The 121,896-nt window shown below is 40.2% G+C and overlaps 1 protein-coding gene and 1 non-coding gene across 7 annotated transcripts; one reads left to right on the top strand and one right to left on the bottom strand.

The window, feature by feature from the left end:
• Positions 1-2,523: 2,523 nt before the first annotated feature.
• On the bottom strand, positions 2,524-2,596 carry TRNAD-AUC (transfer RNA aspartic acid (anticodon AUC)). Its single transcript has one exon. It is a non-coding gene; the product is annotated as a tRNA-Asp (tRNA).
• A 6,767-nt stretch (positions 2,597-9,363) lies between these two features.
• ELMOD1 (ELMO domain containing 1) lies at positions 9,364-84,962 on the top strand. 6 transcript variants are annotated; one of them, XM_072953932.1, is made up of 12 exons: positions 9,382-9,438; positions 9,838-10,135; positions 35,756-35,857; positions 48,806-48,951; positions 49,089-49,117; positions 49,961-50,058; positions 55,449-55,578; positions 66,299-66,432; positions 69,473-69,541; positions 73,069-73,119; positions 74,242-74,375; positions 83,158-84,961. In XM_072953932.1, the coding sequence occupies exons 3-12, from the start codon at positions 35,841-35,843 to the stop codon at positions 83,328-83,330; spliced, it is 981 nt and encodes a 326-aa protein (XP_072810033.1). In that variant the 5' UTR covers positions 9,382-9,438; positions 9,838-10,135; positions 35,756-35,840; the 3' UTR covers positions 83,331-84,961. The 6 variants fall into 6 exon arrangements, with proteins under 6 accessions (XP_015106383.1, XP_072810033.1, XP_072810036.1 ...); XM_072953935.1 differs by having other exon boundaries at positions 48,768-48,951; XM_072953936.1 differs by lacking the exon at positions 9,838-10,135 and adding an exon at positions 44,201-44,334 and having other exon boundaries at positions 9,403-9,438; positions 83,158-84,962.
• Positions 84,963-121,896: the final 36,934 nt, after the last annotated feature.

The raw sequence follows: 121,896 nt of genomic DNA, 5'->3' as shown, positions 1-121,896 counted from the left end.
GAAGGGGCTGGGATTCCCAGGAAGTTGGCCATTTCCCACTCTTTGACCTTTCGTGGCTAGCCTCGGGACTGCCGTGGTGCCTTGGGCCTGTTATCCATCATGCCAGTGTGTGACAGTGGGGGTGTAATGAAGCTCAAGGTCTACAAGAAGTCAAATCTTCCACCATGTTTAGCCTTGGGGCCTACTGGGGGTCGAATCTTTTGCCTTGCTGGTGTTAATGGCTGTGTTGTTCCTTGAATGGCTGTGCCCTGCCCTCTCCCTGTCTCACTAGTAAAGCACTAGTTTCATTCAGGCAAAGAAAGGAGATAACCACATCTTAGTCTGTCCACAATAGGCCTGCTTAGGGTGTTTAGCCTCGGGCAACACACAAATTTTATAATTTTATTGCAAGAATTTTATAAAATATAAAACAAATGAGCTGCAGTTAGTGCTTTTACAGAACCTGGCTTGTCTCCTAAGTGCATGGCTCTTAATCAGCTGTGCACATTAGGACCACCTGGGAGTTTTTAAAAAAAATACATGCATGGGCTGTGTCCCCAAGGACTCTGATTCACTAGGCCTAGGTGGTGTTCTGGAATTTTTATTTGGAATCACTTACCTGAGTGATTCTGATGCAAAAATACTGTTTGACTATTCATGGTCCTTTTCCTCCCATTCAGCAAAACCCAATTTCAACTACTAGAATGAAAAAATCCACCACAATTTTGATGGCCTCTCCACGTAACCAGGTGCACTGGAGATTTCTTAGCAAAGTCTCCAGTTACAGAGGCAAGTGTCTGTCACTCATGTTTATAACCATGACGTTATGAATTATGTCCCATTAGGACTGAGCTACCAGGAGATCCTCTACTGGGATTCTCTGCCATTTTAATGAGAACAACAAAGAATCAAAGAGAGACTTTGTGGATGATTTTGTGGCTTGCATCCTTCACCTGAAGCTGACTGAGCATTGGGATGTTGAAAAGGTGATGGCATTGATATTGCAATTTTTATTTTCCTCCTGGTTGCTCCCCGCTTACTTTCTTACTTCGGAACACTTGTCTGCTTTCACAGATGAGCAGCCCGGAGTCACTCAGAGCTTTGCTCTAGAGACAAGAGCAGAAAAGGTGAGACCAAGTCCGCTAAACCTGACTTCCTCTGCCAAGTCTACGATCAACCTCTCTGCCCCAAACGCCATCCCTTTCTTGTCCAACACTGGTTCCCCTGAAGGCTGAGGAGTATCACAGAAAAAGGAGAAGCAGGGAAGCCACCCGGGTTCTGAGCTTGGAGCAAGACAGGTGTGGTTGAGGGATATGGGTCTCAGCTCTGCCCCCAGCTAAGTGCTGGCACAGGCCAATTCCACAACCGCTCTGAGCCTCAGGTTCCTCCGCTACAAAACAGACATGAACCTGATGTCCCAGGATAGCTAATAAGCTCAAAGGAGAGAACGGGTATGCGAGGGCTACCCGGGGGCAGCCCTGATGGCCGTGATGAGCATGGAGCTTTGGGGAAAAAAACTGAATTAAAAAATTAAATTAAAAGGAAAAGGAGGATTGAAACTGACCTGGACTTTGTGGGGCCCACTTGGATACACAAGCCCTTCCAGGTCCCCCATTTCTTATTTGTAGAAAAAAAGGTTTCAGCCTCCTAGACCTGCTGTGAGTTCTAAAAGTTCAAACAATTACTAATTAGGGGAGTGAGAAAATGCACAAACAAAGGAAGGGCAGTCAAGAAACAATCGTGGAGCCATGGGACAGGGTCCTGGTTGCTCTCAAGGGATGTACGTTAACAATCTGATGCGTATCTCTGAGTTCTTCTATAGAAACTAAGGCCCCCACCAGGTGGAGGATGAAACTTCAGGCTGGGCACAAGCACGTGGACCCCAGACTTTTGGAACCAGAGGCTGATGATCGAGATTCCTGGAACACCATCTTGTTACCTCACCACCAACCAACCAGAGGAAGGTCACACACCCTGCAGACTTCTCCCCAAATTTTGCCTATAAAAACTCTTCCCCCAAAACCATGGAGAGTTCAGATCTTTAGAGTACGAGCCGCCCCATTCTCCTTGATTGGCTCTGCAATAAACCTTTCTCTGCTCCAAATTCTGATGTTTGTTTGGCCTCACTGTGTGTCACACACAAACTTGGGTCCAACAACACAGGAAACTGGAAAAATATAACTGAATTCTATTCTGTGTAACTAACATGTGCTTTTTACTTGTGTAAAAGAATAGATGTTATAAATCTTAAAAGATACACTGGTTCACTGCTTGTGTCCCCAGAACCTCAAAAGTTCTCCCAGTCATCACTGGCTGCTTCTCTGCCTTTACAATTTTTTCATAATCCTGCTACGTGTAACAGGTCCTTCCATACTGATTCTAAGGAGATACTGGCTGAAGTGATTTAGCAAAAAATAAGACAGATGTTTTAGCGAGCACTTTCTCTCCTCACATGTTCAACTGTAATTTCTCATTTTCTTTTTTTTCTAATTTTTTTGTTTGTTTGAGGGGGGGAGTAATTAGTTTTATTTATTTATTTTTTAATGGAGGTACTGGGGATTGAACCCAGGACCTCGTGCATGATAAGCATGAGCTCTACCACCGAGCTATACCCTCCCCCTCATTTTCTTTATTCCCAGGTCCACAGAAACCAATTAAGTGAGAGACTTGTGAGTGCCCCATGTCATCTTGAGTTGAGTTAATATGTGAAATACTTATGACAGTGCCTGGTACCTAGTGAGAACAATGTGGAGATGTCAGTTATTTTTAACCATTATTTTATAATGATCTTGGGGAATTATTATTATCATCATCATCATCATCATCATCATCATCATCCTTGGGCTATAACTGATTTTTTAGTACCCGAATGTGTGAAATCTCCCCTAGAAGTGTGTGTTATTTGCAGCAGGCATGCAAGAAATGCTTGCTTAAGTAAAAGAAGTGAATGAATTGTGAATTTATGGACAATGCTCTTGAGTTTCAGAGAGGCTTCACAGAAGAATGCCCTTTCTGCAAAACAAAGGGAAGAACAGGTACTCTAAGCCGGCTGTCCTGTGGAATTTTGAGATCTGAAAGGTCAGACTTTTAAAGGCTTACCACTCCAGGCTGCTCTATATTTTGACTAACACCTTTACATACAGGGTGACATGAAGTGAGAAGCTACAGACTCGTCTTCATTTTTTTTTTTTTACGTTGAGTTATAATCAGTTTACAATGTTGTGTCAATTTCTGGTGTACAGCACAATTTTTCAGTCATACATGAATGTACATACATTAATTTTCATATTCTTTTTTCACCTTGAGCTCCTACAAGATCTTGTTTATATTTCCCTGTAAGCTACAGACTTTAACGCGGTTTGCATGCCTGTACTGCCTGTTAACAGGGCGCCGCAGTGACATACCACTGAGCCAAGGGGAGACACGCTCTTCAGTGGAATATTTTTACTGTTTGTAGGAAATTCCTGAACATACTAAGGAAAGATATATCAGAGACACTCTTTCCAATGGGCTCCCATAAAAAGATCTGTCCCTATCTCTAGTTTACCACTTACTCGTTTGCATTAAATTCACCTGTTTCCATGACTTTTTCTGCTTCTAGGCTGAGAGATTTTTGAGGGCAGGCACCACATTATTTCTCTTCTGTCTCCATTGCCCATCAGGGTTTAGCACATAGCACTTGATAAATGCGGAACGAAAAATAGGATATCATTATAATCTTCATTTTTTTTCAGTTTCTATATATGAAATTAGTAGAATAAATGTCTCCGTGTATATGGCAACATTTTCTGAATCAAAAATTGAGCTCACCGTCTAAAATACAATCTGACAGTGAAAGAAAATATGTGAGATCTGGAGAATCTCAGAAAATTCTGGACAGAGGAATACCTTATCCATCTTAACAAAAACCTAAACCAAATTCTTCTGCACCACGTTAATATCATGAAAAAAAAATCCATGCTTTCTGTATTATATTTTCCCTTCTTTCAACAACAAGCTGGTAGATTCTGAAGAAAGAATAAATTTAAAGCACTAACATCTATAACAAACTTGATCTTCAGGGCTGTCTCACTTGACAGTGAATTAATTGTATAGATTTTTGAAGAATCAGAATTATTCAGTTTTGAAATAAAAAAATAAAAACCCTTCTGTTCCACAGACACAAATAAGCCTTTAGGTTTTATGTTGATGGTAAGGTAAATAGTGTGTACAAGATTAAAGCACACGGTACAATACATGTGTGGGATAAATGTGGATCTTTCACTGGAAAATATTTTGGAGTAAAATAATGAATTCACAATATGTGTTGGAAAAGAAACTTATAATATTGCTATGTAATAACCACTTGTTATAACTACTTATTACAGCTGAATTTCAGTTGTACCCTTTCAATAGTTTAATATGACCAAACCACCTGTTTTAAATGTAATTTTGCCTGAGATCTCTCTCTCTCTCTCTCTTTTTTTTTAAAACTCTGGACTACATGGCCAGCAGAATTCTTTTAAATAAACTAGGTCCAGATTCAAATTTTTCACATTATCCACGTTGGCCATACAGATTGCTCCCAAAAGTCAACAAAATGCTGTTCACTGGCAGGCTTACCATGAAAAAAGAATATAACAGAGGAAAATAGGTCATTATTATAATGAAAACTGTATGTGAGATCAAAATTATTTGGGGTAATTAGATATTATTCTTGAAAAAGTATATATTCTAAGATTTTTTCCGTATGATTCCTGACCCTCGTGACTTTTTTCCCCCAAATGGAAAACTATTTTTTCCTACTAATGAGAACTGCCTCTTTTTCTAAGAATGGAGACTTGTATCCACAATGGATTAGGAAGAAAGGTGTTGCCTTCCTTGCCATGCTGGCCATAGCCTTCCTGACTGCATCCTCCAAGTCAATGCCAGAAGCAACAGGGAGTTGGATGTTACGCATGTTCTGAGACTCCTGGACACTGATTCCTTCAGGCCAGACCACCAGAGCCATGAGTTCTAATTTTCAGCAGTCTTTCATGATGTCATCAGCAATGATAGCCAATTCCACTGTTCCACCCAAAACATTGTTGAGGATGGTTTCAACCTTAGGATCAACAACAAACCATTAACATATTTCACACACTTGGACTTCCCTAACACCAATACTGAGATCCAAGAAGTTAGTTGGCTGGGCTTTGACTGTGAAGAGAAATAACGTCATATGGAGCTATGTCTGGTTCAGCGCCATTCACAAAGCAAGTGGTATTTCCCACTTAGTTTTATGGATCTTAGGTCATATCTAGTGACTTAATTTTCAGCAGATGCATTTTTCAATTTGTGGATGTTAGTACACTTGATGTTGTCCCAGAGGTCTCTTAGACTGTCTTCATCTCTTTCAGTTCAGTTGTTGTATTCTTCATCTCTGTTTGGTTTGTCTTTATATTTTCCAATTCCTTGTTAAAACCTTGTAACTTCTCACTCTGTTCATCTATTGTTCTTGTGAGTTCTTTTATCATCTCGGTGATCGTTACCTTGAACTCTATCTGGTAGGTTACCTAATCTCCACTTTACTTAGTTCTTCTTCTGGGGTTTTATCTTGTTCCTTCATTTGGAACACTTTTCTCTGTGGCCTCGTTTTGCTTAGTTTGCTGTTTTTGTTTCTATGCATTTGGTAGGCTGGTTACATTTCCCAACCTTGAAGAAATGGTTCTGGTTCTGTCTGAACATGAGCTCTTCAAGATCATGGATGGTGTTTTATCTATCCTTGAATCCCCAATATCTAAGATAGTGCATTATATATACTAGACGCTGAGTAAATAATTATTAAATGAATTGCCTTTTGGACCAGTTTTTAGGCCACTGGAAAGCCTTCTCTAGATCACGTTTTGAGGACTGCTGCCATAGCAGCATGTCTAAGAGTCTTAGTTTATTTTGTTTAAAGCATCCTTAGCAGAATGAATAACTCTCACATAACCTCAGTCACAACTTTATCAATATAGATATTAATAGTCATATTAGATCCAACTGTCACTTCAGTTTTGTATCCAGGACACCATAGGCTTGTAAAATCCATTCTATTGGAAAACAGAGTTGTCTTATATTGATTTCTAAATTTTACACAACAATTAAGCAAAATTAGACAAGGCCTAATACTTTTTTTAAGCCCAGAGGTTTCCTTATGAAGTCAATACATACATCTTCTACTACCAATTCTTCAAGTCACGACACTTAAGACCAGAGCTAGATTAAATATAAATAAATGGGCCATGACTCCCACTCCACCTGCAAAATAATCCAGGCAGGAAATTCCCACTTGCCCATTGCTCAATCTAACCTTGCTAAAGAAACAGACCTCTGGGTGGGAAGTTCTTATTCAAATGAATTCCTTAGGATGATGCTCAGTACTAGAGCCACCTGTCTGGAAAAGACCCAACCTCTGTGTCACTTGTAATGGACCGACGTGGAGTACAAACAGATGACAGAGCACAGCCTCTCCCATGTCTTCCCTTCCTCCTCTGCTCCACTGCTGCAATTTGGGCAGACTTCAGAGGCACAACTTCCTCCTTCATGGATTCTCCACTCATTATATCTAAATACTACATTAGGTGATCTCAGTTTCTTCAACTACCCTGTGGACCCCACGGTTAAATAGGCTTTTTACCCAGAAATCTTGCAGCTGGATTCATGGCTAACATTTATGGGCCACTATGGGTCAAACACTATGCTAAGGGCTTTACAAATCATTTACTAATTTAATCCTGCCAGCAACAACAAGTGGTAAATAGTCTTTATTTTATTATTATCATCCTCACTTTAGAGAGAAAACTGAAAGGGCTTAAGTCCAGGTCCCTTAACTTCCCTTAACTTTCCTGGTGCTTGAACATTACGTAACATTGCTGTGGCAAATGTCACCCAGCAATTTACATCCTTCATTCAAACAATCGATTGCCTTCAAACGACCTGGGCATGGGTCCTTGCCAGTTTGGAAGCCCATGAGGACTTCCTGGATTAATTCAAGTATATATTAGTCTCCAACAAGTCTATTACCTAAAATTCTATAACCCTCTCTGTATATCATCCTACTAGATTGTCTATTAGCTGTATTTTTCCAGTGTTTGTTAACTGATGGGAAATGCTTTATTTGTTTGCCTGTGACAAAGCTACGTATCATAGTAATCTTCCTTGAAGAGTACCTAGCACTCTACCAAAAGATAAAAGATGCTTGATGATGGGGATATTTAGGACAGCTGCTTCAGTTAGCAGAGCATGATGTGTTGCATCTTCGTATACCTACAGCGTGGCAGGTGTAACTGCAGCCATGATGAAGCACAAGAGAAATGGCCAGATACGGGAAAGGACCAAAGAATTTTCTTCATTAAAACTCTGGGAGCTTTATACTAGTCTATTTTTAGAGATCTTAAAAGGTCACTAGGATCAAGTCAGTCTCCCTAACAAACTCTGTATGTATTCCTATTAGAAGATTAAGGATTAGTTGAGAGAGATGAGAGAAAGAGAGAAAAGTTGGTGATAGCCAGAAGAGATGGAATGAAGATGGAAGAGAACAGACTATTGGTATAGACGAGTGTTCAAGAATGAAGACAGTATCTACTCTGGTGAGGCTGATTAGGAAAAGGACAGGAGGGTATGGAGGGTATATTTCCAATAATGAGCTAATTCTTAGCGTGATGGTGCTCAGTGGTCTCTTCTCTGGTGCAGTGGGGAGAGCTGGATGTCCATTGTTTAAAACATGGTGGGTTGAGGAGGTGAAAAGGAAAATTTTTAAAGATGGTTGCTGTGGATTGAAAGAAGCAATAGTAAATACTAATTTATAGATGACAGGTTGTAGTTTGAGCTAAAACAAGATATTATTTGGTGTGAAGATTAAACTCTGGGCTTCCTCCATCTCCTTCCATTCATCATATGGATAGCAGGTACATACCTGGAGGAGTTAGCTGAGGGTATCAGATGAAAGGGATAAAAATCACTGATTCAGCAACAAACTAGCAGGGACTCACGTCCATGTAGTTTGAATTAGGACCCATATTAATATTTTTATTGATGTTTTTGTGAAAATGAATCAAGACCATATAGATTAATTCAATAAACAACACAAAGACAAAAATACTTGACTTGTGTCCTTGGGGATTATTTTTTAGGTGTTTACTGCCTATCTTCTTCAAACTAGATTCTAAGTTCCATGAGGGCAAGGACCTGGTCTGTCTTATCCATTGTTGTTTGCCCAGACCCAGAACAGTGCCTGCACACAACAGTTGCTCGGTAAACTGTTTCACATTGCTTAAACAGTAGGAGCAGACTGTCGTAAGTGCTGTGAGATCAGTATGCTCTGGTGCTCTGGAAGCTGAGCATTAGCTCTGCCCTGGGGTTTGGGGAGCTTTCAGAAGGAAGGTAGCATTTGAGCTTGAAGAATGAGTAGGACTTTGTGAAGTGGAATGGAAAGAGAAGAGTATTCCAGAAAGGTTGGAACATCATTAAAAAAAAAAAGAAGAAGAAAGGCAAACATTATGAAAAACATGGTCTTTGGGGGCTAATGAAAAGTTCATTTTTTGAACATTGCTACTTTAAAATGTGCACACTATTAGTGGAAAATAAATTTCCTTCCATATAAGTACACCTTACTTTATGGAATAGCTGTGAAAGAAGGACCAGAGGGAAATGCAAGAAACTGAAATTATTTTAATTTGGCTAATGCTTCTAACGACAATAAAAAATTAGAAAGATTAAGGGGAGAACATAAGAAATGTTCACCATTTAAAGATTATCACTAACCTGACTTTCATAAAAACAGATCTATGGAGGTGGAACCTGCAAATACTTCTATTTAGCGAACAACTACTATGTAACAGGGGTTCCACATTCATTGCCTCACTTAATCCTCACAATAGTCAGGAGAGACAGGAATCACCACCCACCATTTTACAGATGAGGTAACAGAGGGGCAAAATAGCTGGGTAAACTACTGAGGTGATAAATGAAACTGAAATCAAGGTGAATCTCAAAGGTCAATGTATTTCTCCTACCCTATGCTGCTACTAACTTAAGAAGCTTTTTAATTAGAGAGAAAAACGATCTTCAGTAACATGAAATAGAAAACAAAATAAAGGCACAGATCTGCAGTGTGTGTGTGTGTTTGTGTGTGTGTGTGTGTGTGTGTGTGTCTGTGTGAAGTGGGTTCTGGGCCAGGTCCTATTGTACTGTGGAGCAGTGTTCCCCAAATAGCTCTAAGCCACAGTGTCTATAATTCATCCATTATAATTAACCCCAAGGTTAAGGTATTGTTTCTGAAGCCTGATTGAAATGCAGATATGTAACCTGGGAGGACTGACTCGATCTCTCAATTACAAACCTAATTAAAGAGCTGGCTCTTTGAGAACTTGACCCGACTGACTGGTCCAGGAGTCGTGAGAGGCGGGGACTGCCCGGGCATCCCGGCGGGAGAGGTCCCCAGGCACAGGAAAGCAGGTGAGGGGTGGGTGTCTGGATTGGGGGGGGCACTCAGTGAGGCCGCGGAGGTGGGAGCCGAGCCTTGTGAACAATTCTCTGGGGAGGGAGTGGGGAATACCCTTGCCCTCTTATTCCAGGACTCTTCGGGAATCCCACAGACAAGTCTCCCGAGGTTCACCCATCTTCCAGTCCCCCGCGCCTCCGGGGCGATGGTGGTGGTGGGGGGGGTCGACCCGGGAGCAGTTAAGCTGGCCACCGCAGCCTGCTCCCCCACTGCCCCGGCAGTCGTGCCCGCAGGTTTAACCCTGTCCCCTCCGACTCTCCGACTCCCGCGCTGGGGGCCGCGCTCCCTCCCCCGCGGCGCGCCCGCGGCCCTGCACTGGGCATGCTCAGTGGCCGCCCGCGTTATGCTTCCAGGGAAACCTCCGCACGCCCTCCGCGGGCTGCTCTCGGTCGCCTCCTCGCCGCCGGCCGCCGGGGGTCCGTCCCAGCTTGCTCCGCTCCGCGCGACCCAGATTCCTGCCCCGCCCCCGCCCCTCCCGCGCCCGCAGCCAGTGCGGCAGCCGCGGCCACCCGGGTCCAGGCTCCGCGCCGGGGACCGACCGCGTGCATCGGCGCGGCGGAGCGCGCAGCTGGGCCCCCCGGGGAGGGCGGCGATGGAGACCCGACTGCCGCGTGCCCGGACCTGCTGAGCTGCCGCCGCCGCCGAGTCCAGGTGGGGAGCGGCGCCGGGGCCCGACCCCGTGGGCGCGGAGGGGCGAGGGGCGAATGCCCTTGAGCGGGAGAGAGGTGGCGGCGGGGACTCGAGGCACCGTGCGAGCTGCGCTGCGTCTGGGGCGCTGCAGAAATGCCAGGCTTGTGGGCAGAGGGGACAGGAATGAAAGTGCACGCTACCTCGGTGCAGGGGCTCCGTGGGCAGCCGGGACCAAATCTGTTCCCCTATCCTGCCCCCCAAAATTAACACCCGAAGGGCGAGTATCGGCCTGAGAGGCTGTTTGCATCCTGGCCAGGGCGCGGGTCACCTAGCGACTGAACGCCGAGGGCTCCGGAGGAGGCACTCTTGGCGGAGGCCGAAGTGGGAGGCGGGGACGAGAGGCGGCCTGGCCTGGGCGCGTGGCCGGTCCGGGTCCTGGGGTCCCCTGCCCGGGGACTTCGGCTCCTGGGGCAGGGCAGGACTTGGGTTTGGCGGACCGCAGAGCTGGGGGTCATTCGCACTGCGGGCCCGGGGGCACCGTCTGAGGGGCGAGCGCGCGGCGCCTCCTCCTCCCGTCGGGAAACTCCTCACTTACAGAGCATCCTTCGTTCCTAGGCAGGTAGGACTGAACAGGCGAGCGGAGAGCCACGGCTGGCCGAGTATTAAAAAGCGTAACAGCGAAGTGTGGTGGTGAGGAGGGTGTGCGGTTGTGCTTCCCCTCCCCCCCTCCCCAAGCGTGGGTGCTGGCTTCTCCTACTTACGGTATTTCTGCTCAACCTGTAAGTGGCGAGTCCGGTAACACACCTTATGAATATTTCAGGAACGACCTCGCAGGCTTGGTTGCTTCAGATCAAGTTTAATGAATAGGTTTGTCAGCCTTTCTGCGCTGCACAGGCAGGTAGAAATTCTGTGCCTCAGCTTTCCAAATCTCATCCCTTCCCTGTACCAACTGGGAAAAAGACTCTGCTAACTCTCAGTGAGCTTTAGATTGATACTATAAATTGAGCCTGTCGTTCGGAGAGACGAGTTTTGGGCAGACGTCCAGGCATTGCTCTGCTTCTCTGCAGTGTGTGCGTGTTCTGCCGGGAGCCTGACAAACGTCCTTAACTGGAGCTGCCAAAATGGTGGAAAGCAGGTAGTGTGCTTATGTTGGGATAAACGGCTTCATTCATTATCATCTTATGACACCAGGTAGTTACAGCAGACTTAGTCGTTCTCTGCCTAGAAGTTGAATCTGAGATCGGTCTAGTTGAAATTTTGAGGAAGGCACACGCTTGTATCCCTCTGCACTGGAAGGCAATTATCTCTCCCAAATTCTTTCTGGGAATAAGAAATGAACGTCTTTTCTGTAATCACTGTGAAGAACACTGAAAGAACAGATTAATTGAGGTAGGGAATTCTCAGGATTGGAACAAGCTGTAAGTCATCTTTCCTTATACTTTGGGTTTTAACTTCCATTGCACCATCGCCACTAATCAGGAAACCGACGTTCACAACAGTTCCTACTCTAAAATGGTACTCCTCTGCAGAAGAAAGCTGCTTTCTCCTCCCTTAGTGAGACAGGTGTGTCTCTAAACGACCTGCGAGGGTGTCCTCTGTTGACCAAGATTTCGAGCCTCCGAGATTTGCACGATGCTAAAAGAGGTAACTCTTCTCTTGCCAGCCCATACACGGTGAAGCTGGAGCAGTTTGGTTTACAGATATTTCACATTCAGAGAAGGCTTTTCCAGTAAGGACCCACTGCAATTACATCACCTCTGCTTGCCAGGCTGCTTCTCTCCAGACTTAGTGAAGGCAGTGTGCCTCACTGTGCTTGACTAATGAAGAAAAGGAATCCCCCCAAATGAAAGACTGATTTATTTCTCATATTGTGTTTTAAAAGTTAATTTCTCAAAAAATTTTAATATTCATACATAAAGGCAAAGACTTAACTCAGGCATAGTAATACCTCTGTGAGAATCAGCTCTCTAAAAGATTTAGGGCAACATTACCATATTCTTTGTGCTGAAATTATTGGTACATGGTATTAGAAGGGAATTCTATGAAATTAGCAAAATAAGTAAAAATTTTTTATAATAAACAGCATTTCCTAAAGTATGTTACTGAGATGTTCAGAAAGTAAGCCAGCTGCATTAACAGACATAAAATCTGGCTGATTGAGAAGTTTGCAGATCTTGCATGCAAACCTCCAGGTGCTCTAAAGAAGCATTCTTTGACTTCTCTGAGAATTTTGAGAGTCACTGGTAGAGCTGTCAGATGTAGCAAATAAAAATAATCTCATCACAGTTAAATTTAAATTTCAGGTAAACAATGAACCACTGTGTTTAGTATAACTATGTCCCATGCACTATTTGGGACATATTTACACTAAAATTTTTGAATTTGTTGTTCATCTGAAATTCAGTTTTGACGGGGCAGCCTGTCTTTTATCTGGCAACTGTATAGTCACTGGGAATTTCTCATTCCTCTGTTGGGGGGTCACTATTTTTTGAAAAAATAAAGTGGAGCAGAAGTCATATGCTGTTCTGCAGGCAATCTGGGTCAAGCTCAGTTCTGGTTTCAAGTTGTTGAAAATAACTCAGGCTTGAAAGTGTGTAGTTGCAGTTCAGCACACCCCTGCTTACTAGATTTAGTGAGAGGTGCCAAAAGATACAAAGATAAGTAGGGGACTTGCGGGGTGGGAGCATGGAGCTACATCATAAGATGTGAGACTTACAGGGTCCACTATAGGAACCTGGGAAGGACACTGAATTCTGCTGAGCAGCTCCAGTCAGGGAGTGAGATGACCAGCAGTTTTGACAGGTCTGGCCTTGAATGAGAGAGTGAGATCTTATCCTGGGAGGCAAGGAGGAAAGAAACTCATGGGTTTATACCTAGTAGGGTGGAGCTGGAAGTTGATGGCCTCAGTTGGAGGACAGAGAAGCCTGAGAATGAGGGAAGTGACAAGGGGATTCTAAAGGATGTTAAATAGTTGCTGATGGGAATGGAAGAGGGAGGTGAAAAGGGTCCAGTGCAAGGATTGGTAAATTCTTGGGTGAATTCATCTCACTGCGTTTTAAAATACAGTTGGTCTGCCCTTTGACTAATACCCAAAGGTCACCTTCATTATTCTGCTAGCATCCTGGTTTCCTTAGGTTAAAAAAAAATCATCATCAAACAAGTCTGGAGTAGAATATGTAAAAGTTTTGTTCCTTTTATGAAAAAGACAATACTTAAATGTAATATTTGAGATGCTCATCAATATTCAGTAGCTTTGGCACAAATTCCTGAAATAAGCAGATGTTTTGGTTTTAACAAATCTGTTGCTTCAAATAGGAAACGACAGTAAATTGCAATCATTTTCTGATTTAGTCCAGTTATCTTTAAGGAAGCAGATTCTGATGATGGAAGGAATGTAGATTTTACAGAAATAACACTATGAGAAAATGACCATATGCTTGTAGCACCAGCGAGTATCTATTAAGGATGTTCCAAATGCAGTTAATTACAAAAAACACTTACATTTGTGTTATTGAAGAGCCAGCGGTACTTTCACTGTTGGTCAGCATATGAATTTTCCAGGAAAGTTGAACATCAAACCACTGCAGTCCATGTAGAGAACAGAAAAATCTTCATTTTCTGAAGATTCCAACTTGCCAGTCTCAAGCAAGTGCTGTTGGCATGCCATTGTACATTGTACTTTTGTGAGCAAATCTAGTTATCTCTAGGGACCATCTTCAGAAAAGCCGCATGTGTTTGAGTATCCATGTGTATGGTTAAATTTCCACTTCCTGTTTTACTATAAGTTCTTTAAATAAATTGGGAGGGGTAGTTAGGTTTATTTATTTAAGTTCTTGAAATCATAAGAATTACTCTATGCTAAAATGTACAGTGAAGCAGTTAATTAGGGTCTTTCTTATCGAATGATTATTCCCTAGAATAGAGCAGAAAACAGCTTTCTTCAGGTATTTGTACTGTTCCTCTTTGTAGTGTCTGCCAAATATGTCCTATCTTACAGTGCTGATAGTATATGAGAAAAAAAGTGATCAAGGACATCCTGAAGTTGCTAAAATCTCAAGGCAGTTAGACCACAGTTAATATTTTCAGTGAGATTTCACGTGGATGTGACTTATTAAGAAAACCTTACTGCAGTGGTCTCTAATGACAGCTCATGTGGACTGTCACCCAGAGAGAGCTTTGACAGTGTGCTCAATTCACATTCTAAGTCCTCAGTAAATACTCTGAATTTAAAGAACCCGAAGACAGTACGTTCTTAAGTCCCAGGAGCCTTTAACCCGCCGGCTCACTTACGCTGACCACAAGCAAGTCTTATTTTAAACATCAGTTTCTGTGCTGTAAAGTGGAAGATATGGCATATTAAAAAGAGAATATTGTGTCAACTCCAATCATCTATGTGTATAAAATAAACATTAACTGTTGCTACTGTTTTAAGGGAAGAACAACTTCATTCTCAACGTAATTAGACAATCTGTATATTGTCTGTGTACTCTCTGTGGTGTTTCAGATGCCATAAAAATTCGCAATTTGCTGTGTTTGACTTTTCGCGTTTCTGGTACAAAGCAAGATGACTGTGGTAAATGCTTAAGGAGAGCTTATTAAGCCCTTTTTAAAAATCAGACTCAAGCAAGCTAATGACTGCAGATTCAAAGGTCTTTACGTAGCAGTTAAACGTGGCTTCCATATGAATTATTGGGATTATTGGGTTTGAATTATTGGGTAATTACAATGCTTGGTGTAAGCGCTTACTTTAGCCACTGTTACTCTCCTTCCTATTTCTCTTGTACAAGTAGACTGTGAAATCTGCCATATGTTTTGAAGCTTTCATTCACAATGAAACTAATAATTTATTTATCCCACAGCTGCCTTTTGGTTTAGCAGATATCACCAATGATACCATAAGCTCTGTTCTCTAAATTTTTTTATGTTACCATTTGGCATTATAAATATTTTAAGTGTGAATCAATCTCTGGAATGAATGTACTATACAAGTACATTTCTTCCTTTTCCTTCAGAAGAAGAATAAGAATGCTCTACCCTTCAGTATTTGGAAGCCAGATTTTCTGAAGATTCTATATTTCAATAGAACACTGACATTTTAATTTCGGGTTTTCTTTGGTCTTAGAATCCATTTAAATTAGCAGAAAACTTAATAGTTTTTAATTGAGAAGTTTAATCATACATTCTTTAAAATGGTGTACAGTTTTAATTAAAATATATATTCACATCATTAGTCATAACAATTGTAAATATATGCACCCAATATAGGACCACACAAATACATAATTTAAAAAGCCTGTATTAAAATACCTAACATAGAATTTTGATTTTCATGTATTGTCTCGTGTTTAATGTGTAGGTAGCTCAATATGTGAACCAGTGCATGAAAATCAACACTTACAGAACAGAAGGATTGGGTTATAGTTATTGTTCACTAAAAAGTTCTGCATTGTATCAAATATTTCTTCTATTATTCCTTTAAATTATAGATAACGTGGAGTATTGAAAATAGAGCTAGACTCATCAAATTTTTACATGTACACAATCCTTCTGGGACACATCTATCAACTAGACTCTTGAGTAATCACTGTGGGTGAGATGCGGAAATGAGATCTGGGATGTGATCTAATAGGTGGGTTGATCGGCTGTAACCAAAGAATGTTTATAGGCGTGAAAGCTGCCTAGAAGGCGGTTTCTGTTAGCCTGCTTCAGAGCTCTTCCCTTGACCCTGATATACATTTCTACAATTTTATCAATGATTCAGGTACACTTAGACCATACACATATCAGGTTTGCTGATAGCAAAGCTCCAAGAACAAGTAAATTTGGATGACAGTCAGGATTAAACTCATAGCCCTCAGCCCAGAGCAAAATCTGAAACTAAGGTTATATTGAAAATGAATAGATGTTGGCTTCCTTTAGTTTCTAAAATTAGTTTTCTCAGGACGGGAAGTGGAAGTCCTACTTTAACAACAGTTCGAGTTGTAAAAACTAGCTTTAGTTCACTTGAGTATTAATCAACAATACAGAAGAAATTAATGCCTTCTTTGGTTGGGATTCACAGGGCCCATATCAAAAAGGTTGGAAACTGACACTGTAACATACTATACTGAAAGTGAAGCATCTTGGGCCACCTCTCAGGAATGTAATAAGAGAGAGTGCCTGGCTCATATGAGTCTGGGTAGGATGTTGGCTCACATGACCTTAAAAGCACCTCCTAAATCTGATTATGCAATTTCAGTTGAGTTCCCAGGCACTTATACATGAATCTGCCAACGTCTGATTCAGCTTAGTAACATTTATGTAGCATATAACTATTGTACGTCTTTCCTTGATCAATAATGAATATCTATCCATATTCTTTTCTCCTTAAGGGTTATTTCCTAGATAATTAATCAATCATCACTTAAAATAAGTACATCTACTCTGTGACCACCACTTAGATATTCTTTACTTATAGATCACACTTGAAGTTCTTAGTTCAAAATGGTACGTGTTTTGGTGGGGAGGGTATAGCTCAGTGGTAGAGCATGTGCCTAGCATGCATGGGGTCCTGGGTTCAATCCCCACTACCTCCATTAAATACGTACATAAATAAACCTAATTGCCTCCTCCCCCCAAAATAAGTATTTTGAATAGCCTCAAAGTAGGCATGTGTCTACGTGTCCTAAAATAAAATTGCACAGTACATCTAACTAAATTAGACAAAAACAAAAGGCAGACGTTGTGTTCACTCAGTGTGCTCTGTGTGTTCTCTGTTAGTCTGCACTGTGTTTTGGCTTTCAAAGGTATTTGTTTATTGTGTAGCGTGGACACCTGTCATTACTCTTGAGCACTGCTCTCTGGACCCCTTTCTCACATTGATGGGGCTCGCCCACGTTTTGACACAGAGCCCACTTCTCACCATAGAAGCTGAAAGTGCCAGATGCTTCCTTTCCCAGACATCTGTGCATCATAGATGTGGACCCAGACTCTGCCCCAGTGGCAGACGTTTTGGTTGGCAACACGCTTGACCCGTGCAGGGGCGTCAGAAGAGCCAGCTCCGGAGTCTGGACCTGGTGGGGGCAATGGAGGTATCTTTCCTGGGCTGGTTCTATGTCGTCATTCTAAGCGTTATTTTTGACTACGTAACCTCTAAACCCAGTTCTCTAGTTCTTGAGATTCTGTGGGTGACCTTCACAACAAATCCCTTCTCTGCTGAAACAGGCAAAGCTGGTTTCTGTTCCTTGTGATAATAAACCCTGGCTGGTACGCGGCACAAGTCCGTGCTTATATTGGCGTATGAGGCAGTCACTGGGACCTGTTGAGTACAGAGCACTCTGAAAGGCACGAAAGGAGATACTCATTCATTCTCTGAGTACTTCTGGAACAAGCCACCTTGCTTAGCATTTGTTGGAAGGAGAGGCACCGAGAAGTGGTATTTTCAAATCAGTATTACGAGCACAAGTAGGAGAAGGTAGGGATGCTACTGTGCAGGCAGATATTCTGCGATTCTGCTGATTCTCAAGATGGATTAAGTAGGGGGATGAAGGGCTGGGATAAGAAGGGATGCTTTGGGGGGAACATACTGTGTTTCATCAATTCCAAGAGTCAAATTGTTTTCTTTATCTTAACATTTATGAAATTAGGGAACATTATAAGAGTGTGTCATGTTTTAATTGCCAGTTTTTTTTCCTCAACCCATCTACCACATCTCACTGAATCTAAGATGTCATTGTTACATTTTTTTACCATTAAGAAAAAAGCTCAGTAAGTAATTACTAAAACATGATGATACCAAACACCATACTGGGGGCCTAGAGTAGAGGATTTAAAGAGAACTGAAGATAATTAAATCAGTCATGGAAATGTGTGAGTTAAAGACCAAATTCCTTTGCATTGTTCTTGTAGTTTGCCAAAGCTGTTAAAAGAATAATAGGTTCACCTCTGCCTTCTGTTATGAACAAATTCAGGTGATCATCTAGGCTTGCCTGGCTGTAAAATATGCCTGGTATACTTAGAGTGATTCTCAGCTTTGTGGGCGGCTCCCTTTTTTTGATAACTTTTTTATTTGGGAAATTTCAAATATACACGACAGTAGACAGAATAACATAATCGATCACAGTATTAAACAATCATCAACTCATGATCAATGCTGTTTGATTTCTAGCCCTACTTTCTATCCACCCCATTTTATTTTGAAGCAAATCCCAGCAACCATACCACACCACTTGTAAATATTTCAGTATATATCTCTAAAATATATACTCACAATATCATTATCACATTCCTGGAATAAAATCTATAGCTTATAGCACTTTTTTAATAAGCAAAATTTGCATGTATCTTAATTAAGTTTTAAGCTCCTTTTTAAGGGGGAGTTTTTAAAAAGAAACCAAGTGAGATATACTTCAGTGTCTACTGATTTCTTTTTTAAGAAACTTACATGATGCTGGTAGGGTGTATCACAGCCCTGCAATATCTATCTATCTCGATTTTCCATTTTGCAGCTTGCTTTTTCTTTTTCTCTTTTTTTTTTTAACATTTTCTATTGAGTTATAGTCAGTTTACAATGTTGTATCAATTTCCAGTGTAGAGCACAATTTTTCAGTTATACATGAACATACATATATTCATTGTCACATTTTTTTCACTGTGAGCTACCACAAGATTTTGTATATATTTCCCTGTGCTATACAGTATAATCTTGTTTATCTATTCTACATTTGCCTGTCAGTATCTACAAATTTTGAACTCCTGGTCTGTCCCTTCCCACCCCCTGCCCCCTTGGCAACCACAAGTTTGTATTTTATGTCTATGAGTCTGGTTCTGTTTTGTGTTTATGTTCTTCTTTTTTTTTTTTTTTAGATTCCACATATGAGCGATCTCATATGGTATTTTTCTTTCTCTTTCTGGCTTACTTCATTTAGAATGACATTCTCCAGGTCCATCCATGTTGCTGCAAATGGCGTTATGTTGTTGTTTTTTATGGCTGAATAGTATTCCATTGTATAAATATACCACCTCTTCTTTATCCAGTCATCTGTTGATGGACATTTAGGCTGTTTCTGTGTCTTGGCTATTGTAAATAGTGCTGCTATGAACACTGGGGTGCAGGTGTCTTTTTGAAGTAGGGTTCCCTCTGGATATATGCTCAGGAGCGGGATTCCTGGGTCATATGGTAAGTCTGTTCCTAGTCTTTTGAGGACTCCCCATACTGTTTTCCACAGTGGCTGTGCCAAACTGCATTCCCACCAGCAGTGTAGGAGGGTTCCCAGCTTTCTTTTGAATATGATCTCTAGTTGAGGGTTTGTTAAAGAATATACTGTTGTCCTTGTCATTTCCAAAGCAACCTTTAGAGAAATCAAATCTATATTATTTTTAGTTGCAAAAGGAGAATTCATGATTACTATGTCAGATGACTTTGACATTCTGCTGGATAATAAGCACACATCACATTGAACCATGTCACCCTGTGCCAACTCAGACTCTTCCACTTGCCTATTAAATATTTCTCTTGCATCTTCACCTGTGTTGGATCCAACAAATAACCTGCAGTGCGTTCGGAAGTAACCTGGGCTTTTTGACTTCATCTACCTGATGCCGGCGATGCTCTAGTTCCTTGAAACTTACTTTCTTCTTTTTCTGTTTTTTTAAAATGTGGGTTCACAGGGTTTGAGGGGACTAGACCTCACGAGGCTGGATGCACTACCCTATGTGTGTCATCTCATTTAAATTTAATTTTTTGTTTCTATCAAAATAATACTTATATATCATTTCAAACATCATATAATTATACAACATTATAATGAAAAATAGCAGACCAGTGGCCCAGTCCATCTCCATGCCAGGTTTGCTTCTCAGGAACACTCTCTAATTCTTTTAGCTGTTTCTTCTGGTGTGTTCCACCTTACTTCTAAGTAATCTGTTAATATTGCTATTTCTTAATATTTAAAAGTATCAGATCTACTGATTTTCTACTATAGAATGAAGATTTGACTTTCATACCTAACCTCTCTCTTGTATGTATTGACTTCTCTTTCCTCAGTTCTCCCATTATTATTTTTTTTAAATTTTAATCTGTGGGCAATGTAAATTTCATTTCATTTTATTTTTTTATTGAAGTATAGTCACTTACAATGTGTCGGTTTCTGGTGCACAGCGTGATGTCCCACCAGAAACTGACACGTCATAACTGACTATACTCCCATTATTTTTAGTTAGGGGAGATCCACATGTGTTTTGGTGTGGATGATCTTCTGAGGGGTAAATCTCCAATAACCCGAGGATCAGTATTCTGGCTGCCTTTGTTCTGGGAGTTGGGTAGGAGAAGAAGGCCGGATAAATCTCGCATTTATCATGCAGACTTTCATTTAACCTCCTAGTATTCAATACGACAGCTCAGTCTTGTTTTCTTGTTTACAGAGATTCAGAACCTCTGTAGCTCAGCCTCTTCAAGAGTTAATCTCACCTCTTTGGATGAAATGGAGAGGGTTATGCGTACTTTCATAGGGCGGGGAAGGAGCTCTAGGCCCTGATTAACTGGTAGGAAAACTTTAAGCCAAGTCTGTGTTGACTTCGTTTTGCATTCCCACTTTTAGAAGTGCTATTCATCCCTTAGTCCTGAACGTGACCGAGATACTGTGCTCTGAATTGTAGTGCCTTCGGCTCACTTCCCTCACTGCGGGCTTAGTCTGTTCGGCAAAGTCAGTTACCACTTGTCCATCTCTTTCTCAGCTTCCAGAGCTCTGCCGACACCTCCCGTGCTCTCCTGTTGCCCTTAGCCTTACGGATTTTTGCCTTTTTGTTTGCTTTCTTCTCATGTTGGTGGGATTACATGTGTTTTATTTGTCACGTTCAAATGGAAGTCCATGACAAGTTTTAAGGGCACACTTAAAAGGAGTTAAAGGTGTCAAATAATGTGAATGCATCAGCAGTAATTACAGTGGATTGATGAGTGCTTAGGGTCTCACGTTGCCTGTGTAAACTTCTTTATTTACCATTCGTGTTTCTCCTAATTCATAGTAAATTTTAATACTCTCTTAACCTAGTCCTAGCACCGTCTTAGCAAAACAGTCTACTTAACACATGGTACTATAAATAATATGTACCCCCAGTTGTTAAAAAAAGAATTTCACGCAATTAATGATCAATTTGTCACACATCTGTGAAGAGTCCATAAAACTGACACATTGGTTAGGATCCCTTGTCTAGTGTGGTCTGGTTCTGTTTGACATGACTGAAGTGAATTTTCGTTGGAGATGCTCAGAGCTTCTATATTGACTTCGGAAAGGGCACTAGATTCCATGCAAGAGATCTGCTAGATTTCCCATTCCTTGTGGGCAAAGCCTGTATGATTAATTTTGTGCCTCTAGTCCTTAGAAAGAACTGAACATAATAAGTACACAACAAAGTTTACTGACCAGAGTTAAGAGCCGAGACCTTTTCCTACCAATGGGCTGTCTGGCCTTGGATAAGTCATTTGTTGGATTTGTTTGAGGCCCCCCAAGAGAGAAAGTCACTTGGGAAAGGTGTAGAGGAAGAAAAGGGTGGAGAATGGGACATTGGGGAACAGTTACACTTAAAAGGCAGGCAGAGGAGGAATGGGAGACAGATGCAAAACCAGGAGGACGTGGAAACAATGGAAGCCAAAAACAGGCCTTTCAAGAAGCAGCATCACGTGAAGTCACATCAAGTGATGTAAGGGTAGGAAAACGGAGCTTGGACTGGACCATGCTTTACTTTCAGCCAAGCATTTATGCGCTCACTCCCTCACTCTTTGTGTAGGTAAGTGTTTGTCTCTTGTGAGATGTTTATAGTCGCAGCAGTCTTTGTAGTGTAAGAAAGTTGTGTTGAGCCCTGTGTTTGTGTAAGGATGTGACTGGAAGGACTGTGACAGGGGAAGGGAACCAGGGCCCAGAGAGACTACGCAATGAGGAGCTGGGAGGACCTCCGTGAGGCTAAGCAGGACGTGAGTTGCTCAGATGGAATCAACCTATAACATAACATAGAATTGCTTAATCAACCTGGCTTAACCTGAATAGGAATGTTTGAGTCAGAAAACGGGAATCCTCTAGTGGGATTTGCTGCAAGTCTTTCGGGTTCTTTGTCATCAACCAATGGATTCTTCTGAAGAGACATCATGGCCTGGAATTTAGAAATAAACAGCGTTCAGTCTTACTGTATTTCATCACTTGTAAGATTTTTTTCCCCTCACCTCACTGAAATTGGGCTGCGTCATGATTTAATTAGCAGCGTTTTATTTTTCCTTAAGGACGCATGACATAACGGTGCACCTCACCATCGATGGCACTGATGCCAGTACCACTGGAAAGAACCAAGCAATACTCGTTCAGCGAACATCGATCAAGTCATGCATATCACATCATAGCTCTAGAATGAGTTCAAAACTATTTTTAAAATTTGTTTTACAGCACAATTTATTGTAGAAGCCCCATCTAAATGGTCTACTTCTCATAAGCATTCTCAGAAGAATTCTGTTATCTCTGTGGTCAGGTTCAGCAGTAGCCTTAGAAGCAAGGTACCCTGTTTGCCTCCAGGTCCCTGGAAATGTCCAAGTTTGCTTGGACTTTTCTGTCAAATGTTTTTAGACATTTGATTGCCCTCACTGCATTCTCATTATATGAAAGTGGAAATTTTGCAAAAAGCATCAGTGGATTGACCAAATCATATCCATTTAGTTTTTATGCATACATAAGTTTACCATTCTATTGTGGTTTTATGCGTACATAAGTTTACCATTTTATTGTGATTTTATTGAGAAATTTAACTTCTAAAACTAAAGAATTTCTAAAACTGAAACTACTGTATAGTGAAAAATGTACAAAGTCTAGATTGAGTATTTTTGTGGAAAAATGGGTTCATATTTAGATTTTGTAATTTCCTTACTCTTTTGTAGATTAAAGACAGGTTTCATCAATCCTGCTCCGCCCGCCCCTTTGCTCTCTCCATGAAAGCGGGAGATGGATGTAGGCGACCAAAATGAAAGCCAGAAAATCACTGTACTTCTAAAGCAGAGCATAAATATATCTGCAGGCAGTTCTGAATTCTGTGGCTGGCATGGCCTCCATTGTTATAAATCACAAAAATAAACCCTGGATGAATGTTTTATTCCTGAACAAGGAAAAAAGCGTCTTAGTTGTCATTTTAGTGAGTATCAGCAGAGCTTTTTTTCAAGCTAATAATCATCAGAGAAGGAGGAAAGGAAAGTTCTGGAATGTGGCCTTAGGGAGATTATTACGCATGAGCATTATACAGCTAACGCGACGTGCCGGACAGCGTGTGTGAGATGTGAATGCAGAATCTGAAAGATTTTCCAGTTCTCTCCAATAGTAAATTTCCGTATTGCTTCCCCTCTGGCCTCATGTGCATACCTATATTAAGTAAAAATTTGCATTTTATGCATGTTTCAGATGCTCATAAATAGCCTTAGAGAATTTTCTTTTCTTTCTCCTCTGCTCACATCCCCTTCTCTCCCCTTCTCATTTCACATGGTAAGTCCGACTGCAGGACATCCTTTGAAGACTGAGTTCCTCGTCTGTCTCTGGCTCCCTTGCACTGATAACCGTGTTTCTTAGGACTTGACAAAATAAGGAGCTTGATGCAAACTTGGCCATTTTCTGAATTTGCTAATTGAGAACCTATTGATTTGCATAATTTGAACCTGATACTTGACCCACCTGATCTAAAAAGACTGACCTTGTTCTGTTTTGTGGGTGGGCTCAGCCAGAGCCCGGCACCTCACCCTGCCGGGGACTTAACCGGCTCCTCCTCCCCCGCAAACCACCCGCGCCCTTGCCTGATGTGCCCACAGAGACGCGCTTCAGGCTTGTTTTGGAGAACTTTCTCAAGTTCTTGAAAACCACCCACAGGCATGCAAACACACAGAGCGTAACAGAGAATTCATGGGACCTGTGAGTTGAATTAATTGCATCTTAAAACTACCTTGGCTTCAGTGATCTTGTCGGTAAATTTTGGCCTTTGTCAAAATTGTCGCCTCTCTCTTTCATTTTACCGTTTCCACCCAGATATAGCTGTTGCTGGAGAAGGGATGGGGAAAGAGAGGCCTGTATCTGTTTCCAGAAGAGTTGCAAATCTCTGCCCGCCTGACTGATTCAGGGATGTCACCGTTGTGATTTCATTTGACTCTGGCAGGGTACGAGTACATACTGTGAGACCGTTCAGTGGGGAGACTGCCATTTCCACATGGGCTGAGCTCCTTTACTTGCAGTTTATCGTTGTCATCAGGAAATTTTTCTTCAGTTACTTTTAGTAAATACTTAAAGTGACAGAGTACAGTGAAGATGCTGGATAAATGGAATTGAAGTGAATTGGTGGCCACAGGCTTTCCTCTGATACCCAGAGCAGCTTTTGCTCAATCTTCCTCTTAGGGGAGAAAACTAGACAAGTTTTTATTTATGAATCTTATGGTTTAACATGTCATTGTTTTCATTCTTCTTTCACTGCAAATGGGAATACTGGTTCGAACAGCGGACATTAAATTAGTGACATAATTTTGATATTGCTAATCTTGAATTTAGCATCTGCAGTGTGGTAAATGTATGTGCGCACCCCTCTGTCAGCTGCTAAATGGATTTTTTTTTTCACTGCTGCTAAAAAAATGCTGCCCAAACTTTCTCTTTAGTCTAGATTCCGGGGAAGGGGCAGCAGAATGTGTTTTCATCTTCTGATTATTGTTAATTTCAGCAAGTTGTATTTTGAGGTTGACCCACTTGATTGGTTTTTTTCTCCTGGAAATGTTGTAACATGAAAATAAAACAATAAGAAGCCAAAAAAAAAAAAAAGACCAAAACCAACCAAACAAACAATAAGAAGCTATTAGGGAAATCTAAAGGAGATTGGAATTTATCTTGCTTTTTGATGAATACAAGAAAACTCATTCAAGTTAGTATATATCTCCTAGGTAGATTTGGAATATTTTACCAGCCATTAGATATATTTTATGTATAGTAAAAAAAAAGGCAAAATGAATATTTTCATCTACAAAAGGGGGAAAGGTGTATGTATTATGAGAACTGAAACATGTGGAGGTAGACTGAAAGCAGGACAAGGGGAGACGTTGACTTGAAGACCCCGTCACGATGACCAGTGACTCAAAGGACAATCTGGGGAGAATGAAATCACCGCGCAAACAGCACAGTGGAGCAGGCTCCTGAATTTCATTACGTTTTCTACACCCAAGGGAACACTACATGTACATGGGGGGAGGTATTTTTATTATGTTATTTCAGTATAATGCTGCCAATGATTCATGTATTCTAGGAAATGTGGCCTCAAGAAAGAAAACAAAATTCATCCTTTTTTGGCTCTGTTGTATAATTTCTTCCCATAAAACTTGCTTTATAAACCTTTCAGCTTAGTAGTACATTTGCTTCAAGAAAGGAAAGAGGTTAATTATTCAAAAATTCCCCCAGCTGGCTTCCAGAGGAACATAAGTTCTGAGGGGCAGGTAGACAGCCAGGCCTTGATTATTCCCAGCTCTGCAGTTTTGTCTGAATTGAATACACACCCTTATGTCAATCCAGAACGTTACCTCAGTGTTTTCCAGTGGCAGCACAGGAGAGTGATTAATAGCAATGCCTTAGAAGCCAGGCTGTGGGGATTTGAGCCCCAGCTCTGCCAGTATTAGCTGTGTGACCTCGAAAGGTTGCTTAACCTCTCTGTGCTGCAATTTTCTCAGCTGTAAAATGGGAATAATGACTATTACTCACTTCATAGGATGACTATTCAGTGAGTTAATATAAAAAGCTCCTAGAATGTTCCCTGGCATAAGGTAAACACTTTGAAAATGTTAGCTATTATTCACAAAACCTTAGGCTGAGATTTAGTTTTTTAAATTAAATTTTTATTTTAAAATGTTCTCTGTGACAATGTTAAAAATAAGTGTAATCCCAAGTTAGGCAAATTATAACAGTGGAACAATATTTACTTTGTGGGTTGTCTTTTATCTATGTATAAACATTGTGGGTCCACAAGCATTTTGGTCGTTACCGGGGATACAGTCAGTTAGAATCTGAAGGACTACATAGAAAGGAGCTTTTTTCATCTCATGTAGGGATTAAGATTTTAAAGAAAGGACTTCTGTTCCGTATAGTTGAGTCTCTCCTTCCCTGGGATGCTCAATAGGCGGATTGGCTTCTAAGAGGTAGGGTCACTCCGGTGATACTTTACAAAGAGCCTCAGGGGGCTTCTTGCTCATAGGAGGCAGGGCAGGTTCTTTGGTGCCAAGTGAGAGGATGAATTTTCAGAAGCAGCAGACCAGTCCTTGCTGCCCCTTTCCTCCCAGTTGGGAAAAGAAAAAATACAAGGAGCACAAAGCCCCGCACACAGCACTGAAGTGTCAATTGAACTCTGGAGGTGTTTGATCCATCAAGTGCAGTCATTTGATCCTTCTCTTCAGAACAGGTCAGGGCACTATCCCTGCACACATGGAGAGGAATTACTACAGGTAAGGGGACGGGGTCAGGAAACCCAGGATTATGACTATATTCTTTATTTTGGTTTTAAATACCTGCAGGGTTTTTTTTCCTTCCAGGGGGGCATTTTTAGTGTGTTTTATTAATGCGGTTATTGAATCGCGCTGTTGAAGAAGTGCATTTCTCTAGAAGGATGCAGAGTTCATTTCCACAAATCTGCATTGAGCATTCAATGTTCCAGGCACTGTGTCAGGCCCTGGGGCTTCCCTGGTGCCCTGGAGGAGCGTGTAGTCCAGAGGGGAAAGGAACATGACGTAGATCATTTCAGAACAATAGGAGAGATTTAAAGTATAGCACGTAATTCCGATATCCACCATGGGTTAAAAACTCCTTCTAGAGAGGAAGCTACAGGGAAGGGACGGCACCCAGAGCAGTTTCCACGTTCCCCTTGTGCTGTGAAGCACTAGCTTTGGAGCTCGTGTCCGTCTAAAAAAGGGTGAATTTGATGTAAGTAGTACCTCAGTAAATCTGAATTCAAAAAAAAGTTAATACGTATCAGCATTTTTCAATCCGTGAGACGGATACAAACAAGGCAACATGAAATTTCATCAAGTTAAAGTCGACAGGCTGGTGTGCAGAATACTTGAGAAATCTCTCAGGGCTACCATTTCCTTAGGGTGCTGTGCAGACAAAAAGCAAATTCAGATTCTCCCCGAGCTTAGGCCCTGCCCAGCCATTTGAGCAAAGCTGCTTTGGCCTACAGAGGAGTAGGTCAGCTCAGTGCCGCTCGTGGAAAAGAGGCTCAAAGGATCTTTCTTATCAGTCGTGGCGCGGAGTATCGTATGTTGCACGCCAACTATGATTCGTTCCATATTCTTTTATGCAGATTTTCTAGTTAACAGTGATTAGGCCATTAACAAGTGTGCCTTCTTTAAAACAAAGCTACATTTCAAAAATGAAGTAATCAGTAATTCCTTTTGCTTTTCTACAGAAAACATTTAGAGGAGTTATTTAATGAATACCCAATGAGCTGTGAGTTAAACGGCCTTTTGGAAAGGCTTCCTTCTACACCCAAAGCCATTTTTGGTGGCTCCTCTTTGGGGGATGGATAATTAGAACTAATCATTATTTTCCTTCCCTTCGCTTGTCCCCCCCAACCAGCAAGTCCAGTTGATTCTTCCTTCAAAGTGTTTTTCACCTCTGTTCACTTCTCTTCGTCACCACTGTCAGTGCCCCAGTTCAGGTCACAACTTGCTGGAGTTTACCTAAACAGTCCCTAAGTGATTCCTCACTTGACAAAATGATCCTTTACCCTAGAGGAGGAAATAGTAAAAATGAGAAAATAAAAATACTAGAAATGAATACCAATACGGTCAGATCCATGTATATCCACACTCCCACTTCACCCTGCAAATTCAAAATGCACCGAAGACGTCCAAATACTCCAAGACCCCAAATCTGATCTCCAGAATCCCCTATATTAGGGCAAGATTCCACTGTCTACCTAGTTGCCAGACATAAACATGCGCATAATTGTTTGATTGTTTGATTATGCCCTCCCTCCTCCTTTTCCTTCACTGCCACCCCCCAATCAATCAGTTAACACAGGTCCTATTGATTTTCTCTTCTAAATATCTCTCAAATCCATCACACTCTGTCGCTGTCTATTGCCTTATCCTGCCATTACTATGTTTGCCTAGATGATCTTAATAACCTTAGAAATTTCACCGCAGTCTAATTTATTCTCCATACTGCTGTCAGAGTACATTTTTAAAACTAGAACTCTGATCATGTCACATCTCAGTTTATAACTTTCACTAGTTCCTCACTGGTCATGGGATAAGGTTCAAAATCTTTAATATTGCATACAAATTCTTCAGTGATCTGACCCTGTCTTGCCTTTCCGTATTTTAAAAAAAAATTTTTTTTGCCTTATAGTCAGTTTACAATGTTGTATCAAATTCCAGTGTAGAGCACACTTTTTCAGTTATACATGAACATACCTGTATTCATTGTCGCATTCTTTTTCGCATGAGCCACCACCAGATCTTGTATACATTCCCCTGTGCTGTACAGTATAATCTTGTTTATCTACTGCCTTTCCATGTTGTGCCTCTGTTTTGCCTGTTCTTCTCACTGAGCACCACACGAGGTCATATTAAATGTTTTCCCCTCCTCATGCTGTGTATTCTCTTGCTTCTAGGACTTTGCATGTGCTATCTGGGGGAACCCCCAGAACCCTACGTCTAAGGTAGCCCTCAAATTCACTTTCTCAGCATTTATTTCCACTTGTGATATTGTGGTTAATTATCTTTTGTTTTTCTACGTCCTCTTCTCTCTCCCTCGAGGCTGTTGGGTCTGGAGGATGGAAGTCATGCCCGTCTTGTTCCCTCTGTATCCCTAGTGCCCACCTCTGTGTCTAGAGCAGAGTGAGCGCTAACACCTTGTCATATTTTTTTTTAACTTTAGAATAGTTTTAGATTTACAGAAACGTTGCAAAGATGGTACAGGGAGTTCCCTTATCCTGGCACCCAGTTTCCTCTGTTGTTAACATCTTACGTTAATATGACACATTTGTCCCAACGAATGGACCACTGTTGATATTTCATTATTCACTAAAACCCATGCTTACTCAGATATCCTTAGTTTTTTAATGTAATGTCCCTTTTCTGTTCTAGGATCCCATCCTTGATGCCACGTTGCATTTAGTAACCACGTCCCCTTAGGCACCTCTTGACTGTGACAGCTTCTCAGACTTCCCTTGTTTTTGACGATCTTGAGAGCTTTGAGGAGTACTGGTTGGGGATTTTGCGGTATATCCCTCATTGGGAGCTTGTCTGATGTGTTTATCATGATTAATCTGGGTGGGAAGAGGGAAGACCACAGAGGTAAAGTGCCATTTTTTTTTTCATTTTTAAAATGATTTAGTTGTTGCCCCTCCAAATCTGAAATTCACTGGTGCTCCGAGGAAGCGCAGAGTTTTATCACTTTTGTCAAAGATGAACATTAGTGGTTGGTGGCTTTCATGTATTCACAAACCTCATCTCCAGTTCTGTGACACACTTTCTGACAGTCGTACTACCGCGATTGTGTATCTTCCTGGTTTCGTATTCACCCAGCATCCCAAACACTGAATCTCACATGCTAACACACCAACGCCCTCCTCAGCCCAACCCTTTCCCAAACACGTATTCTAATAGCTGGCCCAAGCTTAGCACCCGGCTCGTCCTGGTAGGGGCTCACAAGTCCTGCCTGTTCACCACCCCTCAGCTCCTGCATCTTCCCTCCACGCAGTGTTGACTGCAAGCCCACAGGCCTGCAGAGAAGGGCCTAAGTCATGTGCACTTTGGTCTGAACCTGGATGACGAGACGCTGGGCCAGAACTCTCAGGATTCCATGGAGGTGGCCAGGCAGAGTCCGTGCGCGCATGTCAGGCCAGCACCTGAGAGAAGGGACAGCCACCTCCCTTGTGGGTCTAGCAACTTTACAGCTTGGGGCTACATTTCCTAAAGTGCCATTTTGTCACATCAGACCAGGGCTATAAACTAGCAACATGAATTATCACTGTAATATCAATTTTGACCACCTACCAGAGGTAACATTTGCCAGGTTTCTCGACTCTACAGTTTCTCATTTTCCCCCATCCCGTACTCTACTCAGGAAGCCACTACAGGCACAGATCACAGATACTGCCAGCCTGATTCCAAACCAATGCCGTGAAGCGAGTCACATGGATCTTTTTGGCTTCCCAGTGCACATAAACATTGTTTACACTATACCATTGTCTGTTAAGTTTGCAATAGCATTATGTCTTAAAAACAGTATATACTTTAATTAGAAGGTGTTTATGGCTAAAAAATGCTAACCATCCTCCAAGCCTGGAGCAAGTCAGACTTTTTGCGGGTGGAGGCTCTGGCCTCGTTTTGAGGGCTGCTGACTGATCAGGGTGGTGGTTGCTGAAGGCTGGGTGGCTGGGGCAATTTCTTAAAATAGGACAACAGTGAAGTTTGGTGCATCAGTTGGCTCCTTCTTGCATGAACGATTTCTCTGTAGCTGTTTGATGGCATTTTACCTCCAGTAGAACTTCTTTCAAAATTGTCCGTCCTCGCCAAGCCTGCCGTGGGTTTACCAACTAAATTTACGTAATATTTGAAATCCTTTGTTGTCATTTCAACAGTCTTCACAACATCTTCACCAGGAGCTGATTCCATCTCAAGGAACCACTTCCTTTGCAGCTCCTCCTCCATTTACGTCTCATAAGATTGCAGCAGTTCAGTCACATCTGTTTTTCAGTCTCCACTTCTGATTCTGGTTCTCTTGCTGTTTCCACCGCATCTGCAGTTACTTCCTCTGCTGAAGTCTTGAACCCCTCAAAGTTATCCACGAGGGTTGGACTCAACTTCTCCCTAACTGCCTTAATCATGAATGTTCTTAATGGCACCTGGGATGGTGAATCCTTTCCAGAAGGTTTTCAGTTGATTTTGCCCAGATCCACTGTGGAATTACTGTCTATGGCAGCTGTAGCCTTACTAACATATTTCTTAAATCAGAAGCCTCAGACATCAGAATGACTCCTTGATCCATGGCCTATGGGATAGAGGTTTGTTAAAGGCGTGAAAATAATATGAATCTCATTGTACATCTCCATCAGAGCTCTTGGTGACCAGGTGTGCCCTTAATGAGCAGTAATATTTTCAAAGGAATCTTTCTTGCAGAAAGTCTCAACAGTGGGCTTAAAAGAGTCAGGAAACCATACTAAACAGATATACTATCATCTAGGCTTTGTTGTTCCACTTATAGAGCACAGACAGAGTAGATTTAGCCTGGTTCTCAAGGGTCTTAGCATTTTGGGGAGGGTAAATGAGCACTGGCTTCAACTTAAGGTCCCCAGCTGCATTAGCCCCCAGCAAGAGAGTCAGCCTGTCCTTTGAAGCTTTGAAGCCAGACCATGACTTCTCCTCTCTAGCTGTGAAAGTCCTCGATGGCATCTTTTTCCAATAGAACACTACTCCCTGGAGTACCACTAAACTTCCTTCAAGAACTTTTCCTTTGCATTTACAACTTGGCTAACTGTTCGATGCAAGAGGCCCAGCCTTTGGCCTGCCTGAGCTTTCCATATGCCTCCCTCGCTAAGCTTAGTCATTTCAAGCTTTTGATTTAAAGTGAGGGACGTGTGACTCTTCCTTTCAGCTGAACACTTAGAAGCCATTGTAGGGTAATTAATGGACCTAATTTCAATATTGCTGTGTCTCAGGTAGTGAGGCCCAAGGAGGAGGAGAGAGGTGACGGAATGGTGGGGCAGTGGAGCAGTCAGAACACACACAACGTTTATCAGTTAAATTTGCCATCTTACATGTGGGCGGTTCAAGGTACCCTCAGACGATTATAATAGTAACATCAAAGATCGTAGTCAGAGATCACCCTAACAGACATAGTAATAACGAGAAAGATTGAAATATTGTGAGAATTACGAGAATATGACACAGAGACACAAAGTGATCCAGTGCTTTTGGGAAAATGTCACTGATAGACTTGCCACAAACTTTCAGTGTGTCCAAAAAAAAAGCAGTATCTGTGAAGCACAATAAAGCAAGGTGTGTTCGTATGTCCAGCCCACATTTAAGGGGTAAAGAGTTATGCTCCACCTCCTTGAGGGCAGCGTATCTGCATAAATTATTTGGAATTCTTTTGTATGGAAGATTTATGCAGTCTCCCGACTTATTTATTTATTCAGTCATTTATTTACATCAGTGTGGAGTCATGGATATTTACTTTACACTTTGAGTTATAATCCAGTACTACTTTATTTATTTTGTTACTCAGATTGTTCCAGCGCTGGCCTTTGGGAACTCTCAGTTGGCTCCTGTGTTTATTTGACATATTCCTGATTGTCTTTTGAGCACTTCCTTACTTTCTGGCACGAGAAGATGCTTCAGACCCACCTTATATATTTCCAACTCCAACCCTAGAATCAGACATTTTTCCAAGGAGCCCTGGTTCATTTAACTGGAGAATGTATTTGAAACCGTGATCTGGGCTCTGGGTAGACACTAACACTTTTTAATTAAAATTTGGATTCATTTTAAAAAGCCACAAAAAAACAAAGAATAATATACATTTCTACTACCTAAAATGAACAAATCATTCCCCTTTATTTTGCTTTTTAATAAATTAAACATTTGTAAAATTGAAGGCCATTTTTCCCTTTCCCAAACCTAAAACCTTTTCCCAGAAGCAACCACAATCTTAAGTTGATTATGTAGTAGTTTTTTTCCAGCATGCATGAAATATTTACAGAAACAGCTATGTATTAAGAAAAGACTGGCAAAATCCCCAACAAACAAAAGAGCTGCATGCAAAAGAATGAAATTAAAATATTTTCTCAAATCACATACAGAATTAAACTGAATATAGATTAAAGACCTAAATGTAAGACCGAAAACCATAAAATTCCTAGAAGAAAAGATGGGCAGAACACTCTTTGATATAAACCATAGCAGTATATTTTGGATGTATCTCCTAAAGTGAAGGAGGGAAAAGCACAAAAGTAAACAAACATGACCTAATTAAACTTAAAAGTTTTTTCATAACAAAGGAAACCATCAACAAAACAAAAAAACAACCTATTGAATGGGGAAAAATACTTACAAATGATATGACCAATAAGGGGTTAATCCGAAATATATAAATAGCCCATTTAACTCAACATCAAAAAAAAAACCAAAACCCAAAACCAATAGCCTGATTAAAAAATGGGCAACAGACCTGAATAGACATTTTCCAAAGAAGACATACGAATGGCCAGGCACTGAAAAGATGCTCAACATCATTAATCATCAGAAAAATGCAAATAAAAGCCACAGTGAGGTACCAACTCATGTCAGAATGGCTGTCATCAAAAAGAACGCAAATTACAAATGTTGGTGAGGATGTGGAGAAAAAGGAACCCTCGTACACTGCTGGTTGGAAAGTAAGTCTGTGCAGCCACTGGAAAACAGTATGGAGGTTCCTCAGAAAAACTAAAAATAGAACCACCATATGACCCAGCAATTCCTCTCCCAATTATGTATCTGAAAAAACACAAACACTAATTTGAAAAGATACATGCACCTACGAATGAAAAATACTGCTTGCCGTATCAGTAAACAAAGGATGCTGTGGCCATCAAGCCACTATGGTTGCCCCTGACAGTGAGCTGGAGGGAACTTAGGATGGAGACAAGTGGGCAACCCAGCCTCTGCCACCCCCCCCTCCCCCCGTAGCACTGCACCCTGAGGAACCTCAGGATGTGAAAGAACAGGATACTGGCCCTAGATAGCTGGGTACATATCAAAGAAGTGATTTCAATGAGCCTAGACTTTGCACCTTTCTGTACATAGAAAAGCACTAAATTTCTTAACTTGAGATATCTGGTTTTCTTTAATTAACAGTAATCTTTTGATGTTCCAGCTACCTGGTCTTTGTTGCATAAACTCTTGTATACTGTGGCTCCTCCCCTGCCTCTTTGGAGCTTTCTGAGAGGCTGTATTCTGGGCTTAAGTCCTCAGAAATGTCCACCGAATAAAACTAACTCTCAACTTTTAGGTTGTGCATTTTTTAGTCAACATTCCTGATGTTTATAACAGCATTAATTACAGTAGCCAAGATATGGAGGCAACTTATGTGTCCATCAACAGAAGAATGGATACAAAGGATGTGGTATACAGGTACAATGGAATCCTACTGAGCCTTGAAAAATAGAAATGTTGCCATTTGCATCAACAGGGATGGATTTGGAGGGTGTTATGCCTAGTGAAATAAGTCAGACAGAAAAAGACAGATACCGTTTTATATCACTTATATGTGGAATCCAAAAAAATAATCAAACTAATGAATATGACAAAAAAAAAAGAAACAGACAGATATAGAGAACAAACTAGTGGTTACTAGTAGGGGGAGGGAAGGGGGGGCAAGATAAAGGTTGGGGATTAACTGACACAAACTACTATGTATATAATGAACGAGCCACAAGGATGTATTGTACAGCACAGGGAATCTAACCAATGTTTTACAGTAAGTACACATGGAGTATAACCTTAGAAAACTGTGGACCACTATGTTGTACACCTGAACTTATGTAAGACTATGAATCAACTGTATACCTCAATTTAAAAAAAAGAAAAGACTGGCTTTTGTTTTGGCTGAGTTGCCCACGTTCCTGGGCTGTTCTAGTTGATAAGTGTGTCTCTGCCCTAAGCCATTTGTCTACACACTCAGTTCCCCACCTTGCTGCAGTTGATGTCCATCTGTCTCTTTTTCATGAGGTGATGTCATCCTGTTATTGGTTCCAGCCACTCTCTCTTTTCTAGTCTGTTTCTTGATATCTCATCCCAGTTTGCTGCTTTGTTGGCAGCTTCTGGTGTTCCTTCTTGTTGGAAGAAGACCAATAACTTGATACTCTAGATTTTTTTCTTCTTTTTGTTGGGGGGGGGGGAATTTGGTTGGTTTGTTTAATGGAGATACTAGGGATTGAACCCAGATCTCATCTCATGCATCACTACCACTGAGCTACACTCTCCCCAAACCGCCCTCTCCCCACACCGCCCAGTTATTGTAGATTTCGTGAAAGCAAATTGTAAACTGAAATGTGCTAAACAAATATATCATTTTACTGTTTTAGTCACAGTGCCCCCAAAAATGGGACCAGGGGCATATCCTTCATTTGTTTGGAGTACTTGGCTCTTCATCGGCATTTTTTTTCTTTCTTTTTTTTTTTTTTTTTTTTTTTTTTAGCTTAATGACGTTACCAATTTCTTCTAGTTATTTTCTGAGTTGTACTTCTGGAAGGTTGAGGCTGCCAGATTTAAGACCATCTGATACCTAGAAATCAGGATAGTTAATTTAATGGTTCTTCATTTTTATTTTTCTTACAAATACTGCTCTTCAAGATATAACAGCAGTGTGCAAAGCAGAGGAAGAGTTTACCATGGAAAAGGTTGCTCATGAACCTAACCATTTCTCCAGCAGTGACTTAAAATGAAAGACTAATTGTGTTCATTAGGAAGGGAAAGGCTTTAGCCGGAATCTCCATTCAGTGAATGTGTTGCTGTGTGGGCAGTTCAGTTAATAAAATTCTGGGTCCATAACACCTTATCTGCTTCACTGAGGTAAGTAGAAATTTGGCTTTCCCACCCCATTAACAGTAAGCCTCTCTAATTTCTCCTCACAGCTTACAGTTACTTTGACAAAGGCAAATTTGGAAGCAGTTCCTCGAGGACAGTTTGGATAACACCTGGATAATCAAAACAGGCACCATGAAGCACTTCCTACGGTGAGTGTTTATGGTTTCCTGGAGGAGCCCTCTAAAACGGAGAAACTTCCTTAACAGTTAGTATAATATCTGTGTTCACCATTGGTGAGCCTATAACCGGGTCTCAGGATTGCATAAAATAGCATTGTATTTTGGCTAAGAATAATTTGGCCATCGGGTTCCTCTGTAACTCTATACGCATACTGATGCCAAGAGACAGCATCATGTAAGGAGGGGATTTTAAAAGATTATACAGGAATATGGGCACAAAAGCACGGGGCAGGCGTACTTTGATGACCTGTGTTTCTAAAGCCCTAAGGCTGAGGTTTGGGGAATTTGTTGTCAGGGAATCAGTGTAGTTTGTGTAGAATCATTTTCCTAAAATTGATCTATATTTAAATATAGATTTTGGTTGGCTGACCAATCCACAGAGGCATTTTCAAATGTTCCTTTTTTGGTGAAAAATACATGCTCTAAGCTTTTGCTCTTCCCGCTTCAGTGGTGCCTCCGAAACCTGTATTAATTTTTGGTTCTCTGACGATTGTGCTGGATAAACTACTGTTTATGTTTGTGCGTTTACAGTGACGTTGTCTTGTCTTGAAAGCCATTTAGCTGGATCTATAATCAGAATTATTTTCAAGAGTATTGTCTGTCATACACAACTCTATAAATGAATTCTTAGAGGAATTTTATAGTATATTAATATATGACAAAATGAAGTTAAGTTGGTTCTGAAAGTTAGGAAATAAACACATTTTCCAGATATTTGGGGGTTTTTCCTTGATCCAATCTACATTTATTTTACTAAAGAAAACACAAATTGAGCTGTATGACAAATGCTGACTACCAGCATTCCTTTAAATGTTTGCAATTGTCCTTTAAAAATGTCCGAGTAGTCTTGTGAAAGATAGAAATACTAATGGCATTAATAACACAAAAATAGTACAGGTTTAAAATAAATTCACTTAGCACAGTTAAATTCATATAGAGTATCCAGAATAGTTAAACAGTTTTGATAGCTAAAAAATCTAGAATCTGTATTCTACAGAAATAACTCTAAAATATTTGATGAGCATGTTTTAATAGAAATTCTTTATTGATCAGATGAACAGGTGAATTATCATGGTAGATTTTTTTTTTCCTTGATACTCAAAAACTTTAGTACTATTTATTTTTTCTCTAAAGAGAAAAAATATTTTATTTTTATTGGTTTTCTTTGTTTTGGGGAGGAGGTAACTAAGTTTATTCATTTACTTATTTATTTTAATGGAGGTACTGGGGATTGAACCCAGAATCTTGTGCATGCTAGGCATGCACTTTTACCACTGAGCTATACGTTCCCCCAACACTTTCCAGATACTGAGATTCTTTCCTACAAGATGGTGGCCTACCTCTATATTATATATTCTTGTACCATGTTCTGGCTATTTTCTCTAAGAAAATCATTAGTGGGCTTACTTCTTTTAGTAAATGATTTAATTCTTGCAGTGGCTGCAGTTTAAGATTTTCCTTTCCCCACTGGTTTTTCGTTGCATCGTCATTTCTGGAGCACCGAGGTCAGTTGGTGTAGGATTCACTATGTTGTGGTGTGACTACTGGTGTTTACTCAAGCTTAGAATTGTGAAAACCCTCTCAGGAGGTCACTGTTTTTAGGCATCAGCATTTGTTTTATCATACAGAAGACTCCGCAGCCTGTTTATCTCAGCTGTGTAAAAAGACAGTATTTGAAAGATCACTAGGACATTTGCCAGCAAAGTATTTGACCTGATACGTTTTCTTGGTTGCTATGGCAACTAACCTATCTGTTTACGCATTCATAAGAAATTCGTGTCTATGAATTCCCCCTTGAGTTTAAACGTGATGTTTTTTAGCTGAAGAATCATGTTAACACAGAGCTTTAGCGTTAGGTGAAGCGCTTAAGTCAGAAACTCCTTTTGTGAGAGGGGAAATGGTAGTGGTGAGGTGTACTACTGAATTTTCTTCTTCAATGTTTTGTTTTAGAAAAAACTTGAGTGGCTCAAAACCAGCCATTTTAGGAGAGATAGGAGCATTTGTTTACTTCTGTTAGTTTTTGTTAAATTGAAGAGGTGTGCTACACTGTGTTTAGTAGAGATTATATTTTTAAATTTGTATTTGATGATTTAAAACTGATACAGTGAAAAATCTACCACTCTACTTTCACACAGACCAGCACCAAGGGTAATGGAACTGGCATGTCCCTGTCAGTTATGTGTCCTACAAATTTTTCTCTTTTAACTTGGCACATTTATTTTATAAATAGTACTTGACATTGATTATTTGTGTGAAACTGAAGCTAGAATAATAAATTATGCATCAAGAAAAAACTTGAGGATTTTCATTGCCCATTGGTTTTGAAATGATAAAAGGAAACTCAATCATTGCTTCTCCTTAATTGATTATTGTTTTCAGCTTTAATTTTTGTAAATTTTTGTTTTTAATGCTTTTTAAAATTAATTTATCATGTGTGTGTTCATTATATGTTAATGTTTATGGAATTTGGAGGGATAAGAGGGCAAGGAGTAATAATCCTAAATTCCAAGCTCTGTTGGATAATTCAGATTATCTTCTGTTCCCTGGAGTCCATTCCCACACATGGTGGACAATTGGGCAATCTTTTTCATTTGAACCAAAGAGGTGGTTACATAAAATAACGTGAACAAATCAGGTGTTAATTCCTGAGCTCGGCAAATATATTATGTGGAATAAGGAGTTGACGTCCACTGAGTAGAGTCAGCATTATTCAAAAGCCCACAGAATGACTAATCTGTCAACTTCTGAGTTACTCTAGAATGAGCAGCTTCTGAGGCCAAGTGCAGCCTCAGAAGAAATGGGCTTAACCTTGAAGAAACCAGGCATGAGAAGGAATGGATTTTAATCCACATTTACGATACATGGGGGCTGTACTCTGCCCTAACTCACTGCTACCATCACATATATTAATGGTGTAAATACTCAGAGCTTAAGGGGGTGGATAAAACATTTGATGTTTGTTTAAACACAATTCCATGAGATGTTAGAAATAAATGCTACAGGAAATTGAGGGTAGATATGAGAGATTGGCTAAGTACCCCATAGTCGCCTGATACGACTTTAGCCGTGATCTGCATTCAAAGAATACAAGGAATAAAACTGAGAAGAAAGTGTGTCTGTGTGTGAGCGGAAAAAGAGGGGGCACTTTTTGAGCCCTAAATAGAACTGAGGCTTAAGGTTTAGTTTGTGTAATGTATTTCAATAATTTTAATTTAATAACACTTGTACTATAGATCTTTTCCTTTTCTAGGATTTAGTGATTGAGATTATATATTGGTAAGATCATCAGAACATTATTAATTTTGAATTTTTCTAATAAAGGGACAGGTATAAGTCACTCCATATAAATAATTGCTTTCAGCTGTTTCAGCCTCAGGATCTCAGTTTCTTGACCGTGAACTTCACTGCATACCTTCCTCAGGCAGAGCAGAGAAAAGGAAAGCATTTGCCAAATTCAAACCTCCACGGGAGAAACTGAGATATTGAGCAGACTTGTACCCACACCCTGGCTGTGAAACAGTTGAGGGGAAAACAGTGTTTTACTCCTATGATTAGGTAAAGATGTCCAGTTAGCAAAAAAATATCTGCAGATGGGATCTTATAAGTCATTCACACTTGATTCATCTCTTGGTCCACTAATTCATTTAGAAGGCATTTTAGTAATAATTCCAGTACTATGCCACACTTTTTATTTTCTCTTCATAACAATTATACTAAGGTAGGAATTAATATCCCATTTTACAGCACAGGTAAGAAGTCTTAGCAAAGTTGAGAAACTCAACCAAGGTCCCACAGATATTTGAATGCAGGCCTGTCTGACATCAGAGCTGTTTCTCATAATTTTTGCATCATGTTACCCCCTCACTGTGTACCTGTCATGAGGTGTTCTGGGTAATACAAAAGTGAATAGGAGATGGTCTCTGCTCCAAAGTAACATTCCACGTGGTCAGGAGATGAAGCCATGCCTACAACACGAAGATAAAAGCAGGCCTGTGATCAGTGACTTGCTGGAGGCGTTTTGTGACAGGAGTATTCAGGGAAGGCTTGCTGAGGGGATGCTGAAGGAAAGGGAGACGGGATGTGGGAGGTGGAGAAAGTGCTGGGAACAAAGCCTGGGGAAGTGTGACCAGCTGCCACCGCAGCAGGTGGTCCAGGTTCATTGGCTGTAGACGCTGTTCAGGGTGTGTAGAAAATAACGTTGCAAAGAGAAAGTTGGGGGCAGTTCTTGGACACCTTTGCAAACACGTCATGAAACAGCCCAGAAGCACAGTAACACTTTTGCCCTGACCTGATGTGGTCCTTGAAGAGAAGGCGAGTCAGACACGAAAAATCTGTTTCCCTTACAACAAACGTCTAGCCTTACCTTAGAGCCAGACAGTCCATTCCCTTCACCTTACGGAGGAGAGAGGAGAGACTCAGAGACACAAGTAGCTTATCCCCAGTCACACAGCTCAGAGCGGCAAACTGAGACTAGACTTGGAGTCAGACCTCAGACACTTTCCTATGTAATCAGGTCACCTTTCCATTCAGCACCAATTAGCTTACATTGCTTTTGAGGGGCCAGAAGTGCAGTAATTATTCCAGAATTTGACTAGGCTTGCTTGAGACACTGACTACTCTTATTTATGAGATGGAGAAGCAACGTCCTGAAAAGGGGTAGATTTTTGTCCTGTGCATCTGAACACCTCACTGCAGACTGGTACTTTTAGCCATAATTTTCTGTCTTAGGACACACTTACACACACACCATGTATGTGTATATATACATAAATATACATATATACACATACATATATGTGTATGTATATATACACACGTATATTTATTCATACATACATTTTAATTATTATTTTAAATAATTTATTAGTAATACTTAATAATAATGATTTTATTTTGATTATTTTGTTTCCTGCATTAAAACAAACAAAAACCGTTTCCACACCCTTGTTGAAATATGTTAAGCTGAATAGTTTTCTAAGCAGTTTCCTGAAGGTGACCTCAGAGCCTGCCCATTGCATCAAGCTGCCACGAGAGATTGTTAGAACTCGAGCATCGGCTTCCCAGCTCCCCTGCCCCTGGACCTGGATGTTTGTTTCCTTTCCCGAGATGGGGAAGTTTTCAGCTCTTATGACTTCATGTATGTTCTCTGCCCCTTTCACTAACTTTTCTCCTCCTGGGTCCCCTATAATGTGAATGTTAGTATGATTAATGTGCTCTCAGAGGCTCTCAAACTGTCCTCATTTTTTTACATTTTTTTTCTGTTCAGCATCAGTGATTTTCTCTCTTCTGTTTCCAGCTTGCTGATCTGTTCCTGTGTATTGTCTAATCTACTGTGGATTCCTTCTGCTATATTTTTTATTTCAGTGGTTGCATTCCTCATCTCTGTTTGGTTCTTCTTTATGTCTTCTAAATCTTTGTTAAAAACTTCCAACTTCTCACTCTGCTCATCCAATCTTCTCCTAAGTTCTTTGAACATCTTTACAATTATTACCCTGAGCTCTTTATCAGGTAGGTTGCTTATGTCTGTTTCACTTAGTTCTTCTTCTGGGGTTTTATCCTGTCCTTTGGAACGTGTTCTTCTGTCTCTTTGTTTTGCCTAATTTGCTGTCTTTATTTCTGTGTATCTGGGAGGTGCATTACGTTCCCTGACTGTGGAGAAGTGGCCTTTGGTAGGAGATGCCTTTTATATCTAAGCGGTACACTCCCCTCTCGTCACCAGAGCTGTATGCTCTTGGGGCGCCCCCTGTGTGGACTGTGTGGTCCTTCTGCTGTGGCAGGCTGACTCCTGTGTCTGTCTGGTATGCGTGGCTGTACCCCCAACCCCCACCTCAGTCTGATTGGTCGACCCAGACCTGCCTTGTGCAGAGGCTGCTGGTAGCTGGTAGGCAGGGCTGGATCATGAGCTGGGTATAGCTTCGGGGGTCCAGGGCCAAGTGCTGGCCCACTGGTGGGCGGACCTGGGATCCAGGGTGGATGTTCATGGGGCTGGAGGTCTTGGATCAAGTGTCTGCCTACTGGTGCACAGGGCCTTTTCATAACACGGTTGCCTGTGGGGTCTGGCGTGTCCCAAAATGTCAGACCACTGGTGAGGGGGGCTGGATCCCAGGGTGACTGGCCGAGGGGTCCAAGGTGTTTCAGAGCTGGTGTCAACCTGGGATAGGCGGAGCCAGGTCCCAGTGTCTGCCACTGCACAGCCCTGGCGGTCCTGGAACTGGAGGTCCCACCAGTTTTGACCTGCTGGTTGGCAGGTCTGGGGCCTGGGGTGGGCCTGGGGTGGTATCTGCCTGCTCCTGGGTGGGGCTGGTTCCTAACACAGCTGGCTGCAAGGTGTAGGGTATCTCAGAGCTGGTGTCAGCCCACTGGTGAGTGGGGCTGGATCCCAGGATGGCTGGCCCAGGGGTCCAGGGTATCTCAGAGCTGGTGTCGGCCCAGGGTAAGAATAGGTCCCAGGTTCCCTGGCTGCACAGCCCTGGTGGTTCCAAAGCTGGTTTCAGCCTGCTTGTGTGTGGGCCTGGCTCCTGACCCTGCTGGTTATGGGGTCTGGGCTGTCCCATAGGTGGTCTTGGCCCACTGGTTGGTGGGGCTGGATCCTGGGGTGGCTGGCAAAGGGACCCAGGGTGTCTCAGAACTGGTGTTGGCCTGCTGGTGGGTAGGCCAGGTCCTGGCATGGCAGGCTGTGGGCAGCTGTGTTGCTCCTGGGAGGGGTGCACACCCACCGGCAGGCAGGGCCGGAGCCCAGGGGAATCCCAGGGTTGGCGCCTGCCCACTAGTGGGTGAGACTGGGTCCTGGGGTCCTGGGGCTAGAGTCCCTGCCCTGGTGTGTGGGGCCGGGTCCTGGGCCTTATGGTAGACAGGGCCACATCATGGGGTGGCTGTGGGCTCAGAGGGTCTTAGGGCAGCAGTGCTGTGGGTGGGTGAGCTGTGCTCCTGCCCAGCTGGTTGCGTGGCCTGCGGCATCCCGGTGCTAGTGCCGACAGGCTGATGGGCGGGGCCAGGTCCCAGGACTCAGAAGCTCCAGGGAGGATTCCAGAATGACACTTGCCAGCACCAGTGTCCTTGTGGCAGAATGAGCTCCCCAAAATGGATGTGCCAGCGTCTGTGCGCCCAGGGTGAGCCCAGTTGCCGCCTGTCTCTCCCGGAGGCTCCCCAGGATCAGCAGCTGGGTCCCAGGGCCCATGAGGTTTTGTGCAGCCCCTTTAAGAGTGGAGTGTATTTCCCACAGCCCTCTGGCTCCCCAGGAATTAATTCCCACTGATGTTCACACCTATAGCTCATCTTCCTGGTGCAGGACCCTCGGACTGGGGAGCCTGATGTAGGGCCCGGACCCCTTGCTCCTTGGGGAAAATCTCTGCCATTGTGATTATTATCTTTAGCTGTAGGTCTTTCCTGCTAGTCTTCTGGTCCTTCTCATCAGTTGCTGCTCTCTGAATAGTTGTGATTCTGGTGTGCCGTGGGGAGAGGTGAGCTCAGGGTGTTCCTGCTCTGCGACCTTGGTCATTCCTCCTGTCTAAATGCTTTTTAAATGTCAAAGCATAATCTGTTTGCTGCTTCCCTTACAAATAAGTTAATAAAAGTGTTATCCAAATAGAAAAAAACCCTGAATTTTAAAAAAATAAGTTTTATAAAATGTATGTATTTAATCATTAAAAGTTTAATTGAATAGTGATGTCATTCATAATTTAAGAGAGACCCGTGTCTCCTTTTCTTTGAAAGGAAAAGGATAAACCATTAATTTATTATGTTGGTTTTACCACAGTCACCTACTGCTCCCTAATCCCTTATATAACATTTTCCTGGAATTAAAGCTAGAATTTGAAAGAATATCTATTATCCATGATAGATTTATACCCACTGTTTTGAAAGGCAGCCTGCTCCCTTCAGATGAAGAATGCCAGACTCTGCACCGCCTCACCGCTGGCTTAATGCGGGAAATACTCTAGTTTTTCTAGAGGCTTGCAAATGATTTCTTTGTATGAGTTCAAATTTCCAGTTGATGTGACAAGTCCTCTGCAGCCTCTCTTCTAGTGGAATGCTCATTATAGAGAGGGTCCCATTTACTAGGCCAAATACCTGTTGACAAGTTAATTTCCAACTACCAGTGCCCCTAGTTGGGAACTTCAATAGAGCAACTAAAATATTTTAAAATGTCATTTCAGAAAGTACAAGAAATGCCAGAAGCATTGAACACTCTGCTGCTCTTTATGGCCGTTTAGATGCAACAGTGTTTTGCTTAGGAAACTTGGTTGATCCAAGAATTGTGGCTATTTTGTATGTCTCCTTCCTCACCAATAGTGTCCTTCTTGTTTATTACAGGATTTCTTCAAGCAAGAATTAACTTTCATTAGCAAATTCATCGAAACTGTTCAAAATAAGCCTCTTTTCTAATTATTCCAAAAGAAGACGTCAGAGTCACAAATTTAAGATGATGGAGTAGTGTTGCAGTACAGGTACCCACGCCCCCTCACCCCCAAGGCGGGAGCCTACGGGGTCCTAGTGCATCCCCATCCCTGCTGAACGGATCCCTCTAACAAAGAACCACGAGACAGGAGCTCACTTTGATTTGGTAGCAGAGATATGATTCGTTTTGAGTAACTGACATTGGGTGACTGTTCTTGTGCAGGCTAGAGAATGAATGTTAAATAATGAAAGTGATCGTAATTGCCTCATGGAAGGACACTGCTGTGAACTCAGCCATAAACGTCATGCTGCAGCATATTAATAAGCGATAGTAACAGAAAATGTTGGAATTAGAACATGTGCAAGTAGTTATTATTAAATTGGATTCTCCCAGTGCTTAAGCAAGGCATTCATCTTAGGAAGCTACAGTAAGTCCTTTGGAACACTGTCAAAAAGCTGTGAGTCAAAAAACCAGAAACAAACACAGAAAACTTCTGTCTTTGCAGATAGTTATTAAAAATAGGAGCTGGTGATCAGATCTTCTCTTTGTAGTCTTGAGAATTTGATTGTTGTTCCAGCAAAATGTAACATCTTTTCACTAGTGATTTGAGAATTCTCTGTCACTAAGAAAACAAAGTCTAGTGTTACGAAGAAAAAAAGCAGAATATTCCCCTAAATAAAACTGAGTTTATTGGTTTGATGATTGAGGCCAAGAGTTAAAAACAAGGAGAGCTATAAACCCTCTGAATATAGGGTTCCTGGGGGAGGGCATAGCTCGGTGGTAGAGCACATGCTTAGCATGCACGAGGTCCTAGATTCAATCCCCAGTACCTCCACCGAAAAAATACATAAATAAACCTAATTAAACCCCCCGCAAAAATTAAAATAAATAAGTGAATGATTGTAGGGTTCAAATGGTGGAGAGAGCATGGTAGTAGTTCTTCTAAGGGTAAGAACAGAAGGATGGGGGTTAAAGAAAGCAAATGGGATCTGCCTCACAGGTACATTTGAGATGCCTTCACTCCATGCATGCAGTCAGAAACATAAGGAAAAAAAGGAAGTTAAAAGGAGGAGAGGTATATAAACCCCAGAGTTCCCAAACTTAGATCAGAAACAGACACACCTTTCTTCCCTCCATCCCTTCTTTCCTTCCTTCCTTTCTTTTTTACCTAAACCAACTACTGATTAGCTTAAGAGCAATTAAAGACTTATTTCTTCATTTCTTCCTTTTCAGGGTAAACATGCCAAACCAGTTTAACACTCTCCCAAAATATTTCATCAGGTTGATTGTTCACGTCTGGACCATCACAGTTTATCCATAAACTTTACAATTGAGGCCCTTAAATAAATCCAGACATTTAAGAGGTGGGCTCCTGGCAGCACTGGATGGTGGAGAACAGCCACCCTGAGATGCTCACACGGAGGTTTTGCTGATCTGGTCCTTTCATGAGGAAGCAACTTGAATATTTGTTCTGTCATCAAAATAAGCCTGCCAAAGTAAGGGGTAGCACTGGTATTTCCGCCTCTGACCATGCCTTAGGCTTATGATCTAAATGCAAAATAAATTAAATCTGTCAAAGCCTTGTTTGATCTGATGATGTGGCTTGAAAAAAACATAATTCCCAGCATAGCAAGAAATACAGCGCCTAGCATAACAAGGTGGCCTTTTAATGAAGTAATTGTGGGCATATCGGCCCATTAGAAAAACAAGGGGAAAAAAATCAAAACACATTCTGGGTAAAAAATAGCATGATCAGGACTACTGGCCCAGAAATTATGAAAGGGTAAAGAAGCCGTATGTAAGTGTCAGTTCACAGGATACACAAATGGGCACTTCCCTTTCACAGTTTGTAATATTGTTTCTGCGACTGTGTGAGAGGGTTGTGATCCACCTCTCAGAGCAGTGAGACTTAACAAGTCATGTGTCATCTCTGACCCTTCACTGTGGATTTCCACTGGGTTCCCCTGTCTTTGACAGTGTGCGTATCCCCAGGGGGCCTGAAAAAAAGACAAAAGAAAAGCAATAGAACACAGTGTCCTTTCTCTTCTTTTATGTAAGGCTGTCTTGATGCAAAACAATTCCCTGGGCATTTTCTTCACATGTGCGAGAAGGCCAGTAGGAGGAATTACAGATGGGCCATAAGTCACTTTATATCTAGGTGCTTCCTGCCATCTAGGATGACACCTGTAGGTCTCAGGCCACATCTTTGTATAGATCTGATGAAGAAGTTGCGTGGGGGAAACTCAGTAGTTTGTAGTTTGACTTGGACCCTAAGTGGGGAGAACACAAAGATACTACTTAAAGAAAAATCAGAACCCTTTTCTCTAGGAGGATTTATACTATAAGAACCTGATTATCATGGAGCCCAGATGCACAGACTTAAAAGAGGCTTCATCTGAGGAGCTGGCCCACGTGCTAGGCAAACTTCACTGGAAGTTGCACGTGGGTACCACAAGGGCAGATACTATGTAAAGCTTTATCCTTGACTTAGTGATAGAATTAATCCCAACCAGTTATTAGTATGCTGATAACCAGTGAACAAATGTATTGCTCAATCTTTTTTTTTTCTGGCATAACTATCCAGTAGTTGGAAAAATGGAAAATTTTTCCCAAGAGAGCAACTTGAGGTTTTGTAAAATTTCTCACTCATCTAATTAAAATGTTCCACCAAATTTATTTGTAGGATTACTTTTTGGAGGGAAGCTGATAACCTAAATCCTAACAGATCTTAGAACGTATTTGACTAAAACAGTTGAATTTCAGAATTTACAACAAAGTAAGTCCATTTTTTGACTTTCAGCAGACTCTGACGTCACATAGAAATTTCATATGTACTTTTGTAATGGTTTTGGTGATCTTTTTATACATTTCAATTGTTGTTAGAACTTTCTTTTTTCTGAAATCAGGTAACATATATATATATTTTGAAAAGAAAATAAAAATTACTCATAATTCCATTACCCAGAAATACTACTGTTAACCTTTTTGTTGTGTATCCCACCAATCTTTTTCTCCTTGTTTATGTCACCATCACATTTTTTGTATTATTTATTAAAGAAAAAGTAGATTGTTCCATACATGTTCTTTTCTAACTTTTCCCTATTTGATAAGCATATTATGGACATTTTCTTGTATTATTAGATATTCAAGAATATAATTTTGTTGCCTACAAACGATTCTGTCATATCTTAGTGTAGCAGTTTGGTCACTATGTTTCCTCCATTCCTTTTTCATTTATATGATACAGACTCCATGCCTTTGTACAAGTAAGCCTGTTGGAATTGCTGGTTTTAACACAGGCTGTTCAAGGTATTGGAGCCAAAGCAATTTGAGCAAAGGAACACAATCAAGGTGTTGGTTCGAATTCAGGGATTACTCACATCATTGAGCCTATTAGTTAACTACACTAACTCATGTGGGTCACCTTATGTTAGAGCTGGAGGGAATCACTGAGCATCTGAGAAAAAGAAATATCTTTTAGAAATGACACCAATGCGAAGTAACACAAATAATTCTGCCTTTTAGGAACACACAGTATTAAGAGAAGCTGGGAAGGTGGGTTGAGTGTAAGTTCCTGCATGATAAGTTCTTTTCTGTAGCCTGAGTCGTTTTGAGACTCTGAACAGTACCACGAAGTAGTACACACTCACGTATTAAAAACTGAAAGTTGGCATAAAACACAGATTCATGTGTACCAGAGACGCTGTGAATAAGTGCACGAGTGGTGTGTGATTGTTAAGGAGTGAGTTAGGATGCGCAATAAAGAAAACTTTTGGGAGCCAAGAACAAACTTGCTAAGAGGGAGAGTTTGGGGAAGGTTTAAATCGGAGGATGCTGGGGGCCTAAAGGCCAGCCTGCTTGTTGAGTGAACTCACGAGGAAGCTTCTGGCCCATCCAAGAAGTGTTGGGATTGGTCAACAGAGGAGACAAGTGGCCACAAAACCCAGTTCTCAAAGAGGACAGCAGTGCCTAAGGGAAAACAGGGGAAAGGGGGAAAGCATGGGAGCAAAGGAAGAGATAAAACGGAGGCGGAAAACGGGGCACTAGGGATAAGGAGCGGCCGGCAGCGAACTGGGGCGAGCCGAGGCCGATCGTGGAGGCAGAGGGTGGGAGCAGCCGTAGCGCGTCCTTTCCCCGGGTCTGGGGCCGACGCGACTTCTAACGCACAAGGATTCTGTTCCCAAGGTACTGATTTGCCTTCAAAATGTTTTTAGGCAAAAGCAGGGGGAAAAGGCCCCCATGCTTCACCCCTAGTTTGTTGGAACACCGGACTTACTAGAATGGGGCGTTCTGGGGCTCGCGGGCAGTGTGCGCCCTTCCCGACCCTGGGCTCCTCCCCGCGATGGGCTTTGTAGCGGCCTCAAGTAAAACCATGTGGGAGTAGAAAAAGGAAATGTGCTTGTGAACCCAGAAGGCTAACGGCTGCTTTTCTTCCTGGGCTTCTTTCCTTGCTGGTGGTGGCTGCTCTCGGTTCTTTTCCAGAGTTCTGTTGGAAGGCACCTGTCTTTTGTTTTTGGCAGAATGTTGATCCAGGTGTGCCTGTATTTTTACTGTAAATTTTTGTGGCGCTGCCTGAAATTTGTAATGAGAAAGCTGACTGGGAGATGTGAACTGCAGCGGATCTGTTACAGTACCAAGCCTGGGGCCTCCAGAACCATGAAAATCGGTAAGCACGAGACAAAGAAATAAACACAATGTGGGCTCTCTGGGATTGCGGATGCGGTGTTATATTTCAGTATAGTAATTACAAACCACTTGCAAAAGATAATTTTTGAATGGCTTGATTTATTATCTCTTTTACAGAGACATCACTGAGGGATTCAAAAAGTAAGGTAAGTAAAATTGTTTCTGTATTTTTCAGCAGCTTTTTTACATGGAGGCTTACCTTCATCTCAAAAGGTAAACATTTTAAGAAACAAAAACATATCTTTGGCTATGAATATTAATACAAACTGAGAAGAAAGAATTGGTTTCCTCTCACAAGCCACTGTCCTTTTTACATGAGAGCAGTTACTCATGAATTTCTAGGCAGATTTATGATGCAGGTATGATTTCATTGTGGAAATAATCCGTTTTTATACCTTTTTCCAAATCATAAACTAAATTCCTTGAAAATAAGAATAGTATTAACTCTGGTATTTTTCCTCAATATCCAAATCATTTAACTTTATACTCAAGGTTTTCCAAGAAAATCAAAGAAGCCACTATGCTACCATTTATAGTACATAGGTAAGCATCCATTTGAGAGAAAAATAATCTGTTTTTTCAAGATTCTTGAGTATTTAATTTAATTTTGGCATCCTTAAGACTGTATTGCCTGTGTACTTCAAACAATCAAAGACATAATGCCCATTAACAAAGGAAACCATGTATGTTGAGTGAGAAAAAGAAAATACAATGTATTTCAGTATATGTATCTTGAAATAGATGAGGATGGTTAAAAAGAAACTGATTTATTTTTGTTTTATGTTAATAACCTTAATCAGGAAAATTGCACTACCCCCATTTTGAAAATATCAAATTTACTAGAATTCAAATACGAAATCAGTTTTTGCTTTTAGTTTGCTGTCTTCCTTTAGAAGCTTTAAACAAATACTTGAAGCCCCTATTTAAATAGACTCCACTTAAGACACCAGCGTTCACGGCCAGGGAACCGACTGAAACTTGTTTTCCAGCTGTTGCAGACTTCAGTGAGCGTTCACTCCGACGCTATCGAGAAAACCATAGAAGACATCATGGAACTGAAAAAAATTAACCCCGACGTAAATCCACAGTAAGTAAATATAAAATGAGTCACATGGCCATATGTTTAGTATTTCTAAATACTCTCTCGCTAAATAGGCTCTTAAATACTCTTTCTTTTCCCCACCCCAGTCATCTGCAATATTTGACTTTCAGATGGAAAGTGAAGAAAAAAGTGCCTTTTTCATCTTTGTAGATAGCAGTGTTGTAATTCTGTTGTGATTTATCCTCATGCTTCTGAGATGCAGTGAATGTAGGAAATGATGGAGGACCTGACAGCAGGAGATGAAATAAAGGGCGCCCATTTGTCAATAGTCACTCCATAGGGGTGCCTGTGTTTTACATTAACAGTAAATGTTCAAATTGTAAATGTGCCTGAGCTGATTCTGTCTCATAAAGAATATTCCTTCAGTTCATGGCAAGCTGATAATCTTGGAGACAGTTTCTACCTGCTTGTCAAGAAGACAGGCATGTGTGGGAGGGAGAGAGGGTTTTTATATGAAGACTTTAGAACTTTGTAATTTAGTCATCTTGGAAGTATTAAATTGCTCTTGGCAGTGGACATGACATTTAAAATTAGCTTTATATTTTCCACTGGGTACAGGAATTTTTCTGTAAAATTTTAGGCTAAGGATATTAGGTAGAATAAATTCCACGTGCAGAAATATTCAGAGACGGTTTAGGTTGGTAACAATCAAACTGTCTTTTAGATGTGCACATTCGAGAATGTTGGATGTTATAGCTGAGAAAAGCTTTTAATTGCCGAGGACAGGGAGCTACAGTCGAAGGGAATTTCAGAGTGCACTTTACGTACATCTATCTCTTGGAGGGATTCCAGGTACCAGCTAATTGAGGCTCATCACAGAACCATCCATTTCCACATGGTCTCCGTATCATTCTTCTGCAGATGCTTCAGCTAATTAGCTGCCTTTTCCTTATTCAGCCACTAAATGTGATTTCATTATACAGTAAATGTCTTTTTGAAACCTTCTGACATATATTTTATTTCTCAGGGAAGGTGGTAAGAATGCGATTCATTTTAAATTAAGTTGAACCAAAGATTTAAGATTACAACTAAGCATGAGGGATATATTAGACCTATAATCATATTTACAGATTGAGTTAGATTAAATAGAATCTTTCCTGTCTTTTTTATAAAAGCTATGTATTTCATTCAGAAGCATTTCCTTACCATCTGTTCTTTTGATTTCCTTTAGGGAGAAAAAAAAAAAACCCTTATAGGTAGTGGATTGTGTTTTTACATCTCAGTGTAGATTTTAGTGCTTCCCCCGCCCCCGAGATTAACACTTACAAAATGTGACTTTTTGAAAAATTAAATAATTTTCTGGAAAAAAAATCAAGAAATAGAGAGGACTGGGGGAAATGCTTTGTAATTTATCAAGCCATAATTTCTACTCACACTTTGTTTTAATCACATTTTTCCAAGTGCAGCGTGGTGGTGGTAAGAATTACTGCAGTAAAATTGAATTGGCTCCCTTGTTCTCTTCTTTTTTATTTCTCCCACTCTTTTCTTTCCCTCAAAATTAACTCTTTTCTCAGTCCTGTGTTGGATTTCTGGGTGATGAGTGCCACTGTGCCCTTTTCCTAAATTTAAATATCCGACTTAGTTTTTTGGTGCTGTGGTAACAAGTAATTATAAGGGCCATTTCACTGAATGCCCAGTTTTGGTTAAGTGTAGAATCCTGGGTTATTGGACACTGCCCTCTATGTTTGGAGTAAGTATACCATCCTAAAACTTATAATTTTCTATTGCCCCTGAAATAAAAGCAAAAATAAGCAAATGGGACCTAATTAAACTTACAAGCTTTTGCACAACTAAGGAAACCATAAGCAAAACAAAAAGACAAACTACGGAATGGGAGAAAATATTTGCAAACGATGAGACTGACAAGAGCTTAATTTCCAGAATATATAGATAGATCATACAACTTAATAACAACAACAACAACAACAACAAAAAACCCAATCCAAAAATGGGCAGAAGACCTAAACAAGCAATTCTCCAGTGAAGACGTAAAAATGGCTAGTAGGTCCATGAAAAATACTCAGTATTGCTAATTATCAGAGAAATGAAAATCAAAACCACAATGAGGTATCACCTCATACCAGTCAGAATGGCCATCGTTAGAAAGTCCACAAACCATAAATGTTGGAGAAGGGGTGGAGAAAAGGGAACCCTCCTACACTGTTGGTGGGAATGTAGCTTTGTGCAGCCACTGTGGAAAACAGTATGGAGATTCCTTGAAAGACTAAAAATAGACTTATCATATGATCCAGCAATCTCACTCCTGGGCGTATATCCAGAGGGAACCTAATTCAAAAAGACATCTGCACCCTAATGTTCATAGCAGCACTATATACAATAGCCAAGACATGGAAACAACCTAAATGTCCATCGACAGATGACTAGATAAAGAAGAGGTGGTATATTTACACAATGGAATACTACTCAGCCATAAAAAAGAATAATGCCATTTGCAACAAAACAACATGGATGTCCCTGGTGAATGTCATTCTAAGTGAAATAAGCCAGAACGAGAAAGAGTATTGTACGATATCACTTATATGTGGAATCTAAAAAAAAAAAGACAAATGAACTTACAAAACAGAAACAGACTCACAGACATAGAAAATAAACTTAAGGTTACTGGAGAGGAAGGGAGTATGAAGGGATAAATTGAGAGGTTGAGATTTGCAGATACTAACAACTATATATCACATAAATAAACAGCAATGTCCTACTGTATAGCACAGGGAACTATATTCAATATCTTATAGTAACCTATAGTGAAAAAAATATGAAAATGAATAAATGTATTTATATGTATGACTGAAGCATTATGCTGTATGTCAGAAATTGATACAGGTTTGTAAACTGAATATATTTCAATGAAAAAAAAAAAGAAAAAAAGAATTTTCTTTTGCTCCCAACTTTAGACTTAACCTCTATGCATTCATCCCCCCCCACAAACAAAAGGAGGAAACTGTCATTGTGATCATGATGACCACCACTCCAACAAAAAATGTTTTGATTTAGTGAGTGAAATAGGAGTAGGAATATGTTGGATAGTAACTCTTGGGTTGATTTATATGAAATTGCTATTGTTGAACCACAAAAGTGAGTAACTGTAAAGAACTTAACAGGAATAAACAAACACGAAATACTACCTTTAGATTTAAAAATGCCATGGAATGAGTACAAAAGGATAATTTATGTGACGGTAGTTTGTAGGAAAAAAAGACCTTGGTGATGACTTAGCCACCTGTTTAGTAAACTCATCATGTTATGTGACTGCTTAAAAAGACCCTATTTTATATTCTATGTTGTAGGAGAGAAAACCAGCTTTCAGATCACAGGGAGTAGTGATCCTCTGTATGTCGCGCTTGCCAGACTGTTTTCTGTTCCAGTGATGTTTTAAGGGGACTGTTAATCAAACCGTACATTTAGAAAAGACTGAGCAAGTTAGTAAAACATCTGAAAACCATGTCCCATGAGAAGGAATCGAAGGAAGAGAGGTTTTTGGTTTTTCTGGGTTTTTTAACTCTGGAGATGGGACTAGAAGGAAGAATTCCTGTCTTAAAGTCAATAGACATGGCAGGGAAAAGGGGAAATACATTTGCTCTGAGAACAGCATTTGAACCACTTGGTAACAAACAAAATCAGCTTCCCTTATTATTATCTTTCAGCATAAGAAGCATTCAAGGAGAAGGCATGGCTCAGTGGTAGAGCACATGCTTAGCATGCATGAGGTTCTGGGTTCAATCCCCAGTCCCTCCATTAAAAAATACATAAAACAAAAATAAGTAAACCTAATTACCTCCCCTGCAAACAAACAAACAAACAAAAAAAGAAAAGTAAAGAAAAAGCATTCAGACAACTAGAGCAGTCCAAATGGAAAAGGAAATTTTGTAAAGTGGTGAGTTCTCATTGCCTTGGCTGTCAGGGGCGCTCCCAAGCCGAGGTGTGTTTGTTGTTTTTACTTGTTTTGAAGTTTTTCTGACCCCTAAACCCCTAAGCGTTATTTCACTATTTCTCTTTTACTGTCTCTCTCTCTCTGTCTGTCTGTCTCTGTGTCTCTGTCTCTGTCCCTGTCTCTCCTGCACACACACATACACACACTTCTCAGGTGTTTGTGATATACCCCTCTAAGGGAGGTCAGTGATCCCTAAGAACCCATGATCACCTGTGTTTTCCACATCTACTTTCAAGTCACCTGCATAAAGAGCTCCCTTGTTTTGTTTGTTTGTTTGTTTAAATTTTTAATTGAGGTATAATCAGTTTACAATGTTGTGTCAATTTCTGGTGTACAGCACAGTGCTTCAGTCATACATGAATATACACATATTCATTTTCATATTCTTTTTCACCATAAGCTACTACAAGATATTGAATATATTTCCCTGTGCTATACAGTATAAACTTGTTTATTTATTTTATATGTATTGGTCAGTATCTGCAAATCTCGAACTCCCAGTTTATCCCTTCCCACGCCCTTCCCCCGGCTGCCACAAGTCTGTATTCTATGTCTGTGAGTCCATTTCTGTTTTATATGTCAGTTCGTTTGTCTTTTTTTTTAAGATTCCACATATGAGTGACATATGACATTTTTCTTTCTCTTTCTGGCTTACTTCACTTAGAATGACATTCTCCATGGTCATCCATGTTGCTGCAAATGGCATTATGTTATCATTTTTATGACCAAGTAGTATTCCATTGTGTAAATATACCACCCACATCTTTATCCAGTCATCTGTTGATGGACATTTAGGTTGTTTCCATGTCTTGGCTATTGTAAATAGTGCTACTGTGAACATTGGGGTGCAGGTGTCTTTTTGAATTAAGGTTCCCTCTGGATATATGCCCAGGAGTGGGATTGCTGGATCATATGGTAAGTGTATTTTGAGTCTTTTGAGGAATCTCCATACTGTTTTCCACAGTGGCTACACCAAACTACATTCCCACCAACAGTGTAGGAGGGTTCCCTTTTCTCCACACCGTCTTCAGCATTTATCGTTTGTGGACTAATGATGGCCATTCTGACTGGTATGAGGTGATATCTCATTGTGGTTTTGATTTGCATTTCTCTGATAATTAGTGATATTGAACAATTTTCATGTACCTATTGGTCATTCACAGGTTTTCATTGTTTTTAATCCATATTGTTTCCATTTGGATTAAGGAAAGGCTGGAATGAGAAGTAAATTTTAGCCAAGTTCCACAACTGTCCATGTGGAGTTTTAGTAAGAAATTGTGCTCCTATTAGGTAGATCTATTTGAGCAATTTCCTGAATATTATATAATTATGAAAAACCCCATTGTATTTGCATCAAGTGAACAAATGCCAAAGAATATGTTTTGTTCTTCCTCATGTGTGTTTCTTCTATTTTTTAACACCTTAGGTTGGGAATCTCTCTTCAGGCTTGCCTTCTGCAGATCGTCGGGTACAGAAATCTTATTGCAGACGTGGAAAAACTGCGCAGAGAACCGTATGATTCTGATAATCCCCAACATGAAGAAATGCTTCTGAAGGTTAGTCCTTGAGCACACTTGCGTTCTTTGCCGAGGTCAGCTAGTGTTCGCCAAGGTACTGCTCTGGACGTGGGGGGCGGGGACACAAAGATGAGTAAGATACGGGCACTGAACTCACTGGTAAAGCCTGCTTTTCTTGCTGATTCTGACATTGGACGTACGTTTTTCATTAGAAAATTCATGTGAGACATTAACTATGAAGCCAGTTTTCTTTTGTAATCTGAGAAAGAATCAGAAGTGATTTCCATGGGCTCTCATATTTGGCTCAAGTTTAGATTGTTTAACTGTGTTGAAAGCCAATAGGAAAAACAGCATTTGTCAAAGACTGACCTGGGATTTCCATTTACGACTTTTAATAGACATCAAAGAAGATGAAGTTGGTTTCTGCTTCAGCAATAGCCCCCGTGGGAAATTACCCAAGATCTTAATGCTGATTATTTATTCATGTAACTTGGAGAGTTTTAGAAGAGGTGAAGGTTTATATATGGTGTATTAAAGCTGTGAGAAGAATAATAGGCAGTTATAAATATTCCATTGTGGCTATCAAAGCAAATCCTTAAAATTCTTATATGATCTGAGAGTGTATTATGACACATGAATAAAACTATCTTAAAATACTGAATTTTAAGTTAAAAAATTCAGACAAAAAAAGATAAACCTTTAGGACTATTCATACGAAATGTTTTATAAATTTGTTTCTGAAAATGTATGCTTTTTAGGATGGAGTGCTCCATTGTCCTTTCTAGAATTCAAAAAGGCAGTAACAAAATTGGGGAAAAAAATGTTTACCTACCTTAACCTTGTATTGAAAAATGTCGATAGAAGCTGTAAGTTTTTTAACGTATCCTGTTGTGTTTTTTGTGAAGGAGCAGGTATTTTTGTGTGTGTAGGTACTTAAGCAGATGACTCATTTGTCTCTACTAAATAGTACTAAATTCAGTATGAATCATTAAAATTAAAGAAGTCTCATTTTTTATTGAAGTACAGTCAGTTACAATGTGTCAGTTTCTGGTATACAGTATAATGTCCCAGTCATGCATATGCATACATACATTCATATTCATTAGAGGTTATTGAAAGATACTGAATATAGTTCCCTGTGCTATATATATTTATCTATTTTTACAATTGCTAAGAATTATGTCAGAGAATGTTTTGCCTATGTTTTCTTTTAGGAGGTTTATAGTGTCCTGTCTGGTATTTAAGTCTTTAAGCCATTTTGAGTATATTTTTGTGTTTGGTGTGAGGGAGGGTTCTAACTTCATTGATTTACATGCTGCTGTCCAGTTTTCCCAACATCACTTGTTGAAAAGACTATCTTTTCTCCTTTGTATATTCTTGCCTCCTTTGTCAAAGGTTAATTGACCGTAGTTCTGTGGGTTTATTTCTGGGCTCTCTGTTCTGTTTCATTGATCCATATGTCTGTTTTTATGCCAGTACCCTGCTGTTTTGATGACTGTAGTTCTGTAGTACTGTCTGAAGTCTGGGAGGGTTATTCCTCCAGCTTCTTTCTTGTTCTTCAGCGTTGCTTTGGCAATTCTGGGTCTTTGTGATACCATATAAATTTTAGGATTATCTGTTCTAGTTCTGTGAACTATGTGATGGCTAATTTGGTGGGGATCACATTAAATCTATAGATTGCCTTGGGCAGTGTGGCCTGCCTCTCTAAGAATTTGTTTATTTCTTCTAGGTTGTCCATTTTATTTGCATATACCTGCTCATAGTAGCCTCCTTTGGTTCTTTGTATTTCTGTGGTGTCAGTTGTAACTTCTCCCTTTTCATTTCTGATTTTATTAATTGGGGCCCTCTCTCCCTTTTTGATGAGTCAACTAAAGGTTTATCAATTTCATGTATTTTTTTAAAGACCCAGGTTTTAGTTTCATTGATCTTTTCTAATTTTTTTACTCTCTATTTTGTTTATTTCTGCTCTTATCTTTATGATTTCTTTCCTTCTACTAACTTTGGGTTTTGTTTGTTCTTCTTTCTCTAGTTGCTTTAGGTGTAAGGTTAGGTTTTTTGTTTGGTTGGTTTTTTTTCATTTCTTAAGGTAAGTTTGTATTGCTGTAGGCTTCCCGCTTAGAACTGCTTCTGCTGCATCCCGTAGGTTTTGGGTCATTGTGTTTTCATTTTCATTTGTCTCTAGGCATTGTGTTTATTTCCTCTTTGATGTCCTCAGTGATCCATTAGTTGTTTAGTAGCATATTGTTTAGCTTCCACATGTTTGTGTTTTTTGCAGTTTTTTTCTTGTGGTTTGTTTCTAATCTCATAGTGTTGTGGTTGGAAAAGTTGCTTGATACAATTTCAGTTTTCTTAAATTTACTGAAGCTTGCTTTGTGGACCAGCCTGTGGTCAATTCTGGAGAATGTTTCATGTGCACTTGAGAAGAATGTGTATTCTGCCTTCAGATGGAATGCTCTATAAATATCCATTAAATCCATCTGGTCTGAAGTGCTGTTTCAGGCCTGTGTTTCATTATTGGTTTTCTGTCTGCATGATCTGTCCACTGATGTAAGTGGAGTGATACGTCTCCCACAGTTCCTGTGTTATTGTTGATTTCTCCTTTTATGTCTGTTAACATTTGCCTTATATATTGAAGTGCTTCTATGTTGGGTGCATATATGTTTACAGTTGCTGTATCTTCTTCTTGGACTGATCCCTTGATCAGTATGTACTGTTGTTATTTATTTCTTACGACAGTCTTTACTGTAAAGTCTACTTTTTCTAATATAGGTATTGCTACTCCAGCTTTCTTTTGATTTCCATTTGATTGGAATACCCTTGTCCATCCCCTCACCTACAGCCTGTATGTGTCTCTAGATCTGAAATGAGTCTCTTGTAGGCAGCAAATACATGGTTCTTGTCTGTATCCATTCAGCCAGTCTGTATGTTTTGGTTGGAGGGTTTAGTCCATTTACATTTAAGGCACTTACTGCTGTGTGTGTTCTTACTGCCATTTTGCTAATTGTCTTGAATTCGTTTTTGTAAATCTTTTCCTTTTCTTATTTTGTTCTCTTCTCTTGTGATTTGGTGACTCTCCTTAATGTTATGCTTGGATTCCATTTTGTGTGTGTGTATGTATGTCTATCACAGAGTTTTGGTTTGCAGTTACCATGAGGTTTTGGTACAGCAGTCTGGATAGACACATATATATGTGCTTGCTTTCAGTTGCTGACCTATTCATTTCAAATGAAATTTAAATACCCTGCATTTATACTCTCCTCCCCTCATGATTACTGTTTTTGATACCGTATTTTACATTTGTTTTGTGTATCCCTTAACTGCCTGTTGTGGATACAGATGATTTTACTACTTTTCTGTCTCTTCACCTTCCTCCCAGCTTGTGCATGGATGGTTTCCTACCTTTACTGTAGGTTTGCCTTTACCAGTGAGTTTTTCCGTTCTGTAGTTTTCCTGTTTCTAAAGTTTTGGCTTTTTCTTCTCCACCTAGAAAAGTTCCTTTTGCATTTGTTGTAAAGCTGGTTTGGTAGTGCTGGATTCTTTTAGCTTTTGCTTGTCTGTAAAGCTTTTGATTTATCCGTCAAATTTGAATGAGAGCCTTGCTGGGCAGAATATTCTTGGTTACAGGTTTTCCCCTTTCATCACTTTAAATATATCACACCACTCCCTTCTGGCCTGCGACCTTCTTCTGAAAAATCAGCTGATGGTCTAATGGGAGTTCCTTGTATGTTATTTGTTGCCTTTCCCTTGTTACTGTTAATAGCCTCTCTTTATCTTTAATTTTTGTTATTTTAATTATATTATGTCTAGGTGTGTTCCTCTTAGGGGCAATCCTATATGGGACTCTGTGCTTCCTGGACTTTGGTGACTTCCCTGTCCCAAGTCAGACTATTTCAGCTGTGACCTCTTCAAATATTTTCTCAGGCCCTTCCTCTCTTCTCCTCAGACCCCTATATTGTAAACTTTAGGGTGCTTGATTTGTCCCAGAGGTCCCTTAAACTGTCCTCATTTCTTTTCATTCTTTTTATTTTTTTCTGTTCTGTGGCAGTGATTTCCACTACTCTGTCTTTTAGCTCATTGATCTGTTCTTCTGCGTCATTTAGTCTGGTTCCTTCCAGCGTATTTTTCATTTCAGTCATTGTATTCTTCAACTCTGGTTGTTCTTTATATTTTCTAACTCTTTGCTAAAGACTTCTAAATTCTCACTCTGTGCATCCATTCTCCTCCCAAGTTCTCTGATCATCTTTGCAATTATTACTCTGAACTCTTTCTCAGGTAGATTGCCTATCTCCACATCACTTAATGCTTCTTATGGGATTTTTATCTTTTCCTTTGTCTGGAACATATTCCTCTGCTGCCTCATTTGTCTAAATTTCTATTTGTGTTTTTTATATGTGGTAGGTGAGTTGCATTATTCAGTGTTGGAGAAGTGGTCCTCCGTAGGAGACATTCTATGCATCCCAGCAGTGCACGGCACTCTCATCACCCAAGGGCTAAGGGCCTGCTGGTCCCCAGGTAGAATGTGGCCTGCATTTGTGGACTGGTTCCACAGGCTGCAGGACCATAGTTCTCTTGCCTTTAGTGCCTGCCTCCTGGTAGGTGAGGGTGGTTTAGAGGCTTGTGCTGACTTCCTGGTAGGAGGAGCTTGTGCCTGTCCACTAGTGTGTGGAGCTGGATCCTACCCCACTGGTGGGTAGGGCTTTGTCTAGGGGCATGTCTGGAGGCAGCCATGGGCTCAGGAAGTCTTTTGGCAGCCTGTCTGCTGTGCGTTGTGTCCCCGCCCAGTGAGTTGTTTGGCCTGAGGCACACCAGCATTGGCGCCTACAGGCTGCTGGGTGGAGCCAGGTCTTGGTGCTAATGACCCAAGCAAGATGTCAGCCTTGAGGGGAGTTTCATGCAGGTGAATTCTCCCTGTCATGTCTGTCACCAGCTTTTATGCCTCCAAGGTGAGCCACAGCCACCGTCACCTCTCCAGAAGTCCCTCCAAGACCAGCAGGTAGGTCTGGACCAGGCTTCTGTGAAGTTACTGCTTTTGCTCTTGGTCCTGGTGCACATGAGATTTTGTATATCCCCTTTAAGAGTGAAGTCTCTGTTTTCCCCTAGTCCCTTGGAGCTCCTGCAGGTAAAACCCACTAGCTATCAAAGGCAAATGCTCTAAGGACTCCTCCTCCCGATGATGGACACCCAGGCTGTGGAGCCTGGCATGGGGGTCAGAACCCTCACTCCTCTGGGAGAACTTCTGCAACATAATTATTCTCCAGTTCGTGGGCCACCCACCTGGCGGGCGTGGGATTTGATTATGTTGTGAGTGCACGCTCTCCTGCCGTCCTGTTCTGGTTCCTTCTTTATGTCTTTAGCCTAGAAGATCTTTTTGGTAGGTTCCCGTCTTTGCTATTGATGGTTGTTCAGCAGTTAGTTGTGATTTTGTTGTGTTTGTGGGAGGAGGTGAGCTCGGTGTCCTTCTACTCTGCCATCCTTAATCCAGTAATCTCTGATGTGACTTTAAAAGGGATTGTTTTTTACATTTCCTTTTCTGATATTTTATTGTTCATGTAAAGAAATGCAGCAGATTTCTGTTTGTCAATCTTGTATCCTGCTACCTTGTTGAATTCGTTTATCAGCTATCGTAGTTTTTGCTTGGAGTCTTTAAGGTTTTCTGTGTGTAGTATCATGTCATCTTCACATAGTGATACTTTTACCTCTTCTCCTCCAATTTGGATCCCTTTTATTTCTTTTTCTTGTCTAATTGCTATGGCCAGCACTTCCAGTACTAGAAAGGGCTCTTAACTATTGCGCTATGCAATCTCTCAAGGGAGAAACATTGCCTTATTCAAATTTGTAGTTTCAGAGGCTGGCCCGTGGTTTATGTTTAACTTCTTGAACTTTCAAATGGGTGTTCATACTTTTGTTATCTATTTCATAACGTTGTTTAGAGCTGGGGTAAACAAACTAAGGCCTGTGGGTAAAATCTGGCTTGCCACCCATTTTTTTGTAAGTAAGTTTTAGGAACATATCCACACATCCATTTGTGTGTTGTCTATGGCTGTTTTTGTACTACAATGGCAAAATTAAACAGTTGGGCAGTGACTGTATGGCACCCAAGCTTAAAATGTTTACTCTCTGGCCATTTATAGATGGAGTTTGCTGACCCCTGGTTTAGAGACTTGAGTAATATATCGCTGTATTGTTTTATTGCTTTGATTTATAAATATAGGAGACCATTATCTGTGTTTCTACTTAGAGTCTTAAACTGTGAAAAAGAAATCTGGATTTTATGATCACTTAAATGCAGGCTGGGATAAAACTGATTAACGTCACTTTCTATTCACGTAGCAGTGTCCATATGTTATTCAAATGGAGTTTCTATTAAATGCTTCTTAACCAAATTAATAGTAAAGGCAAAATTTTAGGTGAATTCAGGTACTTAATAGAAAATATATATATAACCCTGAGTTAAAAGATCTTCTCCTGGTGGGTAGAGCTGCTTCTCCTTGAATGAATAGATGGACAAATGCCCCTGCTCTTTCTGTTTGCAGCAGACCTGAGACAGGGCAGAAGTGTTCAAATAAGCTTGCAGTAAAGACTGAGAGCAAGGATGAGAGATCAAACAGAGAGCATAGGCCATGAGTGATGATGGGCTGACGCAGCGTGCAGGTTCCACATCTGTAGCTTGTCATCTCCCACAGGAACCACCCTTCCTAGCTCTGGTCTCCTGCACTTGGCAGGTGGCTTTGTAATAACTCTGCTCCCAGTAGCGCAGCCTTAGGTGGGGAGACTCCTCAGAGCCCCCTGCCAAGGCGCACTACCTTAGCTCAGATGTTCAGTCAGCTTCCTAGATGCAAGAAACAGCTTCACCTTTTAGGGCCACCCCGCCTCCTCCCATTACTTTTTCAGGGAAGACCCTGTCTATCAGAAGGGAATCCAGTAACTCAGGCATTCTTACAGGAAATGTATACTTGGTAGCACTTCACATAAGTGTTTTAGCACAACTGACTTTCATTTTCCAAGCAAATGACCCTTATTAAAGTAGACACAGCTAAGAACTTAACTAAGAACACTTTTTAGCCATTAATCTAGTCTTTTGTGATACATGAAATTACATGAAAATGGAACTTCTTTTTTTTTAATATTTATTTATTTATTTATTTATTTATTTATTTATTTATTTATTTATTTTTATTGAAGTCTAGTCAGTTTACAATGTTGTGTCAGTTTCTGGTGTACAGCACAATGCTTCAGTCATACATGAACATACGTATATTCATTTTCATATTCTTTTTCACTGTAAGCTACTACAAGATAGTGAATATAGTTCCCTGTGTGGAATTTCTTTTTTTTTCCTCCTTTTTCAGCTTTATTAGGTAGAATTATTACAATTCAGCTGCACATGCACATTGTATTGCATGTAAATACATATATACGGTATACTGTGAAATTTCTTTTTGAAGCATTTTATTATTCAAATCTTTTGTTCCCCTAAACTAAATATTCCCCAGATGAAGGTTGATAACCGAGCTGTAGAAATGGTTCTTGTTGCCATTTTGCTCCAAATGAAACCAAATATTTTTAAACCTGAGATTACTTCAAATTATTGTTCAAATGAATGTGATGAGCTTTACTATTTGTTTTGTTTCCATTGTGGCAGTAACCAAATAAGTTCCTAAAGGATTTTTTAAAAGAGACCATTTCTTTAAGTTTTTAGTACTCTTCTGGTGAATTCAAACATTCTCGGTTTTGATGAATACAGAGAACTGGCAAATTCTTATATGAATAATATAAAAAGACACTTACATGCATGTTTGATATTTTGCTTTCAAGCATTTTAGATTTACTTTCCTTCCCCTGAAATTTTTCTCCTGCCCTTTAGATTGAATTTAACTATTATGTTGCTAACATAAAATATCATATCATTTGAATAATAAGTAATTTTGGAGTAATGCCTAAAATAACTTTGATGAATTACAACTCTTTTTTGTCTTTTTATCACAACTCTTTTTTTGATAGTATTTCCTGTCATTGGACATTGCTTTATAATGTGTCAATTCGCTATAAAGCAAAATGTTTGTGTATTACTGTTCTGTTTAAGCTTTTAAATCCATGTAACATAGAATTAGCAATTTTAAATTGTTGAATTATGTCTGAAATAGTGATAGGAAATTTTACATTTGTATTTGTCCCTGTCTATAATGAAGATATAACGTAAAATATTATAAATAGTCTGAAAAGTAAATTTGTTTACCTGCCCATCTTTATTTACTAGAAAGAACTAACAGTTTGAACATCACATATTTATACATTTGTGGGTCTCAGTCTCTTTCACTCTCTCAAGTAATTACATGTGTCAAAAATGTCTTTCTATATAATATTTAAAAAGTAGAACCAGTTTCTCACCCAGTGAAGAGAATCATGCTTAGAATTTATATTTGTCCATTAAAATACAATTGATCCTAATGTAAATTATTTTAGGTAACTCTTAAAGGGGATTGTATCTTTTGAGGTTTATTCATGAACAGTTCTGATCTTTATTCAGCTGTACGTTGCTTGTTCTCACCCCTGTAATAGGTGAGAAATGAAACTCATGTCAGTCCACTTTTCTTTCTATTAACAATTCTGCTAAAAGTTCTCTATAAAGTTAGATAATCATTTTCTGAGGTTTGAATAATGCATGGCCTCAAAACTGTCCCTGTTCTCCCTTCCCTTTATTCTCTTGAGTATTTTTGAGGACTTCAAAAAACTTTTGTGGAAGACTGTGTGTGTGTGTGTGTGTGTATATATATATATATATATCTGATTAGAAACTAAAACAGAAAGGTTAAAAGCACTGCAGTATATATGCATTGCATTGCCCTCAGAGCAATGACACGATCACACGTCATTCAGCCTCTGGAAAGTTCCACTGTATTCTTATAAGAAGATGGGAGTGAAAGGACAAATAACCTCTTAGTTTTATTATGAAATAGTGTTCATTTCCCAGGCTCTCTGAAAAGGTTTTAGGACCTCTCCGAGGAGTCTTCCAATCATACTTTGGAAACTGCTGTCCTAGGTAATGGAGGAGGAGGAGGTGGAGGAGGTGGAGGAGTAGTTGGAAGAGGACTTGGAGAAGGAGGAGGTGGAGGAGGTGGAGGAGGAGTTGGCAGAGGAGTTGGAGGAGGAGGAGTTGTAGGAGGAGGAGTTGGCAGAGGAGTTGGAGGAGGAGGTGGAGCAGTTGGAGGAGGAGGTGGAGCAGGTGGAGGAGGAGGTGGAGGAGGAGGAGGAGGTGGAGGAGGAGGTGGAGGAGGAGGAGGTGGAGGAGGCGGAGGAGGAGGAGGCGGAGGAGGTGGAGGAGGAGGTGGAGGAGGAGGAGGTGGAGGAGGCGGAGGAGGAGGCGGAGGCGGAGGCGGCGGAGGCGGAGGAGGCGGAGGCGGAGGAGGTGGAGGAGGAGGAGGCGGAGGCGGAGGCGGAGGAGGAGGAGGCGGAGGAGGAGGAGGCGGAGGAGGAGGAGGCGGAGGAGGAGGCGGAGGAGGAGGAGGCGGAGGAGGAGGAGGAGGAGGCGGAGGAGGAGGTGGAGGCGGAGGAGGAGGAGGTGGAGGCGGAGGAGGAGGTGGAGGAGGAGGAGGAGGAGGTGGAGGAGGAGGAGTTGGAGGTGGAGGAGGAGGAGGAGGTGGAGGAGGAGGAGGAGGTGGAGGAGGAGGAGGAGGAGGTGGAGGAGGAGGAGGAGGTGGAGGAGGTGGAGGAGGAGGTGCAGGAGGAGAAGGAGGAGGAGGTGGAGGAGGAGGAGGCGGAGGAGGAGGAGGCGGAGGAGGAGGAGGAGGCGGAGGAGGAGGAGGAGGCGGAGGAGGAGGAGGCGGAGGAGGAGGAGGCGGAGGAGGGGGAGGAGGCGGAGGGGGAGGAGGAGGCGGAGGAGGCGGAGGTGGAGGAGGAGGCGGAGGAGGAGGAGGCGGAGGTGGAGGAGGAGGCGGAGGAGGAGGAGGCGGAGGAGGCGGAGGCGGAGGAGGAGGCGGAGGCGGAGGAGGAGGCGGAGGCGGAGGTGGAGGAGGAGGCGGAGGAGGTGGAGGAGGAGGAGGAGGCGGAGGAGGTGGAGGAGGAGGAGGAGGAGGTGGAGGAGGAGGCGGAGGTGGAGGAGGAGGAGGTGGAGGAGGAGGAGGTGGAGGAGGAGGCGAAGGAGGGGGAGCTGGAGGAAGTGGAGGAGGAGCTGGAGGTGGAGGAGGAGGAGGAGGAGGAGGAGGTGGAGGAGGAGGTGGAGGAGGAGGTGGAGGAGGAGGAGGTGGAGGAGGAGGAGGAGGAGGAGGAGGAGGAGGTGGAGGAGGAGGAGGAGGTGGAGGAGGAGGTGGAGGAGGAGGAGGAGGAGGAGGAGGAGGTGGAGGAGGAGGAGGAGGAGGTGGAGGAGGTGGAGGAGGTGGAGGAGGAGGAGGAGGAGGTGGAGGAGGAGGTGTAGGTGGAGGAGGAGGTGGAGGAGGAGGAGGTGGAGGAGGAGGAGGTGTAGGAGGAGGAGGAGGTGTAGGTGGAGGAGGAGGTGTAGGTGGAGGAGGAGGTGTAGGAGGAGGTGGAGGAGGAGGTGTAGGAGGAGGTGGAGGAGGAGGAGGTGAAGAAGGAGGTGGAGGAGGAGGAGGAGGAGGTGGAGGAGGAGGTGGAGGTGGAGGAGGAGGAGGAGGATGTATTGGCAAATGTATTGGCAAATATTCAGCTTTGCAAAGGTCCTCCTAGTCACGTACTTCACTAAATTTGAGGCATGAAGAGTGTTATGTGTGTATATCAGTAGGCTGATTTTTTTCCTTGTCTTCAGTTGTGGAAGTTCCTGAAGCCCAATACTCCACTGGAGTCCCGGATTTCTAAGCAGTGGTGTGAAATCGGTTTCCAAGGTGATGATCCTAAAACAGATTTTCGAGGAATGGGACTTTTGGGACTGTACAATTTGCAGTAAGTAAAATGAAGGATGGTTGAATTTTAAAGCGATGTTACGGTCTCCTCGTATTGAAATGGCAAAGTTGAGTCATTAGTCCCAAAAGCAACTTCCCAGAAGACTCTAAGAAAACACTCAAGTCCTCTGACTTGAACTCAGGTTCATAAAATTTAAAAAGCTACTCCCATCTTCCTTTTATTTGGTAAACTTGATGGATTCTTTTAAGCAAATCTCAAATTTGTTTTTAATTTTTTATTATGAAAAACTTCAATTCTATACAAAAACAGAAGGAAGATTATGAAGAACCCCCTTTGTCCTGATCACTCAGATTCAGTAATTATTGAGGTTTTGAAATACTTGCAACATTCGTGGGTTTGTTTTTTTTTTTGGTTGAAGTGTGTGAGTGAAAATGCTACACTTTTTGTCATTTCATGCTCATATTTCAACATGCAGCTCTGAAAGACATGAATATTACTTTACATTAGCCCCAGTGCCATTATTACACCAAACAAAATGAACAATGATCTCTTGGTATCATCTGTATCCTGTTCGTATTCAAATTTCCCAGTTCTCTCAAAAGGTCTTTTTACAAGTGGTTTGTTTTAATCCAGTTTCATATAAGACCTACACATTGTATTTAGTGATTCTATCTCTCTGGTCTCTTTTAATTAGAGCAGGCTGTCCTCCTCTGTCCTCTCCTTTTGCCTCCTGTACCACGTCATTAACTCGTGCAAGATTCTGGGTCAACTGTCCCATAAAATGTCCCACAATCTGGAATTTGTCTGTTTGCATTTGTACCCGTCCCCAGTGTGTCCTGAAAGTCAGAGATACTCAGAAAGGCTTGAGTACGTTCATGTTGACATCACAGTGGGAGGCCCGCAGCATCCACGCTCTCAGTCCTGTGCTGAGGTGGATCAGAGGAATCATGGTCTGATGGCCCCGTTGTGAAGCCCCCCACCAGCCCTTTAACCATTTCCTCCCGTGGTCATCACTGAACCAATTAATTGTAACAAAGACCGCTTTTCTAGCTCTGTTATTCTTCCCGTGGTTGGTGGCTGGAATTCCGTAAAGACAGTTTCCTTTATTATCTGTGGTTATTTGGTTTCTCTAAAATACAGGCAAGACAGCTGCTCAAGTAGATAAGGTGCCAATTTTCAGAGTGAGGCGTTGGCGCCCTAGTTCCCTTGTTGGTGATCCAACTTTTTTTTTTTAGGCTTTAACTCTATATTTTTTATTATCATTTTACTTCTCCTGGCTTTTGCATATTTATTATGATCCAACTAATTGTGCTCATAATTTTTTCGTGCTTAAATTAGGTCGTTTGTCGCCACTCTTTTTCAAGCCAAAGGGAATCCTTTTAAGGTGGTTTTTGTGTCCTTTGACACAACCCTGTTAGTGTGGATGGTGATATATATTTTTTAAAAAATTTAACCTTAGTCATTTTAATGGCACCCATTTCCACCCTAGGGCTTCACTTTTATTTTAAATTTAGGAAGTTTAATAATCACCCATTCTTTTTTTTAAGATGTTAAACCTTTTATACAACTTTTAAAGGTTACATTCCATTTACAGTTATTATAAAAGGTGGCTGTGTTCCCCGTGTTGCACAATACATCCTCATAGACTGTCTTACACCCAGCAGTTTGTACTTCCCACTCCCGCACACCTGTACTGCCCTTTCCACCCTCCCCAACTGGTAACCACTAGTTTGGTCTTTATATCAGAATAATCACCCACTTTTAAATAAAATGTTTTAAGTGCTACATTATCGTGCAATGTGAATGAATAAAAAAGTAAATTGTGATGACAAAGGTGATGTTACAACTGAGTGGGTAAAGGATGAGCTTTTGAATAAATGGAACTAGGACAACTGGCCTTCCATTTGAAACGTGAAATGAAACCTCTGCCTCAACTCAGTTTACAAATTGAATGTCAAAAACCAATCTTTACAACTTTTAGGAGAAAATCTTTAAGATACATGAATAAGGAGGAATTTCTTAAAGATAAAAACAGAAAAAAGCATAAAATGTAGAAGAAAAATAAATAAATCTCATGCATTGAAATTGAAATATTCTGTAGGATAAGCCATGATAAATAAAATGAATAGAAAGCCAGTATTGACATTAATAATGATAAAGGATCCATATCCAGTATATTATTCTCTTTCGGCTTATTAGTCTTATTTATTTGAGGACATTTTTTAGATATCCTAGACCAAGAAATATGAACAGACAAGATATTAAAAAAGAAGCCTAGATGGCTGACAAACGTGTAAAGAGACTCAATTTTATTAATAATCATGGACACACACACTAAATTTGCTGACTAGTTTTGAAACTTTCCGAGAGAAAATTTAAGAGCGTATTTTATCCTTTAGATATATGCAGGAAATATACACACATCAAATTAAACAGTGTATGATATAGTCTTATTTTATAATTGTCTTTGTGAAGCACTTTTTATGATGTATTTTGAGGGTGTGTAAGGTTTTATATTTGTTAGGAAACTTCATTGCCCACGTCTTTCCAGAACAGACTTTTATTTTTAACGTCTCTAAGCTCCATAAGATATTTTCATCCAGGATTCTACCACCCCATGAATATTCTCCAAGAAAATATATTTGAAATGCAGCCTCTATCACCTCCCCTAGTGTCATCCTTTCTCTGCCCTTTGGCTGTCACGGCCTCTCACCATGTCCCCTTAGCCAGGCCTTTTCTGCCTTCTGATAGACCTCCTCCTGCCTTCCTAATGAGAATCTATAACCCTTCTTAATAAGAATACCTTTGGCTTTCTGGAGAGTGGCAAAATTCATAGTTAAATTTTTCAGATCTACTGGAATTACTCCTAAATCTATGTACGGTATACAGCTACCCTCTGATACTGTCATTATAGTGGGAAAATTCTATCATGAAAAGCTGCTCATTCTCTGGGGGAGCTGAACCGAGTGCTATGTACTTACCCGACGTCCTTCTCTGAGTCCAGAATGGCCTCAGATTGGATTGAGATGATGTAATTCAGCAGGTGTGGAATTGCGATCTTCTTTCCCTCCCACTGCAGGTATTTTGCGGAACGGGATCCTGCAGCAGCGCAGCAGGTCCTCTCTGATTCTCTTCATCCGAAATGCAGGTAATTGTTGAAATAAAAGGTGGATTAGGCTCTGTGGATTAGGTCGAGTTAGCTCCATCTCCTGTATCGCTCTGTTGGTGAGATTCCCAGGAGAGTCGGCCCACCAGAAGCGAGGCTTAAAGCTCTTTCGAACAAGCCCCTTTTGGCAAATGCTGGATAGGAAGGTTAGAATGTCAGGTTCTTGTTACAGAATTCAGGATGTAAAATGGCGCCATTCAAGTGAGATACGTATTTGAAGGGACTGATAAAATCCCTGGTGTCTAGGAAGATGAGGAGGTGAGCACAGAAGGAGGATGAAATAGAGTCTGGAAGAAAGAGCTCAGAGACAGGGGGCCGTGATGGGGGAACAGAGGAAAGGATGGAAGCCATGCAGTCAGGCAGCCACCGAGAAAGTCTGAAATTGCTGAGGCTCTTTTTTTTTTTTTCCTTAATTAAATTGCAGATTCTCAATTGTTCGCATTTTCATTTACCTTTCTAAATTTTTGTCTTTAACTGATTACGTGAAGGGATATCACTAAAGAGGAAATAAGGTATTTTTCTTTGCTTTTGTGTTTTCCTGCGTTTATTTTAGAATAAGCATGGGTAAGAATTTTTAAAGAAATATAAATTCATGAAACTTTTTCAAAAAGGTAGACATTTCCCAACTTTTTATGTAACATAGTTCATTACATTTGGGCTGTTTTTGGTGAAGGAAAAAGCATATTAGACAGACCTGATGGAAAATGTCTAAGAGCTTTTCTGCAGCCATGGCTGTATCTCATTGCAGAAACATTTTGAACACTTCACCTAAAGGCTCACCACGTTACCACACGTACTCTGATCCCATCTACTCCAAGAGAGGGACATTTTATTGGGGAATTCTGTTGCACAGAGCAGATTCGCTCTTCTATTAACGTAGTTCTAACTGCATTATTAGACCAAGTAATTATTGTATATACATGCTTTAATCCTGTTATTATAAGGAGTTCTTCTATTTTGCACCCATAGTTTTGTATTACTTTTTTCTCCTCAGCATGGCAGATTCCTTGTTAGGTTCCTGTTTGCTAAATAAGTCCAACATTTTATCATACCATTCTCAAAATTTACAAACAAGTTGACCTTACTATTATATTCATTCTAGCTTCAGTTGGCTGAGATTCATTAAACTATACTCTTCTTCCCAAATTTATAATTATAATTTTTATAATGTTAAGTTTTCATTTTCTTTACCTTTACTTTGAGAAAAACACTAAAATCACTTACCTCTTTCTTCATATATTACATGGTTAAAATTGAGCTATTTCCGTTTTGAATGACATTTTCAGAATTGCATGCTTCTGTGATATAAAGACTCTGACCTCTCTCTAATTAGAATTGGCTGAGGAGTCTGTACGCACTGTCAGGTGGCATTTCTTGAAGGAGCATAAGCCAGAAGACATGAATCCTCCATGGTCCTCAAGAAGTGACAATTGGCTTAAAATATTTTTTGATTAGCCATTGGAGGGAGATTAACTTTGTCTATGAGCCGTTCTGAAAGAAAGGCTTTTAGTTTTATATCCTCTGTTGACCATCAGAGAGGAGACCCTTGAGGGTTTGTGTGATTACTCTTATTTAAGAAGAGTCTAGCATTTGTGTGTGTGTATTTGTGTGTGTGTGTGTGTGCAAGGATGCACTTTGTCCCTCAAGGTACCATAAAATTGACTAGATGAAGTTTACGTATTAATCATTTCATATTGATGGTAAATGTGACTGAAGACAAGTCAGAATGTGTTGAAAATGCTACTGTCCTTCACCAATGTCTGAAAGAAATATATATTTTTTAAATTAATTTTTTAATAGACTTAATTTTTTTGGAGCAGCTTCAGGTTCACAGCAGAATTGAGCAGAAAATACAGAGTTGGCACATAGCCCAATGGATACTGACCCACTGTGATATCAGCATAAGTTCTGTTCATCCCTGAATATTTCAAGTGTTAGACAGGGAAAAGCCACGCACACTAAGGAAAGTTCTTTCCTGTCTGCTCTTCAGCAAACATTTTACATTATTGCTCTCGTGAAGACCCATCTATTGAATTTTGAAGTAACTTGAGGGATAAAAGTAGATTCAAGTTTAAGAGGAGAATTTTGATGGTTCATTTTGTTTGTTTGTTTGTTGTGTGTGTGTATTTCCTGAAGAGAGGAATTCCTTCTGTTTGGATCAGGTTATCCTATAAGTAATCAAATGAGTAGAGGTCATTTGGCCTTTTTGTAGATTTCCTATGCAGAGAGAGATTTAATTTAACAAATACAGAGACGCTATGTATTTATAAAACTTTGTCGAAGAGAAAATAAGTGCTTATAAATTTGGTTATATAAAATTTCTTAGATTTCACACCCAACTCATTTTCACTTGGGTATTATTCTTTTAAGGTGAAACATCTGATGCCTCTGTGGCTGGCTGGTTGGTGTGTTAATTGGTAGTCACACTTGAAAAAGAAGTGGTTTATTTTAACATGAATTAAGGGCAGTTACTTTGAATTAAAGCCAGTAGAAAGTATATATAAATCCAGGTTTTGTGTCATGTTTTTGTGGGCTGTGCTGTGTGTGTTACATGTGTGTCTTTTAATGTAGTGTTTGCAGTGTTCTATAGAGCATTCCCCTTTCTCCTGCCTAGGTGGAAAGCTAAGTGTTCATAATAACTTTAGCTTTAAAATTTTATTTAGTTCAAAGGCTAACCACATTTTTCAGTGTAGATCACCAAAGGAAGGGCACATTGGCCACAATGAAGAGGGATCATGATTCCTGTCTTTAAGATGCTGGCAGTGTGGAAGCGGGTGAGATTAGGGGAGTGAGAAAGGACACAAAGTAATAGAATGCCAGTCAGCATTTTCACAATGCTTTTATTATAGAATTCTTTCTTCAAACAGTCTCATTCAGAAGCTCAAATTATAAAAAGGGATTAAAATGGAACTGCTGTGGTTTAGCTGTCTTGCTTAGCCACAGGAAATGCCATAGCTCTTGTTGGAACAGAATTTTTAGAACCTGTGTGTTCTTCCCTCCCTCCCTCCCTTCTTTCCTTCTTTCTTTTTGTCACTGACTCAATTATTTATTTATCAGTAAACATTTATTTGGCATCTGCTGTGTGCCAGACATTACAAGTAAGGCTGGGTGGGATAAATGCCATAAAACCAAACAAAATGCAGTGGGGCGTCATGATAGGGTGAGGGAGCATCTTGTTAGAGGAGAGAGAGACACCAGGCAAGGTTTCTTGGATGAAGTATTGTTTGATAATGACTGGATAATATGAAAGAGTGTCTCAATGTTGGGCCTTTAGGTCTGTCAATCACTGCTGCACTAAAGTAAATGGGGATACTCTGAGCCCCACGTAAGTTATATTGCGGCTATTTAATTAATGACATTTAAATTGATTAGTGTTTGATAAGTGAGTTACAGATATCCCCGCCTCTAGTCAACAGTTTTAACAAAAACGTTAAAGGAGAACAAGCACCAATTAGAGACCAGATCTTATTTATTCATGTATTCATTCATTCATTTATTCATTTATTCAGCAAATTCAGCAAAGCAGAATGGGAGAAGAAAAGGATGGAGAAAGCAATTGGGTGAGTGTGGATTTCATATATAAAGGTTGTCAGTCTGAGCCAGAACCAGAATAAAAATGCCCAAGAGCGCTGTAAAGATGACAGGGGTGAAAATCCACTTGTCCTGATGGAACTCTATAACCCCGCTGAATTTTGAAAAGGACCTGTTTATATGTTTTTGATCTATCTGGATGATGATATGATACTACTTTCCTGTGACCAAGTGATGCGGTTTGGAAAGTTATAACTGTGGAAATGATTTTCAAAATCATAATTTGGAATTTTATTTGCTAGTTTTCCCTCAAGGATTTCTGTCAAGGATCAGGCTACTAGATAAAAATTTACCTTAGAAGTGTTTTTTTTTTAATATTGCCCCAATTCATCCAAAAATATTTCTGCCAACAAAGAACTTTTTTTTTTATGTGTTGGATTTATATTAGCAGAGAGGACTTAAAAACTCAATTTCACTTAATTTTGGATAGATATGCAGAAAATGGACTAGAAAATATACCCTGAGTATTAAGACACTAAACTTTTCCTCATTTTAAAAGTAATTTATGATTATTTATAGAAAATTTCAAAAATATAGGACAGTGAACCAAAAAAATCAGCCTGATCTTATTACTCTAACATACTCATATCAATATTTTGTGGAATTTCTATGCACATTTGTGTGTGTGTAATAAAACTTGGCTTGTTCTGTACATAATGTTAATATCCTGCTTAAATAGCCTTTAGGAATACAGTTTTTATTAGCTGTAATCTGTTATACGAGATTACCGTAATTTACTTCCCCACTCACCTTCTGTAGGATATAGGAATAGCTTACATGTCTTCTTTGCCTTATAAATAATGCTGAAATGACTATCCTTGCATTAAAGCTTTGTCATTTTCTGATTTTTTTTCCTCTCGTATATTTGGGGATAGAATTACCAAGTCAAAGCATATGAACTCTCCATTCTTTTGGTATAAGTATTGAAATTTTCTGATAATTTGTAAGATTCAGGGTATTGACGAGGTGGGGAGAGAAGGGGAATCTGCGACTCTGATAATTTAATAGTAATTTAAAACTCAAATGATCACTTTTTAAAATGTTTACTTACCATATGTGACACCCAGTTGGTGTTGTTTCGCACTTCACAGGTACTCATTTGCAATTGTGGGCATCAATATAACTGACCTGGCGTATAACCTACTGGTGAGCGGAGCTCTGAAAACTCATTTCTACAACATCGCCCCAGAAGCTCCAACATTGTCTCACTTCCAGCAGACGTTCTGTGAGTGTCCTGTTGTTTACCTGTTGACTCGGGTTTCTGTAGAACACTCTAGGCGGGGGTTGAAGCCGAGGGATCTTTGTGGCTTGGCTGTTTTGGGGCGTTTGAACTTCTTTCTTTGGTTTGGATTTCGTTTTCTTGTTCAAAACCTACACATGTTCAGGCATCATGAATCTTTTCTCATTCCCAGATCTTGCCTAATATTCAGTGTATCAAATCTCAGTCTGACTTTTAAAGGCATCACGAGTTGTTTTTCTCCCTCTGGTCCAGCATGGCACAGCCCTTAAGAGTGTAGGCTCTGAGGACAGCTGGAGTGACTCTCAGATCTCTTTTACTAACCTCTCTAAGCCTCAGTTACCTCATCTATAAAATGAGTCCTTTCCTCATAGAGTTGCTATGGAGGTAACATGAGAGGAAGATTAAAAAGAAGCTTTACTAGCCAGCCCCGTAGCTGGTGCTCAGTGAGCATTAGGAAGAGGAGGCGGTGGAGTAGTGGGCGGTGGGGATGGTGTCGGAGTGGCATCGCGATTACTTGCCACAGAGGATAGTATCTGTCACCCCTGTAAGTGTGGGTGCTGGTAGCGGGAAGTGTTGTTGACCCTGAACTGGAGCCTCATGTTGTTCTTCCCTGAAGGGCATCCTTTGGGGTTGCACTTGCACTGAGGTCTTAGAAGATAAAGTCCGAGACCATTTAGTGGAGCCCTGGATCCTAGAATGTAGCTGAGTGGCCTTACGATCCCTGCAGGCCAGACACAGTCTGGTTTGGAGGAACGTAGGAAGACAGTCCACCAAGTCATCAATCGACCTGAGCAATTTGAAGGAGAAATGTCTTTGAAACCATTGAAACCATGCTTACTACACTGAGGGCCTCATGCCTAAGCTTTCTTAGGAAAAATTTCAAAGTTCTTCTCCTTAGGTTTCTCTCAGCTTTTTTTCTCCTGTTAAGTTGCAAAAGAGGTCTGCCACTGGCTCTAAGTATGGTTAATTCATGTTATTTCACCCCAAATCTACCCCCAGGAGAGTATGGTTCCCCAGTTCATTTTTAAAATGTGGCAAAGTCACAAGTTAACAGCAATTTATTTTACCGAAATTCCTAAATTAATAGTGATTATATCATCTAGGATTCTGTCTTCTTTGATATCTACTTACTAGGACTTCCAGTTAAAGACAACGTAACTAATGTATGCATTATGCTCCCTTCTGAAACTTCACTAAAGTTAACATAAAGAGATTTTTCTAAGAAAGCATAGATGCACAAGAATAGGAGAAATCAGAAACAAGGCAAGAAAACCTCATTTTGAAAGCTGGAAGGTAGAGTAAGCGCTGAAGGAATTAGTGGTCTTGAGTGGGCAAATCCCAAATGGGGTGTGGAAAGGTGAGGAGCAAGCTGATTTATTCCACAGGGCTCCCCAAAAGCTTCAGGAACTGGCAGCATTAGGTATCTCAGAAAATGAAGATTAAGGTAAGACCGAAAATAGCAAGAGTGCATGAAAGCACATGAAGAAGCTCTGAGAGGCCTGAATCCTCTTCCCCAGGAGACAGCGTCTGTCCTTCCCCCTTCTCAGCAGAGGCTGGTGTCTCTTTCCAGAGAAAGAAAAATAAAGAGTCTCTGGTCTGGTGAGAATCAGGTACAGATGGTGGCGAATCATCCTGAAAGTGGTGATGAAGACTGAGGCCCAGGCTCCTTCTCCTCCCCAGTTCCTGTCACTTTGGCAGCCAGTCAAGAGATTGGCAGAGCCTTCTCTGAAATCTGAACATCCCAAGAGAAAATAGCTAAAGATTCTACCCTCTGGGTTTCCCCAGTGAAATGGCCCAGGCATGTCTCTCTACAGTCCTGCTCACAGTCAACAGACCTGTCCTATGTGCTCAGACCTTCCAATCATCTTTTATTCCAGTTGGCTTTTTATTTAGTAAAAAATAGTTACAGCCAGCCAGGGATTATCGGATGTTTGTGATGGTTAAAAACATGCCCTCAGATTCCTTGACACTCTTCCCGCTGAGTGGTAGGACTTCTTTGTTTCTTTCACACCTTGAATCTGGGCTGACCAGTTGGCTGACCAATAGAGTAAGCAGATTTTGACACTCTGTGACTTCCAGGGCTACGTTAGGGAAGGTTTTTATCTGGTGATCAGAGACTGAGCTGCCTTTGGAGGCACAAGCCACTGTGAAAGGGATCTAATTCCTCTATGCTGTGAGGAAGTCCAGGACATACAGAACAGCCGCATGCAGGTAATCTGACTGACAGCCCCGGATGAGGCCCCACCTGGTAGTCAGCATCCACCACCAGACGTGTGAGTGAACTTGCCTCCACATGATTCCTGCCGCCAGCTGTCAAGTCACCCCCCCCCAGCCTTCAGGTCTTGCCAGTTGAGACTGCAGGCATTGTGGATCCATCCCTGCTATATCCTTTCTGAATTCCTAACCCACCGAATTCATGAGTGTATTAAAATGGTTGTTTTAAGCCACTGGATTTTGGAATAGTTTCTTAAGCACCACTAGATAACAAGAAAACAAAGGAAGATGAATAAATGGAGCACAAGGAATTTTTAGGGCAATGAAATTATTCTGTATGATGTTATAGTGGTGGCTGCATGTCATGATGCGTTTGTCAAAACCCATAAAAAGTGCAGCATCAAGACTGAACCCGAATGTAAACTGTGGACTTTGGCTGATAATAATGTGCCCGTGTTGCTTCATCAATTATACCAAATATGCCGCATGATGAGGGATGTTGAGGGTAGCAGAGTATATATGTGTGGGTGGAGAGGGCTATGTGTAAACTCTGTATTTTCTGCTCAGTTCTGCTATAAACCTGAAACTGCCCTGAAAAAATAAAGTCCATTAAAAGAAAAAAAAAAAAAGAAAATAAAGGAAAGCCTCAAGCATGAAAGAGAGTCCAAAACAAGCAGAAATAAAGCCACTGCGAAGAAATAGAAACCATGTGAGAGAAAAAAACTTCAAAAATATGTATCATTAATATCCCCAAAGAGATAAGAGAAGAAATTGCAACTATGAAACAAGAACAAGGTGTCACAGAAAGAGCATTCAGAGAACAACAGAGTGCTCTTAGAAATTAAAAATCGGAAAACAGAAATGAAATCTCCAAGAAGGATTAGAAGATAAAGCTGAAAACTTCTACAGAAAGTAGAATAGAAAGTAAAAGATGAAAAATAGAAACTAAGGGTTGAAAAATTAAAGGACCATTCTTAGAAGTCTGACAGCTGAGTAATAGGAGTGCCAGAAAAGTAACAGTGCAACTGAGGGGAGAGGGTCAAAGAACTAAATCAAGAAAAATATTCAGAACTAAAGGATGGCTTTTCGTATTTAAACAAGTGAGCACCAGCATAGCAGATTAAAATGGATTCACACTGAGATCCATGTCATTGTGAAATCTCATGATACATGAAAGAGATGATTCTAAAAATTTCCAAATCTGTCATGTCAAGAACTGGGACTGAAGATGACATTGGACTTCTCAACAGCAGCATTGTATTCTAGAAGACAGTTGAATAACGTTTTCAAAAATTCAAGAGAATATTTTTAAAAATCTAAGAGAATATGATTTCCAATTTAGAATTCTATACCCAGTCCAACTTACCAGGTAAGTGTGGGAGTAGAAAAAACACCTTTTTTTGAACCCAAAGTCTTAAACATTTTACCTCCTTTTGCCTTTATAAGGACGCTCCTGAAGGGTATGTTTCCACAAGATAAGAGTAATCCTGAAAGGAATAAATAGGGTCCAGAAAGCAGAAAATCTATCACAGAAGAGAATAGACTCTGCAAGATGAAGGAAGTCAAAAAATCAAGCAATGGGAAATTATTGAGAGCTATGGCGGTCAATAATCAAAAGAATCAGCTGAAAGGGTTGACATGTTGCCTTAAGGAAGCAGGAATTAGGACAGGAGGTGCTGCTAGGTTTTGTTTGCTTTTTGTAACAGGACATTAAATTATTTGACTCTGAACTATGTGCATGTTATAAGCTGAATAAAAATAAAGGGCAAATTTTAAAATATATCCATTTTATGACTTGTTCATGGAGAATGGAAGCCCCCTACATATGTGATTACAGCTCCTACTCTGGCAACTAGGTCATTGTATTCACTCCTGTCACAATTCTGACCGTTTTCGACAACTAGTACTGAGGCTTTACTACAGATCAGAGTCTGTGCTGAGGGAGATTGACACCTGAACAGGTAATTAAAGCACACTGGGAAGAATTTTGTTATTGAAGAAGTAAAGATACTGTTTTTCAAAAATTGAAAAGGCCTGTGGCTGGCGTACGTCACTCAGCCTGGGGGTCAGAGAGAGCTTCCCGAAGCAAAGGCCAATTTCATGAGACCTGAAGGCTGAGTAGCTGAAAATACAGTGGTGGCCTCGTGGTCCGGCCTGAGGGAGTGGTCCAGGCGATGAGGAACAGCCTGATGGAGTCAGGGGCTACAGCACAGGGCGTGGGCTGGGAGGAGGGCAGTCGAGAGACGACAGGAGGGAAAAAGGCAGGGGTGGGAAGGATATCTTGGAAGGGCTTCTGTGCACCATTTGAAAGAGCATCGATCTAAGTAAAAGGGACTCCCCGCTGTGTTTCTGTATCCCTTGTTCTCACCTTATTCTGTATTTACTGTGCCCTTACTTTTGAGGAAAAGTAGAATGAGTTTAGTTTTAGGTATACCAGGGGTGTGTGTGTTCCTTCTGGGAAATAGTGGACACTCTAACATAAGGCTCTGGAGCTCTGAAGAATTACAAGGGGGCAGATTTGGGATTCATCGGCATTAAGGAGAAAGTCAGAGCCACACGGTCGGGAAGCTCTCACAGGAGGGAATCAAAGTTAGAATCATAGGAACTGACATACAAGGACAGGAATGTGTGTTTTGTTCACTGCTGTATCCTCAGCACAGAGCCTGATACAGAGTAGGTGCTCAGTAAACGGATGGACCGATGAATGGATGGATGGATGGATGGGAAGCTTGAATATTGGATGATGTCCTTTTGGGAGAAGGGGAGTCTAGTTTCTCTGCAAAAATGTAGCCTTGGCCTGAACTGATAAGCTTCCAAGAGAACCCTAACCCTAACCCAGGCGAATAAGCATGCGTTAGGATGACTTATTTTTTAAGACCCTCACCAGGTTTTAGAAACAGCAGCCATCCGCTGTGGATTGGGGTGGGGCAGAGGAACTCAGTCCTCCTTAGAGGAAGCAAACTGCCCTGAATTCATCGCTCCTCTGTCAGACGTGATCAGTGCTGCACGTCTCCTCTGTAATATTCTTGCAGTTACCTGTGTCCTCCCATGTGTCTCTGCCGTCTACTAACCAAAATGCAGTGAAGCAAAACCAGGGCACCTTCAAGCAACAACAAATACGCTGCAGGCTTGAGCTGGAAGGGCACATTAGTATTCAAAACAGGCATTTCATCTAGGTGAAAGCATCTAAGAGTATAATAGCTCTATCATTTTGACTTTATAGTTTTATTCAGTGAGCGCGGCACTGCCAAGGCAGTGTGCCATGAAAATTGCATTCAATCTACGGCTTCCCTGAACGGGCAGCTCCACTGAAATGAAGTCAGGTTAGGCGTCGTGAGCATAAGGAAAAAGTACAGTGCCCAGAAGAGGAAGGAGAATTATCTTTTCTTTGACTTTCACTAAGAATAAGAACCGGAGAGAGAGAATACACCGGAAAAGGCAGCTGATTTCAGGTCCCGGCTTCCAGCTTCCAGCTGTAATTGTGTAATTGTACACCATTCAGGTATCTTTTCTAAACCCAACGTCCTCATCTGTAAAGTGAAGATTTACTCTGCGTTACCTATTCCATGAAACTGTTGTGAGAATTAAATAAGAGGCTGTAAGCAGTAGCCTGGCCTCTCTCTCCTCCCCCTGCTCTTCACGCCATTTTGTTAGCTTCCTTGGCCAACAGATCACCTGAAATTGTCTGCCTGGCTCCCTCTCTTTCTATAAGAAGCTAAGGTTTGTGCAGCATGAGGACTTCTGCCTTTTCCTCAAATCTGTTACATGTTTGTTAATTGGCAGATGGGCCAACTGATCAGTTGGCTAAATGGATTTATGAACAGTCTGTAATGTTATATAAATGAGTGAAGTTTCGTGATTATAACATGGACCCTGGAAGCCAAGCCGCTATTTCTGCATTTTGATTACAATCATGTTATACGGTGTCTAATTATTTTCCTGATGAGATAGAGTCCCAGGGAGTCAGTTTGCAAGATTTATAGCTTGACTTTTGTAGCCTGTAGAGGAAGGAAAATGGTGTCAGATTATTAACCCCTCTTCTTCTGCTCTTCCCCTAGCCTATCTTTTAAAGTTTTCACAGTGTTCTCCTGTAGTTACATTGTAAGGTAGAAAAATGGTGAAACCAAATGGATCTGTATTCTAAAACTCCGTGCTACACCAGACACCTTTAGAGTGAGTATGTACATTGTGGAAAAGTGAATTCCTCATTAAGGCATTTTTCATAGTGCCTGTTTATTATTGTCAATAAGAGTGAATACCTTATTAATCATGGTACTAATGAGTTGCTTCTAATTCATCAGGATTGGAAATCTGACTCTGTATACAGAACAGCTCAGGTGTGTTTATCTGAGCTCAGAGGCCAAGTCAGGAAAATTATGTGTGTGTTTTATAGAGCAAGGGAGGAAGAAATTATAAATGATCATAGATTTTATTTAGAACCATAAACACTATAACGTTTAGAAAGAAACCAAGGGAACTTAAAAAGAGGGCGTCTTCTAAACCAGTGGATCTCAAACTTTAGTGACATGAGCTTCATTTTATTGAACTATGGTGTTTGGTTGAATCTGGGAGGGTCTACATTGGTTTAAAGTCCCTCATGCCATTCTTGGGATACTTTAGGACGGATAGATGATTGAATTCTTTTGGTTGAATGAGATACTGAGATTAGAGGAAACGAGTTTCTGTTGGTGTGCACTGAAACACCCAGGATGAGAAACGGACCCCAAGTCGTGCATATGAGAAATGGTAAGAAGTAGTGGCGGTGCTTAACCTCATGGCATAAAGGGCATCCCTTCAAATCCTTGAGTTGGAGAAGTGTTGAATTTGTTCCAAGAAATATGGGGCAGGAAATTTGGGCCCAGTGTGAGAAAGGACCTCTAAAGAACCAGGTTCTTCATCCATGCCATGGGACAGGCTAATGTCAGTGTTGTCACCAGAGGAGCTCAAGGCTGGGTGCTGCCTCAGGGAATCCAAGCATCCGATGGAGCAGAGTCAGATGGGATGGCTCCTAGGATCGCTACCTCCGATCTGGGGCTTCTCTGCTGTGATCAGGTTCCCACGACAGTGGCTGTGGGCCCTGGCTGGTGTAGCCCGGAGGCATTTGGATGAGGATTGGGATGTGTCCCCATCAGAGATGTTAATAACAGTCAATATGTTAACCAGTGTTAACACGGATTAACATAGCGTGTTAATGTGTGTAGAGAGCCCAGACACAAATCCTAAAGGAAGTGAGCCAACCCGAAGAAAAAATAAAATAAATTCTCTCTCCTTGCTACCCTTTCTCCTATATTGAAGAGAGAGACCATAAACTTAGAGGTGTAATGGCATACTTAATGTCATGAATGAGAAATCAGGTGAGTTTGTGGAAGTAGACCCACGTCTGGCAGTGTGTGTAGGGGTGGGACGGAAGGTCATTTCTAATTTTGTATTATAATGAGATATAAATAAAGATTTTTTTAAAATCTGTTATTGGAACTATGCTAAAGCTTGTCCCATAAGTAGCTACTTACCAGAAAAACAAAAGCTATTGATTTTTTTTTTTTTTACTATTAGAATTATGTATGTATGTTCCAAAATTCCCTTCCTGTGCCCCCCGGTCATGTGTTGCTCACTCCTTCTCCAAGGAGGGGAAGGGCTAGGATTTAAACCAGGTTTCTGGCTCCAGAATCCTTCCTCCCAACTGTCTTCTAATGTTAAGACAAAGAAAAGCTTGTGTAATGTTTGGTTTCCTTTTTTCTAACTAGTATTATTTCCTTTTAAAATATTTTTTTCTTAGAGACACTTGACCTTGCTTTGTTTTGCCACGTCTGTTATTGTCTTTTCAAAAAAGCTGTTCACAGTTCAATTCTAAATATGGTAAAGGGGGAGGTGCAGTGGGGAAACAATACAGTGAGTGGGTTTTCTAATCAGATACTTAACATTTGTTCCAAAAAGTTTCCCAGTTCAGATCATTGGTAGAGAACATTTTTGAGACAAAGTTTTTGAATATCAATTATGCTTCAGAGCAAAGATGTCTTATTAACAATTTCATGTGGTTTAATGGCCAGTCTGTGTTGTTCAGAGTTGGTTTGCAGGTTTTTTTTTCTCATAATGAATTATCAGAATACATTCGTTTGATTTGTCAGGGTGATTAAAAACTTGACTCAAATCAGATATCAAGAGAAAAAAGACTGACCGGAGTCATTTTGAAAAACCAAACCATCATGTTAATTTAATTAGGGGAAAGATGAAGTAGTTACTGTCGACCTTTCAGAAAATGTTCCAGATGTTATTCATACTCTACAGATGACAGAATTGATTTTTCTTCCTTCTTGAGAAGAGTGAGAATAATTCTGGGACCAATTGCAAAAATCTTGCAATCGGTAGCTTCCACTGTGCCTGTTTTAAAGAATAATTTTTAACCGCAGTATTGGCCGTGTTCCGATCTCTTCTTTGCGCTCCATGGTTACTGTTCTTTGGTCTGACATCTCTTTCAGCATTCAGGGTGATTTTGAATACAATTAAGGATTTTTTTTTTTGCTTTCATTCTTATTACTGTCTTTCTCTCTAACAGGCTATTTGATGCACGAGTTCCATAAGTTTTGGATTGAAGAGGACCCCATGGACATAATGGAATTTAATCGTGTGCGAGAGAAATTCCGCAAGAGAATCATAAAACAGCTGCAGAACCCAGACATGGCGCTGTGCCCACACTTTGCTGCCTCAGAAGGTCTGATCAACATGTAGTCGCCCACACTGGTTTTACTGGATACCCTGGAACACTGCCTCATTATTGTGTTAGCGCTCTGCTTAGGTCCCAGCTCACACACCGAATGCACACAGTGATTGTATGCATGCCTGTTGGTACAGTATTTTCATATCTTGGTCGTAATTACCAGATCCCCAGGATACCACAATTTCTGGAGTATCTGTCATCCATTGACTGCTCATACTGTGGCATTATGCAGTGTTACATCTTGCCTTGACGCCCGGGTATGGAGAGAGTTTTCTATTTTTTTAGATTGTTTTCCTCTCCCTCATAATTCAGCATTGAAGAATTGTGTTTCTCTAGCTGTATTTTGTATGTAAAAAATTTAGCTGACCCTTGTTCTGTGAAAGCCTTTTAATTTATTGATACGTTTCGTGACTACGGCTGCTAGCCCTCAAGCCAGGTCCATGCTTGGATCTCATTCCAGTAAAGTAGAAGACTTTCAAATAATACAGACAGACACATGATAAGCCAAATCATTCCTGCAAACACAGCTGCGCTTCTTGAAAATGTAACGAGGCTTACAAGAAGCAAATTTAGGTAGGTGCTGTTTTTATTTGAAGTACCACAGAATTCTGTTGTAACTTACCCACGGTCGCCATTGTGCGTAATCACCTGGACATCCAATTATTTTATTCCCATAATTTTACTCGCTTGGGTGCCTAAATATGTTGATGATGCTGGAGCCTCAAAAAAAGAAGTATGCATACGGTGAAGGCTGCAAGAGCTTTTCCACTGCCTGCCCGTTGCTGAACGCAGAGTTACACCCTGGCACCGTTCTCATCCAGGCATCTTTGCTCGGGGCACAGTGCTGGCTGGTTTGCCGTCTCTGTCAAGAGATGATATCGAAAAACAATTTGCAAGAAAATGTGTTGCAAGAGAGGAACCTGAGCTATGTCATTCTGTAATATTTCTTGAAAATAATGACCTTGTCTTGTATCAGTGGAAGAAGTAAATTGCTTGGATGAGGGACAAAATCAAATCATTTCAAAACTGCTGAAAATCATTTTAAAAAACCATGACTTCGTTTGGAATTATGATTGTAGTCTGTTGAATAGTATTTACCATGGCATTTCATACCCATGGTATTTTATACCTTCTATCAATTTTAGTATTATTAGACGTTTGTGTAATCATTTGCTTATTTAAATTAATTTTGAGTACTGCCTGTCAGTTATGAATAAATTACATGTCATTCTACTGTAACATATAGTGGATTTCATTTGAATGTTTTTGTGCTTGTACGGCTTCTGAATATGCAAATATGTGAGTTGGTAGAATGTCAAAGGCCGACCACCCGGAGCTGAATTTAAGTCACACCATCGGCCAGAGTAGCCAGGTGTGAATTAGAGGGTGTCGTGTCTGAGAGGCTGCTTTTATTTGACGGATCGTGAGGCCTGGTGGTGCTTTAATGAAAGAGTAAGATCCAGCTTTTTCTTTGTAACTTCCTCTGAAGCCTGGTTTGTCTCCTGCTGGACAGCGGATCTGGGGAATCACTGCGGTGCTGTGGTTTCCTGGTCCATTCTAGTGCCTCTGGGATTCTGCGCTGCATCTTTCATAGCCCTCTGCCCTTCCTCAGAATGGGAAAGGGAGGGAGTTGGTTAACACGTGATACACTGATGAGAGCAGTGATGAGAACATGTATTCATCTTCAGAGTAAGTGAGAGTTTGTGAACCTGGTCATCGGGCTGTCTGGGGACCGCTGACTTCCCGCCACCGCAGCAGCCGCTGTGTGTGAAGGCATCATTCCACATTCAGTAGAGCCTTGTCAGCCACATGGACGCCTGTTGTCTTCCTGTCCCCTGTGGTCCGGCGTCACTGACATGGCTTGATACCATGTGGCATCTACACCGGCTCGCGTCCCTTCTGTGCGGGTGGCGATAGTTGATGGTAACAAAGCTGGGGGTTTTCCCTCCCAGCTCCTTGAATGACTTCTCTGCTGCTTCTTAACGTGGCTGCACAGTTTGAGGATGAACAAACTCTGCCAGCTGCTTCTGGTTCTGAATATTATTAGATTTCTTGTTCGCACCTCTTTGTGGAAGATGAATTCTACCCTGTAATATAAAGTGAGGTGAGAAAAAAAGAGGAGAAACTTTCAAAGGCATTAAAAAAAAAGTGTGATGTGTGTGTATGTATGTGTGTGTGTTTCCCTTGGGCATTTTTAGCTTGCTTATACTCACTCCACTGAACAAGGGTCAGCCACTTAAAATGTAAATTATGTAGCATGCCCCAGGTTTTTCAAAACAGTTCTTGCGATGATAAAAACACTGCAGAAAGCAAGTTCTTTGAAGCACCAATTCTGAAACTTGTGACTTCAGTCTCACTTTCCTTCTCACAGTTATTATTGTACTGAAAAAAAAAATTTTTGTTGCCTGGTAACCCACCATCTCTTCTATTTGAAATGAAGCTTAAATATATACCAAACCTAAAAGATAAGATAACCTTACAAGATAACTTCAAACCGGGACACTTTTAAAGACAAAGGAGGATGTTGTTAATAATTTCTTTAGGAGAATAAAGTAAAGTGGGACAGTCTGAGGAAACTAAGATGTTAGGTGACTGAGAGGGACAAAGAGACAGACACAAGTAGGGGTCACCCACCCACCACTCAGTTAGACAGATGCAACCCAGTGTCTTCACTTTCTAACCTGCGGCAGGAGAAATACATCACAAGGACAGAGACATTTTGATACCCAGGATACTACCCCAAATCTTTGAAGACCTATCAGAGGTGTGGGCTTGACCTGGGCTGGAAGGTCAGCTGAGCAGGCTGGGCCTATAGGAAGTCAGCAGTGGGGAAGTAAAACCTGGCCACGAATGACCTCGATCCGTAAACAGATGGGGCCAGATCCAAACTGAACAGAAATGAAGAGGGGACCAGGGTTGGTGGAGCGTGGGGCTAGCGGATGGGAGATTGAGGGAAGGAAAAGGAAACTTTGAGCCACAGTGACATGTGCTCCATCAAAGCCATGCCTCTGGCTCTTTGGGGAACTTGACGGAAGTCACTGCTCTAATCTAGAAACAAAATGGCAGAAAAGCAGAACAAAGTCCAGAGGATGAAAGAGATGCTGGTATGGATTCCATTTCAAGAGCTGGCGTTCAGTGTGTTCTGATGCCGTGTACCAGGGCTGTGCTAGCTCTTTGCCCCCGTTATTTCATCTCCTCAAGTGAGATGGTTTGCATGCTTGTTTTTCTAGACAAACAGGCTTAGAGAATTTAAATACATGACTAAAGTTATCAAGAGAAAGGAAAGCACAACCAGGTATGACCTCACCCCTGTTAGAATGGCTGTTACCAAAAAGCCAAGAAATAACAAGTGCTGGCGAGGACGTGGAGGGAAGGGAACACCTGAGTGTCGGTGGGAGTGTGCACTGCTGCAGACACCAGTACGGAAGGTTCCTCAAAAAAATAAAAATAAAAATGAAACTACCATAGGACCCAGCAATTTCACTTCTGGGTATTTATCCAAAGAAACTGACAACACTAACTCAAAAAGATACGCGCAGCCCCATGTTCTTTACAGCATTATTTATAACAGCCAAGACATGGGAGCAACCTAAGTGTCCACTGATGGATGAATGGGTAAAGAAAACGTGACATATTTATATACACAATGGACTATTATTATTCAGCCATGAGAAAGGAGGGAATCCTGCCATTTGTAACAACATGGATGGATCTTGAGGGCATTATGCTAAGTGAAATAAATCAGATAGAGAAAGACAAATGGTCTCATACGTGAAATCTTAGAAAGAAAGAAAGAAAAAACCTTACAGATACAGAGAACAGACTGGTAGTTGTAAGAAGCATGAGGTGTGGAGTGGGTCGAATGGGGCGAAACTGGTCGAAAGGAAATAAATAAACAGCATCTCTTAAGTCAGGGCCTTACGCCTGACTTAAAGGCAAATTATGCTGTCTACCTAATTGGAATTATTTTCTACCGTCCGGGGTAGATTATAAACACACATGCACACCTACCCCCAGCTGATAATATACTGTATGTAACATTCCTCGCTCCGGTGTCTGCAGGGTGAATCCATACCTGCAGATCACAGATGCTGCCAAACCGTCCCTCAGGGCTTCCCATGTTCTGGGTCAGAATTTCTTCCTTGATACACACAGAACAATTCCAACAGGAATGTGAGCTCCATCTCCTGATTCCTGCCTCCCCCAAGAGCAGTGGAAGACTGTGTACCTCCTCCTGGCTCCCCTGTGGGAAATCTCAGTAAGCTGGGCCTCGCAGGGCCTGGATGGAAGCTAAAGGGCTTTTCTGTGGAAAGAGAAACTCGGACGTGTGAGCTCTTTGTCAAATAAAACGTTCCTTGCACTGCGGAGCGTCTTGTGCCCGCTGACCTGACTTAGCTTCCGGAATGCTGCTACTCCTGGGCGCATCGACACATGTGATGTCACCTGTTAACTTCCCTGGGATGCTTGACCGAAACCAGGGCGTGGGTACAAAGGGTAACGTGTTAACTCACTACCTTTCTACTATGTTATCTGTTCTGTACCTAGCACCGTGGTCTGCTTTGCAAAGTTGAAGGCAACCAGGAAAAAGGGCGGCAAGGAGAAGAGAAAGCTGAGATTAAGGTTGTAAAACAACAGTTAAGCGCCCTCTGTCATGCAAGGTGAGTTAGGGTGATTCCTTCATGATTGCCACCTGCCATACGAGGGCTCAAGGGAATTCCACAGCATCACAAGGCACAGTTTGAAACAGACTTTATTAGAAAAGTTTCAAAAGCAAGGATCAGACCAAAGAAGGTGTGAGCGTTTCCTGTTGTCCCAAGGCCGCCAGGGCCTGTGTGCTGTGCTGGACACACTGTGGGGTTCAGGTGGACCCCCACCCCGCTCCTTACTGCCCTCCCTTCTTTTGGGGCAAACCTGAAAAGCCGTCTTGGCAGAGGGAAGGGTCTGATTGGTGCACTCTGTAGCCAGGCGGTCTGGATCTGGCTGCCAGCTGCCCTGTCCCTGCAGACCCTGGATCTGCAGGATGTTACCTTGGGGAAGAGAATCTCTGGTCCTCGAGGAAGCCGAGCTCGGATGTAACCCCTTCTGCTGGGAGAGAGAAGAGCCTTCGGGCACAGCTGGTTTGTCCCAGCGGCCCAGAGAGAGCTTGTGGGTTATTTTTTTTGCCAAATCTCCTCCTATCACACCCATATACTTACATCCTGGATGTATCAGCTCTTCTGCGCCAAGCGTGTAGCAATTACCAAGGAACAGAAATGGCAACAACCTCGAGCGGTGTGATACCGCCAGTTCCCTCATCCGCTTTTGGTCAGCGCTGTGCTATTTCTGCAGAGGACAGCGGGACAACTCCGGCAGGCAGGAGACCCGCGTCCCAGCGTGTGCGCTGCCAGCCTCCTGAGGCTTACCCTCTCCGACTTGGCTCTTACCATCTGTAACAGATAAATAATACAGACGGCTCCCCTTCAGAGGATTATTGTAACAGCAAAAATCAAATAAGCTACCATTAATTCAAGTGCTTGGGAAACTCAAGTACTATTAAAACACATGTTTTATTATGGTTGGCTTTTGTCCGTTTGGGTTTTGGCTGTGAGCTTATTCTAATGGAAAATGAAGCTGTAAGATTTGTCCTTGTAGCCGTATCCCGCATTATTTCAACTCAGCAAGCATTTATTATTTCTTTTTGTGCCAGGCACCATGCCAAGTCTGGGGATAAAATGGAAAAGAAGATACTGTCCTTGGTCTCGTGGACCTCATAGTCTAAATCCACTTCCTTGCTTCTTGAAGTCTGGTCTTTGGAGCACCAGCATGAGCACTGTTAGAAGTGAGTCATTGTTGGGAGGAAGGTATAGCTCAAGTGGTAGAGCGCATGCTTAGCATGCAGGAGGTCCTGGGTTCAATCCCCAGTACCTCCTCTAGAAGTAGACAATAAAACCTAGTTACCTCCCCACTGCAAGAATAAATAAATTAAATAACAATAATAAATTAATTTTTTAAAAGAAGAAATGAATCATTGAAACCCCCTCCCAGACCTCTGAACAAGAATCTTCATCATAACATGCTCCCTGGATGACTCGTGTGCATGTCAAAGTTGAGAAGTACCGCTCTAAAGGATATTGACCTGGTTCCTCTCCACTGAAATCTGACAAGGTTTAGTCCCAATTGTTAATGGCATAAAAGTAAATCAAACACTCCCTTTGTTTCCCTCAATTTCATCAATACAACTTGACCCTGTGCCCACCTCTAACAAAGGACTACGTGTTCTGTTGTCAACCACCCAGAGACACAAGCAGGAGTCGGTATGGAGAAGGTGGAGGGCTGTTACGGACTGGATGTTTGTGTCCCCCACCAAATTCACGTGTTGAAGCTTAACTCCCAATGTGGTGGTCATTAGGAGGTGGGGTCTTTGGGGGTAAAACCCTCATGGATGGGATTAGAGCCTTTATAATGAAAGACGGAAAAAACCCCTCCCCCTCCCCTCACTCTGCCCTGTGAGGCTACAGTGAGCAGGTGGCCATCTACACACCTAGACGTGTGTCCTTACGACTCCGCAGATGCAATTTGATCTTGGACTTTTCAACTTCCAGAGCTGTGAAAAATAAATACTTGTTCTTTAAGCCACTTGATCTATAGTATGTTTATCCTAGCTGCCCAAAACACTGCTGTAGACACCAAGGTGGACACAGGTCCCAGGCGGAATGGCTGCCCTGCCACCCAGAAGTTTCTAGAGAAGCTTCCTACGGGAGTAAGCTGGGGCTGCCCCGGTGCACACTTCCACTGATGGCCAGTCTCAAAGAGTTTCCCTCTCTCAAGGTGTCAGTCAGGGTGGCCACCCTCCTACACGTGGGAGAAAACAAACAAGTAAGAGTCTTTGCTTATTAGCCAAACTCTTTACCTCACTGAATAGAAACCGCCTAGTTGCAACTTAACAGCTGTCAGAGAAGTTATTCAAAGTCCGAGTCTAGAGTGGACCTGGGAGCTTGACAGCACCAAGAGGGTGACAATCAAAATAATGCAACTCTGCTGCCCACGTGTTCCGACCCTATTTTCAGAGTGCACCGAAACATTTGCAGAACAGCATAGAGCCATTCGTAAATAAACCAAAGACTTTCATGCAGCCTAACAGCAATCTGGTTCCTTTTTCATGCTCTAGAATAAAGCCGGTAAATTAGAATCAATTAAAAATATTAGCTAATTATAAAAAAGCTACTAAAATGTCCTTATGAAATTGCTAGGTTTGGGGTTACATTTATTCTTACTATGAGCCACATAGTTAATTTCCTGGATTCAGGTCCTTGCTTAACTTGTGTTCCTGACTCTATTTATATGAAATGAATTAACATGTAAATGTGATACACAAATGTGAGGCTCCATCTAAAATGCTAACCTGATGTGGATTTTTTTTTATGGATTAATATGTTTTACTATGTTATTTTTTAATTTATTTCCCCAGCTTCTGAAAGAATTTTTAATTAAACTTCTTAAGATAAATGTATTTCATACCACATGCTGTTGTAAGGAATAATATGGAGTGATCCCATATATCCTTCATCGATTTCCCCCCAATGGTACGTCTTGTATAGCTGTGGTGTAAAGTCACAACAGGGAAGTTGACATTGATTTAATCCACCGATCTTACTCAGATTTCACCAGTGTTACATGTACTTATTTGTATGTATGTTCAGTTCCATGAAATTTTATCCTGTGTGTACATTTGTATAATCACCATCCCAGTCAATGTTTAGAACATTTCAATCACTATAAGGATGCCTTGTGCAGCCCTTTTATAAGCACACCCACCTCCCCCGACCCCATCCCTGTCCCTCAGCCCTGGCAATCACCAATCTGCTCTCCATGTCTATCATTTGGTCATTTCAGGAATGTTTTATAATTGGAATCATACAGTATGTAACCTTTCTGGATTGGCTTTTTCACTCTGCGTAACCCCTTGAGATTCATCCAAGTTTTTCTGTGTATTAATAGTTGATTCCTTTTTAATTGCTGAGTAGTATTCCATGGAATGAATATACCACAGTTTGTTTACTCATCTTTTAAAGGATATTTGGGTTGTTTTTAGGTTTTGGTCATTACGAATAAAGTTGCTCTGAATGTTAGTGTTTGTATTTTAATGTAAAAATAACTTTTCATATCTCAGGGATAAATGCCTAACTGTATAATTGCTGAGTCATATGGGAATGCATGTTTGGTTTTATAAGAAACAGCTAAATTGTTTTTCAGAGGGACTGTACCATTTTACATAAAAGATAAGCAGGAATTTCTAGGTACAGCAAAGAGTGCTAGTCATTCCCCATATCTGACTGACCCATCTCTCACAGTAACTGAAATCCCTAACTTTGAGCTGAAGCACATGGCTATCCAAGACTAAAGACTTACATTTCCCGCCTTCTCTTCCAGCGAGGTGTGATCGTTTGATTAGTTCTGGTGACTAAAATGTAAGTAGGAGTGCTGCGGGAATCTTCTAAGTATGGTCCATTAAAAAAACCGCAGAATATGCCCTCTGCCCTTCTGCTCGTTTCTAGTTCCTCCTGCTGCTACAAACCAGACGTGGTATTTGCCATCTTGGACCGTAAGGGCAAGAGCTGCATCGTAAGGATGTCAGTGGTGAGCTGAGAGTAGCCTAAGTCCCGATGAACCCCAGCAGACCTACCAGCCCTAGGCTGTCTGTCTTCCCCAGACTTTTATGTGAAAGTGAAACAAAGTATCTTTCAGTTTCAGTTGGTGTAAGCTATTCTTTATTTAAATCTCTGTTATTTGCATCTGGACTGAGTTCTGACTAATATACCAGGTGCCAAAGCACGGAGACCCATCCCGGAAGACCCATGCAGGGAACCGCATTCACTCAGAACAGCTTTGTACAGAGTGCTCACTGGCACCTAGCTACCAATGGGGCAAGAGCCAAGGACACAGGCAGGGACCTGGTCATGAGGGGTGCGGTACTCCAGGTGTGCTCTTGTTCAGGAACACAGAACTATCATCAAGATTTCCCTAATAGGTCTAAGGATACCCACGTGTCCAGGTGTGCTCCTCCACAAACCACTGAAAGGGAGCACCTGCACCTTGCTGGAGCTCTCCCCGAGACTGCTGCCTTCCACAGCTCAGCCCTCCTGGCGTTTTTGCTGACACCGCACCTGTGGGTCATGCGGACGTTACGTTAGATCATTCAGAGCCCAGCGCACCCCATCACCTGGTCCCCCTAACAGAACTGCTTACAGCTACAGTCTCATTAAAGATGCTCAAGAAGATCTCTAGCTTGTTGGGCTTTCTTTTCTTTTAAAAAAAAATTATCAGTAACAATTTCACTCACTGAAGCAAAAATTCCAGACAGCACATCTCCTGCCAACACTTCATAATTCTTTGAATAATGGCACCATGAATATTTATGTCTTGTTATTATCACTAATACAAGGAATGACAGTTTTAGCACAAGTTACCGTATTTATTTCCATCTCACTGCACAACCCTGAATATTCTGTTTTGTTTCCTCCCACTCAGCAGCTCATATACCTGCAGCAGACCTGCTTATGGCCCTGTTAGGTGGAATACCCCACAAAGAAATGTCCATTTTCCTTTCCTGTGCAAACAGAGGGCTAGGGAACCAGGGATGCATTCATCCATTCAGCAGCAAACAGTCACTGGGGGCCTGCTGTATGCCAGGCGTTGTGCTAGTCACCAGGAGACAAAGGGGAGTAAGATATGATCTTTGCCTGCAAGTCTAGATGGAAGATAGACACATAAACAGTCCACTACACTGCAGGGAGGTGGGTGAGGTCGGTGGACTGTCTTCAGTGCTATGGGAGACGACACTCATGGGGACAATTTGCACAGAGGCACCAAGGTGAACAGAGAGCAATCTGGGCAGAGCATTACAAGCAGTTCTGCCTTGCCAGAAAGCACAGAGCATTCTTAGAATAAGAATGGCCTTAAAGGCTTTCTTTTTTTATTATTATTTTTAATTAATAGACTTTATTTTTTTAGAGCAGTTTCAGGTTCACAGAAGAATTGAGCAGAAAATACAGGGAGTTCACACATAGCCCTCCCCACCCACACATATATACACTCCCCTACCCTCAGCATCCCTCATCAGTGCAGCATATTTGCACAATCAATGAAGCAACATGGGCACATTATTATCAACCAAAGTCCACAGTTTACATTAGGGCTCACTCTTGATGTTGTACATTCTATGGGTTTTGGCAAATGCATCATGACATGTAGCCACCACTATGGTATAATACAGAGTAGTTTCATTGCCCTAAAAATCCCTTGTGCTCCATCTATTCATTCCTCCCTCCCACCCTCTCCTCAAAGCCCTGGAAACCATGATCTTTTTATTGTTTCTGTAGCTGTGCCTTTTCCAGAATGTCATTTAGTTGGAATCATAGTTTGTAGCCTTAAAGGCTTTCTTAAAGAGCTGGAACTTGAGGATGAATCTGAGGGGTCAAAAGTAAGACAGTAAGATTGTCGAGAGATTGTTAGTGCGGTCCAGGTAACAAATTACAGGGAACCAAACTGGAGTTGGCAGGGTAGGTACGGAGAAGGGGAAACAGACTCAGAAACTATTTAAACAATTAAATCAGAATAATTAGTACCTGGTTCCAGGAGGAGGAGAGTATGTATTTGGAAGGGTTGAGATAGATCTATCAGGATGGGAGAGAGGAAGAGGAAGAAACCAATAAATAGAAAAATTCGTAGGTTACTTATGAAAATTTTATCTGTTTTAAAAATAGTCTCTTCTCATCCAGGTTTTTGTTGTCTCAAAAAAATTCCAAAAACGCTAAATTGAAAAGACACATACACCCCAATGTTCACAGTAGCATTATTTACAATGGTCAAGATATGGGAAAAAAACTAAGTGTCCATCAACAGATAAATAGATAAAGATAATGGATAAAGAAGATGTGGTATATATACTACTCAGCCATAAAAGTGAACGAAAATTTGCCATTTGCAACAGAACAGATGGACTTGGAGGATCCATGCTAAATGAAATAAGTCAGACAGAGAAAGACAAATACTGCACGATATCATTTATATGTGGACTCTAAAAAGCACAGCAAGCTAGTGTACTAGTTTTCGGTTACAAAAAAGCAGCAGACTCACAGACACAGACAACAAACTAACGGTTCCCAGTGGGGAGAGGGGAGGGGCAACGTAGCGGTGGGGACGTGAGAGGTACAAACGAGCGGGTGTGACCCGGGCTTAGGGATGTTTCATACAGCACGGGGAATATAGCCAGTATTTTGTAATAACTGTGAAAGGAAAATAACCTTTGAAAAATGTATTAAAATTTTTTAACTAAAAAAAAAGGTTCATTTGATTGTAAATGTCAGAAAATCCAGCCCAAGTCGGCATAAACAAGTAATAGCAGCACATAGTGAGTGCTTACTATTGCTAGATATTGATCTAAGCACTTTAATGGATTAATCTTATAACTCATTTAAATAAAAAGAGATTTATTGGCTCATGTCAGTGGAAAAATGAGTCATATAGCTGGCTGCAGATATAGATGGATCCAGCAGCTCAAAAAAACATCACTGAGATTGTGTTTGTCTCCATCTCTTGGTTCCACAGTGGCGGTGACTGAAGCAGCTTCCATAGTGCACACTTTTAAGGTCAGCCCCTGGCGAGGAGTTTGGCTGGAAAGTCTGCTTCAGATAAAGACCTGAAATTGCATCTCTTACTAGCTCAACTTGAGATGTGTGTCCATCACTGTTACTAGGGGGAGGTAGGGTTTTGACTGACTAAACATGGTCACATGCCACCCCAAAACTGGGTTCACTGAGAGCAGGAGAGGAATCATTCACTCGTAAAGAAATCAGGTATTTTGCAAGAAGTAAGGGAAACGGATTTTGTGGGAGGATGACAAAAAACAACCAGTGTTCACTCCATTAATTATTACTCACACACTCACATACACACACACACACCTCATATATTTGTCTACATGTATTATACATGTGTAACACCCAACCAGCTTAGATAAGGTTTATGCTTACTTTAATTTGGATGTTCTGTTAGACTGATTGCACTAGTAGCCCCAACTTTCCCACTTCCCTAAATCTGATCTCTCTGCCCTCCCCACCGACTCTGAGCTTAGCATTGTGTTTTGCTTTGGGCAATGGGACAATATCAAACTTGACACAGCAGAGACTTGAAAAAACCTTTGAGTTTCTTCTTCTTCTCTTTGAACTTGGCCACCACCATGGGAACAAGCTTGGGCTGGCCTCAGGGAGGACCAGAGACCATGTGGAGGCAAGTTAAGATATGTACTCGCTAAAACTCTCCTGGACCAGCCAGCCCCAGCTGACCTGCCAGTGGACAGCAGATGCATGAGCAAGCCCAGCCAAGATTAGCCAGATCAGCAGGACATCCAGGTGTGGATTCATGAGAAATAACAAATGCTGTTGTTTGAAGCCGCTAAGCTTTGTGGTGGTTTATCATGCGACAGTAGGTATTTGAAACATATTCTCCATTTATGCCTAATGACATGATTAGCAAAGTTAACAAAGTAACAAAGTCCACGATAAGCTACTCTGGGTGATAAGGAAGATGGCAGGAAAGGGAGGGACACGTGGCTACAGCCTGAGTAGGCTGCTACAGCGAGCGCTCTGGCAGCCTGAGATCTTGGGCGAGCAGGGCCAAGAGTACTAAAAGGTAGAAGTGAGTTGCAGAAAAAGGGTTGTTCAATCAACCTATAAGTTTCCATTCACACATTTATTGAAATACTATCAGGTAGTACAATGGCCTAAGCCCTGGGGCAAAAAGAGCTGAGGAGGGAAGGCTCAGGCTCCTGAAATGAGCAGGGCATGATGACTCCCGTCCAGCATCCATCGTGATGTGCTCAGACGCACACCGGCGGTGCAGGTGGGGAGCCAGGCAGAAACCAGCGAAGGAAGCCAACACGGGGGTGCAGGAGAACTGCAAGGGAGAAACCCAGCCGGATTTTCCCATGAAATGGGATCATTATACTTCCCAGAAATTTGGAAGCTCAGTTTACTAAAGGATCTGAGTCACATAGCAAATCACAAAAAAATAAAGATTAAAAACATTGTTTCATTGGCTCAGATGGAAAACCTGAGAGTTTAGATCAGGAGATGTGAGTTCTGTTCCTGCTTGACCTTGGGTAGGCCACAGAATGTCTTTAGATCTTAGTTTTCTCATCTATAAAATGAAGAAACTAGGTAATGTCTACCATTTCTACCTCTTGTAAAACTCCTCAGCTCTCGGTCTGAAAGAAGAACCCAACTGTAAAACAGAAACTATAATTTCTGGGGTATTTCATTTACCTTAATTTTGGTCCAAGAATCAGCTCTTCATCAGGAAGCTGGAAGAGGAAAAACCAGCAAACTGTCATCTCAAAGCTCAGGGTGACAGGGATATACACATTAGACTTTCATTAGGATGAAAAGGAATTACCTTTTGACTATTATCTTTTTTTCCAGAAATGTTTCAAATCTCCAAGAATAATGAGGCTTCTGTCTCCTTTTTTTGACAGTGTGAAAATGATCAAATGTCTTTCTCTGGTTGGAACACAAAGCCTCCGTTTTCAAATAAGTACCTCGGAGTTTGATGATGTGGAAAATGGAACAACTGTCATTTCTCTCAACACACGCAATGCACAAGGCCCTCATTTATCTTCCAACACCCACCCGCGTCCTAAAAGTACCCTCATTTCCTTAGGAGAAAATAACTCTCCTCCGTCGTGTAGTCTTGGAAAAAGGAAAAACCTTAGAAACCATTTCTTATACTGGAAGGTGAAGGGCTCAGAGCCTCCGTCCCCCTGGCCTTGGGGCTGGGGCGGGTGATCCATGTTACTGAGTTTGAGCAAAAAGACGCTTCCTGAGAACTTTGAATCTGAGCTAGCTGGGGGTGGGGTGAGTGTTACTCTTCCCAGGCTTTGCTCACCAAACTGTTCCTTCCCCACTGCTTTCCATGGGTTTCCATGGATTCTACATGTTTCCAAGCCTGGTCTTTCAGCCTCTCTCTGAGTCCTCTGACATCCTACAAACAGATTCCCTTTAGCTCAAGCTGTTCTGCATCTGTTTCTAGTATAGGTAATTGAGAATCCTGACAGATCCAATAATACACCACCGTACCAGTCTTATATGTGTCAAAGTGTTATGTTGTTTCTTTCTTCCTGTTCCCTCTGCATTGTGTGCTCTTCCTCCTTTAATAATAATTCATAATTTTTTGCACTTTTATGGAGACTTTATAGGGTAGCAGTTGAAAACACTGGTTAAACTTCCAGGTATTACTTTTATAAGCAATAAAATTTAATTTTTATAAAATGTGATCTTGGAGATATAATGAATCAGATTTAAGATTGACATGAACTTTGCATTCAACTCTTCCTCTCCCTTGTCCCACCCTCCAAGTTCTCTCTAATCTTAGAACTATCCTGAGGATCTATTCCTCCTTATCCCAGGGCCTACCCCTGTCTAGAAATATGAACTACTTCTATGGGATCCAAATGGTTCCTTCACCATAACCTTCTCCCGTCAATCTGTCTCACTCTTCATTGTGAAATGGAACTTCCCAGTGGCATCTATAATCACATTTTTTTCCTTGCTCAAAACCTTTCCCTGAGTCCCACAACTCATATTTCTTTTCGTTAAAAAAAAATTTTAAGACACTATTTTGTCCTCAAGGCATTTGGAACAACCATAGACAAGACTCTTCTTAGAATGATGGAAACTTAATATAGGGAAGAAATTTAGAGGCCATCTGAGTTAATTTATATAGTCACATCTCTAAACTAAATCCTTAAATCTCTACACAAAATGGATTGGTGGGGGCAGAGAATAGAAGAGGTGGTTTTGATCTAACTTGGCAGATTAGATGGAGTGAACTAAAGTCATATGTTCTGTTTAAACCCGCATTATTTTGGACTGTCGCGTTTTACACCTCAAAGGCCCCTTGCCTTTAATCTCTCCTCCCTCCAAACTGTCATGCTACTACCAGAGATAGCTTTGTAAAACCTAAAACTGTGTCATGACTTTGAGAGCTTCCTATTCTTACAAAATCCATACTTGGTATTCAGACGGTGCTAACCCTTTGGTATCTGACCTCCACCGTAAGAGGTTGAGAGCAAACATGTCTCCAATTCTTCACCCATCTTTATCCCCATCGTTTTGTGATTTGACTTTGTAGTTCCTCCCATCACCAGGTGGACTCAGTTTCCCGACACTTGGAATTTACGTTAGGCCTTGTGACTTTCATTGGCCAATAGACTGTGGCAGAAATGACAGAGTACCAATACCAAGACCAGGTCTCAAGAGGCCTTGCCCACTTGCACTTACTTTCTTGGAGCTCTGCCACTTGCAGATGAACAAGCCCAGTCTTTGCTACTCTGCGATGAGAGATGCATGGCCCAGGCACCTCTGTCCACCCAGCCAACATCTAGCCAACGACCACACATGTTGAGGAGGCCAGCCTAGGCAAGCCAGCCCCAACCCTACCCATCAGAATACCGTAGACTTTTGACCAAGCCCCACTGACATCAGCCAAGTCTGGCCCAGATATACAGAACTCTCCAACTGGCTTGTAAACTCGTAAATAATAATGAACACTGATTGTTTAAGCCACTCCATTTATGGTGATTCATTACCCAGCATTAGCTAACTGAGATACTAATCTACTTTCCAGCTTCTCACTCACTCTCTACCTTGTATCTAGATATTTTGTGACTGCAAGTACTTGACATTCCCTAAGTATCTGACAATCATGTCTCACTGTCTTTGTTATGCTTCACCTTCTGCCTGGAAGGGCCTTTTCTCTTTCTTATTTTGTGAAACTCCACTCAACATTCAAGATCCAACTAAAATGTCATTTGTTTGTTCATGAAATATTTATTGAGGGTAGGTTCTGAAGCTTTGAAACTGAGCAAGATGCAGTCTGTGCACTCAAGCAGCTCAGAGTGGAGGAAAAAGCAAACAAGTAAATATCTAATGTTGCTTTCTTAATTCTTTCCCTAACTCCTTTAGGTAGACTTGAGTCTTTCTTATTTCTTCCCAATCACTCTCATTCCTCAATATAGTCCTTCTCATAATGTGATGCCAGCCATAATAACAGTGCCTAACTTGAAGAAATCTTATGAATAGATGAGATTTTTGAAGGCAAAAACCTTAGCATGGTGGGTGAAACAAAGTGAAAAATAATGTTAGTTCTTGTTTTTAGTTGATACATACTCTCATCACGTGGCTGAATATAAGTTTCTTGAGAACAGGAACTGAGCCAAATTCATCTTCGTGTTTGAAGTGCTTAAAGGGTGCCTGGCACATGGTAAACACTCACCAGATGTCCATCAATCAGATATCACCAAATGTTTAAGAATTGAGCACAAACCCCAAAAGCACAGCACTGGTCAGTGGCCCTGGGGCTCTTGTGTTATACTAGGGCGCCCTCTGCTGTGCATGGGTCTGTTCACACATCCAGGGATGAGTTGACTCTCCTGACGGAGCCCAAACAAAGCTAGAAAACTTCCAGAAAGGCACAACCAAGCCAAGTGTCCATCTGCTCAGCTGTGGGGTACCTCTCTAACCCGACCCCACAGTGCTATACACAGGGTCCTTCATTTTATAGCTGCAACCACCCATGTTAGTTCTTTTTTGAAGAGACAATATTTTGGCTCAGATTTGAGGTCAAGATGGTGGAGTACTAGGACGACGAGCTCGCCTCTCCTTTTGACTACAACAAAACCACAACTGACCGCTAAACAAGCAACAACAACAACAACAACAAAAAAACAAAAAACAAAAACAAAAAGACTTAAACTTAGCAAAAAGAGATCTTCTTCAACTGGAAATATAAAGAAATAGAAAGCACAGCAGGATGATAGGAGGGGTGTGCTCCCAATATGATCAGGCCCCATACTTCCCAGGGTGGGCAACCCACAAGCTGAAGAATAATTAAGTCGCAGAGGCCCTCCCACAGGAGTGAGAATTCTGAGCCCCACGTCAGGCTCCCCAGTCCAGGGTTCCAGCATAGGGAGGAGGAGACCCCAGGACATCTGAGTTTGAAGGCCAATGGGGCTTAACTTCCAGGACTCCCAGAGGACTGGGGGAAACAGAGACTTCATTCTCTTGGGAAGCACACACAGAATCTGATGCATGCCAGGTCCAAGGACAGAGGCAGTGATTTCATAGGAACCTGGGCAAGACCAGCCTGCTGATTTTGGAAGTTCTCTTGGGGAGGCAAGGGATGGCTGCAGCTCACCCAGGGGACATAAAAGCTGGTCGCAGACATTCCGGGAGTGTTCACCTACATAAGCTTTCCTGGAGGCTGACATCTTGATTGGCTCATTAGCACCAAGACCTAGCCCCACCCTAAAGCCTACAGGCTTAATGATTGGGAAGCCTCAGGCCAAACAACATACTGGATGTGAACACAGCCCCAGCCATCAACAGACATCTTGAGCCTCTAGACATGGCCATACCCATTAGAGGTCCAGGACCAAGCTTCACCCAGCAGTGGGCAGGCATGGGCTCCTCCTGCCAGGAAACCTGCATAAGCCTCTAGTCCAGCCTTATCCACCAGGGGGCAGATACCAGAAATAAGAAAACAACAGTCCCAAAGCCTGTGAAAGAAATTCACAAGCACAGGCCAGACTCTACACTGGGACAGGCTGGACCCTGGCCCTTGGGTGATAAGAGAGAAGTGTACTCCTGGGACACATAGAAGGGCCACTTCTCCAAGGTCAAGAAACATAATGAACCTACTTAAAAATACAAATAGAAAGATAGACAATATGAGGCAGCAGAAGAATATCTCCCAGGCCAAGGCACAAGATAAAATCTCAGAAGAAGAAATAAGTGATGAGGAGATAGGTAATTTATCTGAGAAAGAGTTTAAAGTAATGATGGCGAAGATGATCAGAGAACTCAAAAGGAGTATAGATGCACAGAGTGAAGTTTTCAGTAAAGAGTTGGAAAATATAAAGAATACACAAACAGAGTTGAAAAATTAAATCACTGAAATGAATAACACACTAGAAGGAACCAAGAATAGACTAAGCAACACAGAGGAACAAATCGTGAGCTAGAAGACAGATTAGTGGAAATCACTACTGCAGAACAGAAAAAAAACAAAAAAGAATGAAAAGATTTGAGGATAGTTTAAGCGAACTCTGGGACAATATGAAGCACACTAATATTCACATTATAGGAGTCCCCAAAAGAAAAGAGAGAGATAAAGGACCTGGGAAAATACTTGAAGTGATATTAACTGAAAAATTCCCTAACTTGGGAAAGGAAACAGTCACCCAAGTCCTGGAAGGACAGAGAGAATCACAGAGAATCAACCCAAAGAGGAACATACCAAGGCACATAGCCATCAAATTGACAAAAATTAAGGATAAGGAAAAAATTTTAAAATCAGCAAGAGAAAATACAAATAACATACAAGGGAATTCCTGCAAGGTTATCAGTTGATTTTTCAGCAGAGACTCTACAGGCCAGAAGGGAGAGGCATGATATATTTAAAGTGATGAAAGGCAAGAACTTACAACCAAGAATACTCTGTCCAGTGAGACTCTCATTCAGACGTGGAGAAATCAAAAGCTTCACAGAGAAACAAAAGCCAAAAGAATTCAGCAGCACCAAACCAGCTTTACAATAAATGTTGAAGGAACTTCTCTAGTCATCAAAGCACAAAAAAAGAGAACAAAAAGAAGAAAAAGAAAAAAAAGAGATCAAAAAACAAAACAAACAAACAAAAAACAAACCCCAAAACAATGAACAAATAGAAATAAGAACATATATATTGATAATTACCTTAAATGTAAATGAATTAAATGCTCCAACCAGAAGACATACACTGGCTGAATAGATACAAAAACAAGACCCATATATATGCTGTCTTCAAGAGACTCACTTCAGAGCTAGAGACACATCAGGCTGAAAGTAAGAGGATGGAAAAATATATTCCATGCAAATGAAAATCAAAAGAAACCTGGAGTAGTAATACTTATATCAGACAAAACAGATTTTAAAATAAAGACTATCCTAGAGACAAAGAATACTACATGATGCTCAAGGGATCAATCTAAGAAGATATAACAATTGTAAATATATATGCAGCCAACACAGGAGCATTTCAATATACTAGGCAATTGTTAACAGACATAAAGGAGAAATCAACAATAACACAATAATAGTGGGGGACCTTAGCACCCCACTTACAGATTATCTGGACAGAAAATCAGTAAGGAAATACAGGCCCTAAATGACACATTAGACCAGATGAACTTGACTGACATCTATAGAGCATTCCATCTGAAAGCAGCAGAGTATGGATTCTTCTCGACTGCACGTGGAACATTCTTCAGAATCGACCACAGGCTAGCCCACAAAGCAAGCCTCAGTAAATTTAAGAAAACCAAAGTTGTGTCAAGCATCTCTTCTGAGCATGTGGCTATGAGGTTAGAAATCAATCACAAGAAAAAAAACTGCAAAAACTACAAACACTTGGAGGCTAAACAATATGCTACTAAACAACCAATGGATCACTGAAGAAATAAATGAGGAAATCAAAAAATACTTTGAGACAAATGAAAATGAAAACATAAGTATCCAAAACCTCTGGGCTGCAGCAAAAGCAGTTCTAAGAGGGAGGTTTATAGAAACAGAAGCCTACCTCAGGAAACAAGAAAAATCTCAAGTGAGCAACCTAACCTTACATCTAAAGCAGCTAGAGAAAGAAGAACAAACCCCAAAGTTAGTAGAAGAAAAGAAATCATAAAGATTAGAGCAGAAAAAATGAAATAAAAGACCATAGAAAAATCAATGAAACTAAAAGCTGGTTCTTTGAAAAGATAAACAAAACTGATAAATTTTTTGTTAGACTCATCAAGAAACAAAGGGAGAAGGCCCAAACTGATAAAATCAGAAATGAAAAAGAAATTACAACCTACACCACAGAAATACAAGGGATCATAAGAGGCTACTACAAGCAACTATCCACTAACAAAAAAGGACAACATAGAAGAAATGTACAATTTCCTACAAAGGTACAATTTGCCAAGACTGAACCATGAAGAAATAGAAAATATGAATAAACCAATCACCAGAACTGAAATTGAATCAGTTATTTTAAAACTTCCATCAGACAAAACTCTGGGACCAGATGACTTCACAAGTGAATTCTACCAAGTATTTAGAGAAGAGTTCATGCCTATCCTTCTGAAACTATTCCAAAAATTGCAGAGGAAGAAACACTCTGAACTCATTCTATGAGGCCACCATCACCCCAATACCAAAACCAAAGATATCACATACACACAAAAATTACAGGCCAATATCACTTATGAATATAGATGCAAAAATCCTCAACAAAATACTAATAAATCAACTTGAACAATGCATTAAAAGGATCATACACCATGATCAAGTGGGCTTTATCCCAGGATGCAAGGATTTTTCAATATCTGCAAATCAATCAATGTGATATACCACATTAATAAGTTAAAGAATAAAAACCATATGATCATCCCAATATTTGCAGGAAAAGCTTTTGATAAAATTCAAGATCCATTTATGGTGAAAACTCTCCAGAAAGTGGGCATAGATAGAACATATCTCAGTGTAATAAAAGCCATCTATCACAAACCCATAGCTAACATCATACTTAACAGGGAAAAGATGAAAGAATTTCCTCTCAGATCAGGAGCAAGACAAGAATGCCCACTCTCACCACTTTTATTCAACATAATTTTAGAAGTCCTAGCTGTAGCAATGACAGAAGAAAAAGAAATAAAAGGAATCCAAATTGGATATGAAGAAGTAAAATTGTCACTGTTTGCAGACAACATGATACTACATGTAGAAAACCCTAAAGAAGTGAACAGAAAACAACTAGAAATCATCAATAAATTTGGTAAAGTTACAGGATACAAAATTAATATACAGAAATCAGTTGCATTTCTATACACTAACAATGAAATAGCAGAAAAAGAAATTAAGGAAACAATACAATTTACCATTGCACCAAAAAGAATAAAATACCTAGGAATAAACCTACCCAAGGGGGGCAAAAACCTGTATTCCAAAAACTGTAAGACATTGATTAAAGAAATTGAAGATGACATAAACAAATAGAAATATATATTGTGTTCCTGGATTGGAAGAATCAATATTGTCAAAATGGACTTACTATGCAAGGCAATAGACAGATTCAATTCAATCCCTATGAAATTATCAATGACACTTTTCAGAAAGCTGCAACAAAATTGTTAAAATTTGTATGGAAACACAAAAGACCCCGAATAGCCAAAACAATATTGCAAAAGAATCATGCCCTCTGACTTCAGACTATCTACAAAGCTACAGTAATCAAAACAGTATGTTACCGGCACAAAAACAGACACATAGATCAACGGAACAGGATAGAAAGTTCAGAAATATACCCACACACTTACAGTCAATTATGACAAAGGCGGCAAGAATATACAATAGAGAAAAGACAGTGTTTTCAATAAGTGGTGCTGGGAAAACTGGACAGCTACCTGTAAAAGATTGAAATTCAAAGATTCTCTAACACCATATACAAAAATAAACTCAAAATGGATTAAAGATCTAAATGTAAAACATGATACTATAAAACTCTTAGAGGAAGACATATGCAGAATACTCTTGGATGTAAATCACAGCAATATATTTTTGGAACCAGCTCCTAAAGTAATGAAAATAAAATAAAAAAATAAACAAGTGGGATCTAATTAACTTAAAAGCTTTTGTACAGCTAAAGACACTATCAGCAAAATGAAAAGACAATTTTTGGAATAGGAGAAAATATTTGCAAATGATTCAACTGACAAGAGACTAACTTCCAAAATATATAAACAGCTCATACACCTTAATATCAAAAAAACAAGCAACCCAATAAAAAAAAAATTGGCAGAAGACCTAAATAGACATCTCTCCAAAGACATATGGATGGCCAACAAGCACATGGGAAGATGCTCAACATCACTAATTGTTAGAGAAACGCAAATCAAAACTACAATGAGATATCACCTCACCAGTCAAAATGGCCATCATTAAAAAGTCTAAAAATGATAAATGTTGGAGACGACATGAAGAAAAAGGAAGCCTCCTACACTGTTGGTGGGAATGTAAATTGGTGCAGCCACTATGGAGATTCCTTAAAATTACTAAAAATAGACTTACCGTAAGATCCAGCAATCTCATTCCTGGGCATATATCTGGAGAAAAACATAATTCAAAAAGACAATGCACTCCAATGTTCACAGAAGCACTATTTACCATAGCCAAGACATGGTAACAACCCAAATGTCCATCAAGAGATGACCGGGTAAAGAAGATGTGGTATACACACACACACACACACAATGAGATGCTACTCAGCTATAAAAAGTAATAAAATTAATGCCATTTGCAGCAACATGGATGGATCTGGAGATCATCATTCTAAGTGAAGACAGAAAGGGAAAGAAAAATGCCACGTGTTATTGCTTATATGTGGAAACTTAAAAACAAAAGAACACAAATGAACTTACCTACAAAACAGAAACAGACTCACAGACATAGAGAACAAACTTATGGTTACCAGGGGTTAAAGGGGGTGGGAAGGGATAAATTGGAAATTCAAAAATTGCACCTCTTGGGGAGTGATGGAAATGCTAGCTATCTAGATTGTAGTGATGGTTTCATGGGTGTATACATCTATCAAAATTTATCAAATTTTACATCTGAAATATATGTGGTTTACCCTACAGGAATCATACCATAATAAAGGTGTTTTTCAAAAAGAATTAATCTGCAAAATTTCAAAGCAAATACAGCCATCCTTCAGTATCTGTGGGGGATTTGTTCCAAGACCTGCCCCGGGTACTGAAATCCAGGGTTGCTCCATTCCTATAGTGGGCCCTGTAACCATGGTTCTACATCATGTCATACTGTAGTATGTATTGTTTGGGGGGGAAAAAAACTGTGTATAAGTGGATCCACACAGTTCAAACCTTTGTTGTTCAAGGTCAGCTCAAACAATCTTTAAAAAGTTTACAATTCTTTAAAAAAATTTTTTAGCAAAGCACATGGGTATTAAATATAAATGCAAACTACTGTGATGTTCCAAGCAAACCCGAATGATGAAAGATAATTTAAAATAGATAATAGTCTCTGAAAAGAAATACATTTTAAAAATCCAACCATGTCAATAATTACAATAAATGTAAATGATCCAAAAATACAAATTAAAAGACAGAGTTTGTCAGGCTAAATAAAAATCTAGACTTAAGTTACTATGAAGTCCAATTTACTTCTGGCTTAACTGACTTCTAGGGTAACATACTGAGGTTCTGCCCAAAGCCTAGGAGCTTGCCATGACTCCTCTTCTTGAAGGACTCTGAACTCAAATGTTTAGTTCCTAAAGGCTGTTTAAAACACTACTCACCCTCTCAGTCACTTCTTCAGAATCTAGAAACTCATAGGGAGAGAAAACTCCCAGATACCAAGCTCATACCTCAGATTTCCCTTTCCTTCATAATCTTGACCCTGGAGTTCTTCACTCCTTTCTTAGCCACCTAAAACCTTCAAACATATTTTTAAAAATATTTTGTCCACCTTTTCCAGTTATTTTTTCACAAGTATTGGTCTGAGTTACCTACTTCCTATATATACAAAACACTAGAAGAATGAAACAATTTTAAGAGAAAATATAAATTATCCAAAATTGACTCATGAAGTAGAATATATAGATAAGTCAGTAACCATAAGAAATTGTATAGCCTAAAATCTATTCCTAATAATTGTATCCCACAAAGACAATTTTATTGATGAGTTCTATAAAATCCTCAATAAAAGATAATTCCAATATTGCATAAAATCTTACAAGTTATAAAAAGGGAAAATCAAAAGCAATCCAACTTTTATAAGACCAGCATGATCCCATTACCATAACCTGGGCTGGACAAGGGCAACACAAGAAAAGAGAAGAAAAGAAAAGAAAAAATAATCCCGCTTATGAATGCAGTATATATATATATATACATATGTATATATGTATATATATATATATGTATTCATATATATATATACTGCATCTTCATTATCTATTTAACTATTGATGTGCACTAAGGATGCTTCAATATGTTGGTAATTATAAATAACGTTGTTGTTAATAGCAGGGTGTATGTATCTTTTTTAGTTAATTCTTATTTTGTAGTTGGCTTTATTTCTTTGATAATTATGTAAGTTTAAAAAGCTAAATCCCTAAACATTCTTCAAAACAATGAATAGTACATACATGTAAATTAAAAGATATATGTACAGTAAAAAAAAAAATCCATCAAGCCATGAAAGCCATAGAGGAAACTTAAAAGACATATTACTAAATGAAAGAAGCCAGTCTGAAAAGACTACAAATTCAACCAAATGTATGATTTCAACCAAATGACATACTGGAAAAGGCACAGATACAGGAACAATAAAAAGGATCATGGTTTCCAGGGGCTTGGGGAGAGGGAGGGAGGGAGGAATGAATAGATGGAGCATAAGGGATTTTTAGGGCAACGAAAGTATTCTGTATGATACTATAGTGGCTACATGTCATTACATGTTTGTCAAAATTCATAGAATGTACAACATCGAGTGAACCTTAATGTAAACTATGAGAAAAAAAAAAACTAGTTCCTGAGTCAAACAAATGCTAAAGGGTTTGGAAGAAAAGTAGAAAACATCAGTGGAGTCACAGAAGGAAAGGCCAGTCAGTTTATAAAAAAAAAAAAACAACCAGAAACCAACAACAAAAACAATTACAAGGGGCTTTTACAAACCAGCCAGGGGACCAAGCATAAAGTCCTGATGGCCCCTTTCCCAGGAGTGGGCCCTCATGTTAAAGCTGTGCTGTTCCCTCCCCTCCACTCAGGCCTCCCAAACTGCCAGGCTGCATTCACTCACTGAGTCAGATCTCCACCTGAGCTGCACTGAGGCCGGTGGATGGAGGCCAATCCCCTCCTCTGGACCAGAGTTCCTCCAGCTTTACCAGTGAGCGCAGCAGTGAACTTCTTTATGGTCAACATCTCTCATGTAAAATATATTGGAGACACAACATTGTAAAATGACTACAACTCAATAAAAAAATGTTAAAAAAAATAAAATAAAATATATTGGAATTCCCAGAACATACGATGAAGAATGGGACTTTTTTTATATTCCGCAAATGTTTAGATTGTCTCTTATTATTGTCTCTTAGCTGTGAAAGAAATGTAATTGAGACTAATCTTCTACTTAGTTTGAATTTACATTAAGCCTCATCTCTCAAGACAGTTTGGGTAACAATTATACATCAGCAATGCACATCAAGTGTGTATATAGTTATTCTGTATATAAATATTGCATTATAATTTAAAAATGTATGCAGTTGGTCAATATAAACTTTTAGATGGCCATAGCATTTATTTCTAGAGTTTAATTCTGAAGTCATAAGTTTAGAGCCGTTTTCTACCTGAGTATGTATATTTAAAAAAAAAAAAGATGAACTTTTAAAAGATGAAGTTAAATTGTACTCTTAGAAGAAACTTTTATCATTTAATTTTTATATTCTGCTATAACAATATCCATAATAAAAAATAAATTTGATAAATTAAAAAAATAGAGCTGCCATATGATCCAGCAATTCTGAGTATATATTCAAAGAAAATGAAAACACTGACTTGAAAAGATATATTTACTCCCATGTTCATTTCAGCATTATTTGCAATAGCTAAAATATGGGAGTAACCTAAGTGTGTACAGCAATGGATAAATTAAAAAAGAAACTGTGATATACATATGGATATTATTCAGGCATGAAAAAGAATGAAAATTCTGCCATTTGCAACAACACGAATGGCCCTCGAAAGCATTATGCTAAGTGAAATAAGTCAGACAGAGTAAGACAAGTACTGTATAACCTAACTTATATATGGAACGTAAAGAAGAAAAAAAAATACAGAGAACAGTTTAGTGATTGCTGGGGACTGAGTGGGCTAAATGGGTGAAGGGGATCAAAAGGTACAAACCGCCAGCTATAAAATAAATGTCATAAGGATGCAATGATGGTGACTATAACTGATAATAATACTGCATAGTATATTTGAAAGTTGCTAAGAAAGTAAATCTTAAATGTTCTAATCACAAGAAAAACAAATTGTAATTATATATGGTGAAGGATGTTGACTTATTGTAGTGATCATTCACAACATATACAAATATTGAATCATTATGTTGTATGCCTAAAATTGATGTTTTATTTCAACCATACCTTCATTTAAAAAATAAAGTAATTATGAAACTTTAAAAAAGAGAAAAATATAAGATCTTTTAGATAAATCCACAGGTAATTTTCCAATAACATAGTTTAAACTGCACAGGTCCACTTACACATGGATTTCTTCAACAGTAAATACTACAGTACTACATGATCCAAGGATGGTTGAATCCTCAGATGCAGAGCCATGGAAAGTGAGGAACCATGAACAAAAGGATTTTTGACTCCAACGAGGATCTGTACTGCTATCCTCCTCATGTTGTTCAAGGGTCAACTGTATACATTTTACAAGGACGTTTAAAAACACATACTAGAAAATTTGGAGAAATACACCAAGTTCATGGCTGAAAGTATTTGATATTTTAATGGTATTACATTTCTTAAAATCAATCTATAACTCAATGTAATTAAAATCAAAATCCCGATGGACTTTTTGTAAAGTTCTAAGTTTCACATGGAATAGTTAATGTGCAAGAACAGTTAAGACAATCTTTACTTCTAACAGGGAGAGCCAGCCATGGTTATTTACTTGCTAGCATTTCATTACTATAGTAGCAGATATTCTGACCCTCCCATCATCAGAAAAAAAAGGAATTAGTGTGCTTTTGTTCATTTTTTAAAATAAGAATGTATAGATGTATTATTTTGTATTTTAAAGTGAATATCATTTTAAAAAATAAATGAGAAAAAATGAATAAGAAAGAAATGGTGGAAGAAAATACTAAAATTATACTGAAAAGATGAACATTAGCATCTTATTTCCTATTCTCGTCTTATCTCATGCGTACCCCGACCTCCAACACCCACACATGTATTGATCAGTGTAGGGGACTTGGTAGGGCATTAAATTCTCAAAAGCTTAACTTATATGTAGAAATGGTCCTTCATTCTAAGAACCAGACTCAACCTAACAATGATAATTACAAACTATAATTTATCTAGAATCTACTATATTTACATGCTTTATATACACTATTTCTACTTTTTCCACTGCTTTCTGAAGTAGGTAGTATTATCTCCATTTTCACATTAGAAAACTGTGACTTAGGGAATTTAATTTACTTGTCATAGGTCAAACAACTAAAAAGTGGCTGAGTCAGGATTAAAACTTCAGTCTAACTGTTGCCAAAGTCAGTGTTTTTTCCAGTATGCCCTCTTCTGGGGAAGAGACTGTGGAAAGAATTCCTTTGGCATCTCTCAGGGAATAGGATATTGTGTCACTAGGAAGATTTTCTAGCCAAGATCTTGGTGCCTATGATGATTCATATTTAGATCATGTTCCTTGAGAGTAGGGAAAGATATCTGTAAGCAGCTGGTTTTAGCATCTTAGAGTTGTAAAGAAAGTTCTCAGGGAAACCATCCAATGATATTGTAGGAAATCTCAGAGGTCAAGGAGCTATTTATTCCTCCACACAGCTAAAATTTCAATTTCAACTCTTGCTAAAATTTTCTTTCTACTTCCAGCCATGATGAAGGTTAAAGAGTCTATTATTAAACGACCATAAGAAAGAGAGACATTCGGTAGGCTTCTGATTCAAGCACCCCAACCCCAGTCTTTTTGGGTAACTCCACAAACAGAAAGCTGAATATTAAATAGAGGGGCCTGGACATCTAGTCAGGATGATATGCCAGCATATTCTCCAGTCCACAGCAAGAGAAATCTGGCCATCAGTGGCTGCACAATCACACACTTCCAGTTGTATACATGTGGAATTAAGTATACTCTTTGGGTCACAGCCTAAAGGAACCAAGTTTTGCCTTTTTTCTTCCATCCAAGAGCTGTGAAGAGAGCTTCCAGTAGAAGAATCCAATTATCCAGAGTTGCTAGTTGAAAAATGTTGCCCTAACCATCAGGGGATCTGACTTCTCACCCTAGCATTTCCATTAACAAGCCATGAGTAGTTGCTTAATTTCTCTAATCTTGTCTCCCCTCTATAAAGCTTCACTGTTGAACCAAGTACCTTTGAAATCCCCTATAGCTGAAACATTCCAGAAACCCTACTGGATTATAGGGATGAAAAGAAAATTACTCCTTGTGTTTAAAACTAGCCCCCAAATATAGCGGAGGTCTTTCATACGTACTCCTTGTGGTCTAGTTTAAGAACAATCATTGGGTGCTGCCCAATGAGAAGCCTTCATTTGAAAGAATTTTACATTTTATGTAAGTCAAAGGGTTCCACCATATTAAAAAACCAACTATAGATCACATCCTTTTCCCTCTTTCCCCTCTATTACTTCATGAAACTTGTCACACAGTTACAGTTACAGATCTCAAAAAAATTGAAGTCATAAAATACTAAAACTAAAAGTTGTGAAATATGATATGCATTGGTCAGGGTTCTCCAGAGAAGCAGAACCAGTATTTTATTCTTTACCTTCCTCAAAAGAGGAGGTAGACTTCTTGAGTGATGTTTACTTCATGTAGGATACATACCTCATCGTGTAACATAGGCTATATTGACTTTACTACAAATAATAATTGCTGAAGAAGATGTGGAGAAAAGACAACCCTCCTACACGGCTGGTGGCAATGTAATTTGGTGCAGCCACTATGGAGAGCAGTATGAAGATTTCTTAAAAAGTTAAAAATAGATTTGCCATATGATCCAGCAGTCCCACTCCTAGACATTGATCCAGGAGAAAACTCTAATTCGAAAAGACACATGTACCCCAATGTTCATAGCAGCACTATTTACAATAGCCAAGACATGGAAACCATCCAAGTGCCCACTGACAGATGATTGGTTTAAGAAGATATGATATATACATATATATATATGATATGTAATATAATGGAATGGAATGAATAATGTAATAATACTCAGTCATAAAAAAGAATGAAGTAATGCCATTTGCAGCAACATGGATGGCCCTAGAGATTATCATACTAAGTGAGATAAGTCAAACAGAGGAAGATAAATATCATATGGTATCTCTTAAATGTGGAATCTAAAAAATGATGCAAATGAACTTATTTACAAAACAAAACAGACGCACAGACATAGAAAACAAACTTATGGCTACCAAAGAGGCAAAGAGGGAGGGATAAATTAGGAGCTGGAATTAGCAGATACAAACTACTATACGTAAAATGGATAAAAAGCAAGGTCCTACTGTACAGCAGGGAACTATATTCAGTATTTTGTAATAAACTTTAATGGAAAAGAATCTGAAAAATATATAATCTGAAAAAGAATAATATATACATCATTGAATCACTTTGCAATACACCAAAAACTAACAAATGCAATATTATAAATCAAGTACATTTCAATTAAAAAAAAGCTATTTTGACTTTATATATAATATATATTATATATATATAACTACAGAGGCCATGTTTGTGTGTGTGTGTGTATTTATACACACACACAAGCCTGTTTATAACTATAAAGAGGAATACTCATATCAGTTTCAGTCCTTATTTCTGTAACTGGCCACATGGCCATGGCTGGCATTTGTAACTACCTTTTTCCACTCCCCTTTCTGCATTTTTGTTGTTGTTGTAGCTGTAAGGATGTTGAGGTAAGAAAGATAATGATTTCATTCACATGGATAAAGCCTAATTTAACTTTACCAAAGAGTTCTAATAGCATCAAGGAAACTCTCGCCAAACAAAGTTTAGGGATTTTGTTTGTTTTTAACTTGTTGAAGTATCTCTTAGGTAGGAAAACAAATAACAGTATTATGTAATTTTAAAAAAAACAGAGTGATAGTTAAAGATAGAAGAGTTAGAAACATTTTTAATTTTTTGATTATTAAAGGGGAACTAGAGTTAACAGAAACTAATTTATGGGGGAGGGTACAATTCAAGTGGCAGAGCGTGTGCTAAGCATGCACAAGGTCCTGGGTCCAATCCCCAGTACCACCTCTAAAAGTAAATAAATAAGTAAACCTAATTACCTCCCCTTCCAAAAATAAAATCAATAAATAGAAACTAATTTATAATTTTGATTTTAAAAATTCCAGAGAATAACAGTCTCTACTTTTTAGAGAAAACAATCTACCAGGAAGTCATCCAAGGATGTCTCAAGATCAAGCACCTTAAAAAAAAAAAAAAATCTAGCACCTTATTTAAGTCATCTGTATGCCTTATAAAATATTTTTCTTAAAGAAATGATTCCACAGCTTTCTGCTAGTTTTTGCTAGTTAAGTTTTGAACAGTCTTTTCTGTCAAAAAAATAAAAAACAAAAAACCTCTCTATTAGGTCTTACCGCGGAGCCCCAAACCAAGTTATACAGAGCTTGCTTTGTGGGGTGGACTGGCCTCTCCCTACGCATACTTCAGCCATGCCTGGTGTAAACCCAGTTGTATGTGTTACAGTGTAAACTCTGTAGTTCTTTTTTTTTTTTTCTCTTTAATAATAGTATAATGAGTTCAAATTAATATCACTCAGCTTCAACAATTAACTCATGGCTATTAAATAAAACAAAATTTGAATAAATTTGTCTCTTCCCAGAATATATAAGACACCATAATGAAGAATTATAATGAGTTGTAATTAAAAGAGTGCAACATAACAATTCACATTTCAGCCCTGAGTTCTTCTTGATTAGCGCCTGAATAGAAAAATTTTCCTGTTATCTTTTTTCAAGTCATCATGCATAATATTCAGAAGAACATTTGCCAGTCAGCTTATTTGAATTGCAAATAAAAAACAGTGCTTATCAAAATATATACCCTGCTGTCAGATACCACTGCATCATTTTCTCCCAGAAGAGATATCCTTTCATGTCATTTCCACAGATGATCGGTCACGTGGTTTTTACAACTAGGTCTGCAGCACTTGGCTTACTTTACATTTTCATTGTAGACAGAAAGAATATTCTTTTTTAGGAAATATTGGTTTGCAGATTAAAAACAGCTTGAGCTAAAAGTTTATATTAATCCTTGTGGTATGAGAATAAGCATATTTGGGACCCTGAAAATACCAGGAAAAATGGAAAAGAAAAAAATGGAACCAAGTACAGAGATCTTGAAGGGAAATATATTTTGTTAGACACATCTTTCTCAGGAAGAGAATGCTTTATGATTTAGAAACTAACCATCGGTAATATTAAATATCAAAGATACGATCTTTCATGAGTGACATTTCAAATGAACTGGTCCAAAACCATCGTTAAAGTCAGTGACATATGGTATAAGGCATAATGCTATCTCAGGTTGGCCATCTCTCAAGTTGCATATGGTTGCCTCTTATTTCCAAAATTAAGTTTTGATGGCATTATCACATGTGTCAAAATTAAATTTTACAAATTGAGCTTCCCACTTATTTTGTTAGACTGCTATATGAACGTGACCCCCCCAGTCATTCTGACAAGGTGGGGATGGGAGTGGTGACTTACAAAAAGGGTCTTACATTGGAGGGAGATCAAGATGGCAGAGTAAGAGGATGTGGAGGTCACCTTCCCCTACAAACACAACAAACATATACCTATATGTGAGATAATTCTCATGAAAAACTAACGGGAAACTGGCAGAAGGAACCCTATACAGCCAAGACTGCAAGGAATCTACACACAGAGTCAGGTAGAATGGGAAGAAGAGCACTGGGTCAGGACCTGTGCCCCTGGGAGGGGACTCAGAGGAAAAGGGAGATCACAGGGGCGGACACTCACCCAGGGAGTGAGCAAGTCGAACCACAGACTGGACATCCCAATCCTGGGGTCCTGTGCATAGGAGACAAACCCTATGGCTACTTGGGGAACCACTGGGACGCGTAAAAAGGCTGCAGAAACCTAGACTCCACTCATGAGGACCGTACAGCTGCTGGATTACCCCAAGACAGAACAGAGAGAGGTTTGCCCTAGGAGCTGCTGCCCCCACTGTGGTCCCTAGTCTGAGCCAAGCAAGCACCCCGGCCCCACTCCCTCCACGCCACAGCATGGCACTGGATCTAGGATGACCAGGACCTGGGAAAGGACTGGATCTAGGGACACAGAGGCAACCCCAGAGGTCCAGGTGTGATCCAGGTGGGGCGGCAGTGGCCGTCACTGGCACTTACTCAAACAGCACCACAGAAGTAGCCCACGCTTCTGATGACAGTGCAGCCATGTGAACTCCCGTGATCATCACACCACACTCCCCAGTCCTAGACAGTGAATGCTCCAGATGTGCCTATTCCACAACACAACTTAGCACTAGGTCTGGAGTGGACAGAATAGAGAAAAAGACACAACCAGGGGTTGCATCTGAGCAGAGCCAAAGACACCTAAACAGGCAGAACTGCTGTGAGTGAGCAAGCTCGACTGGCATCTGCACTCCCCTCCTTAGGGACAAAGTTCCAGTGAGGGAAGAGGGGAAAATGCACACTGAGAGGGAACCGGGCCGACGCAAGCCCAGGCTCAGGGCTTCTACTCCAGCAACTTGGGAGCAAATTCCACCCTTAACAGAGTGATGGCCACTAGCTCCTCCTACACCAGCCACACCCTGTACCAAGGTGGTAGCAGTCAGCAGACGCGAGGAAAGATGTAGCTCGCATCCCTATCAAGTCCAGCCCTCTCCCCAAAAGCACTGGGCACCCCTAGTCTATGTAAGGATGCTCCCAGCCCTTCAAAAAACCAAAGCACCCCTTCAAAACCACAGTGGGTGGCTGTTTCACCTAAATTCATAGACAGAAAGTTAAATAAAGTGAAAAGACAGAGAAACTGCTCTCAATTGAAAGAGGAAGAGAAAAAGAAACACATAATCAGTCTACTGGGCAGTGAATTCAAAACGTTGGTAATAAAAATGTTAAATGAATTAGGAAAGAGAATTGATCTAAGCACTGATAATTTTAACAGAGAAATAGAAAATATAAAGAAAACCCAGTTTAAAACAGATAATTCAATATCTGAGATAAAAAGCACTCTAGAAACAATGAATAGCAGACTAAATGACACAGAAGAATGCATAAGCGATTCGGAAGACAGAATAATGGAAACCACCCAATCATAGCAGCAAACAGAGACAAATTTTCAAAAAGTGAAAGTAACATACAAGATCTATGGGATAACTTTAAACATGCCACATTCCCATTATAGGGGTTCCAGAAGAAGAGAGACAAAAGGGGACCAAAAATGTATTTAAAGAAATTATGACTGAAAACTTCCCAATCCTAAAGAAGAAAACAGATAGCCAGGTACAGGAAGCACAGAGGGTCTCAAACAAGAGGAACCCTAAACAGACCCACACCAAGATACATCATAATTAAAGTGGCAAACGTTAGATAAAGAGAATTCTAAAGGCACCAAGAGAAAAACCAAGTCATATACAAAGGAATCTCAGTAAGGCTGATTCCAAGTGTTGCTCTTCCACAGACAGAGAAATCTCAAAATTGATTTTAAGACACTTATGAATGCCTTGCCATTTTGGATGAAGACGGAAAGTTCAAGGGGGCTGCAGCCAAGAACAGGGGCAGTTTTCAGGCTGAATTGTCAGATAATCACCATGAAATGTCTGAGTATCTGAAAGTTTTGCGTTGTGAAGACAAATTGCCTTCGGGCTTAGCAGAATGTATGTGAGTGTGTGGATGGTGGGTTTCGTTACACGTGTTACCACTGTAGACACAGCTTGTGTTTAATAGAGGTTTTTCCTTCATGATTCTTTTGAGGTTGTGCCAGAGGAATATAAAGTAAGTGGTTGGAAGAGAAGCAATTCACAGTTGGATCTGGGTCAGACAGTACTGACTGGAGCCTGTGAACACTGCCTCCAGACCAGACCAATATCACATCATGCAGACCCTGGATGAAATGGATGCTGCTGAGAAAACTTATTTTCACTTTACCTACCCAGGGGAAAAAAATAGCAAAGTTAAATTCTTAGTTTTTAAAATCTGAGTGAAGACTGCTTTATGCTGATTTTCTACCCTGAGGTGCAGTCTGTCTGTTGCAAAAAAGGTGAGTGTCAAATAGGAACATAATTTTAAAACATCTATTGATGTGTAATGTTTCTAAAGATAGAAAAACTTGAATGACATCTCCAAAGATTTTTGAAAATACATCAAAATAGAAATATTGCATACAAGCTAACACACTAAATATAACCTCGTGTTTTAAAAAAACAAATTTTATTAAGTTGAGCTGTCAATCAGGTCTGAATCTGCAGATGCAAGACACAAACTTGTTTGGGGGAGAACCTATAGATCCAACATGGGAACTGACTACGAATGGAGGATGAAGGTGCAGGGAGAGTTTTCCCTGGAGAGAGAGGGAAGAAGAATCTAAATTTGTAGTTCAAGGAGATGAGGGTGAGAATTCTGTGATCTCTCTGAGAAAGTGAAAATGTGTGAACTTCTCAGTCCAACCAGTGCCAGATCCTTGATAATATTAGAGATGAAAATCCTGCAGGTTGGCCTTTGAGTATGTTGTAAATTAGTGGTTCCCAAACTTTAGTGAATTTAAGAATCATCTAAGGAGGTGATTTACAATATAGCAATCCAGACTCTACTCTTGGAGATCCCATTTCAGTAGGTCTGGAGTTGGTGCTGGAATCCTCAGTTGAGTAAGTATTTCAGATGTTGTAATTCAAATGGTCCTTGCATTCTGAGAAATAATGCGGTACTCTTCAAGAGTAAAGGAATCTGAATTTATCCTATCCCTTTCCTCTGCTTTTAAAAATGAATCTCCAACTTTCACAAAATGTTTTATGTTCCTTCTTAGAAGATACAGCATTGAATTGGCAGCAGCGTTATCCACCACCAATCCTTAACACATTTTCTAAGGCTATTTTCCAAGCATTGTACTTTACTTATAGTAATATTAAGTACCATTTACTGACTATTTACTAATTGCCAGGCAGTGTAAACTAATTAAACACAAGATATCTAAATGATATCTAAGGTAATCTTCTTCTTACAAAGAAAGTATTATTCTCTATTTTTACAGCTAAGGACATTGTAACTCACAAAAGTTCGGTGATATGTCTGAGGTCACATACTAGTAAGCAAAATACAATTGGGGAATCCAAAGTCTATGTTCTTTTCAATGCTTTATTTTAATATGATCTAACGATTGGGAGATGGGAAAATCTCCATGTGACAAATTCCTGCAAGTGTGTGTAACTGGCTAATGTTTTTGATGAAACAGAGATAGAAGAAATTTTCATCTATTGATGGATGTTGAAGTCATTCTGGCTTATACGTGATTTGGCTGAGCTTTATGCTAACTAACTAACAACTAACTAGTTTTTTTGTGCCAGTACCATGCTGTATTGACTACTGTAGCTTTGTAATGTTGTCTGAAGTCAGGAAGCGTGATACCTCCAGCTCTGTTTTTCTTTCTCAAGACTCTTTTGGCTATTCAGGGTCTTTTGTGTTTCCCTACAAATTTTAGAATTGTTTGTTCTAGTTCTATATAAAAAATTCCATTAGCATTTTGATAGAGATTGCACTGAATCTGTGGGTTGCCTCAGGCCATGTGGTCATTTTAACAATTTTAATTCTTCTAATCCATGAACATGGTCTATCTTTCCATCTGTTTGTGTTGTCTTCCAATTTAACCAGTTTATTATAGTTTTCTGAGTACTGGTTTTTACCTCCTTAGCTATGTTTAAATCTAGGTATTTGATTCTTTTTGATGTTATTGGAAATGGGTTTGTTTCCTTAATTTCTCTTTTTGATAGATCATTGCTAGTGTATGGAAATGCAATGGGTTTCTGCATATTAATTTGTATCTTGCACCTTTCCTGAATTCATTGATGAGTTCTAGTATTTTCTTGATAGCATCTTCAGGATTTTCTATGTATAGTATTATGTCATCTGCAAACAGTGGCAGTCTTACTTCCTCCTTTGGATTCCTTTTATTTCTTTTTCTTTTCTGATTGCTGTAGCTAGGAATTCTAATACTATATTAAATAATAGTGGCAAAAGTGGGCATCCTTGACTTGTTCCTGATCTTAGGGGAAACGCTTTCAGCTTTTCACCATTAAATATGATGTTAGCTGTGGGCTTGTCATTTATGGCCTTTATTATGTTTGGGTATGGCATGTTTCCTCTATACCCACTTTGCGGAGAGTTTTTATCGTAAATGGATGTTGACTTTGTCATAGATTTTCTGCATCCATTGAGATAATCATATGACTTTTATTCTTCTGATTGTTAATGAAGTGTATCACATTGATTGATTTGAGGATGTTGAACCATCCTTGCATCCCTGGGATAAATCTTACTTGATCATGGTCTATGATCCTTTTAATGTATAGTTGAATTCAGTTTGCTAATATTTTGTTGAGGACTTTTGCATCTATGTTCATTAGTGATGTTGGCCTTTGATTTTTGTGTGTGTGATGTCATCTGGTTTTGGTATCAGGGTAATTCTGGCTTTACAGAATGAGTTTGGAAACATTCCTTCTCCTGTAATTTTTTTGGATAGTTTGAGAAGGATAGGTGTTAACTCTTCTCTAAATGTTTGGTAGAATTCACCTGTGAATACATCTGGTCCTGGACTTTTATTTGTTGGCAGCTTTTTTTTTTCTTTTTTAATTACTGATTCAATATCATTACTGGCTTTTGGCCTGTTCTTATATTCTACTTCTTCCTGGTTCTGTTTTGGGAGATTGTGCATTTCTAGGAATTTGTCCATTTCTTCTAGGTTGAACATTTTATTGGTGTATAATTATTCATAGTAATCTTTTATGATTCTTTGTATTTCTGTGGTGTTGGTTGTAACATCTCCTTTTTTGATTTTTTTCATTTTATAGATTTAAGCCCTCTCTCATTTTTTCTTCATGAGTCTGGTTAAAGGTTTATCCATTCTGTTTATCTTTTCAAAGAACCAACTCTTCGTTTCACTGATCTTTTCTATTGGTTTTTTTAGTCTCCACTTGAGTTACTTCTGCTCTTATCTTTATGATTTCTTTCCTTCTACTAACTGGGTTTTATTCTTCTTCTTCTAGCTACTTTAGATGTAAGGTTAGGTTGTTTACTTGAGATTTTTCTTATTTCTTGAGATAGTCTTGTATTGTTATAACCTTGCTTTTAGAACTGCTTTTGCAGCATTCCAGAGATTTTGAATCATTGTGTTTTCATTTTTATTTGTCTCCAGGCATTTTAAATTTATTCTTTGATTTCTTCAGTATTCCATTGGTTGTTTAGTAGCATAGCTTATCCTTAACAGGTTTGTGGGTTTTGCACTGTTTTTCTAGTAATTGAGTTCTAGTTTCAGCATTGTGGTCAGAAAAGACGCTTGATATAATTTTAATTTTCTCCCATTTACAGAGGCATTTTCTGGCCTACTATGTAATCTCTCCCGGAGAATGTTCCATGTGCACTCAAAAAGAATATATATTCTGCTGCTTTTGGATGGAATATGATGTATATGTAATATTAAATTTATTTGATCTAATGAGTCATATAGAGCCAATTTCTCCTCATTGATTTTATATCTGGGTGATCTGTCCATTGATGTATGTAGGGTGTTAAGTCCCCTATTATTATTGTGTTACTGTCACTTTCTCACTTTATGTCTGTTTTATTTGATTTATGTATTTATGTGCTCTTATGTTGGGTGCATATATATTTACAATTTTTATATCTTCTTCTTGGATTGATCCCTTGATTATGTCCTTCTTTGTCTCTTTTCACAATCTTTGTTTTAAAGTCTATTTTGTCTGATGTAAGTATTACTACTGAAGCTTTCTTTTGATTTCCATTTTCATGGAATAGCTTTTTCCATCCCCTCACTTTCAGTCTTTAGATTCAAAGTGAATCTCTTGTAGGCAGCATATATATGGTTTTGTTTTTGTATCCATTCAGCCACTCTGTATGTTTTGTTTGGAGTATTTAGTCTATTTACATTTAAAGTAGTTACTGATATGTGTGTGTTTATTGTCATTTTGTTCATTGCTTTGTTCTTTTTAATTCCTTTCTTCTTTTGTTCCCTCCCCTTGTGATTTGATGTCTGTATTTAGTGTTATGCTTGTATTCCTTTCTCTTTTTTTTGTGTGTACCTATTACAGATTTTTGGTTTCTGGTTACCATGAGATTTATATATAACAATTTATACATATACATGATTATTTTAAGTTGCTGAGCTCCTAATTTAAAATTTATTCTAACAATCCTGCATTTTACTCCTTTGTCTCACAATTACTGTTTTGACATCAAATTTTATATCTTTCTGTTTTGTGTATTTCTTATTTATTGCAGATGTAGATGATTTTATTGCTTTTGTCTTTTAACCTTTCTACCAGCTTTGTACATGATGATTTACTACCTTTTCTTTTGCTGCTTTTAATATTCTCTCTTTATCTTTAACTTTTGCTGTTTTAATTACAATGTGTCTTGACACTGTCTTCTTTGGGTTGATTTTGTTTTGGAC

The sequence above is a fragment of the Vicugna pacos genome, chromosome 33 (assembly GCF_048564905.1).
Source record: "Vicugna pacos chromosome 33, VicPac4, whole genome shotgun sequence".
Lineage (NCBI taxonomy): Eukaryota > Metazoa > Chordata > Mammalia > Artiodactyla > Camelidae > Vicugna > Vicugna pacos.
Note: the sequence above shows the minus strand (reverse complement) of the source record. Positions and strands in the feature narration are given on the sequence as shown.

Excerpts from the sequence above, each read along its gene's own strand:
- ELMOD1 (XM_015250897.3), top strand. Across the intron at positions 66,433-69,472 it reads TTGGGACTGTACAATTTGCA|GTATTTTGCGGAACGGGATC; the intron begins GTAAGTAAAATG and ends CTCCCACTGCAG. Across the intron at positions 74,376-83,157 it reads TCACTTCCAGCAGACGTTCT|GCTATTTGATGCACGAGTTC; the intron begins GTGAGTGTCCTG and ends TCTCTCTAACAG.